This window comes from Ruditapes philippinarum, unplaced genomic scaffold, assembly GCF_026571515.1.
Source record: "Ruditapes philippinarum isolate M1 unplaced genomic scaffold, ASM2657151v2 ctg2752_1_1_1_1, whole genome shotgun sequence".
NCBI classification, from domain to species: Eukaryota; Metazoa; Mollusca; class Bivalvia; order Venerida; family Veneridae; genus Ruditapes; species Ruditapes philippinarum.
In genome coordinates, this window is record NW_026859253.1 from 86,505 (window position 1) to 221,684 (window position 135,180).

A 135,180-nucleotide genomic window follows, 5' to 3' on the forward strand; every position below is an offset into this window, starting at 1 on the left:
ATTTTGTTTTAATTTTTATTTGCGTGATTGGTTGTTGTTTTCATTATATATTGATTACCACTTATTGTTTGTACCAAACTCGTTCGAAATGCAACCGTAGAAAATGGTACTTTATATGATGTTTCATCAATTTCTTACAAAATGCAATTTTTTGTGACTAGTACTCGCAAAATAATTGTCCAAACTGAAAATGCTGGTTGATTTTTGAGTTCTTGTGACAACTATAAGCACATGAATGGAAATATGGTATAAGCGACATCAATTCTCTATTCCGCGTGGGCTGCAACAGGTCTTGTATGACAGACATAATATAGAAATACCTGAAAGAAAACACATGTGAACCGATGAGTTTAGGCCGCCATAGGGTAACCATACAAATCACCTGATTCCCTAACCTAATATTCCCAAATACTTTCTAAGTATGTAGCATATTATAACAATAAATGTGAATGCAGACTGTTCGGTTTGTATTGGATCGTCGTTTTAGCCTATCAGCCAGAAATGTTTTCTTTCTGGCTGTCTAACTTAAAATGATTTTTTGGATAAAAGTGGAAATGTTTAACTAAAAAGCTATTTTCTGAAGTTCTGTTGCCATTGCTAAAATATAAATCAACTATCTTTCGTTTCAAAAATTAAGAAAGCAAATTGACGACCTTTAAGAACGCCAAAACACGGCAAAATATTGAAAGCTCAGATTAATTAAAACGCAGTTGCAAATGGAAAGTAAGGAGAATGAGAATACCATTTGTCAAGAATTTGCAAAATCTAATATAATTTCGGACAAGGCAAATCGCATTAACAAGCGCCAGAATAGGTGATTAACTTTACTTATGATATTTATATACATAAACTCCATAGCTGAACGGTTACTAAATATACAAAATGTATTGTATAAACCTGAAATTTCTTGTGGATCTACTTATATGAACATTTTTGCACGTATTGTTTCCTTTTAGAGAGACAGTCCTGTGTCCTAAATAAAGCCATGAGTTTACATTTAATGGATAGTGTAACAAGATACATATTACTGCATTTCGAAGAAAAAACGATCTACTTTCGTAACGTTTTGATACTTGTTTTCGTACCCTTACATTTTAATTTTAGCAAAATCATTTTTAAAACAATTCGAGCTCTTACTTGTCTAATTGTAAGGGATAAGATTGTGAAAATATTTACAAAAAGGGCATTAAATGACAAAATAATTACATAAAAGCATATTTCTTCATTACTTTTTGAATTGAAATATTAGAAACGATTTCTGTTAGAGCAATCTACATTTACTTTTTATGTTGTACTTAGTACATGATATACAACAAAACTTTTTTATTCTCTTTATTTTCAACAAGTAGTTTAACAACATAGAATATCATTAATTTCAGGCATCGACTTTTCCCCAATATTCCATTGCCATGTTTTTTGGCAGTATCGGGCATATTCATCATTGAGTAGGGTACAGCTGTCTTGTAAGAGATGTCATGTCCGTTCAAGTGCACGGTGATGTGTACATTGCTTAATTGCATCTTGCTATTCATTGAAGTAGGGTCGTATTGAAGCTAAAATTACAATTACATATAAGTAAATAACCCTTAACATTTTAGATCTATAAACCCTGCAAGGTATGTTTCTAAATAAAAAAGTTGCATACAATAAGTCCAGTCCAATGTATAGAAATGGCTCTTGAATTGTGAAGATATTGTTAAGCAGCTATTTAATTCATCATTCCATCATCATTTGCTCGAAGCAAGCAAATTGTCACTTTGATTGTGAACATTTCAAGCATTTCTTCAACATTTGATGTATCTTCAGCTCTATTTTTGTTTGAAAAGTTGGTTATACATCAACATGTGAACACCGTTAAAGAATTTAATACTTTTAACTTTATTATAAAATAAGTTATACATTCTAAAAAAAACAGAACAAAGGTCAACAAGACAGAGGCATGTTCACAGAACGCTGCCACAACACACTCCAGTCATAACAGCAGGGCACCAAGAAGACACCGAACCATTAAACCATAAAGGCATTAAATCAACAAAAAGAGGTCATGTGATGTTAAGATATTATATGATTTGTGTCCAAAACAAGGGAAACAGACAGCATTGCCAAAATGAAATTACGATATACAATTAAAGGATCGCAGGATACGTGCCGTGGCAGAACACATTCAGGTAGCCATCTGACGTATAAAACATAAAGAAGAATATTTGACTGATGTTTAAGATTTGAAAGAGTATATTGCGTATACATGTATATCCTTTTGTTTAAGGCTTATTGACATTTCACTAGAGTTTTGCATTTTTCTTTAATATCTCAAAAATGTCTTGTTATTGATGGAAGTTTATCAGGGCTGCTAAAGTGAAATGGAGCACTGAGTCTAACTCATAATCCATATTAAATAAATACGAGTATATAATACTTAAATTGTAGTAAATAATGCCGTAAAATTCATTATGATTCAACTCCGAGTAAAAGTAAATAAATAGTTCATTCTAATACTGTCAAAGAGAAGTTATGCAAGCAAATACTTTGACTTTATGAAGAAAAGTACAGATTTTATTAAAAATGAATGATACCAAATTGTGCCTTTTTAATTCAACATTTTCTTTATCTGTTGGTGAACAGACACAATTTTCGCATATTTGAAGTTCACCGAAATTATTATGTAAACCTATATAATAACATTTTGGAATGATGATAAAATCATGTTATATTAAGTCATGTTACTGACCTTTGTAATGATAGGATGTGTCTTATCTAGAGCGGCGTCATACACTTTCTGAAGCTTGCTGACCTTGCTAGTCATGGTGGTATTCATTTTGACAATGTCGGCTCCGCATACTACAGTTACAATCATAAATTCAAAATCATTCAAAACGAAAAAGAAAAATATAATAAAAATATGTATTCACCAGGCATTATCATTGTTTCGTATTATACACGGATTTCATATCATCTGCCACCTATAATTATTATAGCTCTTTGTTTTAACATGTGTACAGAATTTTGTTATTTACTGGCTGTACTCTTCTCTGACCATTGATTACAGGCGATTCTTTTTGCAACATGCAAATTATGGGGATTTAGTTTTTTGCATAAAAGTCAAAATACAATTTTGTTTAAAGTATCCTACTTTTAAGAGTATAAACAATACTTTCACATTTAGCTTTACTTTCTATAGGTTATATGCATCTTTCGTGCTTCACAATACTCATGTTTGCCTCTAACGTTTCTGAGGCGTCACGTGCATTTTAAGTATATAATACAATACAAAATGCCTTTGTTGTTTTATACAATTATATACTTTGAACTACTACTTTGATCACTTTTGAAAGGTATCAACCGCGATCGTATTAAACGAGTTATCCGTATCATACAGTATCAATAGGTTTTGAGTTTACTTGAGTTTTTGTTGAATTCAAAAACATGATCAAGACCTACTGACTGTCAAAGTGAAAGCTTTGTAGATAAACATCAACTGAACTGAAGGAATCACGCATCTTTCTAGACAATTAGTATGCATCTTTACAGTGATCATGTCAGTTTGAATAGATTGCAGAAATGTTCAATCATTTAATAAGAATGCATACCAGCAGTGATCACTTCAGCTTGGGTAGGTAAGAGCAATGGTCTGCAAGAAGCGCATTTTTCCATACAATGTCTTGTCTTGGCATCGATTTCTCTTTTCTTCCCGAAGATACCTGTAATTTGGAAAAGAAACTATTTAAGAACATATATGATAAAATAAAAAAACAGTAAAAGTAAACGGTATACATGTACATGTATTGCTTTTTCAAAATTAAACGAATGAATGTAATGAAAACAAGTTTCATGATTTTAAGATTAACAGTTATGACCGGTTTGTATTCTTACATATCAAACTGATTTTTTCCGTTAGTTTACCCATGACGAAACTTTAATCTGGCATTTTATAAATGAATTGCGTTAAACTGACCTCATTTCGGTGCGTTTCAGAATAAAACTAGGGTGACAACGATTCGCCATTATAAATGAATTTGTATATTCATTAGCTTTTGTACGAACATAGTTACGGATGAATTGACATTATTTTTCATGAAAAATTATTTTATTGAGATACTTTATTTATACTTGATGGTAAAAGTTTTTGTTTATTTTTAATATTGTTTGAAAACCAGTTTTATCTATGTAACAGATGTCCAAGTCGTGTTTTATGTTAAAAGATTTTTGATAGAGTGTAGCGTTTGTGTTTGTGACCAAAAGCCAAAGAAATTAAGGAATGATTTTATATAATACCTTTATTTAACTATGACAATATATGACATGATGTTTTTAGACCCGTGTGTGTGTGTGTGTGTGTGCGTGCGTGTGTGTGCGTGTGTGTGTGTGTGTGTGTGCGTGTGCGTGTGCGTGTGTGTGCGTGTGCGTGCGTACGTGTGCGTATGCGTGTGTGTGTTGTTTTTGTGTGTGTGTGTGTGTTTGTATTTTTTTTTGTAACGCACTCAATTGTCTGCTAGCTTACTATGTACGGAACGGCCTCAGTGGGAAATCAACTCTCTAATTAGATATATATTGTTATCGTGTTGAAGATATCTTTTGTAATATTGTTTAGTATAACAAAATATGAACTAAATATCATATCTTGTCATAAAGAAACAAAGTTAATTTGCTAAATCTATTTTATGTACGACCGGTTAAACGTTTAAACGGTTAGTGCTTTGCTAACCTTGACATCCTATATAGTCAGATTCTTTTTTTTTACTTGTTGAATTTAATTAATCATTTTGTTTCTTGTACCTTCAATGGCATGACCGATGCTGCTTCCAATATGTTCGATTTCATGACCAGCATTGTTGAGACCATCAGTCAAACTATGTCCTAAATCTGTAAGTCCGTCCCCAAGTAGTCCAGCTGTATCAATTACTGCATTACCAGCATCAGTTAAACTACCACTCACTTTATCAAGCCCGTCTTTCATTGTATTAAAGGCCCTATACATTAATGGTATTATTAGGGTAATGAAATAATATAATTCATATTCGAATCATTGGCTCTTTAAGTTATAATTATTTACTCAACGTTTCGTTCGCAATTCTTATAAGTTCTGAAAAGAAGATATTCGTCCAAAGCGATAAAGAAAAAAAACTTGGCGCGGGTATTTTTTAAAGAGACAATGAAACAGTTCATATCCCTAATGCCCCTTAGCGCCAACGCAAGCAGTATGTGATTCTTAAACACAGAAACGCGTTCAAACAATTAACTCAAAGGGAAAATTAAAGAAAATGTGGCAGCACAAAGGTACTTGCCTTGTAAGTTTTAAAACAATAGAAATGCTTTTTAAATATCTGTTGAACGTATGCATAGATTTGGAACTTTCCAACAATAAAATGATGTCAAACTTGTTACAAGCGCAATAAAATCAACGTATTGATGTAAGTCAATTTAACGTGTAGTCACAAAGATCAACCATTTTTAAAATATACACTAAAGCTTACTGAGAAACCATCAGTTACGGCTCCTGAGACAGAGCCCCCCAAATTTTTCATTGAGTTAATGAAACCAGAAGCTTTATCTCCTAGAAGATCCACAGCATCACCTAATTTTCCTGCCATGTCATTCAAAGGTCCTTCCAGATATGTGTAGGGATTGGCAAGTGCAAGGTAATCCGAAAATGATGGATCAGCACTAAAATAGGAATAAATTAAAACATTATAAATGTTATATGTAAATATAAAACATTTAAATGTTCGGACAATTGTAACACACTACCGGACGTCATAGGAAATGCAGTCATTAAGAAGAAACAGCATTATCATTGAAATTAGTGTGAGTACCTTTAACCTACGAAATCCAGCAAAATTTGTGAACTTAGACCGGTTTGAGAAATTTTGAAGAGAGACATGGAAATGAAAGAACAAAATATATTAGAGAATTTTGCAAAAAAACTAACATAGCAAGAGCGCAAAGGGTCAACATTTACATTAAATGTTTCAACGTAAACTTAATTGATTATTTTGACGCCTTTATGAGTTGTTGCCTTAAAATTTAGTCGTAACAAAATATTCAAATCTTTACAAATACAACATATTTTCTGTATTTTCACTGGTATCTGGCCGGTGAACTTTCCTCTCAATTCAGCCAATCCACAAAAAGTGGAAAATGTACATAATAAACAGAAAATGTTTGGTATTCATTTTGTGGTATGAAAATTATCATATTTTATTCGTGGCTACGCTACTCATGAAATATTTTATTTACATATTACTTGATAAAAATAAATCTTGTATTTATAGAAAAAAACCTCCTGAATATCCTCTTTTTATATTACGAACAGATTAAAGTGATTTGCTAATGGAAGTGATTACATATACTATAGTACATATTTTGACGAAATAAATATTTTTCCTTTATGTCAATTTATATTTCTCTGCACGTGTAAATCGGGTCCTTTTAAGTAAAACAATTTAATCAGCCTTTTAAATTTACAAAACAAACAATATGTAAAATTCAATAAAAGTTAAGATTAATTTTATGAATAAAGGCAAGAATCTAAATTTTAAACCAATGACCAAGAGATAAATTGGCCAATATTCCATTATACAATTTATTTAATAAAAATACTTAAAGTGATACAATGCATCAGGATGGCTAACAGGCAGAGTCATTTTGGTGTAAAGGCTGACACGGGGATCATGATTTTGTACATATTCATTCAGTAGCTTGTTGTTTTCCTATGTGCATGATACGGTGTCAGTCTAGTTTATCACTCGGAATAAGTATATGTAACTTACTCTTTAGATGAAAACATTTACAACCCAAAATAACATGCTTTTTGTAAATTAAAAATTTACTTTTAATTTTGTAAGAAGAAGCTAACAGATAATATGAGGTTGGACACTTTATGGCCATTAAGTATGCCTACAGACCAATTCATATGAAGCCCTACAGGTCCCATATGAGCAAACTTAACAAAATGTTGGATAAGTCAAGGCAATTATACCAAAACATTTCAGTCCTTTCACATCGCAACCCCATATGTGATATATTCCTAAAGAATATGAAGATACCTGGCCACCAACTCGACAAATATAGTCATGTGAGCCAACTTCATATTGTCTGCGAAGAATGATATAGAATTGAGTCAAGACCCCATTTTACTAAAGCTACCCTCAATAAAAAGGCACAAAAGTAAACAATGATCTGTTATATATCATTTGTTGAATCTTACTATGTGTTTTTATGTATTTAATATTGCACCAGTTTTGGGATACCCTCATTATTATTATTATACAAAATTGAAAAAGAAACCAATGTTTGGCAATTCCATTCAAAATTTGCTTGTTTAAACCTGGAAAGAATTTTCGTGCATGCCGGTCGTGCATACAGAAAATATGTGTCAGGTATCAGTCCGAGTTGCATAATCTTATCGATCAGTCAAGCTCATTTTAATTTTCTCCATGATGCATATAATGGTCTCATTGGCCCCCCGTGCATCAAAATGGTATCATCACAAAAATCGACTTGCATACATGTTTCGTAACATTCAGTGAATTACTGAATTCAAAATTTATAGGTCACCTTTTGGTTGATAGTAACATTTAAGGACATGAATGGTGACATGTCCGGGGTCCGTACTCTCAGTGCCTGAAAGGGCGGATGGACCCTCATTAAGCCTAGAAAACATACATACATACATACATACATACATACATACACACATACATACATGGACGACTTAATGATCTTTCAATATAATTAGTACAGATATATATTTTACAGCCCTTGGCTTCTTACATTTAGCATTTTAATGTTAACTAAGCTAAACCCTTGTTCGATCATACTTCCGCTACGTTATAATTTCAATCATATCTATTGCAAAGGGGAACCCTGTAAGATAGGTATGTATTTTTGATTTATTTTCTTTTGACAAATCGTACTTTTGAAAACAACATATGTTACAACTTGTTCAACATACTTTGTAGGGAAAACTACGAGAGGATGACAATTTTCACAAGCGGGTGTTAATGCTCGTTTCTCGACATTATTTGCTTGCTTCTTCTGCAAAATATGGGAAATGGCATACACAAACAAAAATTAAATCTTTTAACCGTATCTAAACCTATGGAAAAGTGAAATTTTGTGATTTATTTAAGCAGAAGTGTCTGTTCTATCAACTCGGACAAGAAGTCGTAAACCACGAGCATGCATAATTTCAGGGTGAAAACGGTAACATCACCAAACAAGACTTAATTCAAAAAAATATTAGTTAATACAATAAATGCAAACACTGTCAAACTGTGGAAAGCTCTAACCGGGTAAAATTCGCGTAAATTTCTAAAAATTATTTGTGCCTTTTCAGCCATGATGGTTTCTGTATCATCAATTTTCATTGGATGAGCTGCATATTAGGCTGGCACACAAAATCAGGTCACATGTGCTTAAAGACATTTTCTACAGTTTTATGAAAATTTAAACCTTTCATAGAATTTTCTAAATTTTTTGTATGATGAGTAAAATTTAATGGCGAATTTAAAAATAAAAAGAAAAATATATGTTGACGTGTTGGATTTCTTGTAAAATGGCAGTTTCCATGGTAACTGTATATCACAAAACTGTCAAAATAGCCAAACTGTGTTTTAATAAATAGAAAATGTATAAGATAGCTTAAAACACACAACAAGCATTGTTTTATGCAAAGATAACCTTATCTAATGATTCTGTATGAAACAAATGATAATCTTAACATATTTCTTTAAAAATGAGTTTTCCATGTTCCTGAACCGAACAAAAAATGAGAAAAATAAACATGAATTCTGTGAATAGTTAAAGATATTGAAAAAATTCTTTCATAGGATTTTCTAATTTTTTTGTATGTTGTGTAAAATTTTATGACGAATTCAAAAATAAAAAGAAAAATATATGTTGACGTGTTGGATTTTTAAAAAAAATTGCAGTTTCCATGGTAACCGTATATCTCAAAATTGTCAAAATAGCCAAACTGTGTTATAAAAATGTATAAGACAGCTTATTACACATACAATAAACATAATTTTATACAAAGCTTGCTTTATCTTAGGGTTCTGTATGAAACAAACGATAATTGGAACATATTCTTTAAAAATGAGTTTTCATGCTTTTTAACTAAACAAAAAATGAGAAAAAATAAACATGATTTCTGTAAAAATATTAAAGCTATCAAGAAATTTCTTTCATAGGATTTTCTAATTTTTTTTGTATGTTGTGTAAAATTTAATGACAAATTCAAAAATAAAAAGAAAAATATATGTTGACGTGTTGGATTTTTTAAAAAATGGCAGTTTCCATGGTAACCGTATATCTCAAAATTGTCAAAATAGCCAAACTGTGTTATAAAAATGTATGAGTTTTTCATGCTTTTTAATTAACAAAAAATGAGAAAAAATAAACATGAATTCTGTAAAAATATTAAAGCTATCAAGAAATTTCTTTCATAGAATTTTCTACATAATTGATATATCAAGTAACATTTAATGGTGGATTCAAAAATAGAAATAACAATATATGTTGACGTGTTAGTTTTTTGTAAACTGGCAGTTTCCATGGTTACCGCATATGACAACTGTCAAAATTACCACACTTTTAAGAAAATATCAGTGTTATTACTAAATGATTGCAAATATACAACAAAAATGTTGTGTTTAAAAATTCTATTTCTTTTGATGTTATATTAAGTAAATGATACTGAATATGTTTTTAAAACATATTTAGGGCCATATATTTTTTTCACTGGACTAACATACCCGAACCACAGCTAAGTAGCAAGTATCAGAAATTTACAAAGAAAATAAGGAAAAATTCGGGAAACATTTTTTTTTATTTAATTTTTGTTTTTTTATTCAACACTTAAAATATATCATTTTAAAAACTTCTTTGCCCCAGTTGTCTGCCAGTTATAAAGTGGCGACGCATTTCGTCACTTATACACAAGTGGTGGGGTAACCGCGCAGAATCATCATTTCAATGCTGTCGTACTAATGTAGGAAAATCCTTTATCTGATGTTGTCTAAATGACCTCTTATTCTTTTGAACCGATCTCCTCCTGAACATTTAGAAATATATATTCTGTATTATTTACTCATTATTTGCTTATAGATGAAATTTAAACACTTATCGGAATACTATTCAACTTGACCTTCTTTTTGAAGAGTAATTGTCCGTGATTATCTTTCTTGGAAGCGCATATCGATGCGCACAGAAAACTACCGAAAACGTCTTAAAAATAACATGCGTAACATAACAAACACTGAGATCAACATATGACAAATGTAAACAAACAATTTAGTGGACGTTTTTTATATTGAAAACATAAATATGGAACAGGAAACTGCCGTAGATACTGCTTTGCATAGACATAGTTTTCTTATAACAGGGGCAGCTAGGACTGGTTAATCCTTTGTGTTCAAAACATTTATATCAGGCTTTAAAACCAAGACAAGAAAGTATACTTGACCTGTACTACTGGTGTTGCATGAGCAGTATACCCACCTGGAATGGCAATGGCAGTTAACAGATATGCTGGCTTATTAGATGACAAAACAGAAAAAAATGGTTGTCCTGGCCAATTACATAAAATTTGATGACGTAGTTGAAAGAAATAGATTAACTGCTACCAAATGATGTTGCGATGTCAAGGTTATCTATTGAAAGAATATTACTCCAATTGGTATTCGAAAGTATATTATTAAACTTACCTTCGTCATATTTCCATATATGATTTTTGAATGACGGATGATTTGCTTTTAAATTAATCTGCTTAAGTAAAGTTACTATAGGACAGTTATATCTAACTTGGTCTGGAATAAACGAATGAAAAGATTTGTTAATATCAAGTAAATATAGTGTCAGACTGTACTAAACTTAGGAATAAAGACATCTGTAAAGCGAAAAGGAAAGTTAATCAAGTTTTACTATTTCATTAATGCTAGAGACTTATGTCCCTTGGTCTGCTTGGTTTTGCAGTCAGCTGCGTTATCTTATATATTACTAGTAATATTGATGCATACATAGTTTACAAATATTCACCAGCAATAGTATTGATTGAGACGGCTCAAGAAAAGTTAATATAGAAATTGTAGTACACTTACACTATATACGTTAGCAACAGAACAAAACATTATAAAGCAAACTTTGAAAGACACACTTTATGTATCATATGTATAAGCCCATCAGTGGAACCCACATACATTTTACTAGGCTGTGAATATTTGTGTGAAGACAATCAGCATGAAGGTCACACACTTTGACCTTAAAACTGATACCAACAACGATTATTTAAAATTGAGCATGATAATGTTTGCTCAAATGCATATTGGACCAACACGGCAACTTAAGTACCCAAACATAAGCCCTATTTTTCTGAATGGACCTCATTAACTAAAACATCAAATTGCTAATTTAAAGATAATTTTGTACAATAAAAACAAAACAATTTGAATAACTACTAGTATGAATATTATAAGAATAAAAAATAACGCGACTGTCATGTTAAAGCGTTATTGTTGGGTAATCATATTTATTTTAACAATAAGTTAGTGAATATAAATCTTGTGCGGAGAGTTTTAAGTCGCGTAGTTCTGTCGGGCATATGCTCTGTTACAATGGGTTACATACTTTCTTGTGTTTTGTAAATACAGAATGTAAACATTATGTAGGTCAAATAATAAAAATAATTTGCTTTTCGTACTAGTTTAAAGAATTGTTGCGGCAAATCAGGTTAAAAGAGTTAGCTAAAGTCATATTTAATGATGCTGTAGAATCAAACTATGTTTATTATAAGAAGTTAATATGCAGGTCATAAATGATACTAAATACGAGAATTATTTGATGCAACAGTCAATTCCATTAAACTAACTTCTATGAATGTTAACAGTGAAATTTAAAGTTTATGAGTTAAATATTGACCCATCTTTGAGTGCATCAATAGTTCGCATGCTCTTAATGTGGATCTTTGCTCCTTGTTCGGATTTACTAGTCATTATGTTCGTCGTCGTCGGAAATTGCGCAAAGACCTTATATCCAGATAACCAAGTGTTTTGGAGTGTTTTTGCACGAATGAGTTTGCGAGCCTCATAATGACAATTTTTCTTGAAACGGTGTAATGTTCCGTTGCACAAATATACCGGATCCGAGATCTTTCCTTGATTTGTTCACGCGTTGGCACGCGAAATGATTTGAAAATGTAACAATACACTTGCGATTGACACCGAAGCCGTCCATAAACTCGCCTTTTCTTAACGGTCAAACCATCGTTTAGCTTCAAGTTCTTAAAGTGGTTTAAAATCTTCACTGTAACATTCTCGGTAGGGTGGTTGATATCCCCCGGAATTCCGGATATGTTAAGGTATAACCCTCTTCGATATTGCTCGACCTTATCAGTGGCCAAAAAGTTGTCGAGCATTGCCTGGTGCAGATCAGCATGTGCTTTTTTAAGGGAAGATAACTCGTTACGGAGCGATACAGTTTCGATGTCCACTGCTCCTCGGACTTCTTTCATTATATCAGCTCTATGTTCTGATTTCATTTCAGCTTTAAAGTCGGATTTAATTGATCCTGTAAGATCAGCTTTAAGTTCTTTACTTAGTATTGACACAAGTTCTTTTAGATCTTCACAACTTAATAGTTTCTTCATTGTGAAATCCAGGAACAGGATTTAAGGAATATAGATAGTATTCGACGAAGCTACCATCTTCTATAAAGTTGCTAGATTTCTATTTTTAGTTTGCTCACATGGTTAGATTTCGTTCGCTCCCGTTTGTTATGCATTGCTATAGAAATAAAGGTAAAACGGGTATTCAGGTGAATACATGTGTACCCGTTTGTAGTCACTGGCGTGTTGGCTAATATTTCTATGGAAAGCCTTGACTATCTTATGATTATAAAAATGAACGTTGTGGTGTCAACCTTTCTTTACACAATGTGCACTCATGAATATATTATATGGATGCATCTTTATATGAATTCAACTGAAGAATATATGACGTCAATGTGCCTTTATATGACGTCGAATCATCATTATACGATGTGCATATTTGAATATATTATGAGGTAGCATCATAATATAATGTTAACTTATCAATATATTATGTCAATCTATCATTAAACGATGTGAATTTATTATTACACGATGGGCATTTATGAGTATATTATGTGGTAGCATCATCGTATTATGCCAACTCATCAATATATTATGTCAATCTTTCATTATACGATGTGATTCTATTATTATACGACCGCTGCTTTATATGAAGTGCAAACATCATTATATCGTGTGGTCTTGTTTTTTTATACTGATGGGGTTAAATTTACCGGATTCTATCTCACTATGCACCTTTCGTGGCGGGGACTGTCTATATCCCAACGTGATAAAATCGCAAGACTTGAGGGAATCCCGGGCGGTTCTGAACTACTGATGAATTGTTAAGTTGACTATATAAAGACGATTCTACATAATATAGATAATAGATTCTATGTTGTTTTGAATCTTTATAAGAATGGTTCTACAAAAAAAAACATCAATGCACGTCGTGTAATGAAAGATTGGCATCATATAAGGACACATTTATATCATGTATTGTTAAGTCGACTATATATAAAGACGATTCTACATGATTTAGTGTTGGTTTGACTCTATATAACAATGGTTCCTCATAATATATTCGTAATTGCTTATCATATAATGAAAGACTGAAATTATATAAGGACAGATTGACATAATATACTGTTATTATGATTCTATATAAAGATGATTTAACGAGATATATTCCTTAATGCACATCGTATAATGAAAGATTGGCATCATATAATGACACATTTATATGATATATTGCTAAGTTGACTCTATATAAGGATGATTCCTCATAAAATACTGGTATTTTGACTCTATATAAGGATGGTTTCACATAAATACTACAAATGCAATTGTATATTGTATTAGAACATTAATCGTATCTTTTGCACTAGTAAAAGTGGTTCTAAATATTTCAAACTTCGCATTTATATTGACGACTGATTCAGTATATAAGGACATTATTAGGGAAGTAATTGCATAATATTTGTTTTGAATTATCTAAGGTGATTTTTAGAATAATATATTCAAAAAAGCACAATCGTATAAAAAAGTTGACTCAATATATTGCTAACTTGGGCATTATTTTTTAACAACAATTTAGGTTTATTAATATTAAATATAACAGTCAATCTTTCTATATATTTATACGTCTAATATTCAAAATATTGTAGAAAAATACTTCATTATCACTTATATATAGATAATATGTTACCATTTTAGCAGGTTCTAAGTATTGACCCGTTCTCTTTTATTATGAAATTAATTTTTAAACTGAAACACATTTTTATCAAATTTAAAAATCAAATTCCTGGAAACTTACAGTTTTGAAATAATGAATTTAATGCCACAGTTGCTTAAACGTTTTGGGTTTAATCTTGGTCATTCAGTTAAAATGGGCAAAATCTTTAACATATGAACAGAAGCAAGTGAAAGATCTTTACCAATAAGCTTAGAATGGGTCGGAAAGTCCGTCAATGGACCCGACGAGCGTCCACTCATTTTATATACTGGAACAGGGTTATTGTATTAAAAAGAAAAAACTGTAAACAGTCCTCCTCTGTATTCTCCTGACCGCCTAAGTCACTGTGACCTTTTATTGTTTTATTTCTAAGGCCAAAGAAAGTAATTTATTTCAAGTTCATTTGTCCTATTAGTAGTATCATTTATCAGAGTAATTTTGATAAGGAAATCCCAGACACTAGTAAGAACATTTTGCAAATTGATTATTGAACATCATAATGATTATAAAATAGGAAACTCCGTATTTTTATCAAAAAATTGAATATATGTGATATTCCGGTTTCATGACCTATCATCTCTTGAAAACAAATATACACTGGCATATATACTTAAAATCTCCATATAGTTTTACGTGAATACCAAGCTTTAAATACATTTCAAACATACGGTGTCATGTGTCAAAAGAAGTTTCCTGTATGTTTTTGCAGTAAAAAAGAATTATAAGTTATTGGTTTCTCACTATTACCATTTGAATATGCCTGCCCACTGTTACATTTTTTTTTTATTTTGCCTTATTAGATTATTTTAAATGCATAAAGAGAAACATTTTACATATATAAAACATATTGAGGCATACTCAAGTTTAGTTTTTTTTGCCAAAAAAAACAAAACAAAACAAACAATATGGCAGCAATTAATCATTTACTAATTTGTTTCAGACTTCTGCCAGTGTTCCCCGCTTTTATTTTACCTGAGGGTATTCGAACAAATTTAGGACTTCATGACTTTACTTTTGATACTGCTTTGCGCGTATTATTGTTGGCTTGGAAGTTTGATGCATTAAAGTGGAAAAAATTGGAGTAATATAAAAAAAACGGCAGCTCATCGATATAATGCACACCGCCAACAGAGTTCACTACATTTTAATGAAAACGATTTTATTAGACGGCGTCTAGTAGATATACATTCGTTCAATCAGCGATGGTGAAAATTTTAGTCTTTTTTTTTTTTTTTTTTTTTTTCTTTGTTTTTTTTCTTTGTTTTTTTTTTTTTTTGGTCTTTTTTTGTTCAAAACAAAATTACACAGTTTTCAGATTTTCGGATAAAAATAGCATTTCTGACGACCAACATGTCATAAACGTTTGACAAAAGTGAAACATTGCACATGTACTTCCATGTCAAAATATAACATTCTTATTATCTTTTTTTATTATTTACCAATAAAAAAGCGTGCCATGAGCCAGTCTATATTCTAAAGCAGGAAATTACCAAACGGAATATCTTCGGCTATTATTAATAACAACAGAAAGGGCCGAAAAGTTGCGGTTGAGAAAATAAAGGTATTACTGTCCTAGGATGATAACTTGAGCCTTTGTTTACATAACAAAGACCAATAACAATGCGAAAAATAGGTTAGGCAGATCAATGCCACAATCTATAAAAATGAAAATAAAACTACATGTTATCATATGTCTTGTTAGCGCAGCAGGTAGAGCAACCGTGTCAGTAATGAGTTTATCCGTACAGACAGAAGTTCGACTACTGGTACATTTTTTTTTACCTCAGAACAGTCAATTGTTTGACCGGTTTTATGCATACATGAATATGAATCGAATATTTTATTTCACTGTGATCAAAAAATACAAAAGAAAAAAGAATAGAATAAAAAATAAATATATACTATAAAATATATATCATAAGAAGAAAACAAAAGGAAAACGAAAATAAATGAATAATTATAATGATAAAAAAACAGAGCAAGAAAAAAACCTGTGGTTTTATAAAATGGACTACTTGGGGTTCGAACCTATGAGAACAAAACTCTAAAAAGTTACAAATAATTTCGATCTACGACAGAACCATAACGGTAATACGCAAAACGATACTGTAAGAATAATGCTATATAGTATTTGTAAGTGTTTACTTTTACGATATCGGATAATAATCCAGATAACCCCGTTTTTGGACTTTCCCATGTACCGTTAAGACCAAATTATCATCCTAGGACAGTATCAGCGTAATTCGTTTACTTACCGTAATGCATTTTTAATCGAGTTATTCCTCCTTATATTAAGGAGTCATTGTATCGACGATATAAAGAACATGTTTTACATTCTAATACTATCGTCTTTTTTTCTATATAAACAAAGAAGGCCCGAAGCGTGCATTATTCTACAACAATGCACTCGCCGTTCTTATTGTCTACCTGTGTATTTTCACATTGAGGGCGCCATTTTGTTTAAAAAATCTGATAAATAAAAACTTTTTTTGTCGAATTTTGTTATGAAAGAAAATGGTCTAACTAAGAAAATGAATCCGAACACCAATATCTTTAATGCAGTCGTTAACGCTGTACAGACGTTTAAAGTGTTGTTTACTTGACATCAAAATGTAGCGCCAAACAGCACGTGCAAAACAATCAAATCAAGTACGCTATTTTAATGTCGCAAACGAGTTAAGTTTTACATTTATTTCACTTTTAATAATTTGTATTTCGCTTGAAAAAATATAGTGTGAAATAAAATAAACAAACAAAGTTTTACCAACGTTTTCATAATTCGTTATTCTCAAAATGTTTCTACACACGGGAGATTTAACGACAGTTGTTTCAACCCTCTGGAACAGCCTTTAAAAAACGTTTCTATGCGAAAACAAATTTAACCACCAAACATAAAGTCCAACTTTATAATAATAATTATATTTTTTCTTGACGTGTTAGAATAAAAATAGATATTAATTCTTCGTGCATTTTTGTGTAATAATGCACGTTTTTTTTTCAAATGCTTTGTAATTAATTAATCACTCAGGCCTATCGGCCTTCGTGATTATATAACTACGCATTTGAACTCAAACCGTGCATTATTCTACAACAATGCACGAAGAATTGATATCTATTTCCTAAACAAACACGGATAAGTGTAAACTTGCATTTTAAAAATAATAAAAAAGGTGTTGAATTGAAAATTTTAAATCTAGTGTACAAACATTTAATTATACCTCGGCCAGTCGGGGAGTATTTCTTGACACTGTAGACTAGATGGATTTTGGTAATTGTTTTAACCCCAATGGATTATTTTGCGGCGTCTTTGATGTGCAGCATCAACATTTAACTTGTTTTATCATAATTGGCATCCTATTAAACTTCTATTGGGTCTATTTTACAATCGGCACATAATTAAATGATTTTTGAATGCTGTGTTATTTGATATTACACGTTATGGAGATTTATTTTATTTTTATATAGTGTCATTATATTTGACATTCGTGATAGTAAACTTCAATGTAACATGATGCCATCCATATGAACTCGAGAACGGGACCGCAGATTGCGGCGCATATTTTCGATCGTGTAACGGTTTTTAAAAACGTTTCTGCTACATCTAAATATCTTTAAGTATTATCCGAGCATATGGCCTCAAACAATATATTATCACTTGATTCCAATCTGTTACTTTTAAAACTGGTCAAATTTTACGGTATTATAAAAAAGACAAGGAGAGACATCCGCCATTTGCCGCAACGTTCGGCATGAGTTTTCCCCCTTTGGCTACACTTGATTACTATTTTTTCAGAATTTTGTTCCTGTTATCGTTGTCAACTATCAGGTATCGTAACGGTTTATTGTTTACACGTGTTGACATGCACTAGTGTTTGACATGTATAGTCGGCATTATTACGGGCGTATTCGTGTTATGATTTGTTTACATGGAGAAAACAGACACTTAATGGTCTAATAGATTTTGCCTAACTGAAAAAAAGGAACATTAAAACATTATCCATAGATAAATATTCAAGGCACTCATCTGGTATTCCTTATTAGGAAATGTGAAAGTTTCCCATGTATTGAGTGGCATAAAGAGAGTACTAGAAAAATTAAAACAAAAATCAAGCATATCAAGGGGGGTAACTTACGCCGAACGTTGCGGCAAATGGCGGATGTCACTCCTTTTCTTTTTTCAATATACCGTAAATTTGACTGATTTTTTGAATTAGCAGATTATATTAAATTGAGATAAGATAATTAAAGACCATCCGCTCGTATAATATAAAAAGGTCGGACAAACAATATGTAAAGCTGGTATTGATTCGGATTTATGCGCCGCAATATGCGGTCCTGTTCCAGAGTTCCTATGGATGCCATCCATGTGTTTGCAGATCACCAAAATGAAAGGCATACAAATCATGACGTAACGTCTCTTTAGGCAATTGACGGAGGAATCATAATTTAGTCGTCAGAACATTTGTATTTGCAAAATGTCACAAAATGTTTGGCACCATTAAACCCGTGTGGAACAAGAGTAATAAGTCATGATCTTAAATATAAAAATGGAAATACTTTAAAGTGAGTAAAGCTATATATCTTTTGTCTGTAATTCACAAAATTATTGTTTTAATTTTGAGTGTTTTAATTTTGAGGGAAAAAAATAATATCAAATAAATTTATTTGCATATTAATGAAGAGCAAATTGCACGAAATCATTGCTAAACAGTTAAAGTCCTACTTAAAATAACAGAATAATATAATATTTCTGTTAACATGCAATATTTATGTGTATCAAATAACAGAAACATTCAATATCACATAAAATATTCATTTTTATTATATACCTATACATTTTTCTCACAAAATCAACCTTAAACCTTGAAGCGTGAGATACGATTCAACGATAGAAAATTCCGTATGAGAATTTAGTTACAATTACGGTACCATTTATGGAAGTGCCATACTATTTTTGACGTTGGTTCTCCTCTTAGATGTGTATAACGTATTAAAGGCCTGGTCGGTTTTGCAAAAATTACGAATTCATCCTTCAGTCATGAATTTAATTCTCAACAGCTGCATTTCATTTTCTGAAATTACTTATAGCAGTAAAGTATATTGAAAATCCTTTTTACTTAAAACGGGAAGGTATGTAATAAAAAGAAAATTATGTGTAAGCTTTCTTAGGCTATGTATTTTTCTACTCGCAAAACTTGAAAATTGATATCATTGATTGATAGCAAAATACAAAGCTACCCTATAATATTCCGTATGTATCAAATCACATAGAAAGACATTCTATATTACATTTTGACGACCGACCGTAAGATAAAGAAAAGTACAATTCATAAGTATTACGAAAAGACTTAATTACACATAGCTTTATGCCATTTAAGCAAAGATTGTGTTAATTCTTTAATCTTATTTGTTTTACATTTTGCAGACAATTTCAATGGCAGATGACTTACACAAACGTCTATGGTGGCTGATTTGGTACACTTTGCGCGTTGTGTTGTCGATAGTGACAACACAACCTATATCGTTATCGCCTTTTCGTCTTGTCGCTAGTGAAATGCGCCAAACGGCGCGTTGTCGCACTGCCGTCTTGCCTCTAACAAAGCACGCTGAACGGCGCGTTGTTTTGCGGCGCGTTTTCGCGATGTCGCCCTGTCGCATGGCTAATAGGCCAATACTTCGATATGAGCCGAACGACCATCGACATCGCAACAACACGCCGCCTGACAACGCACCGTTCGGCGTGCATCTTTAGAGATAGGCCAACAAGACGAAAGTCCGACAACGCGCCATTTGGCGCTATGTCGTGGTGTCGCTAGCGACGCACCAAAGCGTTCCAAATCAGCCACCATATAAGTCTGACAAATCTAAGTTTTACAATTAGTTCACATTTTCAATTATATAACGTAATACTGAAATGATATAAATAGCCATTGAATGACTATAGAAATATATTGAATCTTTTCTTTCCATGTCTTTAATCAGCGTTTTACCGATGTATAATGACGATCCTAATAAAGGTGTCTGAATGTAAAATCATGGGAATCAAAAGGTTGTCTTCTTCCTTTTTAATAAAAAAAATCTTAATCACTTTTTTTTAATCTTTTGATCATCTTTCAATTTGTTTGATGTATCGTTTCTGATCTGTTTGATTACATTTTTGAGGGTTTGCAGTTTAACGTATGCTTTGTTTTTTAATTACTCTTCCGAGTTTCAGAAAATACAAAAAAGAAAGTAGATTCGCTAGCAATACAATAAGTAGTAGAAAGAAATTCTACATCAAAAGATTTTATAATGTTTTAACAACATTATGAAATATGGGGAAGACTTTCACTGAATAATTAATTGTTCCACTCGCTTTTCTTTTTTTAAACAGTCTACTATTGATTTCGCTACATACGTCAGATATGATTGTTCATTAAAAATAGATGTGTGTTTCTTGCAGAAAAGCAACTCAGACTTATTTTGCTGGCTGATCTCATTTAGGCAAACCACCGTGTAAATCCCGGAATGTGAAAATATCGCAAGATTCGTGCAAAAAATAACGCAGAATAATTGTGCAATAAATGGCGGATACCTGACAGGATTTTCAATGCGGTAAGTAAACTGGCAAATATGTTTTTATTTAACTAAAATGAAAAAAAAGGAACAGTCGCATATGGCTGCGAAGACATTTTTCTTTATCCTTTACCAAGGTTTATTTCCACTAAATTGCTAACTTTCAAGATCATTCGTGATAAAGATGGCTTGAAAACCGTTTCGAGCCTGATTTTGGCTTTTTTTTACTCTTAATAGTACAACAATGCATAATATACCGTATAATTTCGAGTTTTGGGAAGGCAAATGACATGTACTAAACTTATTGTCACATAAAATATTGAAAATAAGCTGATAAAATATTAAAATAGTATTCAAGACGTTTTTGTTTTTTGTTGTTTTTTTTTTGGTTACGCAGATGTACGTGAATACTGCTTTGCGGTAACGCCGGAAAATGCGATTTTTGTATTTTCGGATCGAAGATCAGGAAAATCAATGCTGACATTCAATATCTGGAACAGTACTTCATGACAAACGTAACAACACAAAGTAGTTTTCAAAACAGCTTAAAACGAGCGATGTAAAAGAAAAACATATTTTTATTTTGTAACAAGTATCCGTTGAATAATAACGCATTCAATGTTTAAATGTAGCTTCGGCTTATAGAATTAAGACATAACATCGGCCTGAGAGTTGTATATCGGCTATTTAACACCGGTTTGGAGTTTTAATGCGTAGGAATTGACCACGAAGGCCGTAGGCTAACTTGCGCTCAAAGCACTATTGGTATCAAGTTACATACATGTTCCAAACATTACAGGAGACCACCTCCATATTTTATTTTCTAAATGTATATAGAATAATAAATCAATCGTGTACATTGACTTAAAGTAAACCAATCTCGGCTCGATATTTCATTTCATAGTTTAGAAGAAGATATTTGTAATTTGGTTTTTAATTTATGCTTTCAGTGGATAACTGATTTATCCGTGAAAATTATATTTGATAATTTCACAGTGAAAATTATCAAAATATAATTTCACACTTTTCAATGACGAAACCACTTTTTTAAAGATTTTCCCCATGTGGTACCTAAATTTTATTTTTGCTGACAATTCTGACAATGTCAGACTGTTTAAAGAAAAAGCAAAGCTGAAATTGATAAATAACTTAAATGTCAAAAGTAATAAAAAGAAGAAAACTTACTTCTATTCATTCAAATTCCAATCACCAAATTTCGTCTCTATTTTTTTTTTTGTTTCATTTTTACAGTCTGAAAAATACATGCAAAACTGCTTTGATGGCATTTGGGTATATTAAAGTATCCTACTGGCAATAACTGCCGTATACTTTATGAAAAATTGAAAAGCAATGAGAGCCATCCCCGTAGAATAAGTAAAACAACCCAGCGTTCCTGAGCCAGCTTCCAACTGTCCAAGTTTTCCATTTTACTGGCTGTTTTTTAATGTTTTCACGTCTGTCAACACTTATTTTTGTATGTACAATCCTCAAATAAGTTTTCTTTCTTTGACTAACAAATCCAAATGATATCCCTCTGAATCAAACACAATTATTTTCCTCCCGTGAAATACACAACTTTAAAAAATGGCTGACGCTTACATTTAACAAAGCCAGGTCTAATATAAATTCGCAGTAAGTAACAGAAATATGGATGGATGGTTGGACTTTTTCTCCTACAAGAATTGTTTGTTTTTATTACTAAAACAAGCGGTCATTCATATTTTTTAATAAAATAAATAATATCACTGTTATTTAACGTTGATTGTCGGACTTATTTTTCACCTCAAGACTTCTTGTTTTAAATAAGAAATTCCGACTTAATGGGGCTCTCTAAAGGGAAAACAGATTTTGATATTAACGTTAATATCATGGAAATTTCGTTTTAACTTGTTTTTAAGCATAAAATAAAAAGAAAATTTGTTTGTTTGTTGTGTTAGATGTTATTTTATTTCATCTCGTGAACTCTAAAAACAGAATTCTCACTCGTGGCTATCTAGGACATCTGTACTGGTAATATTTTATATTTAAGATGTCGAGATAGATCTACTTATAATTTTGGAATGGAAAAGAACTTTAATATTTAAGAAAGTTCATTTTTCAGTTCTAGAATTCATGAAATGTCGTACTTAAGTGAGAATGAGTGATAAATCATATAATATATTAGCTACTGAGTATCAGTTGTCCAATTCATCAAAGTGTATAAATCATATCAGGTAACAATTATCCAACTAATCAAAACTTTTTTTGAAAATAAATTTATGTTTTAATATCGAGCAAATGGAAACTCGCATCAGCCATATGCCGAAACTGAAACACAAGGGGTACATTGTCTTCGCGCAAAGTGACGTAAATCATGCATGTTTATAAGGTCAAATTTTAAACCCACCATTCAGGTAATTGTTTTGTAAAGCGGACTGGTAGTAACGTTATAAAATGAATATTAATGAGGCCAAATAAAGTTTGACACTAAATATGTTAGTATTCATCCGTAGCTGTTCTACAGAAATTAGAAACATTCTCCGGTCGCTATCGCTCCCGTCGAAGTTTCTAATTTCTGTAGAACAGCTACGGATGAACACTAACATATACATAACAATCTGGCACATAGGATCTAGTAAATATTTACAAGTTCTCCAAGAAAATCGCCTGGCCTGTTTGTTATGTTTATCGAAATAATATGACGTGAATATCGATGATGTCATTGGGAAATAAATTATGACGTCACTTCATTAAGTTGGTGCTTCGCTATCTAATCTGTTCTAAATTGAAAACGAATAAAAATAACAAATAGACTTGTCAGGATATAAGATGAAATTGTTGAATTAAAGGCTAATAAGCTATTGAAACAAGTCTGTTAAAATGGGGGAGCTTATTTTTGATATCAGGTTACTAACCTGATATCAAAAATAATTATCAGTCAAGTGTTATCGGGCAGTTATCATCGCAGTTGCATGATAAAAATTAATATAATACAAAATGTGTTCCCTTCAAAATGATGTTTTTTGTTTGTAAAGTGATCTTCAATAAAAAAAAGAAATATAAACTTGTTTACTTATTATATAAAATATTTTAAATGTTTGTTATTTATCTTATATACATAAAACAACATGTAATGCATTTATTAACATGCAATGTATTTTGCAATGTCAAACGGATGGATTGTAATGAATTCATCTATTCCAAATCATTGAAAAGTCTATTAACAAAAATGTAAAAATAATTTTTAAAAAACGTCTTTCAACGTTTGTGAATAAGTCCATATATCAATAATATGGTCCAACAACAGAGAGTGATAAAACAAACCAATATATTAACACTGATAATCAGATTAATAAATGTTTAAGTGGGAATAGTTGACTATGGAGTTGATCCCTGCCGAGTTGGAATAGGACCGAGCTGAATCGGGGCCGAGTATGTTAGGGCTGAGCCGACACTTATTCAAATCAAATACATATAATTAGACAATATATCAATAAACTAAAGTGTACCATACCCCTAGATCTACAACTGTCGGCTGGCTGGTCAGCTAAAGCAAAATTAAGAAACGATAGGTTGAGCTACATAACGCCCATTTCTTAAAACAGACTGACATGGCCTACAGTACCTGTAAGTATTCATAAAAACTAACATACTTTCACCATTGCTTGGAACTACCACATTCTAATTCAAAATATCAAAACAAGCTTACCTCGATCAAAGCTCTTCGATTTTCCAGGATTTTCCATCAACTCGACATCGGGAACGAACGGTTTCGAAAGACTGCCACTGATTTGGACATTATTTCATCCACACGATACGTTGTCACAGATAAATAAAAGTAGATATCGAAGAAAATAGCTTTAGGCTCATGAATAAAAAGAAGAACTACACTTTGATTAATTAATGAGCTTCTAAACGAGGTTTACACACAATTGTGCCAGAAAGAAGTTCACCAGGCAAATTGCAAAGCCAAATATTTGTTTTGTTTGGTTTCACATCACGTAATCACAGTAAAGGACATATGGAAACTTTTAAGCTTTACTAGTGCTTTATTTCAGACATACAGACACTTCTCCCTCTTGATTGTTTTCTATTTTTTTACATTAAATTTATTTACAAAGTTACAGGAAATAATTATCAAATTGTATTATGTTATTATTTGTAAACAAAATGCTAAAAGTTTGTCAAGATCTAAATATCATATACTTCTTAATAGGTCACAAAGACAGTACATTGATTGGGTCGCAAAAAAAATTATTTTGGCGTTTAACCTGTGTAATAATTTAGTAAAAAATCACATTTTCCGGCGTTACCGCGTGGTACAATTCACATTTTACGGTATTAATGTATGCATTGTTGTACTAATAAAAGTCGAAAAAACAAGATCACGCTCAAAGCGGTGGTTAAGCCATCATTTTCACGAATGATCTTGAAAAGTAAACAATTTTGTGGAAATAAACTTGATGAGGAATAAAGAATAATGTCTTTGCAGCAGTATGCGGCTATTTTTTTTCCTTTTGGTTAAATAAAAAACTTAATGTGCCAGTTTACCTTCTGCATTGGACATCCTGTCAGATATCAACCATTTATTGCATAATTCTGCGTTACTTTTTGCACGAATCGTGCATTATCTTCACATTCCGGCGTTACTGGATATACACAGTGCAAACTATCTAAATAATCCTGGTTCGAATTATTTTCATCATAATGTAAAAAGAATATATTTATGCACATGTGTATGTAGCAGTGTTACAATTCACACTTGAGATATCCCAAGAACACTTCTTTTTGTTTCATAGTTGAACTTGCCTTCCTGTAATTCCTTTAGATCAACAAAACGACGAGCATAACAAAAGGCGATCGTTAATGGTCGAATCTTACTTTATGAAATACGTCAAGAATCCATATGGCTAGCTGGCGGGAACAGACAAGCTACAGGGCAACAAGGTTCGTGACTTCTTCTTTTATTTCATCTTTTATTAAGTGACAACAAGAGCCATGTTAACATGACCATCCCCCGCCGAATGTGTATGCTCATTGGAAGAATGTATATGTAGTAAAGCAGAAGAATAATTCGATTTATTTTTAGAGGTATTTTGGTAATGAAAACTGATGGCTGAAGTGATTACAGATTTGAAACCTTTGTGAATACTGATGGCTAAAAATAACAAAGGGCAATGACTGAAAAATAATGCAGAGTAAGTTATCATTCTTGTGTGCTGCACCCCTCTCAATGAGATCTATCCATCTATGAAGTCTCAAGTTGATACCTTCAACACTTTTTTAAGATAAGCTCCGGACAAAAGTATGAAAAATAACAAAGGAAAATAACTCAGCAAGAGGGCCATGATGGCCCTGAAGTCGCTCACCTGTATATAGCCCGCTGGAGCGGGGCCAGTTTAAACCCCAAGGCTTTTATTTGAACAAACTTGGTAGACACCCATTAGAAGTTGTTTCATGCTAAACATCTAAGGTCTAGCTCGTTGGGTTTTTTACAAGAAGATTTTTTCAAGTTTTTTCTTTACACATATAGATAAAAACAATGACACACCTGGGGCAGGGCCAGTTTTGACCCAAGGGTTTTATTTGAACAATCTTTGTAGACAATTAATAGAAAATGTTTCATGCTTTATATCTAAACTCTAGCTATTCGGGTTTTTCAAAGAAGATTTTTAAGTTTTTGCTATACACATATAAGGAAAATCAATGTCCCCAAGGATGGGGCATATTTTGACCTCAGTGCTTTTATTTGAACAAACTTTGTAGACACTCACTAGAAAATGCTTTGTGCTAAATATCTTAACTCTAAATATTTGATTTTTTTCAAAGAAGATTTTTTAAGTTTTTGTTATACACATATAAGGAAAATGAATGACCCCCGGGCGGGGCCAATTTTGACCCCAGGGCTTTTATTTGAACAAACTTGGTAGACACTCACGAAAAGATGTTTCATGCTTAGTTTATAAACTCTAGCTATTTTTTTTTTTTTTTTTTTTTTTTTTTTTTTTTTTTTTTTTTCAAAAAATATTTTTTAAGTTTTTTTTATACACATATAAGGAAAATCAATGACACCCGGGGCGGGGCATATTTTGACCCCATGGCTCAAATTTGAACAAACTTGGTAGATATCCATTAGAACATGTTACATGCTAAATATCTTATCTTTAGCTCTTTCGGTTCTTTAAAAGAAGATTTTTAAGTTTTTTTGCTATATGCATATAGGGAAAATCAATGGCCCCCTGGGGCCGGGTCAATTTTGACCCCAGGGCTTTTATTTGAACAAACTTGGTAGACACCCATTAGAAGATGTTTCATGCTAAATATTTAAGCTCTAGCTCTTTGGGTTCTTTAAAAGAAGATTTTTTAAGTTTTTACAATATGCATATAGGGAAATCAATGACCCCCTGGGGTGGGGCCAATTTTAACCCTAGGGCTTTTATTTGAACAAACTTGGTAGACACCCATTAGAAGATGTTTCATGCTAAATATTTAAGATCTAGCTCTTTGGGTTCTTTAAAAGAAGATGTTTTAAGTTTTTACTATATGCATATAGGGAAATCAATGACCCCCTGGGGTGGAACCAATTTTAACCCTAGGGCTTTTAAACTTGGTAGACACTCACTAAAAGATATTTCATGCCAAATATCTAAGCTCTACCTGTTTTGGTTTCTTAGAAGAAGATATTAAAAGTTTTTCTTTTGGTTGCCATGGCAACCAGAGTTCTGCATAGAATTAAATTCTTTGTACAATTTTCAAAGGTGACCACCAAAGGATCATTCCTGTGAAGTTTGGATGAAATTGGCTTAGCGGTTTATGAGGAGATGTCAAAGTTTACAGACGACGGACGGACGACGGACGGACGCCGGACGAAAAGCGATCACAAAAGCTCACCCTGTCACTTTGTGACAGGTGAGCTAAAAATTATAAAGGGTATAGTTATCATTTTGCGCACAGCATTCCCCCTATGAAGTTTCATGTTGACATCTCAAAGACTTATCCTCTGGACAAAAGAATATGTTTGAAAAATAGCAAAGGGCAATAACTGAAAAAATATGCAGGAAAGTGTAATCATTCTTGTGTGCTGCACTCCACCTCAATATGGTCTATCTACCTATGAAGTTTCAAGTTAATACCTCAAATACTTTTGCAGATATATGCTCCGGACAAAAATGTGAGACGGATGGACGGACGGAAGGACAGACGACGAGACTTTTTCTATATCACCCGCCGCCTATTCGGCGGGGGATAATAAATTCAAGTATGTAGTTCTCAATCGGCAATATGTTATCTTTGTGTGCGCCATTTTTTTAAGCCAATCACCGACGAGGATTTCCAGGTTTCAAATCTTAATAGAACAGATTTTATATAAACTGGACGTTTTATATTATAAAACGCAAGTGGGCGGAGTACTAAGCCGGTTAGAGTGCATATTGGATGTTCTTCGTAAATAAGAAAGCTACAGTCGCTTCGCAAGCTCCGCTCCTTTTTAGCTTTCTTATTTACGAAGAACACACAATATGCACTCTAACCTTAAATGGCATACGCCTTTAAGCGATTTCTCATTCTTTTTATCTTTGTAACTTAATGGTTCTGAGTAGCTTGCTTATATTAATTTCTTTATTATACGTCAAATATATATAAATTTTGTGATATCTTCATTCTATATTTTAGTCAAGTTATAATAATATGTAATATTACGGTGTCCTATTTCGTTCACAATATTTCGCTAGTTACACGCGATAATTATCGCCTCAAAAGGGCGAAGTTTAGTACTTGATTTCGTTTGTCATCAATTTCGCTAGTCTCTCGAGCTCCTTTTTTTGAGAACAGGTAACATATACTAGCCAAATAAGAGAAATTAGCATCGATAATTATCGGCTTAATTTCCGTATGTTTTATGTTCCTCACGCGATATTTATCGCGTTTAAGGGCGCTAATTATCGCATACATGTGTATTAGAATAGACAAATTTAAATACGCGATTATTATCGCCTCCAAAGAGCGAAATTTAGACTAAATTTTGCTTGTATATATAAAATTTTGCTAGTCTCTCGTGCAATGATTAGCGCCCTTCAACGCGCTAATTATCGTGTGAGGAACACACACCATACAAAAAATAAAATTACACTGTCCGTGTCGTCAAAAATGTAAACAAATAAACTAGCATATGGATAATATACCTTTATCATTATCGCTTTCAATAAACATGCTCTGTTGTTATCCCTAAAAATGAGGTAACTGGAGTGTGGGTAACTAACAAAAAGTGAACCTACCCTTCAGTTTTGACTTTCTTTTAAATTCAACGTCGCATAAGCTGAACATTTATACGGATAAAACTGTTTGTAAAATTTGGAAAAATTGGTAATTTTGGTGTAAGAATAAATTAAAATTTGATAGTTGCATGAATTCGTAAGGATATTTTATTACTTCAAATTGTAGCAATTTAAAACGACGATATGCAAGAACCATTGTTTTCATTCTAAACGCTTACTGCATTTCAATCATGTGATAGTCCAGAAATAAAAGATATAAAAGTGGTTAAATTTTCTATTAGCTTTGATTTTTCTGTGTTAGTTCTATTAACAAGGCTGCTTCAAGATTGCTTGTTGTTGCATTTGACTTCGGAACAACATACAGTGGATATGCTTTTTCATTCCGGGATGACCCTTTGAAAATCCAAAGCAATCAAGGATGGATTGCTGGCAGTGATCAACTCATCTCATTGAAAACACCAACATGCGTTCTTCTAAATCAAAGAAAAGAGTTTGACTCATTTGGTTTTGAAGCTGAAAATAAATTTGCAGACCTTGCCGAAGACAATAAACACCATGGTTGGCTTTTATTTCGTAGGTTCAAAATGATCCTACACAATAACGAGGTATATTTTATCTCATAACAATCACTTCATTTGATAATTTAATTGTATGTGACTATTTGTTATTCCTGTTTAGAGCAGCGCCTAAGCACAACCTGACATGAATATAAACTCTGCTGCTTGAAACTGAAAATATGCGTGTGTATTGCGTAGCTTAATGATAACAAAGACTTTAAGCGTATGTTTGATATATACTGTTTACACATTTATCTAAATATCTTTGTATTTATGCAGAACTTATCAAGGGCAACTACCGTTGAAGATATTAATGGAAAATCTATGCGTGCATTGACTGTCTTTACAATGGCAATTAGATATCTAAAAGACCATTTTCTCGAGGCTCTCAACAAACAGAAGACTGGAATTGAAGACAAAGACATACAATATGTTATTACAGTGCCTGCATTATGGAATGATAAAGCCAAACAGTTTATGCGAGAAGCAGCAGAAAAGGTTTACACATTTTGCAAACAAATATATTATATCAATATCTAACTAAGTATCTTTTTTGAACATTTTAATAGTAAGTAAAACTCAAAGTTAATTCAGAAACCTTCATGAGAAAGCAATTAGAAAACTCTTTAGTCTTAAGGAATAGTTTTCTTCAAAAATATTTACTTTGTTCATTTCTTAAAACATTTCAATATTTCTGATATTTATCAAAAGGCTGGAATAGCAAAGACACAACTAAAGTTGTCATTTGAACCTGAAGCGGCGTCTGTATGGTGCCAGACAATCTCTACAGATATAAAGAAAAGTCTGACTAGATCAGGAAAACAGTACATGGTCATTGACCTTGGAGGTAAGGAAAGAATTTCAATAAAACAATTGCTTTATCAGACAAAGAGCATAACGTACACAGGGTGACTTTCAGCGACAGAGCTTAGTCTGTTTTACTTGCGCTGTGAGTCCTCGACTTTTGTTATTAACTCATGGCATATAACCGCGTTGTCTGTTGGTAAGCTTATAGATAGTCACAATTAGTAGCGGTGCCGGTATTTTTACCCGTAAATCTCTTGTCGACATGAACTTTTTTCTTCATGTTTGTCTATTATTGGGTTAAACGTCACAGCAATACAGTAGACAACTGTCATATGACGACTTTGCAGCTTTACTGGTGGAGGAAGAACTCAGGTGTCCCTTCGTGCATCATTTCATGCACAGAGCAGCGCCAGAGTAGAACCAACGACTTTACGAAAGGCACAGGGAAAGCTTTCTTCAATCTATCAGACCTAATCCATGCAACATAACATTACCAAAATTGTGTTTATTAAATCAATAGTTTGTTAACAGAGAAATTTGAAGCTTTTATACCCGGTGTAATAGAGAGATAGATTAGTGAATACCATGTACTGTCAAGCTAGGTACAAAAATTACCCAAATACCAAATTTACCTTGAAATAATTTTCATATATAAGATTTATCTCTAGGTATTTACAATTACACTATTGAATAATTTGCAAAATAACAAAATATTTATAATGACCTAGAATTCAATTTAAAGGAAGCGCTTGACTGGCGATATTTACGTAAAACCTTTCAAATATTGAGCTCAAAAGCAACGATAAGATGTTTATAATAGAACGGAACGAAGCAAAACTCTAGATGTCATTATTACACGTAATAAATTCTTTACTGTTATTATTTAAATTTTGATGTTCTCCACTATAACCATTTTGGTATTTTTGGTATTTTGCATAGTTTTTAATTTTATGACTTTATGTGCATAAAAGTAAATATTGAAAATTGGAAGGTATGCACACGTATTTGGTGCCTGAAGCCAATAAGTTTGGCAATAGTTGGTCGTTTACTAATTTGTTACTCAATTTTACACTGTCATCATGGCTTTAAAAGAAATATCTTCTTCTCTACAAAATAACTTTTACTTTTTGTGTACATTTCTATGGGTACAAATTTGGAATTCTTGAACACGCATTTTGCTGACACATGAAATGCATTTAATTGGAGAAAAAGAAGAAATATCGACAAAAGAAATTGCCTTCAATATATTGTGCCGCCATTAACATTGACTATATATACCCTTTTGGTATCAACATCTTTAAACTTACATAGTATGTGTCTTGTATAAGGCTTTTCCTAAAATGGTTTCAGTTCATTGTATTTCTGGAGTCCGAACAAGGTTTTAAAAGTACAACATTTGACAATCTTTTTCTACAACCCGTAAATAGCAAGAGCTTAAATAGTTTGTGTAAAGCAATATCTGTTGAGCATTTACTAAATATATTCATCAATCTGGTGTCACGATTTGCCCTGACTCGGGAGTGACTAGATTTTGAACATTTAGTTCTAAAATTCAATGTATACCTCTACAAAAGCGGTTCAAATCGTAGCCCATGTCCCATCCTGACGGTTAATTTATTTAACAAGACCTCGTTCTAGTAAACACTTTCAAGAAAAACCTTTTACATGCATTTTTCGACCTTAAATGTTTGATGTATTTTATTTGAAAGAAAACCATGACCCAGAATGTACAAACATGACACAAGGGTTCAAATTGGCTCTTGGCTCAGACATCTGAAAAAAAATATAGTGTAGAAACCACCGTAAGAACATGATCGTAAAGTCACAACCGACATCGGCCTAGGCCATTTTAGTTGGTCTTATTTATGTCTAATATATATATACATATATATATATATATAATATATATTATATATATAATATATATATATATATATATATATATATATATATATATATATATATATATATATTATATATATATAATATATATATATATATATATATTATATATATATATATATATATATATATATATATATATATAAAAATTTGGAGAAAATAAACGTTCATACAGTGCAAAGTATAAATACCCAAGTACTTTCGGCGTATTATGCCTTCATCGGGGGTGTATTACATGTATAATGTGCACACAATAGAGCACAAAATCTCAATACGTGTGTACTGTTATAGTATCAAAAATTGAACTGAAAACACAGTTCGCTAGAAAGGTGATAAAATTACATCGATTATGAATAGACCGTTATTGAATGGTCCATTGTGTAGTACTTTACAAAAACCTACATATATATATATATATATATATATATATATATATATATATATACACACACACATAGATATGCAGTCCAATTAAGGGGCACAGCGCCAAGCAGAACAGTCATGAAAGCATAGCCACTGCCCATCCACCATCACAAAAATTGATGGTTTCAGAACAGCTTTATATGCAGTCACAAACTGCACTACAGATTAAAACAGGCTCAAAATTCGCATATATAGAGTTTGTTCTCTGTTATCATGTCTCACAAATCCACGCAGGGGAAGTATAACTGTATTGAATTTAATTATCTCTTATCTCTTTAATTATATTTATATTTCATGTAATATTATTGTTTCACTGCTTCCGAAAGATCCAAATTTTATATGGAAACCAAACAATAATCGTCTTCTGCTTAATCATTTAGTTTGGAGTTGTCAATTAAATCTCCCCCGCGTCCTTCAAATCATAATCTGCTCTGTTTAAGATGTCTCTTGATTTCACTCTGAGGATAAAACATTTTCTCCGTAACTTAAATGCCTTGTCTTCGGTATTTGATGTGTAGCATTGTCAAGTTTTGTTCAAATGTTGAAGTAAGCAAAGAAACCATTTATAAAATAGCGCGGTAATAATTAACTTCATAATCATACAAATGAACATATATATTTTTATATAAAGATTATTAGTTTAAAACAGATGTTTGGCAATTACTTTCTTGCAAAGCTCTTTCTCATGGAAATGACGTAGTTTATCATGAAGGCTTTGGGAATATTTCTCCATTCCCGAACAAGGGCTTGCTCGAGTTCCAGAAAATTGCGAGGGGCTACTTGTCGCTTTTCGCACGCATGTTCAGTTCACCCCATATTTGTTCAGGAATGGAGAAATATTCCGAAAGCCTTCATGAAAAACTAGGTCATTTTCACGAGACAGAGGACTGTGTTTTCACGTTGTTATAGTCATGAGAGAACATACAAATTATCAGGACTGGTTAACATACTTATTTAGTGCGATTAAAAGACTGTTCGTTTTGTTACGAATTTTACAGCCATACTGTGATTTTTCATTTTAAAGTAGCCTGTTTGTTTTGTTACTTTTTAGCTCGACTATTCGATAAGAGTAAGTAGAGCTATTGTAGTCACCCGAGCGTCGGCGTCGGCGTTGGTGTCCGCGTCGGCGTAACCACTTATGTTAAAATTTTTGTAATACCTCAAAATATTTTCAAAGTCCATTGACATATGGCTTTGAAACTCTGCACACTTGTTAACCATCATGACCCCAACATGTAGACAGGAGGAAGTAACTGTATTAAGCATTTTGACAGAATTATGCCCCTTTTTCGACTTAGAATTTACGTTAAAGTTTTTGTAATACCTCAAATATTTTCAAAGTCCATTGACATATGACTTTGAAACTTTGCACACTTGTTCATCATCATGACTCCTACCTGAAGACAGGAGTAGGTAACTGTATCAAGCATTTTGACAGAATTATGCCCTTTTTTGACTTAGAATTTACGTTAAAGTTTTTGTTATACCTCAGACAAATGCTTTGAACACTTATTCATCATCATGACCCCAACCTGTAGACAGGAGAAGGTAAATGTATCAAGCATTTTGACAGAATTAAGTTTTTGTAATACCTCAAATATTTTCAGTCCATTGACATATGGCTTTGAATCAGGTTGAAATTTTATAGTCTTATTTGAGAGGATAATAGGACTCTCTCCAAGGCATATATCTGTAATATGGATTGAAAGAAATTTTTTACCCTTTTCTTTACTTAGAAAACTTTACATTATCAAGGCTTTTTTACTGTCAAGCACTAAGAATAGTCGAGCATTGATATTCTACCGACAGCTCTTGTTCTATTTTCTTGTTAATAAATTATAAATAAAATTCTATATAATCAGCATGATATGTTGAGTTTCGTATGGTCCCAATTTGAACAAAATCCGTCCACAAATAAGCATTTAATACAAAAAAATGTAAGTGCCTATGCGTGTACATTGAAGAGCATGTAAACTTTATAAATTAAAAAGTAAATATGCTAGCAATTTGCTTACAGGTGGAACAGCAGATATATCTGTCCATGAAAAGCAAATTGATGACACTTTAAAAGAACTACATAAAGCAAGCGGGGGATCCTGGGGAGGCACAGTTGTTGACGACAATTTCATAGAATGGCTTACAAAAATATTCGGGAAATCTACAATGCAAAGATTTAAAGATGAGCAAATGGAAGACTACTTCCAATTGTTAAGAGCGTTCGAAATAAAAAAGAGAAACATTAAAACCGATACAACGGGGAACATAACGTTCAGATTGCCTGCATCACTGAAGGACCTATATCAAAACTATAATAAGGATGCATTGAAGGACAGAATTGTTGCAATGGGATTATCTGATATTGTAAAATATGACGGCGACAAACTGAGAGTAGGCGCTTCGGTCATTAAGCAATGGTTTGAGCCTCCTATTTACAACGTGATTCAGCATGTACAACAGATTCTTGCAAAACCAAACATGCAAAAAGTCGAAACGATTCTTTTGGTTGGCGGATTTGGGGAGTGCAAATATGCCCAAGACCTTCTAAAGAGAGCAATGCATGACAGGGAAATTTTTATCCCAGAAGAGCCAGGTCTTGTTGTTCTCAAAGGTGCAGTACGTTTTGGTCATTTCCAAGATATTGTTCGCTCGAGAATAATGACCCGCACGTATGGATTTGAAGTGACTCATGATTATGACATGCAGGAATTTCAAAATGCAGATGAAGTGTTTTTTCTCCAGCATCGGAAATTAATTAGTAATGTGTTCGACATAATGATAAGAGTGGGAGAAGAAACAAGTATAGGGAAAACAATTACCAAAGGTCCATACGTACCAATCGGCCTACATAAAACATGTTTTAAAATCTACACCACAGAAAGCGTTGATCCAAAATATGTGACAGATCGAGGTTGCAGACAAATTGGAATGCTCACTGTATCACACTCAAATGGACGATCCCAGAATGACAACGCAGTTATGGCTTCGTTCATATTTGGTGATACGGAACTTTTTGTGAAGGCTGTAAATATAAGAACAAAAGAAGAATTTTTCACTTATATAGACTGTCTATAAAAAAAATGTTTGCATATTTTCTAACTATCCTGTAGGAATAGATTAATGGCATTGATTACTTTTGTCTGTGTTGAAATCACAATAGAATTAATATTGAGAATCAATATAAGATTTGTTATGTATATACACTTTATTTAAAATGTTTTTAATATATATTTCCTGAATAGCTCAGGAGGTAGAATGCAGGATTGTTAATCTCGATGTCGTGGGTTCGATACCGACTCATGCTACTATAATTTTTAATAATTTTGTTTATTTGATGTTTATATAATTTTTCATGTTCATTTTCCCTCAATGCTTGTACTTCGAGGTGTGTTTATTTGTGATATACTGATTGTGTGCTATTTTACTAAGCTAACGTAGAAATATATAAGTTTGGATTCTGTAATTCTGTGTGGAAAGTGTTCTTGACATCTTGTATTTATTCTGCTGTGGACATTGATTACATTTGAGTTGAGGACAATTGAGTTTCGAACTGTGAGTTAAACTTCAGGACATTTGTTAAATTTGAATCGTGGACAATTGTGAGTTAACTTTACTTTCATATTTTTTGTATTATTGTAAATTACTGTTTTTCTTTAAATAAAAATTGTAAATTTGTTGCTGCGTTATCTTCTCTGTTGCGTTTAGCTCGTAACAGATTTTAAAATCTGAATTCCGTGCTTTGTTGTTTGCACTAAAACCTTTTGTAAAAACCATAAAAATTGTACATCACATGTTGAAATAACAATAGACTGTGAGTAACAGTTACTTACAGCTTTGAATTCATAGTTCAAAGCACGTTCTCAATTATGTAATTATGTACTTTTGTATGTCTTTCGGGAAAGGTTAATAATATGTGTTTACCAATTCCAGGCCGCGCCGTTGGTTTTAAAGACTTAAAACATTTATATATAATTTTAACCCACCGCACAATAGAAGAATAAAGACAATTTTTGCAAATTTTATAACTGTCGACACCAATGTTGGCACTGTCATGACCGATAATCAGGACAAAGTTCTGTTGTCATTGCTTAACATTGTTTTGTTTTGAAAATTAAAAACAGAAAAATGGAACCCTAAATACGGCAAATTATGAATGTTCAGATTGATTAAAACGCAGTTGCAAATGAAAAGCAAGGAGAGTGAAAATGCTTAATCGCATTTAGAAGCATCAGAATATGTGTTTCACTTTACTAATGTTAATTATATACATAAATGCCATCACTGGAAGGTTTAAGCTCGCCAATAATTCCTTCAAGGAGACTAGACCAACCATTGGACCATTCATCAACCGTGACTAGACAGACCTATTAAAATTTGAATATGGAAAAAAATAATTCTTTTTCTTTAAGTTTCTTTTTAAGATTTGTTCAAACCGTTTATAAGGTTGCATTTGAAAAAAGAAAAAAAGTCGAACGTCCCCCCGCCTGGCGGGCGGTGGATCTTGTTTAATATAAAAATGTACTGTTTAAACCTAAATTGTCTTTGGGATTCATATGTAATACATATATATTTTTTTCAAAAAAGTACTTTTTTACCGTAAGTATTCTTGTAAATGGGCTTGTTTTGTAACGTTTTGATATTCGTTTTCGTACCTTTACATTTTAATCATTTTTATAACAAATTTTAGCTCTTACTTATCTACTTGTAAGAGGTAAGGGTGTGAAATTATTTACCAAACCAGGGTAAATGACAAAACCAATTGTATTAAAACATATCTCTTAATTTTTTTTCATTGAAAGATTAGAAACAATCTATCTTATAACAATCTATATTTACTGTTAATACTTATGTTGTACTTAGTACATGATATACAAAAATCATTTAATTATCTTTATTTTCAACAAGTAATTTAACAACATAGACTATCAGTTATTTCAGGCATCAACTTTTCCCCAATATTCCATTGCCATGCTTCTGGCAGTCTCGGGGATATTCATCATCGAGTAGGGTACAGCTGTCTTGTAAGAGATGTCATGTCCGTTCAAGTGCACGGTGATGTGTACATTGCTTAATTGCATCTTGCTATTCATTGATGTAGGGTCGTATTGAAGCTAAAATTACAATTATATATAAGTAAATAACCCTTAACATTTTAGATCTATAAACCCTGCAAGGTATGTGAAGATATTGTGAAGAAAAATGTTTATAACAACTATCTAATTAATCATTCCATCATTATTTGCACAAAGCAAGCAAATTTTCACTTTGATTGTGAACATTCAAACATTTTTTTAACATTTGGTGTATCTTCAGCTCTATTATTGTTTGAAAAAGTGGTTATACATCAACATGTGAACACCGTTAAAGAATGCAATACTTTTAACTTTCTTTTTAAATAAGTTATACGTTAAAAAACCAGAACAAAGGTCAATAAGACAGAGGCATGTTCACAGAACGCAGCCCCAATACACTCCAGTCATAACAGCAAGGCACCAAGAAGACACCGAACCATTAAACCATAAAGGCATTAAATCAACAAAAAGAGGTCATGTGATGTTAAGATATTATATGATTTGTGTCCAAAACAAGGGAAACAGACAGCATTGCCAAAATGAAATTGCGATATACAATTAAAGGATCGCAGGATACGTGCCGTGGCAGAACACATTCAGGTAGCCATCTGACGTATAAAACATATAGAAGAATATTTGACTGATGTTTAAGATTTGAAAGAGTATATTGCGTATACATGTATATCCTTTTGTTTTAGGCTTATCGACATTTCACTAGAGTTTTGCATTTTTCTTTAATATCTCAAAAATGTCTTGTTATTGATGGAAGTTTATCAGGGCTGCTAAAGTGAAATGGAGCACTGAGTCTAACTCATAATCCATATTAAATAAATACGAGTATATAATACTTAAATTGTAGTAAATAATGCCGTAAAATTCATTATGATTCAACTCCGAGTAAAAGTAAATAAATAGTTCATTCTAATACTGTCAAAGAGAAGTTATGCAAGCAAATACTTTGACTTTATGAAGAAAAGTACAGATTTTATTAAAAATGAATGATACCAAATTGTGCCTTTTTAATTCAACATTTTCTTTATCTGTTGGTGAACAGACACAATTTTCGCATATTTGAAGTTCACCGAAATTATTATGTAAACCTATATAATAACATTTTGGAATGATGATAGAATCATGTTATATTAAGTCATGATACTGACCTTTGTAATGATGGGATGTGCCTTATCTAGAGCGGCGTCATATACTTTCTGAAGCTTGCTGACCTTGCTAGTCATTGTGGTATTCATTTTGACAATGTCGGCTCCGCATACTACAGTTACAATCATAAATTCAAAATCATTCAAAACGAAAAAGAAAAATATAATACAAAATATGTATTCACCAGGCATTATCATTGTGTCGTATTATACACGGAATTCATATCATCTGCCGACTATAATTATTATAGCTCTTTGACAGCATTGTTGTTATTAACTAACTGTACTCTTCTCTTATTATTGATTACAGGCGATTCTTTTTGCAACATGCAAATTATGGGGATTTAGTTTTTTGCATAAAAGTCAAAATACAATTTTGTTTAAAGTATCGTACTTTTAAGAGTTTAAACAATACTTTCACATTTAGCTTTACTTTCTATAGGTTATATGCATCTTTCGTGCTTCACAATACTCATGTTTGCCTCTAACGTTTCTGAGGCGTCACGTGCATTTTAAGTATATAATACAATACAAAATGCCTATTGTTTTATACAATTATATACTTTGAACATCACTTTTGAAAGGTATCAACCGCGATCGTATTAAACGAGTTATCCGTATCATACAGTATCAATAGGTTTTGAGTTTACTTGAGTTTTTGTTGAATTCAAAAACATGATCAAGACCTACTGACTGTCAAAGTGAAAGCTTTGTAGATAAACATCAACTGGACTGAAGGAATCACGCATCTTTCTAGACAATTAGTATGCATCTTTACAGTGATCATGTCAGTTTGAATAGATTGCAGAAATGTTCAATCATTTAATAAGAATGCCTACCAGCAGTGATCACTTCAGCTTGGGTAGGTAAGAGCAATGGTCTGCAAGAAGCGCATTTTTCCATACAATGTCTTGTCTTTGCGTCGATTTCTCGTTTCTTTCCAAAGATACCTGTAATTTAAAAACGAAACTATTTGAAAACATATAATTAAATAAAAAACAGTAAAATGAACGATATATTGCTTCATCAAGATTAAACAATTGAACGTTATGGAAACAAGTTTCATGATTTCAAAATTAGTAATTTTGATCAGGGTTGTATTCTTACATATCAGACCATTAGTTTTACCGATAACGAAAACTTTATGTGGCATTTTATAAATAAATTGCGTTAAACTGATGCTATTTCGGTGCATTTTTGAATGAAACTGCATGTCTAGGATGACGCTATTTCGTCATAATGAAGGAAGTTTTAAATCCATATTAAGGTTTTGTAAGAAAATAGTTACGGGAGAAATGATATTAATTTTCATGAAAAGTTCTTTAATCAAGGTTAATCATTATATAAAAAATATAATATAATATGATAGAATATGGAAGAAAATAATATCTAGCATGCTTTTGCAGTTCAGATCGCAATATCTGTATATATTATAAATCTAGAAATTTCATATCGCCGATAAGGTAAAATCCTAGGGTATCTAAATTAGAAATAATCATTGACAAGTGTTTCGATGACTTTGACTTTGAGTATTGCCATTTTTACATAGCGTTTTACAGTGTTATAACACTTACATGTAACAAAATCAAAGTCATTCATTAATTCACCTATTTATATGTGTCACATTCTTTTTCTGCTCCCTAATATTGAATTTATTATATTGTTTCTCGTACCTCCAATGGCATGACCTATACTGCTTCCAATATGTTCGATTTCATGACCAGCATTGTTGAGACCGTCCGTCAAACCATGTCCTAAATCTGTAAATCCGTCCCCAAGTAGTCCAGCTGTATCAATTACTGCATTACCAGCATCAGTTAAAGTACTACCCACTTTATCAAGCCCGTCTTTCATTGTACTAAAGGCAGACTATAAATTAATGGTATTATTAGGGTAATGAAATCATATTTATAAATCATATTAAAAAGATAAGCTTTTTCGAATTATTTACTCTTCATTTGAAATTCCAAAAAGTTCTGAAAAGAAAATATTCTTCAAGAGCGATAAACGCAAAGTTAAAAAGTAAAAATGCGAGTATTTTAAGTGACAATGAACCATTTTACATCGCTTATGCCTCTTAGCACCAGCCCAAGCAGTATGTGAACTTTAAACACAGACACGCGTTCAAACATTTATCTCGAAGGGCAAATTTAAGAAAATGTTGAAGCACAAAGATACTTGCCTATGTAAGTTTTAAAACAATAGAAACGCTTTTTAAATATCTGTGGACCGTATGCAAAGATTTGGGACTTTTCAACTTTAAAATGATGTGAAACTTGTTACAAGCGCAAACAAATCAACTTATTGATATAAGTTTATTTAATGTGTCGTCACAAAAAAATAGATAAACACTATAGCTTACTGAGAAACCATCAGCTACCCCTCCTGAGGCAGAACCTCCCAAATCTTTCATTGACTTAACAAAACCAGCAGCTTTATCTCCAAGAAGATCCACAGCATTACCTAATTTTCCGGCCATGTCGTTCAAAGGTCCTTCCAGATATGTGTAGGGATTGGCAAGCGCAAGATAATCCGAGAATGATGGATCAGCACTTAAATAGAAATAACTTAAAACATTATAAATGTTATATGTAAATATAAAACATTTAAATGTTCGGATAATTGTAACATATACCGGACGGCATAGAAAATGCAAATTCGTTAGGTAGAAACAACAGTATCAACGAAGTGAAAGTGAGTTGCGTTAGTACCTATAACTTCCAAAATCCAGCAAATTTTGTGAACTTAGACCGGGTTGAATATTTTTTAGAGAGTCATGAAAATAAACGAAAATGTAACAGAAACGTATGCACAAAAGCAAACGTAGCAAGAGGGCAAAAGGGAAAACATTTTATTAAATTTTTCAAGTTAACACTTTATCAATTATTTAGCACTTAATTTATTATTTTGACTCCACTATGAGTTGTGAAATTAAAACTTAGTTTGACCAAAATATTCAAATCATTATCAACAGGTTTTTCTCTCTCAATCAATGTATTCTTTTTAAAACAATTTTGTAATACAGCAAGCATTTTGAATTAAAAAGAACTAACAATTAGTAAAATTCTAAAACTCCTTTGTCAACATTAATTCTATGAATAAAGGCAAGCATCTAGATTTTAAACCAATGACACAAAGTAGAACTGGCTAAAATTTTGTAATAGTTTTAAACATATGCCATTTATAAAAAAAAAGCGGGCGTACTGGCATGCTGATTTTGCACAACTTTTACATTCGTTAGTCTTGACAGTTATCTTAGGTTTACAGTTGTCCATTTTAATCTTCAGCTGCTTGCTCATGTCGACAGTAGCATTCATTTCTATGGCGACCTTGTCCAGCAATGTCTGTCGGAACAGTTGTATAAACGCTGAAAAAAAATGCTGATGACTTGCGTGTTCCTGTTTTAAAAAATCATGTTTTATTTATTTTCTGGTACACTTTATGAAAAGTGGTTTAATAACTCTTAATAACTCTTTTATTCATGTGTACGTATCGAAATATATAAGGCAAATGAATAGGTTTTTCACAGTGTTTCTTTAAATTAAAATGATATTTATGATATTTATACTAGTTATGCATTTTTATAGCTCTGCATTTTTATAGTTCCAAAATTGATTCTTATATAAATATACAGGACAGTTACGTACTTTGTTATATATGTATATTTGCACATATATACTTCATACACAAAACATAATTTATCGAATAACAATATACTTAAACTAATTCTAGTTATAAACCTTTATATATCTGCCAAATCAATATTGTTTTTTAAATACACATTACAATATCATACTTATTTTAGATATATTTCTGTAATAATAAGACACATAACCGATATCATATTCATCCTAGTTAGTTATATACTAGTTTTGGCATGTACATACATGACAGTACCATATACATGATAGTACCACATACATGACAGTACCACATACATGACATTACCATATACATGACATTACCATATACATGACCGTACCATATACATTACAGTACCATATACATGACATTACCATATACATGACAGTACCATATACATTACAGTACCATATACATGACATTACCACATACATGACATTACCATATACATGACATTACCATATACATGACATTACCACATACATGACATTACCATATACATGACAGTACCATATACATGACAGTACCACATACATGACAGTACCATATACATGACATTACCACATACATGACATTACCATATACATGACATTACCATATACATGACATTACCACATACATGACAGTACCATATACATGACAGTACCACGTACTTGACATTACCATATACATGACATTACTACGTACATGACAGTACCAAATACATGACATTACCATATACATGACAGTACCATATACATGACATTACCACATATATGACATTACCATATACATGACATTACTACGTACATGACAGTACCAAATACATGACATTACCATATACTTGACAGTACCATATTCATGACAGTACCATATACATGACATTACCATATACATGACAGTACAACATGCATGACTGTATACATGGCACGTAAACAATGTACAAATAATATAACAATAAACAATATCACTCCATCCACGTGCATAAATTTGTGTACATAAATATCACACGCGTTTAACATGAACAACTTAATGATTTTTCAACATATTTAGTGCAGTTATATTTCAAATAACCTGTGACTTCTTACATTTAGCATTGTAATGTTAACCTAGCTAAAACCATGTTCAATTAGTAGAATTACAATCATATCTTTTGCAAAGAGAAACTCAGTAAATAAGGCATGTCATTCTGTTTCATTTTTTTTAAATTGTACTTTGAAATAAAAACATATGTTACAACTTATATCACATACTTTGTAGGGAAAACGTATCCATCGGCTGAAGACCACGGCGTTCCACATTGGCACCATTGGCAACAGCCAAGCATGCTAACAAGGCTGTGAATATCATTTTTATTTTTACTCCTGCTTTAAACTGGTCCTTCTTTTGTTCTAAACTGACGTTAATGTCACATTGGAGATACGTTTATATGTAGCATTTATTCGCAGGCGCGGGTCTAGAATTTTAGAAAAGGGATGGAAGATATGAATCTTACAATTTTTTGGTTATATTCATCGTAAAAACATGTATTACATGATATAAGTATAATGTATAATGTGATACATATGTAAAATAATATGTATTACACCTACATTTACATAGACCTACCATAATCATTAAAATTATAGTAATAATAATGGATTTAACTCAATACAGGATTGGAGCAGTACCTCTAGACGCTTGCAGAAATCATGATCACAAAATAGCCAAATATCGTTCTTTTCGCCGATTTTTACATTTTTTATTCATAACCATACATAAATCGGTGTGAAAAGGTGAATTAGACCTATTTCAGTTCATTCCGTTGGGTAAAAAGGCAAGATTTAAGCATTTTATGATTCAAGCGCCTTGCCCGGTATTTACCGGAATACGGTATTGAGTGTGGTGCTCCAATCCTTTTTTAGTCTCACTCAATAATAATAATATATAAATATTATACGTCTGATATCCTAAATCAGTACAAATGTTTTCCTGAATATAAGCCAAATTAGGAAACCTTACGATGCTTCCTCAATAGAATCTTCATAAACTTTCCAGCATTATAGGCTATAATTCTTAATACGGAGTTAAAATACGAGTGGTTATATCACTGCACACGTGAACTCGAACGGTACATTTTGTTGTTCTGCAACTTTTCACTAATAAAAGTGTTTATTTACGAATTTTAGATTATATCAAGATCAAAATTAAGTGCACCGAGGATTCACCTCAGGTCATTTTAGCAGAAGAAGGATTAAGTGCGTGATGGGGCGCACCATGCTTTTATTCAGACTAAGTCCGTCAGTGATTTGCTCCCTTATCAATCTTATCATCAGTGTAAAAGGCCATACGCCGTTGTGTTAAGGTTGACCGCGTTCATTTTTGTGATGATAGTAAGAATTAAGTGATTGAGATCACACTGTGATAAGGTGGAATCATTTGAAAATGTATAATGAAAATGTACAATGACATACAAACTGAAAACATGTTGTGTTGGGATATTTGATCAAGATATCCACGTTATAGTTTGTTTTATTATTTATACATTTACATATATATATAACGTAATATTACAAAACCATTCACTTTATTTATGTGCGTACTTTATGTTAGTATTTGAATTCTACAACAGTTATTTAAATATATGATTTTATAATAGATTCTTAATATTGGGCGTGTTAATTTCCCGTTTGTCAACCATATATTAATATCTCTATAGAAATTCATAGAAATCATCAACTCCCAAATTTTCAAAATTGGTGGATTATTTCGCTTTTTTCCGGCAGTAAGAAACACTGGAAATTTTAATGTCATAAATAAACCGCCTTCCACTTGTAACGTTTACTTGACAATACATGACATCACACAATACAAAATACACAAATAATACACGAGACGGACCCACTTCCTTAAAAGAATTGTAATTGTCCCATTCTTGCTTTCATGGGACTAACAACTACTGAGGACATTACTTAAAATACAATCGACCGATACAGATCTGAAATACTTGAGATATTATGTTCTTTCCTGTTCTTATATGTGAAAGCTCCAAGGAAGTCCAAAAGCCTCAAAGCATCAATATGTGTGAAATTGTAATGAGTTTTAGTCCTTTAAACGCTTTCAATTTAGGGTCATTTTGCACAATTGAAATATTTTTTCTTAAAGAAAAAGGGAATGAGCGATTGATCTGAAAATGTGCACTCATGTTATAAGTCCTACATAAATTAAAACACAAATCTGGAGAGAAATTAAATCAAGTCACTTCATATAAAAAATCTCAGTCAAGTTTATTTAAGACATAAATCTAATTTATGATATGGTATCCAAATTTATCTAATTGGCACTTTTATGATTTAAAAAGTCTAAAAGGGACACTTTAAACGACTAAATTTGCTCGATTTTTCATTAGGTATGATTCTTTTCTGAGGTTGATTAGTCATTAAATGTCTCCTTAACTCATATGACAACAAAAGAATGTTCGACTTAGTATTTAAAGTAAATTTAAATAGGAAATGTAGTTAATAATGTTTTACATTTTCAAAAAATATGTGAACATTTGTTTAAAATTGTATAATGATAACAAAGTATGTTTTGCATGGCAAGATAATGTTCAAAAGTGTTTCATTTTTAATCAAAATCATGAAACGATCTTTAAAGTTGCAATGTAATGAAACCGGACGTGATGAGTCATTGCCAACAGATGAGTATGAAGCCGGGTAAGTCTGCAAATCCAATGCAGTCTTGCAAGACTCTTGACTGCTTGTAGCTTTTTTTCTATATTGATAGTGAAAAATATTAAACTTTGAATATCCTGTTCCAAATTCATACCTGGGAAAATCCATGACACTAATTTAACAAGTTCAGGGTTAAGTGCCATGTTCTTATCTCTGAACCTTCCAAATATCCACGTCATCGTTTAAAGTTAAACTTAAGCTAAAGAACTTCTGTTTTAACCATGGTTCTTATGGTGATTCTAGTTTTTGCTTTAAGTCATACTGTTGCAGGAGGTAAAACTCAAACTGATGGTCACGTAACTGATTCAGGAATACAGGAAGTTTCCAAGCGTCTTAGCTCGCTTGAGGTTAACCTGAAACGTCAAGCAGAAGACAATGTTGTCCTTAAGCAGACGGTAGCAGATCTTCAAGAAGAAAATCAACGGCTTTTAAGTCAGGTCAGTAGTTTACAAGCGAGCGAGACGGACATGTTTAAAGCCCTTAATGACATGCAGAAGAAAGTGGACCAGATTGACGCCTGTGATCAGAAACACGATGATAATATGCATGACGTCGTTGAGTATATAACAGAGCCCTTATACGAAGAAATAGAACCTGAAAAAGAGGATAAAATCAAAGAGCTATCCGAGACACAGCCTAAAGCTCAAAATAAAGGTGAGAGTGTTACTATTCATAAATACATGCATATGTCAGTCACATAATGAAAAACCGGCATCTTCATTCAACTTCAATGCAAAACTACATTTTTGTTCTTCTGAAGTGATCTATCCTTTTAGCTATGATAGGACGTGTTCAACTATCATTAACCTTTTACAATTAAAACACAGAATAACAATTGGATGAACATTGATAATGATAATTGCCTTATCAATAGATAAACAAAATGGGCGATATACCGACAGTGTTTTTCTTTTTTGTGCTTCTTCTCTCGTATTTCAAAGCAATTCATTCAAGAAAGTTATGCCAAGTATTGAAACGTTTACGAACATAAAACTTCATTCAAATGTTGCGTTCCGCAAAATATATATAATAAAGAAATATATGGCATATTGATATATCAATTTATATTTTATATAAAATGTACAAGTTTTCTTTTAAAACTATTACTCATCTATTTGCAGATGCGAGAAAAATACGAAGGTCCCTTCAACGCCGGGAAAATGAATTGAATGTTTCCTTTTTTGCTACTCTCGGAAATCATCTCCAACATCTTGGAGCAAGTCAAAATATTGCTTTTGATCGAGTTATTACCAACATAGGTAACGGGTATAACAGCCATGCCGGAGACTTCAGGGCGCCTGTTGCCGGAACCTACGTGTTTTCCGTTACGTTGATGGCTTACAGTTCTTCAACAACCCATTATAACATTGTCAAGAACAGTACAACCGTGGCCAATCTCTACGTCCGTGGTATAGAGTCGCCCTATGCGAGCTCCAGTATGACGGCGGTCCTTCAGCTTCAAAAAGGAGAAGATGTTGCCATCAGAAACGTTGATACAGATAAGATGTTACACGGCTCACACTACAGCGCTTTTTCTGGTTTTCTGCTTGACCAAGACTTTTCAAGTCCTGCAATCGTTGGGAAATAAATGTTACTAAATTAAATGAACATCTGATTTTAGCGAATAATAAAAAGAAATTTTCTCTTAATTAAAGTTTCGTGTTGATGTATTTTATAAGATATGGATATTGTCAGACTTTTCACGTTTTCTGCTATTAAGACAACAGCGTTTTCTTTGTGTACTTAACGTCGTGTACAATTAGTTACTACAGTTATGATTCACATAGCAATTTCCAAACCTATGTTTTCATTAATGTACGAGCGGATAAATAAGTTTAATAAATTCGTACAACTCGATATTTAGTTTACACAATTAAAGATTTTTTCCATTCATTTTTATGCAGTGTAAACCTTTGTCTGTTGAATGATAACATCCGCTCAGCCAACAAGTACATTTTTGCTCTTAATTGTTGTTTGAAAGACAAAAATAGAAATTCGTAAATGCTAGTTGGACCACTTAAATCACCCGCCATACAGTTTAATCCTGTGAACAAGTGATTTGTATCTGCTTCAAATTTTGAAGACGAGATTTCGGGACGATGAGCTCAAGGCTACTATAGAGTCTTGGTTTTGGGATCAAAGAAACGTATGTGATTTAAAAGACTGATCAAAAGAAAAGTAAGCTAAATGCAGTGAAGTAAAGACGGAACACATCGAACAATAATATTGAAACTATTTTCCAATATATGAGTTAATTACCATAGTTCTTCAAACTCACTGAAATCCCCTTGTATTTTAAAAAGCATTTTAATCCAAAAAATTTAAAAAGACCAGTCTTGTGCGTTTTTAAAAGTTTATTTTTCATTTTGGTATCCCGTTTTAGTTTTTTTTTCAAATATCCGTTATTATCCATTTAGAATAGCCATCGTTTACTTCTTTTCGTGTGTTTTGGTAGTACAGTTATACAGTAGATTCAATATTTTGTATGGAAGTCAAAATATTTTAGATGTCATTAAGATATCTGGATGAGTTTTGCATGATAAGCATAAGTGCTAATTCAAAAATAGGGTCAAATACGCTTGAAATTAAACAGTCATATACGCAGTATTATTCTTTAAATTCAAATACATGCAAAGATCAGATCTAAGAAAATATAGTTTTGCTTTGTGGTCTGTTATTTCATTTCTAGGGTCCGACAAAAGTTTGCTAAATGTTTTTTTCACTTTCTCTCAATGTTAACAATAAATCTGCTAAATGTCTTCAATAGACTTTTCCCGCTTCCGCATTTGTCAATATTAAGAACATTAAGGTGATAATATATCGACTGCAAAACTGAACTCTGTTTGACGGGTACACAATTGTCAAAACTGAAATGGGTGAGGTTAAAACCGAAGTATATTTTTTGCAGCTCTGTATAAGTCCAATCATTATTGTACTCAACAATGTATATTGACCGCTTTATTTTTTTATATAACAAATTGCTTTGATTATTTTGACAGAACTTTGATTTTCAAAGTACGATATGGATTTGATGGCAAATGTTTGGACGCACAATATTTGTGCATACATGGAGTTGTTGTGGACTCAGAAAATGAAGACGAGGCTAAATTGATAAGATTAGATCCAATAAAGATTTTCATTGCAGGATTACATGGTTAAAATGCTGGATGTATATTGGTAGGTTTACATTAAGGTATGCAAGAAACTCTGTTGAATCTCTTCGAGTTATGTTTATCACACAGACTTTTTATTATACTATTTTAACACAATAAATAATAACTAAAATCTCAGATATTATGCTTTATCACCCCTGCACGAACACGTAATTCTTTCATTACAATGTATATTTAAAACTTGAGCCAGTATTCAAGAGCCATGGGCCTAGCTGGCGCGACGGCCAGATCAGTTATGTAAACTGGAACCCCCGTCAGGTAAGAAGTGTACGCTCCATTCTTGAACACGGTTATTCGCACTTTTGTCACCTTAAGTCCTTGCATGGAACTGAAGTCAGCTTCAACCTACAGCAAAAGAAATGTATAAAAAATGAGAATTAAAGTTAATGTCTAATGCTCTATGACGTAAAATAAATGCTTAAACTTGGGTTTATAAGAATTATTATCATTTATGATAATTTCCTTTTTTGCTCTCTGTCGTACTGGTCATTTTAAGACTTTACATCATATGCAATGTTTTCTGTTTGTTTTCATTTATTGTCGCAAAAAATGTACCAAACATCCTAAACTTCCACTTGATTCACGTGCTTGTGACATTAACGTTAAATAAGCCATAGATTAAGGTTAATCTTACCGATTTCACGATGGGGTTAACTTTATCCAGGGTATGATCGTAGACATCTTGGATTTTCTTCAGTTGGTTTTGCAGAGTGTTGTTCTTATCTACTATTGCACTTCCACAAACTATGAAAAAGATAAGCGTCAATCATAATAAATCATGCAAATGTCTTTGTTTTGTTTTGCATGCTTGTTTCTTGTTATATGTCGATTTTAGTTCATTTCCGTTCATGTATTCGATCCACCTTGCAGGCCTTCCTTGATAGCTACCCAATAACCACTGCTTTCTCTGCAGATTATCAACTACTTACCCCATATGATTACTGAAAGACAAGTGACAACCAGACTAAATACAAATGTATTAGTTTTACGATCCATGACATAGGATCGAACAAGCAACTTACAATAGTCCGATACTCTCACTACTTAGCGGATGGACTCTATGCAAATGTATGCTTATAAGCCAGTGTACATTTGTATTTCAAAAACAAGTGTAACGACAAAATCTTAGAAGAATAGGAATATAATACCAGTTAAAGCAAAGCATCTGCCTTAAATTCCTATCTTAGGAAATCATGTTTTATGTTACAAAATATATCATCATATTCATTAATACCTGCTGTGACAACTTCGTCTTCTGTTGGAAGCAGTAGCGGTCTACAGGATGTACATTGCTGCATGCATTGTTTAACTTTCGGATCGATCACTTCGCGCTTCCTTCGTCGTTTTCCTAAAAGATCTAAACGAAAGAAAATAAGGAAAATAGATGGTGGGCGTAGGTAATTGGTATTCAAACAAGTTCGTTTATGTTCAAGAAGCTTTGTTACTCTCCGTAGTTTTATCAAAATTAGATCCCACCATGAAAGACAAATGTTGTGGACATTGTCGTGAATGAATTATTTCAAGATATTACCAACAAATCCAAAACCAAATAAAGCCAATTTCAAGCTGCTTAGTACAAAACTTATTTCTATCTGGTAAAATACATTTTACAACATATAGTGAATAGTTTGAATGTTATTTTAGCATACAACTTAGATATTTATCACAAAAGCTCGGACATTATACATTGAATCTAAACAATTTTGGAAATTTGTGGTTTCATATTTTTGGTTAAAAAGATGGTGACAGCAAATATAAAAAATACCTTTCAAATCTTTCAGTTTATCTCCAATGAGTGACCCAGTATCGATGGTGAAATCTTTAATGTCTTTGCCCAGGTTTTTCAGACTGTCGACAGCTTTTTTGATTCCGATTTCTATTTGTTTATAAAGGAACTAGAAGACAAAATAATCCCGTTTATTTACAAATACTCATAGATTAAAATAAAAGAGGCAAAAATGAACTATATTCTAAAAAACCATTAGCATCGTCAGATGCTAACGACCTATTCTTTCCCTTATTATTGCAAAATGACGAAGAGATATTGGACTTATGTATCTGTTGATGAATTACGATGATCTTTATCCTTAATACGATCTTGATGATGATGTTGATTGTAATGATGATGATGCTCATAATGATGATGAAAATGATGATGATGATTATGATGATCATGATGATGACAAAATGATGTTGCTGATGCTGCTGTTGCTGATGATGATAATGATGATGATGATGATGATGATGATGATGATGATGATGATGATGATGATGATGATGATAAATGTGATTATCATGATGATGACGACGATGATATTGATTATAATGATGTGATGATCATGATGAACAAACAGTAAATACTACCTTAAACTCTTTCGGCAACTTGACGGAAAGGCCTAGGTTTTTGAAGTAGTTGATAAAACCACCGGCTTTGTCTCCAATTAATTCCACAGCAACATCAACTTTCTTGCCTATGTCATCTAGTGGTCCCTTCAGATGTGTATATGGATTAGCAAGATTCAAAATGTCTTTGAATGTCGGCGATTTTCTGTGAAAATTCACTTGTTTCAATATTTACATTAATCTATTTATTTGATATTATTTATTTATTTATCTATTTGTTTTATTCATTTATTTATTTATTTATTTATTTATTTCATTTTATCTTGAATTTCCACTTGACACGTGCACTTGATTAAACAGTTTTAATCACTGTTACTGCAGTGTAATTAAGTCGGATTAATGAAGCTAATGGTTGTTCCTTTTTATTACATGTATAATAAGTGTTCTGAAGAATAGATGTATAGCAAAAATTTACAACTGTACAAATAGTAAAATGGTTCATACCACTTATCATGTTAGAGTTTAAGTACAAGATTTTAATCCTCGCAAGACACCGAAAACGAAAACAGTAAAAATGTTAAAATTACATTTCTCGTATCGAGCTATCGATGTTATTTTAGACTCAGCCATTTGAGTCGGTCAGATTAATTTAAAAAAGAAAATAAATCAATAGGAAAATGGATGTAAAACTTAACTTACTTGCATTTACTCTGTGCACATGACTTGCACAAGTTTACTTGTGATTCTATTTTAAGTTTACAAGCGTCTACTAAAGGTGTCAGTTCATTACTGGCCTCAACAGTCCTATTAACTTCGATTGCAACTTGTTCTAGAAGTGTTTGCCGGAATATTTGAAGAAATACTGAAAATTGTAAGTAATTTATGATAAGCATTATACAACATAGGTGAAATATTTAATAAATTACCCAAATTTTATGATCAGAAGAAATTATCTAAATCAAGTAAATTTTCATAGCAAATTCTCCTCTTAGCTCCTCTATTTACAGCAAACTCCATGTCGGATGTTCTTATGATCATATAGCACCTTTCGAATTTCCTGATGGAGGAGGACCTCATGTTCTTTATTGTACATTATTTACATTATTTCGGAGGTATGCTGACAGTTGTGGGCTGTTGAGTAGAACCACCGACTTTGTAAAAACTGACAGGATAGATCAAAACGCTTTTCCTTATTTTAGTTATTAATCATCAACTTTTTGATAAGCAAAGACGTATAGACATTTTGATCAACGACATACAAACGTTTTGAAGATAATGGCCAGATATAAACTGGTAACTTGTTAAAAAGACTAAATAACGAATATTGCTATAATACATTTCAAACAAACGGCAGACAAATTATTCGACATAAAGTAAGAATTAGTGAAACCTCTTACAAACCTTTGAAGGAATCCGGACTGATTGGTGTAAATTGCCCATAAGTACTTCCAGTCACTAAACACACCAGAAATAGCCCTGACAACATCATTTCTCTCTGTTAGTATGAATGCTCTGTGTTACGGTGTATCCTCCGAGTAGCAGTCAGCCCGGCAAACGGCTAAAAAGTAAGAGAAAGTAAAAATATGCCCCTTGGAAATGTTTCTTCTTGTAGATATACAAAGACAAAAATATCGAAATACTATAAGTAATATTCAAAATAAAAGTTTTTTTTATTTTGTCATCAGAAGTCAATTCGTTTTGTTGAATACGATTAGCAATACGCCGTACGTCGAGTTTATTTATACACAATGTGTGTGTAGCGAGCCATACCGAACGTGTAAACAAAAATATATTTTACGTCAACGTAACGTAGGTAAGCAAACGAAATGTAAACATTTCACGGTAACGGGACGTTCATGGGAAAAGCCGCAGTCTTTACTTCACACTATGTAAATTTAAAGTAATATGGAAATATACAAACATCTTAAAAAGAGGAAACGATAATTAAAACCATTATAATTATGTTTACAATAAAACGGTTGTCACGTGAAGCACTTCTGCTATATTGTATTAAATCCTGTTATAATATAATGTACTTACTTTGGTTCCCAGAATTTTGCTGACGCTTCTAATCACCGTCCCTTATATATACATTTTGTAAGTCTTATTAACCCGAGGGTTAGTTGAAATAAAGCAAACAGTTCAATTGATTAACACGGCAATTAAACGTCATTTAAAATGATAATAAGCCGCCTTAAGCCACGAAATATGCTTTATTTCCTACACGAATTGCAACATCTTGTAGATGACAAATGAAAATAAACTAAAAACAAATTCTACCGAAAGCTGTGAAGGTTCGTTAAATTACTACAACTACAAATATTTTATTGCATTACAACAATATGTTCCATTGCAATAATTAATATTTTCAACACAAAAACATGCAAATTCATTATTTTATTATTTTAAAACCCGTGTAACTGACATATTCAGAACTTGCCTTCCCACGCACTCAGGCAAACCGTTTTCCGGGATACTCGAGAGAAAAACAATAACAGGAGTTTTTATAGCGTTACCAAGACCAATTGAGAACGAGCTAAATAGACAGTCTAATGGGGACATACAACCCTATCCTTCACACCAACGGATCGCGGGTTCGAGCCAGTGGGGTGACGGTTACTTCTCCATCAAAGTATACATTTTGTTACAGTAAACAGTAAGATACATTTTGCAATAGCTTTTTTAACTATGCAAAAAATCAATAATCCAAGTGACCAACGGAAATATCGTCTGGTATGTATCACTAACGTTCATTTTTCATAATAGTCGGGGTAGTCTCTTTATAACTTGGGTGGTTTTTACATCATATCCTAAACATTTTTCATTGTCAATTTATTGTCATTCTCTTAGAATAAACTGCTAATTAAACTGAACTTGGCAGTGAAAAAAAAAATAATATCACTAAATTGCTAATAATAAACCAGTTTTGTAACTGACTGGCCAAATTGGATAAAAATTATAGAATTGATTCTTATGGTTTGCTGGTGTCATTGAAATTGTTATTTCCAATTGTTGATAAAACCATCTGTTTCATATATTGAAAACATATATCAAATAGCTTAAAGCTTTGATATTTATCATCATAGTTGATAAATGGAAATGCACGATAGTTTCAAAAATAAACAAAAAATAACTGACGCTCATCGTTTACATCCGCAAGCACTTACAATATAAAATAAGTGCAGTGAACTTGTTTTGCCTGAGCTGAAAATTCACTTTTACGTACTTAAAAGTATTAATCAAACAATTTCTCAATTAACGTTAATAGCATGTAATCACGTGTATGTATAAAGAAATAAAATCGTTTATTTGTATCAATCAAAGACCCAAGATATCAATAAAAAGGAATATTGATCTTTATGTAGTAGATAAATGCCGAAAACTGTCAAAAATGTAAAATATTGCATTTCATGAAGGTCGGGTTATATTTTCAAAGAACCGTTTATATGTGGCCAGATAACCTGTCAAAAATCTTTATAATGAATAATATATTTTGTTTTAGAGTATATCTCTTTTGATTAAAAGCAAACTCGTGTAATTATCTTTATTCTTTGTAAATTTCAATGCCTCAGCTCTTTATTATTCTGCACGATATGCATTAATGAAAAGGACAAAAACATTTGGGGGTAGTTACACAGATGTTGTTTATGTTTTCTGATTGTTGTTTTTGTTGTTGTTGTTATACATTCATTTATACACCCATCAGTTTAAAAAAAATGTACAACCGCTCTTTCAGAATGCACGTGTATTCTTTATCTTTCCGGTGCATATCCGCACTTTAAGACCACACGAGTATTTGGCGACAAAGCTTTAATTAAAGTTTACCTTATAACGAACAACTAATGACTACTGACTTATAATTCAGAGAAAGACCTAAAGTAGTTGTTTAAGTATCAATACTACATTGTCATTTCGTCAAGTAAGGAATAATGACTTTTTTTCATCTTTTTTTCCCTAAAATTTTAGGGGAAAATAATGCATTAGGAAATATGATAAGCTATTTGTTGTCCGTATCTAAACATACTCTGCACATGTTTTATATTTCCAAAAATAGATTACATCAAGATATATATTATTGATCAGCGACAGGGACTAATTGAACACAACGTATGCGTCTAATGTGTAATATGTAGAAACTTTAAAGACACCTTATGCCTCAGAAGCAAATATTTTTTACTTCTTTTGAAAGGGAAAAACATAAATGTTGTAATGTCTTTATAATTGTTTAAGACAATGATGCTTGTTACCTGATGTAAAGTAGCGCTGAATGTGAAATAATTTGTCATAAAAATAGCAAAATGTTAACAAAGTAGTATTTTGACTTCCATGCAAAGTACTAATTCACTATAACTGTACTTATTGCCAGAAAGCAACAGATGGAAAAGTTGTTTCAGGTAATAGGCTTATTTGAAATTTTTGGGATACTATAAAAGTACACTAAAATAAAAAAAAAATATCTTCAAAAAAAATTCCCGAGGCATAATGGGCCTTTAAAGGTTGACAACTTACAAAAATGACAATCTGCTGATCAAATTATTCATATTCGTAAAAACCAACCAAATTACCAGTCATGTCAGAAAGTAGTATTTCATCACAACAACCCAAACCGTACACTATGTACAGATAGATTTGACAGTCATGCAGTAAACAAGTATTTACTTTACCTAGTAACAGTTGTTTTTACAAATACATTTTTAAAAAAACATCAGTAAATAATTATAAATTTGTCATTCCAGGTAAAAAAAACAAATAAAGATGAAAAACGTCACAAGTCTTAACCTTTAGATTTCTCATTTGTCTGTTGTTGTTTGTTTGTTGTTGTTGTTGTTGTACGTGTGGGTCATGCAGCACATTTGCGTGTGTGCGTTCGCACGCGCGCTTGTGTGATTGAGGGAGGCGGTAATAAAAGTAGCTATAGATAATTTGTATGAACAGTATTTCACAGTATTTTAAGGAACTCTAATGAGATCTAAAACCAACAATTTCAGTTTTTTTAAACTGATCAACTTGGGGTCATTTAATGTAGAAATGTATCACAAAGAAATATACTCCAAATTAAAATGAAAATGGTGGTTTTGTGCGACTCTTTGTCTGATTGGAGTAAAAGCTTTTATTTTTGTGTCATTATTCTCAATAAGAGTAAGTATTTTAGAAAAAAAAAAGAGTAGGCGAATGATCTGAAATCCTGCACACAAGTTTTTGGTCCAGATTTACATTAATTATACGAGTGTTGTCCCAAAATGTCGTATATTGAAAAATGAGCCGTGTCACGACAAAACCAACATAATGGTTTTGCGACAAGCATGGATCCAGACCAGCCCGCGCATCCATGCTTCGCTCCCCCTATTTTTAAATAGGAAACATACGATGAAAGAGTTCTACCAACCCCGGGGTTTCCAGGTGGTCGACCAGTATGAAACGAATGTTTTTTGACACCCCAATTCTTTTCCCGGGTAAAATCTTATTCTTAAAATATTCGAAAAAAATATTTTATTTTATACTTTTTTTTTATAATTGTTTTAAAAAAATACAAAATAATACAGAAGAAGAAGAAGAAGAAGAAGAAGAAGAAGAAGAAGAAGAAAGAACCATAATATGAGTATATGCCATGCAATAAATGCGCTTAACTGAACTCACTTTAAGCATATAATATAAATGTATTTTTGAATCAATTTTTTTCGTATCCACCCCTGAGTTAATCTTTTAATCGGAGCCTCGGCCCCATGCGCAACTGCAACATTTATAGGGTCTTGTAAAGGGCATGCACTTAGACTCTGGAATAAAAATTTTAAAATTTTACCCTTTAAAATTTAGAATAAAAAAAACCCAAAAAACAAAAAAAAATAGGTCCAAAAGGGAACGGTCAGTAAAATTATTTTCCCAAAAATTCCAGAAAAAGAATTAAGAAGCTACATTTGAATTTAAGAGGAAAAATTTTCTGTAAAATTAAAATGAATGAGTTTTTTTTGTTCTGAAAAAAAATATATATACAGCAAAATTTGCCGTTTTCACACAAAAAACCAAAAAATAGTTTCGTTTTTCGAACCCGCAGGATCCAGAACCAGCCCCGCGCACTGCCAGTCTGATCAGGGCCATTGTTCCTACAATCACTTTTAAATAGTTGGGTTAGCGAAAGCATATCCTGACAGACTGCGCGGGATCCAGGCTGGTCGATTCCATGCTGGTCGCAAATGCGCTAATTTGGTTTTGTCGTTGCACAGCTCGAATAGTTTTTAAAAGAATATGACTCTTCAGAGCAGATATTTACAAAGTTCGATCTCTATACTTTATGCAGGTGTTTGAATCTGTAAAATTTTCTGTTTGAAGTATAGCAAATATTTTTTTCCCAGGGAGTGTCTGATATTCTCTGAAAAGGTAAACGTTGCACTAAAAAAGTAAACTGTGTACTAAAAAGTAAACCTTGTACTAAACAGAAAAGCACAACCGAAAACAGAGAAAATAGAAGTACAAATAGATGTATGTCATTTTCTAACTCAATATGTTTAAGTATAGATATTAAATTGACTAAGTGTGTTTGCTAAGTATGTTTGAACTTTTGTTTTTAAATTTTGTCAAATGCATTGACTATTTTGAAAACGGAGCAATAGTGTGCATTTGGTTGCCTTACATAGTCTGTGTTCATTTTGCTGAACGATTTCTTTTCAGTCTTTTCCCTATTTTTGTCAGAAATTTTATAGATCTAATTAAAGTCTTCTCATTAAAGTTAAAAATACATGATTGGGTAAATAAATGTTGGTGAAGATATTTATCAGAAAGCGACAGTCATAAAGTTTGTAAATATAAGGTTTTCACATTGCACGAGTAGTATAGGGGGCGATCATCCCTCTTTTTAAGCTGTTTTTCCCCTTCAAATTAACGTCCAACTATGATTTAATTCCGGGACGCTGTACTTTGATGACGTATTCTTGCCATCTGCATTTATACAACGACTTTCTCGTACCAATACTCCACCCCCATTCTCTTGGCACCCAGTGCCATGTTGAACAATGGAAATTCAACATCAGTGTTGTAGGTGCGGTATTCCTCGGCACTGTAGGCAGTAATTGTGACCAGTGAAACCTTGAAGTCAGCAGTTAGGGAAGACAAATCTAAAACAACCTGAAATATACGTGATTATATTTATCTACCTTGACAAATTTTGCTGCCATATTGATATTAACTATAATTTAGTTTTACATCATAAATCATATAACATGATTATAAAACAATCAACACAATGCAATGTCGCTAATTTTAAGTAAAGAACTCCATTTCATAATTCATCAAATAAAAAAGCCTTTTTAAATGTTCCCGTCAAACTGCAACTGCTGTACTAAAATATGTTACAAAAAGGGCGACAATCCAATTTAATGATCGCTGTATGTTCGGATATGAGTTATGCATCTTTATTTGTAATTGACCAGCGCCTATGGGTGTGATGAATGGGGTTATAAAGTCAACCAAATAACAGATATGTCAAACAGACAAGTATTCTGTACCTCTTTGACGATTGGGTACACCTCGTCCAATGTGTAGTTGTAGGCGGTTTGAATCTTCAAGAGATTATTCTGTATGGTTTCGTTTTTCGTGATTACGTCACTGCCACATACTACAAATACGAAAAAAAGAACACAATAATTACAAATACAAAAAAAGAACACACTAATTTAGTGATGTTATGCTTTTTATAAAGTGTGTACCTTTATTTAGCTACTTTGTAAATGTATCTATATATATTTAGACTTTCTATATATATTTAGACTTTGTAAATGTATCTTACTTTGTAAATATTGTTTGCATAATTTCGGTTGCAGCAGTGTATTTGATAAATCACAGAGATACCAAGAGTTCTTCATTTTGCATGTTAAAATAAGAAATGTACTTCTATGCCATCAATAGTGACGGTATGCCATATAGTTCACTACATTTGAGGTAAGATTGTGTTCTTGCTGGTACTTACCGTGTGTTGCAGAATATTAAGAAGTTATATTTATCAAAAAGATTTGTTAGTTTAAAATTGTTTTGAACAATGTTTTTGATATAAATCCAAGCATATAATAGCTATTTTTAAACCTGCTGCAATAATGTCTTGTTGGGTAGGCAGCAGCAACTTCTCACAGGGCGGACATTTCTCCATGCACGCTCTTATCTCGGCATCATCGTTTGAACGCTGATCCAACTTCCGGTCAATTAACTTGCGCAGAAGAACTTCAGCGCCAAGGAGTTCGCGCAGATTCATTAAAGAACGCTTTCGCCTTTTGAAAGGCAACAGGTCTTCTGAAATTAGAAAAATAAAATTGCACAACAGTAACATACATATACGAGTGTGGGCTTTGGGAGTGAACATTATGATTTACGTGATATAGAACATAGAATATTAATACCGTGAAGAAGAATGAACGTTTACTTACTGTCGCCATCTATTACATAAATATTATTAAAGCTACGAATAGTGTAGTAAATGATCTGAAGCACGAATAAAATAAAACACAATATATTTTAAAACTGGGCGACTATTACAACCGCCATACATCACATGACACAGACCACTTACTGAAAAGATCGAAAAGTCCTTCTGTTGCATCTTTTATGAAGATTCCAAAATCTTCTAGTTTGTCCTTCAACTTCGCCAGATCTTCATGCAATTTGTCAAAAATACCCTGACGATAAATATATGTATGTTTTAATAATGATAAACGGGTCGGTTACATGAACTAAGACTTTAACTCGCAATTTATATTTCATTTTCATTAAAATAAATAAAGAAAGAAATAAATAAATAAAAAATCCTCATGTAAATGAAATTATTCTAGAATTTTAAATGTTAAAACTAAAACGGAAATTTTTACACCCTATCTAAACACTATCTTGGTATTTGATTTTACACTCTTCTGATAATATTATAACTATGTTTCCAAATAGGGCTTTCCTTTTTTCAATATATACGTGCACGTGTTTCGCACATTGGAATTTTCGCAGATAATAAATATTACCATTATTCAGTCAAGTTTTGGATTTATTGAACGAATCATTGCCCCTGTCGAAAATGCAATACATATTACATGTAAATGTAAATGCTCTTTGAAATATATTCAAGGTAACGTCATGACACATATTAAACACGTACAATACGTCATACCTTTGCAAAATCTGGAAAATCTTTCAAATGTCCCCCAAGATCATTTAGTGCGTTATAAAATCCAACAGCATCCTCTTTTAGAAGTTCTCCAGCAGTTTCCAGTCTATTTCCGATGCTGTCAAGCGGTCCTTCGAGGTAATTGTACGGATTTGCGAGCTCTAGGTAATCCAAGAACGTAGGAGATCGTCTGGGGACAAAAGGAGAGCATGTAGTGAACCTAATTACACTTTTAGAATGGACATGTCTTATATAAACTTACGTTTTTGGAATTGCCTATTATCAATTTTGGGGAAAAAGATTTGCCATACAAAAGTAAGACTTAAACAGATTATCATCTAGATTAGATTTGGTAATAACATCCAAAACAAACAAGCGTCGATGTGTTCATGAATATAAACTATCCTGCTATTCAACGCATTTTAGAAGAAAAAATATCAAAATTACTTGCGCTATTCGTAGTATCCGAAAGCATTTACTTACTGGCATTGTGCCTGAGTACAAGCCTTGCATTCGGCGGTCAATGACTCCATGGCAGGTTTACAATCATCTATCAATTCTTTTAATTCTTCAGTCATATTCACAGTGATGTCTAGATTTAGAGCGATCATTCCCAGCAATCCTTGACGGAATTTGATGGTAAATTCTGAAAAAAAAGACGCAGCAAACTTTCCAGACACATAGAACTTAAATTTGATCTGTTTTTAAAAATGTGAGAGAAGCGATACATTTGCCTCGATATGATACGATACATACCGCGATACTTAATTACGATACAATAAATGTCACAGTGAAAAACAGAATGAAATATTTAAACTAACTTACTGTACTGGTTCGAAACAGTTTGTATTTATGTGTTTTATTTGAAATAAGTAAATAAATAAATAAATAATGAAGGCAGATATATTAAACTTAAGTTTGAAACTAGTAAATTAGAAACTGAAAGGCATATTATGCCTAAGAAACTATTCCCCCCCACCCCCTTCTTTAGAAAGGGCACACATGAGTTTTACAACGTTAAAATAGTGGTTTAAGAGCATTTATGAAGAAAATTGCGTGTAATGTGAAATATTTATCACAAAAGTATCAAAATGTAAAGAAAGTAGTACTTGACTTCCATACAAAATACTAAATCAATATATCTATTCTAACCGTCAGAATGTAACAGAAGCAAAACATGGTTCAAATAAATACTTAATTATTCATGTTTTGTAAACTTCTAAAGGCCAACAAAAATAACAAGCTTTTGATATATGAAACTGAAAGCAATGGTCAATTAAGTCAAAGTGCAATTTGTGTCAATAAACAAAAACTGTAAGATATTTTGACATGAGCTATTAGAGGCTTTGCTAAACATTGTTTACTAATAAAGAATTGGCACAATATTCACCTACCGCTAAGGTTTCTGTTTTCAGAAAATCAGAAAATTTTAGTACTTGAAACCATAACCTGTTTGTACCAAACGTTATTAGCCTTTGCCACCATCATAGATCCAGACCAGCTTGCACATTAATACATTCTGACCAGGCTCTATACTGTAGACTGACCAACTAAAGATTTCTATATTGATATCCCAAGAATAATAACGAACAGTTCCAAAAAGAAAGTTGCACAAATTCATCCAAGAAATACAGCAAGTTTCAACATAATGTTATTACACATTTTATTTAAAAAAAATTAAACCCTTTTGAACATTAAATGTGATAAAGATGTGCAAGCACTGGCAAGGGTCATAAAGAAACGAGAAGAAAGATCAACAAGGCAAAAGCAACGTTCACAGGACGCAGCATAAAATACGATAATTTAAATGTCAGTTTAATAAACCGTGCCGTTAGCTCAATAGGTACAGCATTGTTATGTGATTCGCGGGGTTCGATTCCCGGACGGTGCAGGTCGCTTTCGTACTGTTTGATCATGAAGAACTTTCTACTATACTGCATGTAAAGAAGTTATCACTATACGCAAGAAATGATACGGTGCTTAACTGTGCTCTAGTAAATTCAGAAGTTATCACTATACGCAAGGAATGATACGGTGCTTAACTGTGCTCTAGTAAATTCAGAAGTTATCACTATACGCCAGGAATGATGCGTTGCTTAACTGTGCTCTAGTAAATTCAGAAGTTATCACTATACGCCAGGAATGATGCGGTGCTTAACTGTGCTCTAGTAAATTCAGAAGTTATCACTATACGCCTGGAATGATGCGGTGCTTAACTGTGCTCCAGTAAATTCAGAAGTTATCACTATACGCCAGGAATGATGCGGTGCTTAACTGTGCTCTAGTGAATTCAGAAGTTATCACTAGACGCCAGGGATGATGCGGTGCTTCACTGTGCTCAAGTAAATTGAGAAGTCATCACTATACGCTAGAAATGATGCGGTGCTTAACTGTGCTCAAGTAAATTGAGAAGTTATCACTATACGCTAGGAATGATGCGGTGCTTAACTGTGCTCAAGTAAATTGAGAAGTTATCACTAGACGCCAGGGATGATGCGCCGGTGCTTCACTGTGCTCAAGTAAATTGAGAAGTAATCACTATACGCTAGGAATGATGCGGTGCTTAACTGTGCTCTAGTAAATTCAGAAGTTATCACTAGACGCCAGGAATGATGCGGTGCTTAACTGTGCTCTTGTAAATTCAGAAATTATCACTATACGCCAGAATGATGCGGTGCTTAACTGTGCTCAAGTAAATTGAGAAGTTATCACTATACGCTAGGAATGATGCGGTGTTTAACTGTGCTCTAGTAAATTCAGAAGTTATCACTATACGCCAGGGATGATGCGCCGGTGCTTCACTGTGCTCAAGTAAATTGAGAAGTAATCACTATACGCTAGGAATGATGCGGTGCTTAACTGTGCTCTAGTAAATTCAGAAGTTATCACTATACGCCAGGAATGATGCGGTCCTTAACTGTGCTCTAGTAAATTCAGAAGTTATCACTATACGCCAGGAGTGATGCGGTGCTTAACTGTGCTCTAGTAAATTCAGAAGTTATCACTAGACGCCAGGAATGATGCGGTGCTTAACTGTGCTCTTGTAAATTTAGAAGTTATCACTATACGCCAGAATGATGCGGTGCTTAACTGCGCTCTAGTAAATTCAGAAGTTATCACTATACTTCAGGAATGATGCGGTGCTTAACTGTGCTCTAGTAAATTCAGAAGTTATCACTATACGCCTGGAATGATGCGGTGCTTAACTGTGCGCTAGTAAATTCAGAAGTTATCACTATACGCCAGGAATGGTGCGGTGCTTAACTGTGCTCTAGTAAATTCAATGTAGCTCCCGGTCGATATCCAGGAGGTAAACTACCAACACCAGCACCAACAACACCATATCAGTTAAGCAACCACCAACAACACCACGTCAGGTAAGCAACGAGGTAAAGCATGTGATTATAAAACTATGAAAACAAATAAATACAATGTACGAACCTTTTATTTCTGATTCACCCAAAGGCCGTGCCTGTGCTTCCGTACGGGTCCCTGACAGGATGACAATCATCAAAACAAACACAATAACCTTCAACATTTTAGTGAAATTGAAGGCGTATTTCTGATATGTCACAAATAACTCTTAAAACCAAATAATATGTTAAAGTATCGAATTGTATTTATATTCTCGCCCAGAGTGAACAAAGCTTATATACGTTAATCAATTTATAAACAACAACTGATTTAAGCTAAAGTGACAAAAAAGATACATCAAAAAAAGATTATTTACTTCAAAGCCCATTGTCTACTTAAGCCTCACATCACTTAATTCACTAGTGATTTTATCTAACTGCACAGCGACTGCACAAACTTTTGACAACACTTTGATGGTAAAAGTTGATAAAATATTTTTTTGGAGTTCAAACATTATTAGTAAAAATGGGGGTGCTTTTAAAATACCATTAGACAGTCACGTAATAGCTTTTATACCATATTTTTTAATCTTAAACATCAAAATTAGCTTCGAGTGGAGAAGGACGTCAAGTTCAAAAGAGAACGTCAAGTTCAAGAGTTTGTAAGGCTGATCCAAGTGGTTCATGATGAGAAAGGGAGAGAAGTTGGTGGGGGAGTAATTTGCAAACAATAGCATAGTTTTGGAACTGATATAAAAGAAACACTAACTAATTTCTTAACCACATGTTTTATAATTGAAAACCATAAATTCAAAGCCGTCCGGTTAGCTTAATATGTATATAGCGTTAGACTGTGAATCGGGCGAGCAGGGTTCGATTCCTGGACGGCACATGATCATGAAATCCCTTCTACGGTCATGTACACTCTACCTTTGCACTGGCATATACAGAGGTTATTTATTCCTTGCAAAAGTGAAGCCATCTGGTACATATACTTGTAAACTGCTGGACAGTCTGCCTAGGAACGATGCGGTGATAGAAGTGTGTTCTGATAAATTATTTGTTTTTATGGTAGCTAATTACTGCCAAATACGTGCAAATACCACATAGTCACCACTTTTCCGTGTTATCATGTTTTCGATTTTGCACTCCGGGGAGCGAAAGTACGACAAATTGGTCACTATGATGTATTACTGTGTTCGCCTTTGCCCCCCCCCCCCCCCACACACACACACACACACCCGGAGAGAAAGTACGAAAGAATGTTGTATTTTCATGTTTTCGTGTGGTGCCCGGCTGAGAGAAAATATTTCATGGAACAAATCAACCATCATAGTTTTCCCTCTAAACATATTTTTCTATGAAGCGTTTTATTTTATTTACTAAAAACGATATACATGCGCGTTGAAAAATAGCACCTTTTATCATACCTCTTTAAAATCATTACCAAACAATATTTACAAAAATCGCAGTGAACGCAGTATAATCTGAACGTTTAAATATATTCTCGATTGATGATATCTTGGAATTTTAAAAGCAAACATTTCATTTTTATCATTTTACATCGCCTTTATCCTTTGATGGACTTTTTTATCATTGTTGTTTATTCAACATCTTTATTTTATTTATGTTGGGAATATGTGCCTTAACGTCTACGTTTACCATTTTAAAAATAATTATATCAAGAAACATTACCAAAAATCACTATTTTGTATTGCTTTTTATATTAATTATTTATTATATTTTTTACATTGTCTGTTCTTGATAATGGGTGGTCATAATATCAAGGCCTTTTTTAATGTAATTATGCTTTGTAACACATGCTTGAAATATTTCTGACAGTTCAGGGAATTGTTAGATATCGTATGTAGCTAAGTAAATGATTTGTCATTTTTCTAGAAAAGTAAGTGAAAAAAACTGACAAATTATCAAAACGTTATGACATATGTCATTTAAAATATCATACTGATGCCAACTTCACAATATTTTTCGCATTCTGTGCAGTCTGTTTTATATGTCTAAAATGATATAAAGACATTCTAACTTTTCGTACTGAAGTATGTATAATAAAAAGAAAGATAGCCAGTCCAGCTGTACTTCTTTGATAAGAAAATTTGTTTGATGTTCTTGAAAGATTTCGAGAGAATTGGATGAATTTTAAAGTTGAAATACTAATATCAACTTCATAAGAGCAACTTCATAAGAGCTAAAGTCCACGAACGAACATTTTCTTTGACATTCTGAAGGATAAGTTTTAGGTTTATTATATGTTTTTCTAAAACAGCTTTTACAAGGGTGGCCTTAAAGTTTTTCCTTTGAATTGTTAAAAACTTAGTCGGTATAATTTGATTTAAGGATATTTTTTTCTTGCGCATTTCTACTATATGATGCGTTAGTGGATATACACTAACGTTGATAAAGTATTGCTTTTAACTGATGATAATGTATGTATTCGTTTTAGTGCAAAATGTTCAGCAAAAATTAAGTACACAAAAGTGAAGGTAGCGACAAATTCCTTTTCGCAATTTTGATTTTTTCCACATATCTGTCATGCTCATCAGATTTTATACGCAAGTGTATTTTATGTGTGTGCTCTAAGGGCTCAAAATGAATTAATAAAAATGTGCAATGATGATATTAAAACATTCAGATACCGTATCATTAGATCTACATGTTCATTTTAACAAAGAAAGACGCACGTTATTAAAGCCTACAGTTACGAGCGGTTGTTTTTTCTTGTTGTTTTGCTGTTGTTGTTGTAGTTGTTGTTTTGTTGTTGTTGCAGCGTATGGTTTTATTATTTTATTTACATGTCTAGAACAAACTTCCATGACATCTGAAAAAGTAGTAGTCTTAACCTTTTAAGTAAAGCCAAATACTAAGTGACCTATTTTTCATCATCTTTAATCGCTGCGAAATAGTTAAATCTTTTGTAATTCATTAAAAATATTTTTACGAGGGTTGTTCAAAAGCTTATAGGACTCCAGTTCTACTGTTTACATTTTTAATTGACCTGCACATTTGAATATGAAGATGCAAGACTCTTAGCCCTCTTACTTTTTGAACAGCCCTCGTACTTCATTCATATTTTGCCGCCAGTTACCGTTTACACATTTGAGCATACTCCATGCGACTCAATGGGTTAAATTTATTGGAGGCTATGCATCTTTTAGCTCCAGCAGGTGAGGTAGTTTTTTACCCAAAGGTTAGCCAAAATCGACTTTCCTGTTTCAGCACCATAATGACCTAAATTGTGTCGGTTCGCCGTAAAACCAAACACTAATTGTTACAGCAGATTCCACTGTTCAATTATAGGTATTATTCTAAGTCAATTACAGCACAGTTAGTAAAACTTATTGATTAAAGAGATACTGTACTCAGTTAATAAGATTTTACTCAGGATGCCCTACCTATCGCATATAACCTGGCTGAAGCAACGGCACTGACTGACAGAATACATTATTGTGAACCAATTCATCTTTGAAAAATGTATATACATGTATCTTCCTAAGGACCCGGGACTTAAAACTTTTATTATTTTTATCTTTTTAGTTGGTCGTGCTGACTTATTGGTTGATGATATATGTCAATGATAGGGGTGTGACGTTTATCCGTTTAAAAACCGGTCAAAAAATATGTTCGTGAAGTTGGCAGCCTAGCAGCCTAAAGTCGGTAAAAAGTTTTGTTCTAGCACTGCTGTAAAGAGTAGAAAATCGAGTCTGATATGCAAGAAAATACATGTGGATCCACGCCTATGATATGTAGTATGAAGAGAATGCATGTGAATACGGATCCGCGCCTATATTAGGTATTAAGATGAAACTGGTGTGGAATATGGGATTGGCGGTTTAATTGGTTAATTATAATTGTAAGTACATGTATATTAAATGCCAAAAATCTCAAGAAGAATAACTTTATGTATTTACCTAAATTACGAAATCTCTGAAAGCATGTGTTTAACTGGGAATCAATTATATTTTCTTATGACGAGACAGAATTCACTTTGTTGGTGATCTTATCATTTTTTAGGCGGGAAATTAAATACAGTTAACTCATGATATAATTTCATTAAAACCAGATATTAAATTTGTGCGGCTCCAGATGGGTTTGTTCCCTTCTTACCAAAGATAATTAAATCATGGTAAATCATATTAAATCATAAAAAATCATATTAAATCATGTGTTCCTACAATGATAATGTAATTAATTTGTGGCGGAAGTTGAAATGATAACAAATTTTCCATTAAGATTTTAACGATACTGCATAAAAACCCTTTTTCAATAGAGCCACTTATATTCTCCCGCTGTATCATTACATATCTAAATATTGTCTATAAAAAAGTAAAAGGTAAAAAAAAAGACATAAAAGCTAAAAAATCATCATATATTTATTTTTTCAGAAAAAATGTACATGTGACATGAAACAAAATACCCAACAGAGATCCAAACCTTTATCCTAATTCGTATTTGTTCAATGAATGTTTAATTTATTACAAAACTATGTACATAAGTGACATCATAGATAAAAAAACATTTATATACACGTAGATAAGGCTTAGAATATATGAGAGATCATTGTTAAATAATTACATGTATGTATTTAAATAGAGCTTTATTTTAATCTTATATTAATAATGACTCATTTTATTCTGCTGTATTCATCAATTTCGAGCCCGCTTCCTCCACTGCAACCAGGAGGGGTATAATATGAACAAATTTGGCGGCAACCTTGGTTATCAACTTATCACACATGAATCCGAACCATTTGGTTTTCGCAAACAATGAAAGCCAATATTTTAATGTTTCACATATTCAAATAAAAAGACAAGAGGGCCATGATGGCCCTGAGGTCGCTCACCTGTATAAAGGCCCCCCAAACCCCCAATTGACCCAGGGCTTTTATTTGAACAAACTTGGTAGACACTTATTAGAACATGTTATATGCTAAATATCTTAGCTCTAACTCTTTTGGTTCTTTAAAAGAAGATTTTTTAAGTTTTTACTATATGCATATAGGGAAAATCAATGACCCCCCAGGGCGGGGCCAATTTTAACCCCAGGGCTTTTATTTAAACAAACTTGGTAGACACCTATTAGAACATGTCTGATGCTAAATATCTTAGCCATAGCTCTTTGAGTTATTTAAAAGAAGATTTTTTAAGTTTTTACTATATGTATATAGGGAAAATCAATGACCCCCCGGGGCGGGGCCAATTTTGACCCCAGGGCTTTTATTTAAACAAACTTGGTAGACACCTATTAGAACATGTTTGATGCTAAATATCTTAGCTCTAACTCTTTTGGTTCTTTAAAAGAAGATTTTTTAAGTTTTTACTATATGCATATAGGGTTAATCAATGACCACCTTGGGCGGGGCCAATTTTGACCCCAGGGCTTTTATTTGAACAAACTTGGTAGACACCTATTAGAACATGTTTGATGCTCAATATCTTAGCCATAGCTCTTTGAGTTCTTTAAAAGAAGATTTTTTAAGTTTTTACTATATGCATATAGGGAAAATCAATGACCCCCCGGGGTGGGGCCAATTTTGACCCCAGGGCTTTTATTTGAACAAACTTGGTAGAAACCCATTAGAACATGTTTGATGCTAAATATCTTAGCTCTAGCTCTTTGGGTTCTTTAAAAGAAGATTTTTTAAGTTTTTACTATATGCATATAGGGAAAATCAATGACCCCCCGGGGCGGGGCCAATTTTGACCCCTGGGCTTTTATTTGAACAAACTTGGTAGACACTCACTAGAAGATGTTTCATGCCAAATATCTAAGCTTTAGCTCTTATGGTTTTTTAAAAGAAGATATTTAAAGTTTTTTCTTTCGGTTGCCATGGCAACCAGAGTTCTGCATGGAATTAAATTCTTTGAACAATTTTTAAAGGTGACCACCAAAGGAACATTCCTGTGAAGTTTGGATGAAATTGGCTTAGTGGTTTATGAGGAGATGTCATTTAAAGTAAAAGTTTACGGACGGACGACGGACGGACGACGGACGGACGGACGGACGACGGACGGACGCCGGACGAAAAGCGATCACAAAAGCTCACCCTGTCACTTTGTGACAGGTGAGCTAAAAAAGGAGAGCGGTGACCGAGTGGTTAAGGTGTCTGCCTCTCAACCCAGAGATCATGTTGAGTGATATGTTGAAACCAAATAAAAAGAATGTATTGTATTGGTAAAAAGCTCCATAATTAAAAATGAAAGAAAGTTAAACACCTCAGGAATTCAACATTAAGAAAAGAAAGTTTCAATTTACAATATCAAATATTGATTTTTGTTCTTAATTTTAAGCAGTATCGGGAGGTTCCCGATTCGAGTCAGTTCTTTACTTAGAAAAATAAATAAAAATGGACGAAAAAGTACATTCATATAATTTCATAATCATAATCAATTCTTCTGAAAAGTAAAGAATGGATATTGTTTGCTACATCACACACTGTAGGTAAGAACAAATGATATAATGTCCATCACTTGAACAACTCTTGTTCATGCTACAAATATGTTTTTCTACATTATTTAGCAAACGAGATCACGTGATTATACGTCTAAACTTAAAGCTCTGAATAATGCATTGCTATTGAATTTCTGTATAGAAACCGTTGAATTGATAGATTTTGTGTTATGATATAACAAATCAACGCCGACACGGAAACAGACGGGAAATGCCGAGAAATGCCGGAAAATGAGTATTACCTCAAACGACATGCGATATGACGCAAACCTAAGGTATATTATACACATCGACTGTCAGTCTCATTACATACTTAATAACTTTTACATATATACAATCTCCGCCGACAGCGTTCCAGATGAAAAGCAAAAGAATAACTGTACACGATCTGTCCACGTGTATTGCCACGAAACTATCAGTGAGCACTGCAAACGGAATGAATATAACACAAAATCCTCGTAGGAACTCAACAAGTCCACACTTAATTTCACAGTCTCTTTCATATTCTAAGTATCACTTATTCGTGACTTATTTATAACAGCTTAAGATGTCTAGGCACCGTGTTATACGAAACTACCGACGACAGAAAAGAGGAATTTTCCACGATTTCACTGCCGAGTATAACGATAAATGTGAAATTATCATGATTGCCAACAAAGTGTTACTATTTCACTAGGCACGATCATGTTAAATTGCAGGTTCAAAATTGAGCGTTAAAATTATTTTGTTATATCCTTCCAGAAATTCTTTAAGAACAATTATGGAATATTCCAAAATTCAAATTGCGGAACATGCTTCTCACACGTGTAAAGTTATCTATTCCGAATTGTTGATTATTTGGGTTAAAAAAAATGTAAATGTATGTACATGTAGTATGCTCAAAGCTAAACACTCATTAATCATTGGTCTACTTTATCATTCACTGACCAATCAGAACGTTGCCATTATCTTCAATATACACATTAGCCAATCAGCATTTCGTATACATAAGCCAACCATTGCATCAGTACATATTAGCCAATCAGCGCGCTGTTATCTCGAAAACATCATGGAACTCTAACATAAAATCTCACTTTTCAAGCCGTCCTTTTTTAATTTTGGGCTCATTTTAGGAGTTTTATTACCTTTATCATTTTTGCAGTCAGCATTGGTAAGGGAATCATTGCATGCTAATATAACAATGTCCACTTGATCACGTTTCGATGTATGTTTAAATGAACCAAACCTGTTAACAATCAGATCTTTATAAATTCTGAACATTAGTTTCACGCGTTCCCCGCTTTTATTTTAGATAATCCCGAAACGTTCTAAATGTTTGCGAATGATCAAAGTTCGACAACCATCCAAAACTCTCTGAATATTATTGGTGTCAACTGCGCATGTGTAGAAATATTCGCAGCTGTGGTTTTGGTGCCAATCCTTATTGATTACCTGTACCGAAGGTTTCAACACGATATCTCCTTTCACAATTTTCTGAAACGTAAAAATATTACAAAATATAGGGTAATATGGTGAAAGTGAGAAAATAATTTGTAACACGGTGTATTTTGTCCGAGAAAATTGTGCTGTTTATTAATATATAGGTTATATAGATATGACACTGATTTTCTTTCATTAGATTAAGAAGATGAAAATATCTGGTGTGCATATGTATTTAGAAATTGATATCACAGAGATTCACAGTAATAGGAGTGGCAACACGTGCTTTTTACTAGAAATACCGATTCATACGCTAATAAATATAGTCCCCGCATCATTAATGCTCAAGCCAGTTTTACAGACCGAAATGTCTTGAGCATAACAGCTAATGGTGGTCTGTTATAAACTATACGTTAAGGTAGACTAGTTTTTATGTTCTTCTGTCGCAAGGACGAAATTGCAAAGTCTGTCACGACAGATTTATGCTACGGTATATATGCTATGTTTTTTTTTGTATTCTGTGTAGTTTGCATTCTATTTGTCACGACTTCTTTTTACGCCTTACTCGTAGCATGGTGAAAAGTCTAGACAGCGCCAACACGACTGCCCTTGTCATTTTTTTCATTTTTTTTCGTCCCTCCAACAAAATTCGTGCACCTTGCGTGTTACCGTCCGTCGCATTTTCGCCTTGCTAATAAAAACTTGAAAGGTGGGCATTTGTGTGGTGCGTAGGAGTGTGTGTTGGAGGGTAGCAATGCAAAAGGGTTTAAAACGCAGAAATACGACAAGGCTATGTTATTATCATACATTCTTTTTAATCATTTATTCACGAAATGCCAGAAAAAATATTTCTTTTTAGCGAGCTCGAAGAGCTGGCCCGAAGGGCCTGTTCGCAAAGCGAGCTTTACGGTAACGCGAGTTCCTGCTAGGTAGTGATGGTTTTGAAAACTTCCGTCCGAAGTACTGAATTGACACATCGCAACTTTTCGAATTACAAGATAACGATAAAAATCGAGGTATTCTGATTGAAAACGGAAGCGTAGACTGGTGTCCTTCAGACTTATATGGGCAATCTCCTACGCAGTGATCTCACCTTATAAGTACAGAGATTTCTGCCATCACAAACATTAAAATATCAATATTTTGATATCTTATATTTTTTAGCTTTTTAATTTATTTTTCATTGTTTTGTATACGTTTGATAATTTTTTGACAAAATATAACGGACGTAGGTACAAAAAGTTAAAAATAAAACAAAAGGAGAAAAATGACGTTAGATTTTCTATGTAACGGTCGATATTTACATTTGAATTTCGACGTGACGTCAGGGAGGTAATCACTGTGACGATTTTGTTATATTGGAACCATAATTGGACAAGGAACCAGAATAAACGGAAGTAGTGTATAAAATACCGAATGACTATTTTAAAACGGAAAATGTAAAATAAAAATGAACGATTTTATACTATTTCACGGTAAAAGTAAATCGAGCTCGCTTCGAGACTTTGCCTTTTTCATATTAATTCATACTTATTTATTGATTCATTTATTTCCATAAATTTTTTAATTTTACTCGGTAATTTATTTCATTTATAATTTTGTTACAAAACACAAACTTAACAAAGCATAGATACCATAAATAGATGCTTAATGTAAACTGCATTTTTTATCAGGTCCTGATTAATATCGGCTGATTTTGATCCTGATCGGGATCCTCTTCGTCTTTTTCCGTCACTTTCCGGTCTATGGTACGCATCGGCAAACTCCAGCTTTTCAGAATCTGAAAAAAAAGAAGTTAAATAAAATTCGGAAAATAGAAAATTAGTAAACACATTTTTATTACAAGTTCAATTATTCCCGAAAACGATCTAAACAAGTCCAACCTTGATGTGACAGACAAGTAATAAAAGCATCTGTCTCAAAAACATCAGGCTGTCCTCAGGTCGGACATTTACGTACTGCAGTCATATCATGTCCAACGGCCGGCAGAATAAGTGTGTTTTTTTTTCAAATAACAATTGTTGTTGCTGTTAAAAATGATAAAATTGCGTTTTAAACTATTTGCATTCGAAAACAAAGCCCTCAGTTTAATGAGATAATCATATGCCTTATAGATTAAAAGTTCATTGTGATAAATTATATTAACAATTCTATTCTATAAATTCTGTAAATCTAAAAGTCTGTAAATTTACTGGTGACCCAGTTTAAATATTACCATCTCAATTTTCTGGATAGTGTCTATAGTTCAAATAAATATAGCTTAATTTAGAATATTTGTATCATGATCAGTTAAGAGGAATAATCGTAAGTTTTCTCTTTAAATATTTACCACAATTTCCAGACAAAAACCTTCGTTTCAAACATGACATACTTTGAGGCCAAGTTGGTTGTGAAAAGTATAAAGAATGTTCAGACTATAGATGAAGATTTATTAAGCAAGTGTCTAATGAAGTTTAACGGCCTATTGGGTATACAACTTAGTGGATTTGAAAAGTAAGAATCGTTTCTTTCTTTTTTCCGCAAAAAGAACATCGCATTTAAAGAAATTCCCAAGCTCTGATAAAGGACAAATTTCACCTTAGAATATGCATACTTCGTAAACTGACATGGGATTATGTCTTTAAACAATAAATGGGTGGGAATTTAATATTATCCGTTGTTATTCATACATAGTACCCCTCATTCGCTATAATAAAAGACGGACTCCAGAATCCAAAATCCGTCGAAGACCGGAGACCGGCAACCATCAATTACTAGTCATGTGCCAGTTTTGTTGATTTCTTTTCGTTTAAGCGAAATGCGAATAAGGAAATAATCATTATGCATCGCATTCACATGACTGTTTTTTTAACAATTGAAAACCTGTGTTTGTAACATTTACATGATTCATAAGCCTCGGAAACTCACTTGATGGTGTAAACTTTTCGTAGCTGGGAAACAAATCTGGGTATTTGTCTGTGAGACAGCTAACATGGCGACCTTTCTGTACTTTTTCTGCCAACATATCCATTTTATTCATAAAAAGAAGAATTGACACGTTCTTTAAAAATCTGGAAAAAAAAGAATACAAAATAATGAAAGCAAAGATCGACAGTGGAAGGCAACGTTCATCGGACACCGGACGCACGACTATCTACCCATTAAGTAACAACGAGCCACACAGGATAGAAGAAAACTGGTCTATTAATGACTGACCAAAAATGATAAGAACTCAAGCGTTCAATCTAAGCGTTTCACAAAAGCACGTTATCAATTTATTCAATAAGTCATTATCTATATTAGGCTATTGTTATACTTTGTTATACTACTGACATAATTATGAGGGATAGCATAATATATTATAGATATTTTTAACAATATAGAAATATAGATATGCATCAAGATGACCTTCTGAATGTTATAATAATGAATATCAAGCTAAATGAATATTAAATCAATGTAATAGTAGGTTCACCAGGAACTAGATTTTGGAAAAGCTTCATTAGGGTCAGATTAATACAAATCTAAATAAAATTTGAAAACAAAATACCACAAAACATATATTTATCGAATAGTATTATTACATTCTAATTTATTCATCGGCATTAATAATCATCAATATTCAGATTTTATATGTTCATTATTAACATAGAACATAAAAAACTGCGAAATTCTATAATGTTTCAAAAGACTGTACATAATGTTGATTTAAACATATTAATTCGATATATTTACATTTTGCATGATAAACAATATTTACACAATACATTTTGGAATTAGGCATAAAGCTATGGAAGCTTTTAAGTGTCCTCCTCCTTGTTATATGTATTTAATGTTTGGTTCAAACATATTTATTCCCACAAGCATATATAATGAACATGTACTTGATGTTTGAACGTGTGTCTTAATGCAAAATATAGAGAGAAAATATGAAAGTACTATGACTGTTGCTTAATTACTTTCACAAAGTACTGGCACGGCAGTACTGAACCAAAATCTAGCATTGACATTGAACATTGGTTTTAGTTGCTGATAAAATGTATCAATGATTGCGCGTGAAACAATCACCGGGAACAAAGTATTTTCATGATTTTGGTCAACTTTCTAAAAATACACATAACAAAGCTTGACGAATGTATACGCTTTATTGATATAATTAAGGTATTGTGTCATTCCATAACGTCATAAAGGGCATTTAATGAGATATGTAAGGAAAATATTGCATAAAAAACGTGTTTCCTTAAGCTACAGTCTCACTTACATCCCGGCAGAGCCCCGGCAGAGCCCCGGCAGACGTCCGGGGTGATCCGGGAACGACCGGGGTACGACCGGGAACAACCGGGGTACATCCGTAACTCTGCCGGCAACGTCCTGGATGATCCGGGATGATCCGGGAACATCCGGCATTCGACCCCGGATGGAATAAAATATTTAATATCACCGGGATGGTCCGGGATGATCCGGGAAGGTATAGCTTTGCCGGCTTCATCCTTAGCTCTGCCGGGAACGACCGGGGTTATACCGGGAAAGCACCGTAGCTCTGCCGGCACAAACCGGGGATGATCCGGGGTATGATATAGCCGGTAGAGCTACGGTAGAGCTACGGTAGAGCCCCGGTATATGCCGGCAGAGCCCCGGTAACTACAGGCAGAGCCCCGGAGGATAAAGGTAGAGCTACGGTTGATCCCGGTAGAGCCCCGGCAAAGCCCGGATCATTTCAAAAGAATAACGACAATTTGCGATGATTGCACTTGTTTGTATTAAAAGCCTTCCCATTTCCCTTCTATCCAGTATAGCATAAGGATTTTTCAGAAAATCATCATGAATTACTATTCTGGAACAATAGATATTATATTAAATAAAAAATATGTATCAATGTTATCATTTTCGGGAGTTTTCAATCCACCGGGGTTCTACCGGGGCTCTGCCTGGATCGTCCTGGGCTCTGTCGGGGCTCTGCCTGGATCGACCGGGCTCTGCCTGGTCAACCGGGGCTCTTCCGGCGTCATCCGGGAACGACCGGGGAAGCACCGGCATGAACCGTAGCTTCACCTGGGCTCTGCCTGGATGATCCGGAGCGCATCCTGGGTGGTTAGTAGGGAACTACCGTAGTGCTGCCGGGGTAAGTGTGACGCGCAACAATAATTTCATCCCGGACCGTCCCGGACCATCCCGGTAACTTACCGGGATGGTCCTGGGCTCTGCCGGGAGTAAGTGAGACCGAGGCTTTATAGCTAGGACAGATACATGCCGCTGTTATACTCGTACAGATTATTTAATCACCAAGAAAAAAATGCACGTATACAAATATAACATGTGAATATTTGATTAGAAAAATAAACATTGTCTTAGATAAATGACGATAAAGATTCTGAAAAAAGCAGGTATTCGATTGTCTTTCCCGTCGCCTTTCCGGAACCAGCCGGATAAAACTGGCTTTATTTGTATGAAATCATTGATCAAAACGTTATATAAATTTAACAACGTTACGTGAAATTGAGAGCCATTTGATGCGATTTTGATATGTCGGTAACACATTAAAAGACCACCTGAAGTTATACTAATGGCAGAGGATAATATGACTTCACACAGATTCGTGATTAAGGCAACTTTGTGTTTACTTCTTAACAATGAAATTACATAATCAGACTGTTAAACAATTAATTTCCCCTGACATTGTCCCAGATTCCGGACAAAAGAAAGATATTCTAGATATAAAGACACAAATACTTAATGTTCATAGAAAACATTGGAGCAAAAGTTACATTAATAATGTTTGACGTTATTATAGAATCATTGTCTCCTAAATTCAATGTTTCGTATATCTCGAATTCTTCATTTCCTAGAGACAATGGTTCATATATCTCTATATTTCATTTCCTAGAGACAATAATTCGTATATCTTGAATATTTCATATCCTAGAGACAAGGATTCGTGTATCTCGAATATTTCATATCCTTGAGGCAAGGATTCGTATATCTCGTATATTTCATCTCCTAGAGACAATGATTCATATATCTCGAATATTTCATCTCCTAGAGACAATGATTCCTATATCTCGAATAGTTCATCTCCTAGAGACAATGATTCGTACATCTCGACTATTTCATCTCCTAGATTCAATAATTCGTATATCTCGACTACTTCATCTCCTGGATACAATGATTCGTTTATCTCGAATATTTCATCTCATAGAGACAATGATTCGTATATCTAGAATATTTCATCTCCTAGAGACAATGATTCGTGTATCTCGAATATTTTTGTCCAGCATAGTGAAGTAACAGCACTTTCTTCCGCTCTTTTTGGGGTCAATGCTAAGTCATGTGAACAAGTTAAGTTTTCCAGTTTCGTCACTTATTTTGTCCATCTTGTAGCTTTTGGACGATGCCCTAGCCTCTGACAATGACGATGAGGCTTAACAACGATACTTAACAGCGAAAAATAATGATTTGCTATGTATTTATTAGAATATTGAAATGAAAAAGAGGCTAAATGGAGTATAGCAGTGATTTGATATAGATTGTTTGGACTCGAGAAATAAAAACGAGGCTAAATGGATAAAACTGTACAAAACTGTATATAATAATTTATTACCCTTCCAGATTTTTTCCGCCTTTTTGATTGGTTATTGATCACCCGAAAGAAATTGATATTACCGAGCCAGACGGGTAATATACACACTAAATTTCCCCGTTTGGTACCCCACGTTGTAAACAACATGCGCTGAGGTGATGCGCGTATGGTTCGATTTTACGCGGCGTAAATTCCGATTTACAAACACTTTTTAACTGTCAAATGATAAATATTTACCAAAGTAAAGTAATGACACATATTCTCATCAGTATTGAAAACAAATATGACCTTGTGAAAGCTTGATATTAATTACAAAAAAGTGCGTTCAATAGATTACTCCTTTTCTCTTGTTTACATTCGTTAGGTACGGGAAAAAAAAAGTCAGTAATTTTTTTGAGTCATGGGCGGGTGATATAAAATCTTAGCAGGGAAAATCCCCATATATTTACTTTCCCAAAAACCCAAAAAACCCTATAATACTTGCATTTGGGGAAACTTTATTTTAAAAACCGGGTTTTAAATTTTAATCTAAACCCTCCCTATTTTTTATTTGAAAATTTTCCCCTTTTTTTCCCGCTTTCCCCAAAAATTTCCAAGGCTTAAAAAATCGGTTTTTTTTTTCCCGGGTCTTCTCGCAATGGGTTTTTCGTAGGCTACTTTCAGTCGGGAAGAAAAAAAATTTCGGGCAAATGGGCAAAAGCTTGGGTCCCCTTTTTCCCTTCCCCTTTTCTGACCCCCTACGTTTAAACCCCATGGAAACAAATATGAAAACCCTTTTTAAAATACCCCTTACAAAAGGGAATTTAAAAAATGAAAAAAGTTCATTTAAATTAAAAAAAAAAGGAAAAGAACTATCTAAGATGAAAAAACAATCTTGAAATGTCATCATGTTTATAGTAAAAACAAAGTCAATTATTTTCCCCGTAAACTTCCTATGAATTGTTGACTGTTCAAATATTAAGCCGTTTCTATTGTACTAAGCTGCATCAATATGGAATGTTAACGTGACAATTAAAACACATTGAACCATAAATAGTTTTTTTTCTTGGCGCTTTATTAAAGAAACGTTTCCGGAACGAGGTGTATTTATGAACTAAGTAAACACAATTAGACGTGAGTCAATCAAACAGCTTAAGAAACTTCCTGTTAAAATATAAATCAAAATATTTGCTTCACCGTGTATTACTAAAAATCAATCTGATCTTCTCGGCAATAGATGCCGACATATTGGAACCATTTTATGTCACATGCCTCCATGTGCTAAAAGTGACAGGGAAATTTCTTTTATACAGTGGGAGAAAAAGTAGTCGGCATAGACAAAGTTTGCAGAAATTGATGCGAAAGTTGCCTTTTTTGGCCAATTTGATTTAAAAACGTCCTATAGCCCAGGGCGGGGCGGAAATTGGGTTGCTTTTTTCCGTGGTTTCCCCATCGGGGGCAACTTATCCAAGAATACGGGGGGAAAAACCCATCTTTTGGGAGTTAACAACATTAAAACTATTATGGGTTTTTTGGGTTTAACACATTTTTTTGAAAAAATTTTAGGGGAAAAAAAAAAAATCAAAACGAAAAATGCATCGAAGCTATTTAGGGTTTTTGAAAAATCTACCCCGGGTTTCCATTTTGAGAACGGGGTCCTTTGGGAAATTTTGCTTACTTTAATTTCTTTCTAAAAGTTTGGGGAAAAGAAAATTATTTACTAAATGAACAGGATGGGCCACATTTTTAACCTCAAATTCTATTGTTGAATACTAGTAGTTAACACTCTACAGCGGAGAATATCCTGGTCCGACGGTATATAGTCCGCTTGACGTATCTCGGTCAAGTTATCTAAAAAACTAAACAAGCATATGTATTATAAAATTGTTCCATTCTGATTCCAAGTTTTAGAAATGATACATAAAACTAAAAAAGAATCTACTCATTTCAAATGCTCGAAAAAAATCTTCTTGCAATTTTTAGCATACGTCGATTTATTTGAGCAGTTTAAAACGTTGTTGTTGGTTTTTGTTTTTTTTCTTATAAGAGGTAAACGATTGCATGCCAAACTAACAAGTAAACTTGTAGATCTATTTTTGGAAAACATTGGTACTGCGCTCAAGAATACAGTTCGTACCTATCAACAAGCGCCTCGTTTATGTGACGATAAGAATTAGTGGTGTTTATGACAACTGTCCTTAAAATGCAAGCAAAAATAATGACATGTCTGTATGCATAGGCTCACGTCAACCGGCACGTTAGTTGGTCTTTTTAAATTTTTTAGTTAACTGAAACATCTCTAATTTAAAAAGGAAATTTTTAAATTTTAAAAAACCAAAACAAATTTTTTTCAAAATCAAGGGTGGGAAAAATTTTAAAAATTTTTGATATTCTAATCAGTATTTATGCCAAAGAGGTAAAAAAAAATTTAAAATATTTTTGGGGGATCAATGAAACTGGAAATTTTGTGTGATCTGGGGAAAAAATTTCTTTTACTCCCCCCCTTCCCTTTAAAAATTCTTTTGTGAAACAAAAATTTCTGCCCAAAAGTTTTTAAAAAAGATAGGTTTAAAAGCTATTTAAAAGTCGGGAAAATTTAAATTTTTTTTGGAAATAAGATATACTTTAAAATAAAAAGCTATCAAAAACAGAACACCATCATCATTTCATCAACAACAAAACAACAAACCCCGTTGTCATCCCCATCAAAACATTCTGTCGTTTGTCGTTGTCAACGAAACATCACTATCACAATTTCATTATAATCTTCATCGACCGACACCCAAATAATTTTGCAAAACACTGCCACTGAATTAAAATAAAAGTCAAAAATTCTCATTCAGGGCGTAAAAAAAACCCCCGCAAAAAATACATATAGATTTTTCCCTTTAAACCCAAAAGACAGAAATCCAGTCAGGAGGCTTTTGATAAAGTTGTGCATGCGACATTCTGCAACTGTCTTATTTGTACGGTGACCAGTTACCATTCAGGTAGAATACTGACGCAAACAGCGTTGCCGCAGAAGGAAGCATTATGATAAGTTGTAGTGTTGGCCTTTTGAAACAGTTTTATAAATACTTGTTACTAAAATCCCATTTCAACAGCTAATGGACAAGTAGTCAATTCTTTAAAATCCCAATTACAAATCTGGTTTTTGTCAGTCTTTTAAACTAAGGGGAAAAACATGGCCCAACATTTTGCCTATTTACAAGAAAAAATTTAATTTTGATACATTCTGGTTAAGCGCTTGTAAACCCAAATTGACCCAATTTTTTTTTGTACCGGGTTGGGGATTTCCCATGTAACTACCTCCGGTAAAATTTTTAAACATGTTAAAAGGGGGGAATATGGGGTTTACTGCAAAAGGGGGTTTCAATGAAAAAAATAATAGGGTTTAAAACAGCTGTTGATGAAAAGAAAATTTAACATTTTTTTGGTGTGCCAAGAATTTTTCTATACTTTTTGTTTTGAGTCAATGGTTTTTTCGATTAATTTGGATTGTAAAATTAAAGTTTCCCCACTAAAAGTTATCAAAACACGGTCTTTACATTTTTTTTTAGTTTGGGGTTTTTAGGGATTCTTATTTTTCTCTATTTTAAATTTGGAAAAAGAGTGGCTGTGTACATACCCCAATTTATAATAATAATTTTCCCTTTTTTCATTTTGAGGCTTAAAAATGCTTTTTTAATTGCCCTAAAAAATTTTTTTTATTGATTTCGTCCGAAATGTTTCCTTTGGGTTTTCCTGGCTCTAATCTAGGATTTAAATCAACAAGGATTGGGGGCAGTTAAAACCTCGGGGACGCTTTTGAGAAATCATTTCAGAAAATGACAAATTTCGTGTTTCTTTTTTTTGGCCCAAATTTTTTTTTTTTTCATTCATTACATACTATATGTGTGAAAAAATGAATTTGAAATTTTAAATTTTCTTTCCCTTTGGGGAAAAAAGGGGGAAAATTTTTCCATTTTTTCATTCAAAGCGCCCTGTCCGGTATATACCGGGAACACCCCGGGATTCAGGTGGTGCTCTTTAAACCTTTGTTTTGTCTCATTTTTAGGGGTAATAAACCCTTTTGGGTTCCCCTTCCCACAAAAATGGGCAGAAGGTATATTTTCAAAAAAAGGTTTGATTTTTTTTGTTTGAATTATTATTCTTTTATTCGTAAACTTACCTTGTCTACTTTTGTTTCCCTCTAATCTTTGAATAAGTGGTTTCCCTTTTTTTTTTTTAATAAAAATTTTTATTTAAATTTAAATTTAATTTTCGGGAGAACACAAAAACACCCGTTTTCTCCCAAAAATCATATTTTTTAACCCTTTTTATGATTTTAATTAGGGAAAATGCCCACATTAAAAATTTTTTCTTGATTCAATTTTTAAAATCTCATTATCATCAATACTCATCGTACTTCATCGGGTCTTGATGGTAAAGATTTTGTTTAATCCAAGAGGATATTGTTTCACAACAAATTTGTGATAGCGACAAATGTCAAACTTTTATTGGAATGCATCTTTTAAAAAAAAGGTTCTGAGAGTTGACTATAGCGAAACAAGGTTGCGGGGGTAGAATAGGACCCCTTTGTGTCGGTGAAACAAACGTAAGCACACACACTAAATGTCAGTTTAACGGTGGAAGTGTGTCAGCGAAGAAAAAATACTTTTGTTACTGTAAACTGTTCTTCTTTTAATCGTGTGATGAACAGATTATTAGTTTATTACGTTCAGTCAGCTTCATTGTACCTATACACATTCAATTTCCACCATCTAATAACCGTGTGTTACTATCGCAACACGGTGTAAACACTTACATACGGTGATACTTAATAGATATTTCGCTCTCTTTTGTAAAGACGAGTTATTCACTTTTCAAAGAATTCAGTTTCTTTTTCGATTGTCAGTACGTCAATAAGCTAGCTGATGGTCACTTTAACACACACGTTAATGATAATAAATCGTCAAAATTCTGGTCTTGTCGCCTATATTTCTTCAAGTTTACTTTCATGCCAGCATCTGTCAGTTGTATAAAGTGCTTCTGATAATTCAATGAAGGGTGTGTTTTTGTTAGATATAGAATGTAATAAAATAATGCGCCTGAAATATGTGTCATCTTTTCGTCTTACGAGATTCTCTTATTTCCAGTGACACTTCCACAATTCATATCGTTTTTAAACTATACCATCCGCGGTAGTTTAGATCATTCTGCGTCAAATACAGAAATATAACAGCGGGTGCAGTGGTCTAGTGGTAGCGTTCTTTGATTACAAACTCAGGGCTAGCAAGTTTATCCTCCGCTACACTAATAATTCTTGGGCAACTGAGGTACCGTGTAATGGTGATTAATATCTTTCTCTTAAAAGAAGCACGAGTTCCTACTATATAGAATGGAGCTGGATTCAATAAAATAGCATTACAGCCAAATCTATGAAAAAAATGTCATACCAAATATAATATTTACAGGCAAGGTGTCTTTATTTGGAGGTTAGTGTGTTCTATCTGATCAATGAAGGTTTGACGAATAGTGGTTTTTATACACAGGGTGATCTTTTTCAGTGGTGGTCTTTAACACAAGTTTTACTGTACATAAGTCTTCTGGAGTGATTCGACCTTTTATGTTTCCGGTGTCGATTATAGCTAAAGGTATCTCACACACTATGCAGGGGAAAAATATTGGACTTTTCGAGGTCCCTTTTTTATCCGGGATGGAATAAGAAGTTTTCTGTTTTAAGTAAAAATTATTTGGGAAAACGAAAATCATGGTTGTAGGAATACGTAATTTAAAATTTAATTTGAAAAATTTAAAAAAATAACAAAAAGTTTTTTACCCAGTTATCGGGGGTTTGATCCATGCTTCGTTTTAGTATATACCCAAATTTTTACTATTTTCTTTAATTTCCCCTCGATACCTTTTTGGTTTCCCTGGCACACAAAATTTAAATACAATTTCTCTTTTTTTAATTTTGTCTGATGTTTAATTTTTCTATTCTTTCCTGTAAAAAAAGAAAAAATTTTACTTAAAAAAAACTGGGATATTTTTAAACGTAAAGTTTACGGAAGGGTACTCGAGGTTCTTCCTCCACCAGTAAAGCTAGACCTAAACTGTGTTGGTGCAGCGCAAACCGAACATAGGCCCCCAAACTCCCCATCCCCACCCACACTCCCATTAAAAAACTAATTCCTACTTAAGTTCGCTATCCAGTTACCATTTTAGGCGGCAAATAGGTCCAACTGAACTTTTTCAATTAAGCACCTTGATTCTACATCCTGGTCTCATTGTAACTATTTATTACTATTTTCGTTGTTTCGTGTTATGTGTGTGTGTGTTGAGATGGCATGAACGGGCCACCATACTTTACAGTTTAAAACATTACTGATCTTCTCTGTGTGTGCTTCAAAATGTTTATTTTACATTTAAAGAGAAACTGCATAGCAATTATCACTATTTTCGAATATCAAACTTGAGCATAATATATCTCAAGGAAAACTATTCATAAAAAAATACCTGGCATTGTTTGTAGCTAAATAATTCCGGCAAAATTTTCATAACAGTTGATAAACATGTTACAATTTAATGCGTACAAAACATTCACCACAGTTTATATCTCAATTACAAACAGTGAATGTTCAACTTTCATTCGAGCAAAGATATGTTTTTACTTGACCTGCTTATAGTAATGAAATGTAGTTTCGACTTTGGAAAGAAAACTACATGTAGTATCAATGTAGAAAATTTAAATAATTCATAATTCATAGCAAGACATTACACTAACCTTTAACATGCTGGGACTGACAGTTGATAAGCCTTTGCCACCAGTATAGAGCCAGGCCAGCCTGCACACCCGTGTTGCCTGGCTAGTCTCTACAGTATACTGTTGATAGCTTTTTCATTTATTTTATTTTATTTTTTTTTGGGGGGGGGAGGGGGTGTTTGATATTTTAAAATGGACTGTTCGAAATTCTAAATAGGACGAATCCATTAAAGAATTTTCATCAGGTTAGTGGTTTAAACATTTACCTCGTTTCAAATCCGTTGATATGTATGATCTTCATCTGTTTGGTAATAGTACTTTTCCCTGATTCACCCGTTCCTGAAAAAGTGTCAAAAATAATGAATACGTGTATAATAAAAAAGCGATAATAAAGTATCTAAAAAGTAGGTTTTCTTACAAATCAATGTTTTTCCTCTTTCCGGTTCATGTTACGTATACTAAAGTATCAAATGTATGTTTACAGATCTCGATTAAAGGCGAGTGTGGCGAAAATGAACAATATATCTGTGCCGCGAATTAGCTCCCTTTGCGCATAATTTGTTACCCTTCAGTACATTTTTGTATTTTCTGATCGCAAGATCAGTAAATACATAGCTAACATCCACGGTCTAACACAAAATTTCCTAACAGTCCTAACAACGCAAAGTAGTTCTTACTCAAAACTGCTTAAAACCAGCAATTTAAAAGACAGAATAATTTTTAATGTAGACATTTAACGAATTACAGTGCATTGAAAGTTCAGATTAGTCAATAGAAATATGAGGTTACAATCACAAATTTCGCGGATGAATATCATTTTAATCAATGAAAATGCTATTTTTAGCTATGTCGATTACTGAATACTCCAGGGCGTAGTATACACATAAATCTGACTGCCGAGTAGTGGAATATATACATGTCGGACTGTTTTGGCGAGAATATTTTCGCTAAATTATTTTTATCGGTGTTATTGTTTGGTTTTATTAACCTGTCAATTACATACTGATTACACGGTCGATGCACACAATATATTAATCTTCGGTAGATTTTCGGAAAGTTCCGTGAGATGTACGTTGTACGATGGAATTTAATTTAATTTGTATCTATGAACTAAGTGTACTGATCGTTATAGCGCAATAGGGTAAAGCACGAGTTTATAATCTAAGTGTCATAGATGTTTTAAGTTCGAGACCGCGTTGGTCCATGTTTTTTTCATTCCTATAATACTTTCAACATTATTATAGCTACACATGATTATTTTTTGTGTTGTTCGTTTTGTTTTATTATGTTTTGCTTAATTTTGTAAAGTCTATACTCTTTTTAAATAACATGTTTTAAGAATTCATGTTTAAAATTAAAACGGATTAAAACCAATAAATGTCTTTTCAATGCCGTAAAACACACTACAAATCGGTTCCATTAAAATATACTGCAAAAATAAAGAGAGAGTAAAGCCTAAAAGAATTTCATCAGTAAGGATCGAACCACAGACCTCTCAATTATCAGGCATTCTCTTAACCGACTGCACTATTGCGAATTAACGAAAACCTTCACATTAAGCTGGCCTGACTTTCAAAACATGACTTATATACTCCACATTAATTCTCGTAAACTACACGGACCAAACCGAAGTGGGGTCGAATATTCAAATGAGTGCTTTAATGTATTCATAATTGACAGGTCAATAAAATCAGACAATAAACAGGTTTATCGTGAACAAAATACCTCGAAATTGATAAGGATTACAAACACAAAATGGAAATTCTCAATTTAGAATTACAATGTATTTGTTTTTATTCAGGCTTCATATGACGTATTACTTCACCGTGGTGCAGGGGTATCGCGCTCGTATCGCGCTCGTTTAGGGTGTGAGAGGCCTAAGATTCAAATCCTAGTCGAGGCAACTTTTTTTTTTGAAGTGTCTTTTTTAAGGAAGTAGCCACGATATGCAATGATAAAGTGTGGCTGTCATAAAAAAATGATTTTTGATGCAACTCTAGTCATGCAAAATTCGATATGTATCAATCTCAAACTGTTATAGAAAAAAATCTTAACGCAGTCGCTGCGTAAGATGAATTATACATGTAGTATATAAAAATAAACCTATATAGGAAAATACATACAGATAGTCAGTATGATTTAGATTGCAAAGATCAGAAAATACCACAGAGCTTGCAGCCCTTTGATTCTACTATGGTGTCGCCTGAAATGCATAACCGATCAAGATTAAAATGTATCCTTTTGTACAAAAATTTGTAATAGTTTGCGTACAAGGCAAAAAAAGAAAATGAATATCGATCAGAATGCTGTGCTCATGTCGAGCCAGTTTCACATCCCAGCTCGACATTGTAAAAAAAGACAAAAATGAATGTCGAGCTAAATGTTGTGCTGAATGTCTTGCCTGCTTCACATTCCATCTCAACAATGATAAATCGAATGTCGAACAAAATGTTTAATGTCAATCTCTGTGCCAACATCATAGACTTAAAAAAAAGAATTATTTTTAAAGACCCATTAAGCTTTAAAATGCTATCATTTTTATCTTTTAAAAGCTTTAATTTTTAGTATCCTGCATTTTGTACGTTTCGGCATTTAGTTGAATGATAGTGAATTAGTATACTGTGCTCCTCTTAGTTCACGGTACTTAATGCTTTGAAACCAGAAAGAAAACAACAAATGAATCTTATGGTACAAAAATTGTCATAAGCTATAACATATAGGTATTTTCTGCTGTATGACACAAGGAAACAACAATATATTCAGGCAAAGTCAATTTTAATGGACCAAACGTAGACCATATGTCGGCCATTTTGAAAACAGTATGTCATCATTTAAATTGCGGTAATAGTGTTATATTTCAGTTTTTTCATGTTTCAGTTAGAATTTCTACATGTTATTTTGCTTGATTTTAAATATTAAAGTTATCCATACTTTGTAACTCAAAATTTATTTTTCCAACAAACAAGAACATTTAGAAAATGATGATTGTTTCAGACGTATGCACAAATTTAACGGACTATTTTGCTTTTGGCAGAAATTTGTAATATGTTGTTTTGTTTTACATAAAAATCTAGAGATTTAATTTTTTTGCAAAAAAGCTTTGTTGTTTAGGTGTATGAATAAAATATGTCAATTCTGACCAAGTTTAACACCGGTCAATTACCGTGCATTAAGTGATGACGCGGAATTAGTGATGTTGAGTATATTTTGTATGGAAGTCAAAATACCACATTGTTTACAATTTGCTATCTATTATACGGCAGGTGACATTTCATCTTCTTGAATTCTCGGGTTCATCAACACGAATTCACGATTTCAACGTCATGAATTCACGATTTCAACTTCAGGAATTCACGATTTCAACTTCAGGAATTCACGATTTCAACTTCACGAATTCACGATTTCAACTTCAGGAATTCAAGATTTCAACTTCACGAATTCAAGATTTCAACTTTATGTATTTGAAATCGTGGATAAATGAAGCTGAAATCGTGAATGCGTGAATTCCGTATGTTGAAAACGTGAATTCACGAAGTTAAAATTGTGGATTCACGACGATAAAATCGGGAATTCATGAAGTTGAAATGTTTCCCGGTCTTACATATACTTTCACGAGCTCTTTCGAATTCATTTCTATTTTTCATCAGGTTATAAATATTTCAATTGTTCAAAGTCCATATAACAACAATATAAAACACACGTTTTCCCTTTCTACAGAAGGAAAACAAATATTTATAATCTGTGACATAATGTGCCTTTGTAATAACGCAAGTGTCTTATTCGTAAAACAGAATAAAAATATTCCGGAACAAAATGTAATGCTGCACTTTTTAATTGGTGTTTTAACTATTTGGCAATGAGTTTGTGCATGCGTCAATGGCTCCTAAGGACATATACCGACATATTTATTTCATTCAAATATTTAAGAATGTTTCTGTCTCAAAATAAGATGTCTTAGCTTTATACAGAAAGAATTTCTATAGAAACAAAAATGTTCTCTGATAGATTCCTTCGAAAATCAACCACAAGATCATGGAAACCAAAGAATTTTACAATGTTAAAGTAAAAAATGTAATTAAATATGATTTTATACCTTAAAATAAAAAAAAACAATTAGCTTTAAATCAAAATACAAGTATTCAAATTTTAGACAGAAAAAGTTCAGAAATGGTTCACAGCGCAGCTTAAATGAAAGAGAGTTATGTTGAAAATGAAAATAAAGACTTTCTTCTAAAATATTAAAAAATGTATAGGACTTACCTAATAAGAGTATTTTTAACTTTTTCATTTCCTGTCTTTGATAATCTTTAAGTACTTTAGTGATTTGCTTGTTCCTCATCTTCGCAAGCCTCGCTTCTTCTGGGCAATCATAATAAGGGTAGGCATTACCATAGCAACTGCTACCAAAACAAGCCATTACGTCCTCCTTCATTGATGTTTAACTCTGTCACAGATCAAGGTTTTAATCCACGCGATATAAAACAAGCACATATACACACCGTGAAACGTTTTGAACAATTTCACCGAAAAGGGATTCGTGGCATTTCTTGCTTATATTTCTTCCATTGCATCCACCATGACAAAACATACACAATAAATTCCAATTTTCTTATAAAAGTATCAACTTTATCCGCTGTTTCACATTGGTTATCCGGGTGAAAGAAAGAAAACAACACTGATAAGGTTCAAACGAAAAAATTCAGTAAATTTTCGTTTATATGTTAAAAGGATATTATCTTGATATGTTCTTTACTCCAAAAAAAAAACCTTTGTTCATTGAATATGATGTCCTCTCGAATAACTGTTGAAATAGAAACCGTTTGCCATAGAAACACAGGGCACTGTGTGAAGCAGTTAATATTACATTGTCACTTTCTTTCCCTGAAAATATAGATTCTCATTATTAGAAGAGAAAATGTTTAAAGGCCCACCATGCCTCAGAAATCGATATATTTTTAATTCTTCGGGAAATGTCAAATATGTGTTTTAAAGATGCACGCCTCCAGATGAGCCAAAATATTTCAAGAAATTTAATCTTAAGAAAAATTTATTAAGATCTTAAGAAAAGTAACAATATTCAATATTAAATTTATTATTTACATGTTATGTGGGATAAATGACTGATTTTGCAGTATCAATCACTATAATTATACTGCGTTACTAACGCAGTAAGATGTTTTATGTGTATTTTGAACTCTTTTTGGTAATTTACGTGAATTGTAAGTGCTGTTTGCAATTTTTGAATTACTTTCTTTGTTCACTTCACAATATTTCAACTTTCTAAATACAATGTTTTAAAATTTTCATGAAAATTAGCATGAATCTGGAGGCATGCTGCTTTTAATAATGTTACAGAGCATATAATATGTTTAACAACTGAAGAAAGAAGCACTCAGTTAGGATCAGTTATGTCTCGCTACGGTACCAGAATGTAAACAAATCAGTATTTATAGACTTCAACACAAAAATTCAAGTCAATACGATTATACTACTTGCAAATTGAAAAGGAAGAGCAAAAGATAGTTCATATATATTGTAAATGTGTGTTGTTTTTTTTTTAATTATTTTTTGTTTATTTATTCCCTTTTTTCTTTTCTTTTATTTTTTGAAACTGTATCGAGAATAAAAAATTTAGGACGTTTTTTTATACATATAAATGGTGGCATTTCGAAGGCATAATGTGACTTTAACTTAAGACGCTGTGTAGCAATGTCATTCGACCCTTTTACAAAGGAAATGAAGAACAAGCCTCCCTGTTGTTTTTTTTCTCTTTTAAATGAAATATTCAAGACCTAGTCGGGTTTACAACTGTTTAATGGACAAATGTTTGTACTTTTTCCTAAGTATAAGTTTCAGAATTGTCTTACTTCAAAGATAGCATAATAGATCTTACAAAGAAAATGCAATATGTTTGAACAAAATTATTTCTTTTTGTGTTTGTCTGTGTGTATATGATTTGTTTTATTTTGGGTTTATTGTTTTTGTTGTTGTTTTGTTTGGTGTTTTTAGGTTGTTGTTGTTGCTGCTGCTGCTGCTTTTGTTGTTGTTTGTTGTTTGTTATGGTTGTTGTTGATGATGATGTTGTTGTTGTCTTCGTCGTCGTTGTTTATGTTTTTTCGAGGTTAAGATAATAAAGATTTTTACATAATTCTAAAGAAGCAAAATAGCAGATACACGATTATTTGTTACACCCGATCTTTGAAAATATAAAACAGTTTATTGGCATGAAATACTGTTACAACACAACATCACAGTATATAAACGATTTGAACCCCAACCGGATCTTGTGAGAAGATTTTAGTGTCAGCCATATTCTGCCACTTTACTTGTTTACGATATTGGTATTATATTGATACTGATGGACGTTAGGTTAGTAAATCTATATTTATATTATAAGAGAGAAACTTTATTAAACGTCTTAGTTATGCAAAACATAAACGTTAGCACGAAGGCTATGAAATAATCGAAACTCACGAACAGCTTTCAGGTGATCAACACTGAACACGAACAAAAATCCGTCTTATTCCAATGTTGATTTAGTTAAATATTGAATTGTGATATCGAACTACTAAAGTAATCAATAACAAACGATAATTTAGTCATATGCATAACATATTGCTGTATCTTGAACATAAATTTTTAAGAGTTTTACCAAGGAGGTCATTTCCGTAAACTGAACGTTACTTGCTGGTGATTGTGAACCCTACTTGTGAGTTTACGAATTTTATCTGTACCCTGACTTGTGAGTATTTTTAAAGATTTATTGGAGAAAAAGTTTACGTTCATTGCGATTTTGTATCAATTATTGCCAGAAAATATAAATGATTGTAATAGAATTTTAGTATATAAGGTGGGATCTAAAGTATTTACCGAGAATTGGTTTAACTGATAATATTGTTAATCATTTGTTTAATAAAATATATAATGCTATGTATATTTTTCTTTCGGATCACCATGGAAGAATACAACTGCATATACTGTTCAGTAAAGACTACGAATTTCAATGCCATCATTGACCACATAATTATAATTATTCGCCATCCAGACTGCAACTTGAAAATAAGAATAAATAATGATAAACTTAAAAATGTCAGCGTCACAGCCAATAACGTAAACGAAAAAAAGAAGTTTATAACACCAATAGCTGAAACACTAACAATTAAAATTTCAAAATTTCCCGAATATTCTCCGTTTAAAAAGATGCCAAAAGTGTCGACGCCTATGAAAGATATACAAGAATAAAAGTTGTACATGTCAGAATTAAATAGAAAGTCAATGAATTTCTGAGAATATAAAACAGTGTTTAAAAAAGCAGAATGAAATCAACGGTAGGTGTAAAGCTTTCAACATGTTGAAATAAGTAATCTGCAAAAAAATCTTGTAATGATATTTCGAGGTTTATTGATACGTGACGTTATGTCAAAACTAACAACAATGCCGTTGAACTAAATATAAAAAAATTATAGTACATATGTAATATTTTAGCTTTATATCTTTCCAAAGAAAAATGAATGGTAAGTGAAAATGAGGTTTGTTAGTTAATTATTCCTATCAAGAAATAATTGACTTTCTGATTCGTAAAACAGTGAAAACATGACGAAGCTCCTCCATTCATATGCAGTTTTAGTTACTTATAATCCCCGGTCACATATTCACGGATTATGCCACGGAAGAGCTACGGTCTAATTGTTCACGGATTACTACGGAAATGTGAAATTCCGTAGTCCGCTACGGTTCCAGTACGGAAACACAACGGTATGAGTACGGAGTTCGACGGATTTACCACCGAAAGCCCCGGGATAGACACGGATTGTTACGGACTGACACGGTTTGATACGGAGCGACACGAATCAGGACGGACGCACTACGGATACACTACGGTCTGCTACGGTGTAAGCACGGGTTAGTACGAGTAAGTACGGTCTGATACGGAGAAGAACGAATTGATACGGAGAAGAACGAATAGCCACGGATCTATACGGACCTATTATATCCGTCCACAACCTCTTGCATGCTCAATTTTATAAAATGCCTCACAAGAAAAGAACACAAAAAAAAAAACGAATTGCAGAGTTCAATGATTTTGGCGGAGAGGATTCGGCCTCATCGCGTCCGATCCCCGAGACATATCAGGTCCGATTAAAGTGAATTTCTTGAACGACACCGGATCCTTAACAAGTTAGACCATGATAGCCTCATACTAAACATGAAGGGGTCTTCGTAAAAGCCCATCTCTAGTTCACCTTTTCTTACCTGATAATATATGGACTAGTAATCATAAATGAAAAATGTTGATCAATATTGCTTCTCTTTTGATTTGAAAATTTGCTGTTCATCTTACAATTACATTAATTATCGTGGATGTTTATGTTTTAAGAATATGTGAAAAGCTTGTTAATTAATCTTATTATCACTCAAGGGCCAGCGTCCGAGGCTTATGAGACACTTCGTTTTATGTACATATTTACTCAAATTTCACAATCCAATGTTTTGTAAAATATGTAACATTAAATGTTATTCAATTACTTTTGAATTGTAGTACAATTTTAATATATATTTTTTACCTCTATTCATGTCATCAAGCAGCTGGGCCACTGCTTCCGCGTTCTGAGCCATATCAATATACAATTGCAGCCAGTTAATGGCAATTATCATTTATTGAATGTTCACGCAAATATGTCTGTTTTTAACAAGAAGGTATAGCATTATTTATATACTTGGAAAATACATGATACTTATAATTTATCCATACTAAACAGTGGTGGACCGTACCATTCCGTACCGTTTCGTGATGCAACGCAATAAACCGTATAAGACCGTGCTTATCCTTGCCTCTCCGTAGTACATCGTATTACGATCGTGGCTTTCCGTGACAATGCCGTATTAATCCGTATTAAAACCGTAGCTTATACGTAGGGTTATCGTACAAATACGTAGTTATCCGTACCAAACCGTGGAAATCCTTGACAAGTTGGGGCCTACGAATCAGTACGGACTAACTACGGTTTTCTTACGGACCAGTACGTATCAGTACGGTTTAATACGGACTAGTAGGGATACGCTACGGTTGATTTTTCCGTAGCAAATTTTTGTGCATGTTCAAAAATTGTCAAGGATCGCTACGGATATAGCAGGACTACTACGAATGATTACGGTTACAATACGGAGAGCCACTGACCAGTACGGGTAGCTACGGACGATGCCGGAATTAATCCGTGGCTCTTCCGTGGGCGTTTTCCGTGAATATGTGACCGGGGTATTACATAGAACTAAAACATGTACCCTTCTCTTGTGACACAATACTTTCATATTCTGCACAATAAAATTTGGAACATACGACAAAAACACAATAAAAATCATCAAAAGAGACTCGCAAGTAATGGTTCAGTGAAAACACAAGTAGGGTACAGATCATTAAAATTGTTTTAGCAAGACGGGTACAGTTATCAGAAATGTCGCCTCTATTATTTACTATGTTTTATCAATATTTAAAGATATTTTCACAAGTGTCTGTCCGGTAACATGAGGTTTTAAAAGACAATAAATTAATTAAAGATTCAGATATGAGTTATAGTGAAGTAAAACAATTTTAGGCATACATTTGGTTGTGTAATCGGCGTGTGTTGACATAAACAAAACATGAGGCGAAGAGCACAGCGTTTTATGCACAAATATTTTACGAAGAAGGTTATGGATGTATATTTAAGCAAAGATTAATTATTTCTTAATATGATTCAAATGTTAACATACCGTAACATATTAAAATCAAGCCGATTTTTATTAGTTTAATGTGTCATTACGCCTGATTGTACGTTTAGATGCTGAGATCTTCTCACAAGATCCGGTTGGGGTTCAAATCGTTTATATACTGTGAACATTATAGCAATGTATACAGTGTTACACAAGTTCAACTTTCACATTGTCCATTCTGTTTTACATGAGAAATGTGTCAATTAATTAACGTACGTTTGCATTTACAAATGACCCGCGTCACGACAAAACCAACATAGTGGGTTTGCGACCAGCATGGATCCAGACCAGCCTGCGCATCCGCACAGTCTGATCAGGATCCATGCTGTTCGCTATCAGTTTCACTACTTGTTTTAGGGTTTGTAAGCGAACAGCGTGAATCCTGATTAGACTGCGCGGATGCGCAGGCTGGTCTGGATCCATGCTGGTCGCAAACGCATTATGTTGGTTTTGTCGTGACACGGCTCAAATGTACTTGATATACATGTCGTTCCTGTGAATATTTCTGTCAAATAAACCAAGTTGATAAAGCAATTCTTAAGCTTTGGTCATAAACAGAACAGGCCGCATATTATTGTATATATAAAGTTAAATTACTATTTATTTATTTCTGGGTACTGCCAGAACTCGCAAGTGTTATAGCACGTCGGATTTGTTAGTAAATGGTGTAAGAGAAAGTAAAAACCTGAAGATCAACACTGACATGAAGAACTGGGAGCCACACAACACTTACTATTTTTTGATATTATGAGTCTAAAAAACTACTATATAAAAATGAGATGCAAAATAGTGTGTGGACTGATTTACAATGCTCCGTTGAAATGTTATTTAGCAATGAGACTTATTTTAGCAGTTCATCATCATCATCATCATCATCATCATCATCATCATCATCATCATCATCATCATCATCATCATTATTATTATTATTATTATTATTATTATTATTATTATTATTATTTATTATTATTATTATTATTATTATTATTATTATTATTATTATTATTATTATTATTATCATTATTATTATTATTATTATTATTATTATAATTATTATTATTATTATTATTATTATTATTATTATTATTATTATTATTATTATTATTATTATTATTATTATTATTATAAATATTATTATTATTATTATTTATATGCCGCATATTACAAAAAAAAATAAATATGTCTAAAAAAATACAAATAAGGAGATTTGAAGATTCTATAATAATAATAATAATAATAATAATAATAATAATAATAATAATAATAATAATAATAATAATAATAATAATAATATAATAATAATAATAATAATAATAATAATAATAATAATAATAATAATAATAATAATAATAATAATGATAATAATAATAATAATAATAATAATAATAATAATTACAACAACAATGGATATGTAATGAAGATACTAGCTACCTAATAAAGCGATAAAGCGGTTGTCCCCCTTTAGCCAATAAATATTATCATTAGGAAAACAAGAAAGTTAATTACACTGTACTTTACAAATATAGCAAATCTTGTGTGGTCGCCGGTGATAAATTCTATTTCTGTTGATGCATATACATATAGTTGGAGACAATAGGGAGAACAGTGTTAGGGTGGGCGAAAAATATCGTCATTTTAATGACGTGTTTTTATATTTCTTGTTTCATTAATGTCAATATTATCTATTTGTGTATAGTAAGTTCTGCCTTAATAGACACGTGGTAATGGCTGGCACGTGTTACATCACAACAACAACAAACCACTATTTCAATTATTTTTTTTGGTAATGACGTGATATTTAAATAAAATGAGTTTCGTTGTAACTTACTAAAGAAGATTGTCCGATATTATTGTATTGTTGTCAAAATTTCGAATGTTTATTCTACATGATCATTACAATATATTTTTGATTGCCTACATACGCCCCGGGGTAATCGTGTTTATGATTAAATAAATTCCATACAGATAGTAAAAATGTCAGTTTGCTATACTCTGTTAACAACGACCAAATTCAATAAAAACCTCAAATCTATTTTTTCGGCGACTTTATTTCCTTTTTTTTTCTTTAAATAAAAAAAACGAAACAATTAAATCTAGTATTATTTTGTGTATTACAAATATTGTTGATCACGTCTTTAATTATACGTTGGTCAAAACCAACCTGTGGTCTTGCGTAATCTTGCACGGTATGGCTTTATTGCATAATAGATCGCAAGCTTTGATTGCACATAATAAAGTTAGGTTTGGCGAATCGGATACCTGGTTGAAAATATGTACAATTACCCCTGGGGCGATAAATGCGCATTTGTGTGAAATATATAACGGTCCAGTAGCCTATACACGAATTGACCTTTACTTACGTAGATATATACATTCAGGACACTGGATATTTTATTTGTTTACTATATATGTCAGAAGAGTTTTTACAACAACTTGATGTATTTTTGCGATTTTTTTTCTGTTGAACAACTTTTAAATTATCAGTTGGAGCGAAAATATGTGATTACCCGTGCACGATGAAAGGAAATTACCGCCAAGTAAGTTAGATTTATATTCTTTTACCTGACTAGGTGATTTTTTTCTAGTGTTTTTTATGGCTTCATTTAAAACGAGCATATATAAATAAAACTGAAAATTTGAATGACGTTCTGAACGTATATTTGCTTCTGAAAATATAAAAATTCGAATTTCTGCATTTATTGAATACAGTTTATTGATCTTACTAGACCTACTTCGGATAGGCCGAAATGTATGAATTTCGGACAGTTAGTTAAACGGCTATTTACGAAGAGATATCTGTATATTTGTTACTATTCCTAAACCTAACCGCTTTAATGTTATCAGGGTCTTACACATAACAGTATCATTGAAAGGCCTGGTTAAGTACAATAAGACAGCTATAATTATATTAATATAAAACTTTAACCCGGAATGTTTTTCGGATTGACATGCACGATTTATGATTATATAACGTGGTGACATACCAAACAAATTCATATAACATGATGTACATGTGCTTTTTTATTAAGTTGATATTCAAAAGCCTGCAAAGTGATCCACTGGTAACACTGTCAGTCTGTCTTTCAACAAATTCAGGAGCCGCGAGTTCGAAACCCAGTTACTCTAACTATAACAACTAATAAATCAGTATTAAAAAATCAGTATTAAAATTTATATTTCAATATTTAGTCTCATATATTAAACGTTAACTGTAAAATTAAAAGTGTACTTGAAATAGCGTAAGATGTTGAAATTTTAAAACAATGTTACAATTACCTCATAATTACTTCACAAACATACGTGCATAAGCCATTTAAAAGATAGTTTAATACTGATCCTGATCCCATATAATTGATCCTTATTATATTTCAATGTAATTTGTATTGTTAATTCTTTACTTTGTCCCTAAACTTTGCCCCATACACATTATGATATTTGTAATAGTGATAAAAACGTCATGTCAGTGATTGAATAACGCTGATTATAATGTAAACACAAGTTAATGCATTTGTTAGAAGATTTTCTTGAATTAAGATTTGAAATTATATGACTAAATTTTCCTTTATCTAAAATGCTGTACTATAAAGTTTTATTCTCCTATGGATGATATTTATGGTGTAAAATTTCTAACGCACAATATTTTTTTCCAGAAATCTACTGGCGTATGATGCACGCGTACACATGTTGTCTGTGATGGTTCCTCCATGAAGGTATGTTGAGATATCTCTTTTACAGAGTTGATAATACAACACATATACATTTAAGAGGCTATCTTTTTCCAACACTTATACATATTAGAGGGTATCTCTTTTCAACACTCACACTTTTTAGAGGGTATCTCTTTTCAACACTCATGCATTTTTAGTAGGTATATCTTTTTTTCAACACTTATACATTTTAGAGCATATCTCTTTTCAACACTTATACATTTTAGAGGGTAACTTTTTTCAACGCTAATACATTTTAGAGCGTATTTCTTTTCAACACTTATTGCATTTTAAAGGGTATCTCTTTTTAACACTTGTACTTTTTAGAGGGCATCTCTTTTCAACACTTACGCATTTTAAAGGATATCTCTTAAAAAACCACTTATAATACATTTTAGAGGGTATCACTTTTCAACACTTATGCGTTTTAGAGGGTATCTCTATTCAATACTTAAACAATTTAGAGGGTATCTCCCTTAAAAAGTTAAACAGTGGTATTCCTGGGTGCATGTTATTTCTATCATGAACAATTATTCCGAATTCCTATATCTGTAATGGGATTCCGGAGGTTAGATATTTCGAATAGCGATGTGCAAAGACAATACGCATGTATGTAGTAGCGTAAACATTTTTAAATATACTTAATGCATGTATATAGCTTTTTAAATGTACTTAACATAAAGTTATCAGTTTTGTCATTGTAGGCACCAGGTATCACCATTTTTAAGTAAACATAACATTCTTTATCTCGATGTTTATCAGTAACATAAAATTATCTTTTCTGACAATGTCATTATCGTAATTATCAAGTCATTTTCATGAATATTATCAAAGCAAACAACATCTCATGACTATATTCATCACTATAATCAGTGCAACCATGATCATCATCATCACCATCACCATCATCATAAAACAAACTCATAATTGACGTCATCGTCGTCCACAATAGCACCATATCATCATCATCATCATCATCATCATCATCATCATCAATTACAAACGCAACTAAAACAACATCAAAAGCAACAAACAACAACAACAACAACAAAGGTAAATAATGAAAACATCTTCACCGCCGTCAATAAAAATATTATATCATCAACAGATCGATGTATTGATTTTGTTTTCGATATTAATTGCTTGTATCATATTTTCATTATCGAAATAATGTTTACAAAGTTATTACGAAACATCGAATTGTAACACAGGTATTCGTAGTGTACAATGTTGACATCTGACGCGGTATATTGTCCACGCATTTATTCATGTGACGTAATTGTAAGGGCCCGAGGGAGGGTAAACAAACGCATGGTTGTGTATTACCCTGTAGTCATGTTGTTCAATTAAATCATTTTAATCAAGACATGATAATGATTTCTTCGTTCCGCGCCAGTGACCATCTAAAAACTTTATGGGAACGGTCATTTTAAAACGACTACGAGAGATTAGAATTTATGCCAAAACTTTTTTGTTTTAAATGGTATACGGATATCTGCCCCCACTCTTAAAATGAATCACTGGAAATTGCTTCCCCAGTGGAAATGTAAATATGGACATTTGTCCCCACCCCCACAGTTTGGACATTTTCTTTGGACATTAAATGCACTCTTAAGCTTATCTTTAAATAATAATGCATCTGTGTCAATAATAACAATGCATTGATTGAAACTATTCGCAACTCCTCGGCCATTTCCGTCAATCACCGGATAAGAACGAGTGTAACCTACGCTTAAAATATGTAAATGTAAATGCAAGGATGGGTTTATCAGTTTATACATGTATTCATGATATCATGTAGTCCTCATAAATTAAAAAAAAAATTGTAGATATATAAGTAACAAATACATTATTTATGTACTATCTATTATGGGTTTTTTGAAACCGAAAGTACAAACTAAATACCTGTTGACGGTATTTCTGACTTTGCAATCCGTATAAACTCCGAGATTATTATTATTTATCGTCCATGGTGTTCCGAATGATTTTTGTAAAGTCAAATGTCACATCATTATTAGAAACCGCCAATGTGGCGTCTGGCATTAGGGTCAGTGATGTTTAAAAAGAACCTTTTAAACAAACGTCTTTAAATTAAATTGTTTATTAACAGTGTGATTCGAAAAAAAAAACATGCAAAATTAGCCCTCACTGCGTTAGTCATACAGTAGCAATATTGTGATAAAATTGAAAAATCAGTAATTAATCGCATATAAAGCATGTATATAATTACTTGAATTTTAAATCTTTTTTATTTTTCTTAAAATCTTGGTAATTTTTATCAAGATTGATTTTCTTGACTGGTTTGGCTCATCTGGACGCATATAGCTTAAAGCCTGTGTGAACCCGGACAACTTTCCATATCTACGTGACAACACTTACTTTTACTAGTTATCATAATAATGGACGCTAATGTGAAAATAATGGCACACGAAAGAATATCAAAATTTGCCTAGTGTGTTATGGATGTGTCATTTTATGTTAATATTAATACTGTGTATTGTATTGCACTGTTTACCATTGTAAATTGACATTATGTTTGCCTTAACTGAGAGTATATTAGATCGCCCCTTAATTAGGAATGTATTAGGTTTCCCCTTAACTAAGAGAATATTAGGTATACTTTTAACTAAGAGTTTATTAGGTCGCCCCTTAACTTAGAGTATATTAGTCTCCCCTTAACAAAGAGTATATAAGGTCGCCCCTTAACTTAGGGTATATTAGGTTTCCCCTTAACTGAAAGTACATTAGGTCCACACTTAACTAAGAGTATATATAAGGTCTCTTCTTAACTAAGAGTATATAAGGTCTCCCCTTAAGTAAGAGTGAATTAGGTTTCCCTATAACTAAGAGGTTTTTTAGGTCTCCTCTTAACTAAGGGTATATTAGGTCTCTCCTTATCGGTCGCCCCTTAACTAAGTGGTCTCCCCTTAACTAAGAGTATATTAGGTCTCCCCTTAACTAAGAGTATATTAGGTCTCCTTTCGGAGAAAATGGCCGGTAAATTACGCAATTGTCGGTCGGTCGGTTGACTACTTTATGTCCGCCCAATAGCCCCCCCCCCCACCCCACAATAACCCTTGAATCATTTTCAAACTTCAAAGGATGATCACCCTTATTGAATAGAATACCCTTACTTTGCCTTATATCTGCGATAAGTTGAGGTCAATTTCACAGTGACCTTAAAACCTGTCTCCGCTCAAAAATTGGCGAATCATTTGACATATAGCTTTCAACTTTAATTGGAAAATCATACTTATTAGATAAAAGACATTGATGTTTCAGGCGTCGAAGCCTAAAGATAAAGGTCACAGTGACCCTTTTTTACAACAAATAGAATCTATACGGTCCGTAGCTTTCAACTTTCATGGGGTGATTATTAAAGCCATGCCAAGCTATTTTTAAAATATATATACATGTTACATGTTAGGATTTTGTGATTGATATTACTGCAAAAATACCATTTAGTTGATCCCTAAAGGTCAAGGGCACAGTGACATTGAACGTGGAAACCATTTCTACTCAATAACTACTAGTATATAACCATTTGACCTATAGCTTTAACTTACATTCACCTTAAATTAAGTCGAATTCAGTTCCCTATTGTTTTAGGGCGTGGATGCATAGAGGTCAAGGTCATTGAATGTGGATGGCGAGAGAACCATTTGACCCATAACTTGACAGAATGACTGCAATCATTGAGTGATAGACCCACTTCGTTTTATGGACGTCAGTGTTTAAAGGTCACAGTGACCTTGAACGTAAAATTCGTTTTTGCTCGGAAACAGGCGAACTATTTGACCCACAGCCTTCAAACTTTACTTACAATTAGTAGATAACCTTTATATTTTTGGTTGTTTGGGCATTAAACCAGTCACAGTGACGCATGACATAATATCTGTATATTTGTATTAGGGACTACAATACAAATCAATGTTTTAGTCTATAAATAGGATACATGTATAGAGTAACATCTTTTCTACGATTTCATGTAATGAGAAATATGTACTATGTAATTTATAGGTTTAATTTGAAATCTGCTTTATCTTTCTTTTTCCTTTTCTTTTTTTGTAAATTCATAAGTTCTTAGTTGCATGATAAAAACAAACTAAAATAATATGATTGTTGGCAAATGATTAGATACTAGATGAATATAATGATATTAGATCTAAATATCTGTAGCTGAATAGTTTTGTATTTGAATTGCTCTAGAAATTATATTTGTAAGATTATAGTCTGTGACTTTTTAATGGTTAAATATTCTATTACACATCATAGTTTTCAGAAAAGGGGCAAAATATGGGTCAGTTTGACATTTCTTGTTTCTTTGTTGTTTTGTGATGGTGATGGTGATGATTTGTTGTTGTAGTTTTTGTTGCTATTGATGATAGTGTTGTTGTTGTTGTTGATGATGATGATCATCATGATGATGATGATGATGATGAAAATAAACATCACTCAATGATCTCTGTAAAAGCAATCATTCTCCCCTCTTTATCATTAATCAGCGTGTGAATAAACAAAGATTTAAAAGCACCCCTGTGTAATGACCCCTTATCAATGTAAAATTGCACATCTGCATATCTGAATCACTGCAGCCGATCTTTTTAAAATGCTCCAGCAATAGCGTTCAGTCAATAAAATTCAACTAGTTAAAATCATGAATATAAATAATATTAAGAACAGTCAATTAAATATTTAATATTCACAGAAATATTTGTTCAATACATTACAGAATGTAAAATTCTAAACGAACAAAGTATATAGGTTGTGTGTAATCACTATAATATCAAGTTCAATTATATTGTCAGGTTTTTCTTTATTGTGTGTTTTATTTTCTTGTTTTTTTTTCTTTTGTTTTTGTTTTAGGTTTGCTGTTGGTGTTGTTGTTTTTTAAGTTACAGTTTTATAGTCTAAACATTTTGTTTTTACGGCAAAGCTATATTTTTTAAAAATGTATAAGCTACGTGTATAACATGTAGAATGTCTTTACAAAACAATCTAAGATAAATCAAAACGCAAGTAACTGTTATACTGTTATAAATCAAAATTACATACCAGGCGCCGGATAGATATCAAATCCTTTTTTTTAAACAACAAAAGTAGTTCGTAAATAGAAATGAAAACACAGCTCACTATTTCATCGTATTGTTAGGGCATTCTTGTTTTTCTTTTGTCGGCTACATTTATCAGTTTATCACTATTAAAATACACGCTATCTATCTGTCGTGCTATATTTGTCTTTATATTGACTTGCGGCAATCACTGGCGCTATTTATAGACTATTACAAGATAGTTGTTATCATGGGCAGTGTAAGGCCAAACATTCTTTGTAACGACCTTGTTGTACTGCTGAGTAATCCTATTTTTCAATTTTTATTTTTTCAATAAAAATGGCAGGTAATTCATAAAAAATAAAACAATAATCACGGATTGATTATTCTTACAAGCACCGTCGCTGCAGCTATATATAGACATTAAAATATTAAATATTTACACTTTGCGGTCGGTCGGCTAGTTAATAATTGGATCAACCGGGCTATCGCCGGAAATGAATTACTAAAAACAGAAACCATACTATTTATGTCATGTTGCCGGAAGTTGAGCTTAGGTGTTTTTATATTCTTATGCAAATTATTCTGTTAAGCATTCACGGTAAATGTAACTTACATTAATTTTCTGCATTGAAATTGCCGTCACAGGACAACCAATATTAATATTGTATGCATGTGAAAACACTATGCTCTATATTTGAACATTTAATTATTTAGATCCTCATTTGTATGGAATTCAACTAATGCGATTTTTTTTTAAATTTATATACTTTTCTGGGAAAATGCAGAAGTTATTTCTAGTGATCCATAATGATATAATACCTAGCTGTTATATTAATTACATGCATCGAATAAATATCGTCGATTTGGTGACTTCGTGTTCCAATAGCAACGATTGCCCGACTGAACATTTTTTGCTGTTCTTTTTGTAGTTAGTCAAATATAAAAATTCAAATTCTACTGTTGTACACTTTTAACACTTGCAAAAAATAACCATTTTCACATATCAAGCATATTTCTGCCGTTTTCCCCTTTCTCTGCCGTCACAATATGTAAACCCCAGCAAAAATGAGCCAATCAACGGGCATGATCTGGAGTGCGGGTAACTGATACCTGCACTCCAGTTACCGCACTGTGCATGTATATGTATACGATTTAACTCTGACACTTTTTCAACAGAAAGGTCCCCAAACTATGATACAAATACATTTTATCTTGCGATTCGAATGAAAATATCCGTCCCGAAATTACCGGTGACTTTTCGTGTTTTCCAAATAGCAACTGATTTGCCACTTACCTGAACCATCTTTTTTTCTGCTGTTGCTTTTTGGTAGTTAGTACAGTTATAGTGATATAATATTAGTAGTCAAAATTCTACTTTGTTTACACTTTGCAACATCTATGACATATAATTTCACATTAAGCGCTACTTTCTTCACATATCAAGCATATAACATGCTCTAAAACTATTATTTAAACGTTTTAAAGCTCAAAATTGCCCTTATTTAAAGAAGTAAAAAAGTGTTCGTTTCTGAGACACAACGTGCCTTTAAATCGCCTACGCTTGAAGTTTAAAGTGCAAATTTAAAATTTGAGATTAGCGTATGTTTATCATGATGGTTATTGAGATAAGATAAAACTTTAGTTATAAATACTTGTAGGTTGTTTTTTGCTCTTTATTAACCGTGTTACTTTGAAACAATCAATTATCATGGTTTAATATGCTCGTGGTCATATGTTTTTCATTTTGTTACATGTACTTGTTTATGAACTGAACACCATTTATGCACCATACATTTTAATACGCATCTTCTTTATTCAAACTAAATCACAGTCATGCAAAAATATAAAAAATGTATTTTTAGTTGGACTTGTGTAAATAAGAACCTCATGCACGATACATAAGTATATATGTGACCAAGTGGTAAATCAGTTCACACATATGTGATCCAACGTGGTATAAAGTATACCTAAATGGTACTTTATCTAATTCTATTTATCCCATTTCCTGACTCGCTAAAGTTAAGAATGGAAATATTTTTAACCGAATCATCATCATAAACCGTACATTACTCATAGTCAAACTTGTTCGTCTGCGTCAATAGTCTGCGTCTTTTGATAGTTGTCATTCAGGTTATTAAAACCTCTCATGGTGGAGTTTTAAGAAACATTGAAGTAAACGACTACTTATGACTCGATGGTTTGGTCACTATTCAAAGATTAGCATTTTAAAATGACAGGTGCGCAAAGAGATTTGTCCTATATAGACTTCTTCTTCTCATGGGCCAGTACATTACTTTTTCACTAAATATAATGTCTTGGATACATTTTTTAAAAAATGGAACCCTTATCAGGTTTGTGTAAATTAATCGATTAATTTTGTCGGCCTGTTTATGTGGTGTTTTAGCTCAAACATATCATGCTTTTCCTCCACACACGGCATTTAGCATCTTTTGGTTGACTTTAAGTAAGACTATCGGTCTGAAATGTAGCAAAACCTTGTCACAACTTCGTCTTGTGAAATCTATCTTTCATGACTGAGCATGGTGAAAGTAAATGGTTAGTGTCCCGTTTAAATGTGCTATAAATGTGGCGACGTGGCCTAATATTGAACGCGTCGGACAGGTATCTGATGATTTCAGGCCGCTTGTGTTCGGACTACGTCCGGAGGGCAAGCCGATTTTCCCTTGTACAAGAAACTATACTCATTGCTTAGTACAGATTAATTCCACGAATGGATTTGAAAGCGTTTCTATCAGCTTATAGTTTCCGACACAATCGAACTTTAAAAACATCTGTATTACAAACTAAAAGATTATTAGTACTAATTTGGTTCAATTTTGTTAGGTTATTATAAATAAATCCTTCTCTATTTTCAGACTCTTGTTTTGTGACTGCAGTGACAAAGTTAAACAGCTAATATAAAAAATACCGATGAAGAAATGTGTGATCAGGAGAGAGAATTTAATATAAGTACCGATGCTAATAATCTCTTTGAAACTAATCAAACAATGTCTGGTGGAAACGCTAATAACGCTGCGGAAATGGCAACAGAAAATGACAACGAAGTTGACAGGGCAGTTGAAAACATCAAGTACGATATTTCCAGTTTCTGCGATCTGACTAATGAAGATAAATCTGACGTTGATAATAACGGAAATAATAATACGTTGGAAGAAGGATTATATGACGGAGATATTGCCGAAATATATCTTGGCAATGGAGTTGATAGCGTAGAAAGAACGAAGAATTCTGAAATAAGTGATAGTAGTTTAAGTGAGATGACAAATTCATTAGGACCAATAGAAGAAAATGACGGTTTCTCTCCCATGAAAAGCGAAGGACAAGTTTACAATGGATATAATAACGTATTTTCAAAGACTGAGAATATGCCTGGCGCCTTGTTAAACCCTTCTAACCATGTAGGCGAAACAAGAAAACGGCCTCTGTCTCCAAATGATTTCACAAGCAATTCATCTGAAAACAAAAGAATTAAAACAGAATCTGTCGTATATACAGAGCAAACAGAAGAAAGTGTTGGAAACGGGAACACATTTAATAATGAAGATGTGATAGATCTATGTCCTCCGGTTGCTGTGGTTGCTCCCCTTGGCTTTAGTGACGATATAATAGAGAATGGCTCTACAGAAAACAAAAATCTGAAAAGTGACTCAAATAGTGTGAAAAATGACATTTCTTCTATATTAGATTCTTTTGATGAAGATGATGGGAAGAGTTTATCATTGTTTGATTCAGTATTTGAAAAAATGAAAACAGAAATTATGGAAGGGCAGTCATTTAAAACAATGGATGATGGTAAATGGACATTTGATGAGAAACCTCAAAATAAAAGTGACGTAAATGATCATAATGTAAATAAAGTTAACGACAGTGATGTGAGAAATGAAAAACAGAATTTTCTTGACAAAGAAAAAGAAATATGCGAGAAAACCGAATTGAAAAGAGCAAATTCAGTAGAACATGATATTGAAGACTTCGAAAAAGTACTTAATAGTGTTATAGCAAAGGCTAGTAGATTCCCTCCAGGGAACGAGAGTGTAGTGCAAAAATTTAACAAAATTCAGTCAAGTTCATGTACTAGTATTCAAACTTCAGTTCACACAAAACAGTGTAAGCAACCATGCAATCATGTATCAAATTCAGATTTATTGCGAGAACTTCTTGACCAGAAAACTGATACTAATAATGCTCAAACTAAATCAAGACAAGAAATTGATTTATCATTTTTACATTCCGATCTCATTTCTGGCAAGGGCTTGTCTGTGTCAAGTGATAAGATTTTACAAACAAGAAGCATCGACCCTCGATTAACTAGCATTCCGCACGTGGAACGTACGTCAAATGCGATTTATTCAAAGCCTGGACAAGACGGCAGAGGACATGTTCAACAAAATGGTACTAAGTTACAAGAAGGCGATCATATATCTCTTGCAGAGCAACGGCGAGCGAGTGTCACATTACATCACAAAGTACCACCACATGACATGCATCAAAATCACAAAGGCAACATGTTTAACGATATTAATGGAGATAGCTCAAATATAATTAAAGAGGCATTTGACTTTGCAACTGAGATCTCTGATTTAACAAATAGTGAAAGTGCGAATGCAGTGTTTAAGCCTACAAATCCATTGCCATTTGATCCAAGACATAAAATGCTGCCAACGGGTACTTTTAATCCAAATATGCAGAATGAAAGTTATTCAAACAGAAACAATTATAGCCAAGGTCTTAAGATAGATCCAATGCAAAATCACCAAATGTTACATACTTCTAGAATGCAACAGGAAATGCAATCTGGAAATGGTTTACTAACCTTTGCGAAACAAAGTACAACTCCGACATCTGACTCGAACCTGCCACCTCAGCTTGCTGGACCGTTTATGAGCTCTCCTGAAAATTCGACCGCAAGATTACACGATTTTCGACAACAGCAAGATCCAAATCAAAGATCACCATTTTATTCTAAAGGAGTGGACAATATGTCTTCACTTGGAAGTAGACCAAATTCAGGAAATGGAGAAATACAGCCTTTCAATGGTGAAATGCAGCATTTCAAATCACAGTTTGAACCAACACAAGTTAATAAAATAATGCATGCTAATTCAATGCAACATACACAAGCTAGCCAAATGGACCATTTTCGTAATCAAAGACAGAACCAGCCATACGGCAATCAAAATATTTCAGCAGGGTATCCCAACCCGGGAGCTGCCCTTGTTAATCAAGTTTCAAGGACTAATATTCCGGATTTAGGAGCACAATCCCAGGAAAAAGTGCCAAGTTATGGACATGATCCAGGAATGCCAATGCATTATATGAACAGAGGTGGAATGATGCCACCAGAGAATAATTATTCAATGGGCATGCAAGAAAGAATTCGGGCCATGAATGTTCAACAATGGTACAGGCGTCGTATTCAAGCACAAATGAACAAGCAAATGCCCCAGCAGTCAATGATGATGCGTCAACCAATGCCACAACCGATGCCACAAAGTCAAGGTATGACGTCACATGTGATGTCACAAGGGCAAGGGATGGGAGTACATCCAAATTCACATGGTATAAGAATGAGACAACATCAAATGTATCAAGGAAGTGAGACTGGAAAACAAATGATACTTCCGGGCCAGAATATGGAAAATCGACTAAGAGCAATGCAAGCCCAGTCTGGCCACATGAATATAACAAACGTAGCTGAAAACCACAGAAATCATCATTTTCCTCACGGTCAAAATCAGATGAATTTTGAAGCACAGAATCTCAGGCAGCAAATGCAATATGGACAGCAAATGAACCAACAAAACAAAATGGCGGATTCCGATGCAGTAAATTCTATGTATATGTCAAGGTCATTTCCGACCAATGGAATGGTTGACAACTCAAAAACCGCTGCTGCTCCAATCGATGAACTTAGTCAGCAATTTGATATTAAACGTGAACCTTTTAATGCTCAATCAGTACAGGACATGTTTCCTTTCTGAAAAAAGTCAATTTTCCCTCCTAGTTGAAGTGCAATACATATTACGCGGGTAAATCAAAATTGTATAGTATTTGTATATGTTGAACCCATTGATTGTTTTGTTTTAAATGTTTATTTATTTCATTCACTTTGTTTTAAGGATGTCCACGTTTTAGTTCGATTTTCGAAAATAATAGGTATGTTCTTTAACGCTGACGTCACTGTCGGTGTTGACATCACCTTTGGTTAATAGTTTAGCGTCAATTTTCATAATTGTAGGTCACTTTTCAATATCCATAAATTAAGCACCGATTGCGACAAAAATACATTTTGCATAACAGTTTTTTTTTGGAATTTAAAGATACTAGTCAAACTTTAGGTGCAATTTTAACCTTAACAACTAAATTAAACAATCGAAGCTTAAAACTTCACACATAGCTGTAGGTCATTGTTCAAGACCCATAACTCTAGCATGAATTAACACTGAATTGTACCCCTTTGTGAACTTAGGAAATTCCCATTGTTTATCTGAAATATTTAATATTCAAGTACATGTATTATGATTCTCGATTGAGAATAATCGTGGGCGCTGTCCAACAGACAGTTTTTGCAACTTTTTTTGTTATTTTTTGAAAGAAGTCATTTATATTCATCATGTCATTTTTCTTATGTACTTTTGTAAATTATGTCGGTTTTTATCTCAGGGAGACATATTTTTAACATTATTATCCATTTACAATAGTCGCATTAGTTAATTAGCTTTAAAGATAACAGTACTTCAACATGCGTTGTTTTTAGTGTATTACATTTAGAATTACTTTGGCAATTTGTGATATCACGCCCAGGGGTGAGATGGTTTTAGCAGTTTAAAGGCCGATTATGCCTAAAAATGCTATCATTGTTATTTCACAAAAACTTTAAACGTTTTGGTATCTTATTTTATACAGTTGAAAAAAACTTATTTACCAAAGAAAATGGACTATCTCTGCTTCTTTTGCCGTGTTGGAACTTGGTTTAATCATAGTGAATTAGTATTTTGTATGGAAGTCAAAATAGTACTTTGTTTACATTTTGCTACCTTTAAGACAAATTTCCGCAATTTAAAACATTATTAAACACATGTTTGACATTTCTAATTTCTAAATCAATATTGATTTCTGAGGCATAATATGTCTTTAAAGTAATGATATTTGATACTATTTGTTAATAACTTGACCAGCACAACGTGAGTTTCAGTACGCACAGGATAGAGGCACGAGATCTCGAGCAGTTCTGCACATCTTGTTGCTCGTCACCCATCTAGGTCCACCATGCTCTGTTAGAATTTAAGTGTTGTCATATGCTACTTAAGAATATAATAAATTATTTTAAATATATTTTGTATAACAAATTTATTTTTTAAAACAGAAAAGAAAATACTATTGATTAAAGCTTAGTTTGCGGCAACTGAAACTATCCATACCAAGATCAGCGGGAAATTCGCATCGTATGGTCATGGTCTTTACTGTTCTCTATTCAGTAATTATTTATTTTCAAATGTTCCCTAAAAGTAATGAATGGTTTTGTCCAAACTGAGTGATGGAAAAGTCCATTTAAGATATGTAGCGTGGTCAGAATAAACAGGACATAACATCTTGTTTGTAGGGACAATTTAATTAACTACTGCTTAACAGCATTTTTTTTTTTTAATTTGCAAATTGTGTTATAAAACAGGTTGTTTTTTTTTAAATCTAAAAACTGTATTATAAAAATGGCAGCTTTAATGTGTCACTGTTAAAATGTATACAGTGCTTGCTGTTATCTCGAGTCAAAGCAGCGTTGGTTTTAGAAACGCATTAATGAAACATTTCAATCACTTAAAATGTAAAATGATATTTTCTATTTTCGTATTTGCAAACCTCTAAAGGATTGCCCTGCTTTTATTTACAATGCATGCACCGAGTAATTAACTAAAGTATGACTGAAATAATGTGAATAATTGAAACATGTTTGAATTGTTTTAATTCTGTTATGTTATGTTAAATAAAACAAAGATCATGAATGGTTATAAACGCTTGTTATAACTTAGAGATAATTGATTTCATTTTAAATGTATAGTTTTAAGTTTATACAAAGTGCAGTGTACATTTTTATGAGATTAAATAAATATTTATTTATTTTTTGTTTGTCAGTTTGTTTGTTCGTTCGTTCGTTCCATATGTCACTAATTCAATAGCCTGCTATAGCACTACTATTACTACTATTTTTAGCTGACATTTTAAAGTGACATTATGCCCATCCAAGTTTAACCCATTACTTCATATACACGCCTTTTAACGCCTTTTTCACCCCCCCCCCTTTTTGTTGTCTCAAATGACGAAAAAATGCCGAAAAGATACATCAGGGGGTTGCCAGAAGGGGGATGTGCCCCCTTCTGTTTGGGGGGTTTGAAGGGGGCCGGAGTCCCCCTCATCGCCAAGAAAATTTTGGACTCGTGAGAGGCTGTAAAAAGAAAATTGATTTCATTTTAAAATGTATAGTTTGTAATTTATCAAAGTGCAGTGTACATTTTTGATGAGATAAAATAAATATTTATTTATTTTTGCAATTTGTCTGTTTGTTTGTTTGTTACTGTCGTTGTTCCAATGTCACTAAATTCAATAGCTGTATAGCACTACGTATATACTTATTTTAGGACTTTTAAAGTGCATTATGCCATGCCAAGTTTAAATGAAAGTGAAAAGATAAAACTGAAAATAACTTGACACTTTGCCATTATTGTATTCAGTTTCATATTTTCCTATGACAAAATGATTAATAATTTATATGACCAAAGGAAATTTCTAAAAATATCGTTCAGAATATATCGATAACGCCGAAGTCTTAAAAAGAGTAGGGCTGTCTATTTACAATATAGATAGGTTTTATATTGTAGTATTCACATTTTTCATTATTAATCATTGGTCAATCACCATAAAAATGCTAAATCTTTTAAAAATATATTACTAAGTCAACTTAACAGCAAAAACAATTAAAAAAATGCGTTATTGTACTTTTAACTGAAGTCTCAGGAACATATTGTTTTTTTCTGGATTTGAGAATCGCTATAATAGTAGTAGCCCTATATAAACGGCTGTATAAAGATATAATCCTAGTCACGGTAAACAACCGTTTATATACGGTCAAATAATTTCGAATATTTAAATATTTTTAACAAATTTATTTATTATACATCAAACTTCATTCTTTGACGAAAAAGTTAAATGTCTTCTAATCTGATACATTTTAATTAGAATAAAACAGGGGGGAGAGGGGCAAGGATCTTTGCATTGACAGCAGCCGTTTATATTATTAGTTATAAAGAGTGTTGACAGGTTATATGTCCCTATATAAACGGCTATTTGTAAATATAACCCGAGCCGCTATGCGAGGGTTATATTGCAAATAGCCGTTTATATACGGCCATATAACATGTCAACACTCTTTATAACGAATTTATAATACAGCAAGCATCCCTTTTTAGAGAAACAAGTAAGATTTTTTCATGAATCGTCAGCAGCCGTGTATATAAAACTATATAAACGTCACAATTTATTATCCAATGAAAAGCGACGTTACAAACGTGCAGTATTATAAAAATCTATATAAATGTCACGATTATCCAATGAAATACGACATAGCAAACTTGCAGTATTATAAATGGCACTGGACTCGTATCAATATATGACTTGAAGGCTATTTCTTATAGGCTACATATAAGAATCAAAGCACAGAAGGCGCAGAAGACAACATGAGTTGCCTTAACTGGGATTTGAACTCCAGACCTCTCGCTTCCTCACCTCAACCAAGGGGAATATATAAGGTAACATTCTGAAGAAAACCATATTATTCTAAGTTAGGGTTTGTAACCCTTATTAATTTAGATATATTTTGATCACGGTAAACCTGTTGTTTAACACTGATGTAAATAATCATGGAGCTTATTTTAAGCATGTATATCTATAAAGAATAACACAATATTAGAAATCTTCGACCAATCGGGAACTATATAGACTTCCCCGAGATGGCTTGAAAATTAATGCGCCTGTTATTTGACAATCTTAAGGCAGTGATCTCCTTAATTTTTCGGCGTTCGGCGTTCGTGTACATGTAAAGGGAAGTAACCGCTTCGAGGAGTTTGGACTACTTTCGGCATTTGCAAATAGCACACCAGGGTCTGAAATTTCGGTATTATTATTTGTTTGGTCTAACGACCCAAACAAATAAAAACGAATACACACATGTATGGTTTGGTTACTTTTCAAATAAAATAAGAATTTTCGCTGTTATCTTGTTAATTGACACTGTATTTGATCTTGGTATCATTTTTTGTCCAAGTACGATATAAAGAATTTAAAGATCTATTATGTTCAAATATGATATTTTAAAATACTGATAATTGCTATCAGGTCTCTTTATAAGTACAGTATAGAACGTACACACAGATAAGACATGTTAGGTCTTAAACTCTGCACACTAAAGGTAAATTCAGCATAAGAACACAGTGACATAAAAAAAACCTGGCAGATTTGTTTTTGTTGTTGTTGTTTTTTTTTCCAGAAGAACCAAACTAACTTGATCAGTAAATGGGAATGTTGCATCCAGAAACATAGTTGGCGCATCTCACTTTTGACTTTTCGTTATCGTGCTATCTACATAGATCTATATTTAGAGTTACTTCTGCTTCAATTTCAAAAGATCATAAAGATATCTTATAGATTGTTTTATAAAAATTCGTTTAAATACGTACCTTCTTCATAATCGGAGGGCAACATTATTTAGAGTGTCTTTTTGTGCGCATGCGTAACACGATGGAGAGAAATCGAAAATACGATGATGAAAAGTCGAAAGTACGATGGAGAAAATTCGTAACACATAGCAACGCAACCACGATAGTGAGAGGTCGAAAGTACTATAGCGAAAAACACAAAATATTACCGAGTTTTCACTTATAATCATCGCACCGAATTTTCACCTTCGTGGTTTCGTTATTTTGACTTTTCACCATCGCAATTTTATGCCTTGTGTGTATCGTGATAGCCCTTACGGCACACCGTAGTATTCGGTGGGGCAACATACACCCAAATGCATAATCAAAATTTAAAGTATTCAATGGTAATTTTTAAATTTATATCTCATAATCTCCTCAATAATTATAATCTTAATAGAAAAAGTCTAAAACTATAAAGTTTGATAAAATAGATTTTGGGAAATAAAGGGAGGTTACGTATCAAATAAATTCATACATTGTTATCTCCCTTTGTTAATATAAACTTAATTAAGTCAGTGTGACCTTGACCTTGACACGTGGAAGCCCAAACCTACGCTCTTCACATCATCTCAGTAATGAGAATAACAAGCTAGTAGTTGGGTATGGAAAGCCTTAACTGTCTTATAATTATAAACCTAAATGTTGTTATGTCTATATGATATAATTTACTTTGAGTTTTCCCGCTGTTGCCACGAACGGTGCATAGTGAGATATAACCCGGTTAATTTAACCCCATCAGTATAATGACAGAAGCACACCATATAATGATGTTTGCACTTCATATAAAGCAGCGGTCGTATAACAATAGATGCACATCGTATAGACTCTAATGAAAGATTCACATAATATATTGATAAGTTGACTGTATATAATGATGCAACCACATAATATATTAACAAATGCACATCGTATAATAATAGATGCACATCGTATAATGAAAGATTGACATAATATATTGATAAGTTGACTGTATATAATGATTCTACCACATCATATATTCATAAATGCACATCGTATAATGATTGGTCGACATCATATAAAGACACATTGACATCATATATTGTTCAGTCGACTTCATATAAGGATGCATCTACATAATATATTCATGAATGGATTCAGAGTCATCTCGTCCCCTGGTCAACTCGGCCTCTGGTCAACTCGTCACCTTTTTGGTCAACTCGTCCCTTGGACAACTCGTCCCCTGGTCAACTCGTCTCCAACTCGTCCCCTATATTTTATTATTATTTGTTTTTCATATATTCCATAAATTATTATAGACTGTTAAAATATATTATAAAATGACTGAATTGGACATATTTTGACGCTTTTTGTATGCGAATATTTGGAGTTTTTTTTATCTAATAATAAGTATATATTTGCATAATTCTGATTAAATTACATAAAAAAACAACACGAAGACGATCAATAGCAACAACATTTAATGTATAAAAACATGTTTCATATGCAATGATAAAATATTATATAGTATGTCTTTTTTGTCAATATTATGTCATATATATTCACTTTCACTTTCATTGTTTTTTTTGCATGCACATATTTCATTGTCTTTTTTTTTTGACATCTTACGACTCTTGGGGTTTATATAAGTGCCCGAATTCTCTTAGAAGTCCCGTTGATGACAACTCCCCATTCCTGTACCTGTCCCACAGCTGGTGCGTCTGTTCCTGGAGAAAGGTGTATTTTATCCGTTGGTAAGCGGCGAAGTCTTCCTTCACTAACCAATTCAGAGTTTCTTATCGCTACCTGGGCCTCATCGTACAAAAGTCTAACCAAAAAGTAGAATGGAGGCGTTCCCCCAGCCCTCCCATTCAGTCTTCTATGCCATCCTATAAAATAATAGAGTATATTACAATACCAATAAGATAGGCACTGCATGGTCAACTATAATAGATATATTTATCTCTTTAATGCGGTGATGTATGAATCCATGAAGGCATTTCTCAAATTCGCTACAATTTTGTCTAAGACATATTTTTTTATGTATGAGAAGTATGACTGCTACCGTGTATACAGTCTAAAAATCAAAGAGTTGGACCTAATTTTAGTTTTAATTAACATTAAAAATCCGATTGATTAAACATTAATTGAATGTTTGCAAACTTACCTGTCTTTGTAGTTTTACATCAAAGCTATGCACGTGCGCTTAGATAAAGATCATTAAAATTTTACGTAAAAAAGACGTTATTTTATTAATATTTCGATATCAATCAAATTCATTATTAATTTTACATAAAAGAACTATTTAAAGACATTGGTTTACAACATAATAGTGACGAATAGATCGAAAGTAGGGGACGAGTTGACCATATTAGGGACGAGTTGACTATTTGCGGACGAGTTGACCAAAAGTAGGGGACGAGTTGACCAAAAAGGTGACGAGTTGACCAGAGGACGAGTTGACCAGGGGGCGAGTTGACCGGATTGCCATGAATGCACATCGTATAAAGAAAGAGTGACACAACAACGTTCATTTTTATAATCATAAGACAGTCAAGGCTTTCCATAGTTGGGTATTCAGCTTGTAGTTCAGCCCAGATACATCAGCATACACTATATTTAAATAGATGCCATCCCTAATAAATTAAATAATGGTTAGATTTTGTCCAATAAAATGAAATGCGTCGGCCGGGAATCGAACCCGGATCGACTGCTTGGAAGGCAACCATGCTAACCTTTACACCACCGACGCTTTATATGTCAACGATACAATTGTTTATTACATTACATATGTTTGAAGTACGTATGTCAATACGGTCAGTGTAAATGATATACAAGGTTAGCTTTTAAAAAAGCTAGTAGCGACTCGCTTCGTAATTTTTTTCCAGGGGTGCGTTTAAATGTAAAAATGACAGTTCTGTTAGCTGAAGAGACTTCAGCGAACATCAAAATAAAAGTGACATAAAGTTATGGAAGCCAGTTTCACTCAGTTTAACAAAGAGGAATATGAGTATATATGAAGATGCATGTAAACAGATAGAATGAAGTCCCTATGTCTATGCACATTTACTATATGGCCTTTTGACCTTGACCAAATAAATGTTAGATTGGTAGAATTCATAAAGATGTCTCTTTATACGAAGTTAAGTTGTAATATTATATTTAGTATTGGAATGAGTGACAGACACAAGTCCTAAAGTAAACACAAGTTGTCAATTAATTCAGCCAGAAAAGCCGGGATCCTATTAAAAATATAGGGATCCCGGGAATTAACCAGTCTTAGATGCTTTTCAGATAAGCCGGGATCCTATTAAAACATATAGGGATCCAAGGAATTGGCCAGTTCAAGAATATAGTTTTCAGAAAAGCTGGGATCGCATTAAAACATAAAGGGATCCCGGGATTTGACCAATTCAAGAATGTAGTCTTTGAGTTTTCCAATTAATTAGGCATATAATTATAAGTACATGTATTGTGATTTTTAAGTTTGTTGATAAATAGCTCTAAATATATTTATATCCAAAGTTTAATTAATTTAATGTTCATTGCATACAATAAAAAACTTAACGTTTAATGGCCTTTAATTACGACAATAATCAACACAAATATAGTTTATAAGTTTTTCCTCTATATCTTATACGATCCCGGATCCCGGCCAGTCCGGTCGTCCCGGATCCCGGCCAGCAAATATATACACTAAATACCGGAAAGGATAAAATGACCGGATAAAAGGAAAAAGAAAAAAATGCACAGAACCTGATGTACACTTATGTTAATTAACCAAACGAAAACTTACTACAGAGAAAACAGGTGAAATCGCTAAATCAAAAGTCAGTGTTAATATGATTTATTGAAAAGAATTCATGAAAACAAACATTTTTAATCATCATAATATCTTTGCGCTCAAAACAATACTTGCTGCTTTTTAAATATGGCGTGAAAATTGAAGGTTTTTTGACGCTATGTAAGATTAAATTTGATTGGCTAAATAATTTTGGATCCTAGCCCCAATAGATAAATTTTTATAGAAAGCTGGAAGCCAAGCTTCGATTAAATTTTTGGATGGATTCGGAGTTTTAGGTTGTTTCTCAGTAAAATCCTAACGTAATACCGGCTCGCCGTGGCGAGCCGGCATAAATAAATCTTCGGTAAGTTTCGTGAGTTGTATACGGAGTAAGATATTCTAATTAATAAATTTAAGTGTGCCTGTTTAAAAATATATTTTATAGCGCAATAGGGTAAACGAGGTTGTGTAATTTCTTCAACATGTCCCTAAGTATTGTAGAAGATCCAAGATTTTTTTTATTTATCTCTGCAACATTTTGAATATTATTGTTTATATGTTTTTGTTTTTAATTTGTTTTGGCATTTATTTTGGCAAAGTCGTTTCTTTTTTTAAATATTATCGTTAAGAATAATTATCTAAAATTCAGTCGACATAAAATCAATAAATATGATCTTAATCCATTTTAAAAACAATGTGCATGTTACACCACAGCTTAGCCTGGGATTCAGGCGTTGATAGTTTTTGCTTATTTATAACAATCTTTTTTATTCATAACATATGCGCTAAAATAGTCCGTATTCGTTCGTTGTTTTGATAGTATCAGTTGTCGATTTGCCAAACAGATCCATAACAAAAAATCGACAGACTGGAACCCAGGCTAACCACAGCTGTGTACATGTGTGCATTACCTTAAACTTTCGGCGTTCTTTTCCTTTTCATAATCGTAGTTTCATATATTCACCATATATCTGCTATGGTACGCTGGTGAAAAGACGAAGGTACGATATTGAAAGTACGAAACTACGGTGATGAAATGTCGAAATCGCGATGATTAGAAGTGAAAATAAAGAAACCACGATGGAGAGAAATCGAAAATACGATGATGAAAAGTCGAAAGTACGATGGTCAAAATTTCGAAATAACTATGCAACGAAATCACGATGGTGAAAGATCGAAAAAATGAGGTTGAAAAACACGAAATTATACCGAGTTTTCACTATCGTGGTTTCGTTATTTCGACTTTTCCACCATAGTATTTTAAACCTATCATCATCGCATCTTCGAATTATCACCTTCTTGTGTCGTTATTTTGACTTTTCTCCATCGTATTTTTATGCTTTCATTGTTCTGAGTTATGTGTGTATCGTGATGGCCCTTACAGGACACCGTAGTATTCGATGTAAGCTATAGGAACCTAAGCACACTTGTTGAAACAACACAGAAATAAAAAGAGTATACGTAGAAAAAACTAAAACAAGAGCAGCGCAGGCGGGCCAACATACACCCAAATGCAAATTTCGTTTAAGTTATCAAAATTTAAAGCATTAAAAAAAAATTTTTTAATCTAAAATTTATAATGTCCTCAATAATTAAAATCTTAACAGAAATGTCTAAACATAATAAAGTTTGATAAAACATAATAAAGGGAGGTAACTTACTAAGGTAGGAAACGTACGTATTTATAAATTCATACATTTTATTCTCCCTTTGTTATATATAAACTTATATAAGTCAGTGTAACCTAGACCTTGACACGTGGAAGCCCAAACATGTGCTTTGCACATCAAATCAGTAATATTAATATTTCTGCAAAATATTTTTATTTAATACTATCGGTTTAAAAGATACAGAGCGGACACAAAACTTTACAAATAATTACATTATGAATAAGTGTGACCTTGACCTTAGTTAGGTAAATCTGTACATCGTCTCATTACGGTTAACATTTCTTCCAAGAAGTTTCTATTTCCTTCCATCGGACCGGACAAGAAACTTCTAAGAGACAGAGGGACGGACAACTTGGTGCATAAGAATGTACGCCGAAGATACACAATATACAACTTTACAACTAGTATACGTACAAAAAGGGTTGGGCCAAGAGTTCTTACAACATTATCGTGGGTCATTCCCTGATATATTATTTGAATAAAGTTGTGTGACTTCCTATGAAGTTCAGTTTTAAGTAATTTTTCAGGAATTAATTAAAAAAAATATGTTTTATTGATAATTTTCACAATCAACCTTATGTGTGACATATATGTAAATATTATTTTTTCTATCTTATATGTATATGATACTGATTTGGATAATTTTTTTCCCGTACATGGATTCTCTGTTTCGAATCTAAGCAGACGGACAGTTTAGTTTAGACTTTATCCAAGACGGCCGTAAGTGTGAGACCTATTCACGTTAGTTACTTTCCCTTATAAGTTTATTTGCCGAAAAAAACAACAACAACAAAAAACGCCAGGGTTATCACTACAATCATGTAAATTCAGTGGGTAGCACTGAATGGAAGTATATTTTCCGAAAAGTTTAAAAGTCACTTAATTTATAACAATGTCTTGAAGTCGTTAAATATTAGTCATGTGAGATATTATATACATGTATATAACTGACATACTGCAGAAAGTTAATTCACTTTAAAGGGCAATACATATGGTAAGTGGATTTTAGTCAAGAATAAAAGCTCAAAATTAAATATAAATTATGGTGACATTTTGTCCAATAAAACAAATGCGTCGGCCGGGAATCGAACCCGGATCGACTGCAACCATGCTAACCTTTACACCACCGACGCTTTATATTCCTATGAAATGTTAGACATTTTTAAGTACGTATTGTTTGATTTATTAATCTGTCATAAATGATATATAAATAAATCTTCGGTAAGTTTCGTGAGTTGTACGGTGTACGGTGTAAGATGTGCTAATTAATAAATTAAAGTTTGCCTGTATAAAAAATATATTTTATGGCGCAATAGGGTAAACTAGGTTGTGTAATTTCTTCAACATGTCCCTAAGTATTGTAGCAAATCCAAAATTTTTATTTTGGCAAGTCGTTTCAATTTTAAATATTATCGTTAGGAATAATTATCTAAAATTCAGTCGACATAAAATCAATAACTATGATCTTAATCCATTCTAAAAACAATGTGCATGTTACACCACAGCTGTGTACATGTGTGCATTACCTTAAACTTTCGGCTTTTCATTATTGAATTTTTTTCCTTTTCATAATCGTAGTTTCATATTTCCCCCATAGATCTGCAATGGAACGCTGGCGAAAAGTCGAAGGTACGATGGTTAAAAGTCGGGAGTACGAAAGTAAGGTGTTGAAAAGTCGAAATCACGATGATTACAAGTGAAAATAACGAAACCATGATGGAGAGAAATCGAAAATCGAAAACTATGAAAAGCCTTAAGTACGATGGTGAAAATTCGAAATAACAATGCAATGAAACCACGATGGTGAAAGGTCGAAAGTATACGATGGTGAAAATTCGAAATAACAATGCAACGAAACCACGATGATGAAAGGTCGAAAGTACGCTGGTGAAAAAAAAAACACAAAATTATACCGACTTTTCACTATCGTGGTTTCGTTATTTCAACTTTCGACCATCGTATTTTAGACCTATCATCATCGTACTTTCGAATTTCAAGGTAGTATTTCGTAATTTTGACTTTTCACCATCGTAATTTTCCCTTGCAGGACACCGTGATATTCGGTGTAAACTATATGCACCAAAGCACACACAGAAACAAAGCAAACTTAAACAAGAGCACCGCATGCGAGACAGCATACGCCCTAATACAAATTTGTTTTAAGTAATTAAAATTTAAAATATTCAAAAAAAAAATCTTCAAATTAATAATATATCATTTATGTCTCCTCAATAATTATGATCTTAACAGAAAAAGTCTGCACATCGTCTCATTATGGTTAACATTTCTGCCAAGAAGTTTCTTTTTTCCTTCCATCGGTTCAAAATATATAACCGGGCAAGAAACTGCTAACAGACAGACGGACGGACAACAGACAGACGGACGGACAACTTGGTGCATAACAATATACGCCGATTTTTTTCCAGCTTATAATGAAAAGCCTGAAAATGTTTACCATACAAGATACAAAAGGTTAATCCACAAGTTATTGTTAAATATTGTCCTATTTAAAACGTTTTGATAAACAAACTTGTGAGATATGAGCCGTGTCACGACAAAATTAACATAATGGGTTTGCGACCAGCATGGATCCAGACCAGCCTGCGCATCCGCGCAGTCTGATCAGGATCCATGCTGGTCGCAAGTGAACTATGTTGGTTTTGTCGTGACGCGGCTCATATAATTTTAATATCTATGTAATACTGATTTGGATAAATACGTGTAAAACGTTATTAACCGTACACCGATTTTCTGTTTCGAATCTAAACAGATGGGCAGTCTATTTTAGACTCGTAAGTGTCCTGTTTCAGCTAAGACCGTATTCCGAACAGTACTCTTACCAGTTACTTTCCCTTATAAGTATATTTGCCGAAAAACGCCAGGTATACATGTAGGTATATTTGTCGAAATACGCCAGGGTTACCACTACATGTAGGTATATTTGCCGGAAAAATTCAGTGTTATCACTGCATGGAAGTATATTTGCCGAAAAGTGTTAAAGTCACTTAATTTATAACAATTTCTCAAAGTCGTTAAATATTAGAGTCTAGTCATGAGAGATCCTATATACATGTATATAACAGACATACTCCAGAAATTAATTCACATTTGTTCGATTGTTTAATTTGGTTTTACGTCACACCGACACAGTATAGATAATATGGTGACGTTCCAGCTTTACTGGTGGAGGAAGACCTCAGTTGCCCTTCCCTGCTTTTTTCTGGCACGAACGGATATGAGTAGAACCACAGACATTCCGTAACGTAAGCTAGCTGGTTAATTCTCATAAAAGGGCGATAGATATGGTAAGTGGATTACAGTAAAGAATAAAAGCTCAAAACTAAATACTGATATTATAGTATAAATAATGGTTACATTTTGTCAAATAAAAAAAATGCGTCGGCCGGGAATCGAACCCGGATCGACTGCTTGGAAGGCAACCATGCTAACCTTTACACCACCGACGCTTTACATGTCATCTGATACCAGATTTTCATTTAGTGCGCATGCGTAACAGGAAGATGGTTAAAGGTCCAAGTTGGAAACAATAAGGAAGTAAATCCGCATAAAAGAGTGCCTGTGTTGCCAGATATAAATACATATTTGAATGAAAGAGATAGAATAGGGACATTTTCTGACAGAATTCATTTCAAATAGTTGGTAAATGCCAATTTGATCCAGATTTTATGTGACTAAGTATTTTGTTAGTGTTTTTCTACAAGACAGAATTTACATGGTTCCGGCCGATTACTGAAAACTGTCAGACTGATGTATTTTGCACTGAAATGCTGTGAAAAAATACTGCATGGCCCCTAGTTTGCTATAGCTGGAATTATTTATCTTGGATGATAATGTAAGCACAAGTGACTTTGATTTGATTGAAGTTAGTAAAATTGCCACAGGGTTTAATGTTTATATAGAACATATAGTGAAATGAATTGTGGTCTGAGGCCAGTTCGAAGATACGATGTTGAAAATACGAAACTACGATGATGAAAGTCAAATATAATTAGTGAGGCATTTGACTTTGCAACTTAGACCTCTGATTTAAAGTAAAAATAACGAAACCACGATGGAGAGAAATCGAAAATACGATAATGAAAAGTCGAAAGAATGATCGTGAAAATTCGAAAAAACAAAGCAACGAAACCACGATAGTAATAGGTCGAAAGTACGATGGTGAAAAACATGAAACAATACCGTGTTTTCTCTATAGTGATTCGTTATTACGACTTTTCAAAATCGTATTTTAGACCTATCATCATCGCACCTTCGAATTTTCACCGTCTTGTGTCGTTATTTTGACTTTTCTCCATCGTATTGTTCTGAGTTATGTGTGTTTGGTGATTGCCCTTACAGGACACCGTAGTATTCGGCACCAAAGCACATTTGCAACAGAGAAACAAAGACAACGAAGAAAAACAAACTAAAACAAGAGCACCGTAGGCGGGACAGCATACGCCCTAATACAAATTTGTTTTAAGTACATGTAATTTAATGTAAAATATTCAAAAAATAATCTTTAAATTTATAATATATAATTTATGTCTCCTCAATAATTTTAATCTTAACAGAAAAAGTCTAAAAGTATAAACTTTGATAAAAGTATAATAAAGTAATAGATTTTGGGAAATAAAGGAAGGTAACATACTAATATAGAGAAGAAATGTCCGTATTAATAAATTCATACATTTTAATCTCCCTTTACTTTACATATAAACTTATATAAGTCAATTAATTCACATTAAAGGGCGATAGATATGGTAAGTGGATTTTAGTGAAGAATAAAAGCTCAAAACTACTGATATTATAGAACATTTTGTCAAATAAAAAAAATGCGTCGGCCGGGAAACAAACCTGGATCGTCTGCTTGGAAGGCAACCATGCTAATCTTTACACGACCGAAGCTTTACATGTTATATTATACTAGATTGTCATTTAGTGCGCATGCGTAATAGGAAGATGTTGAAGAGTCGGAGTTTAAAAGAGTGCCTGTGTTTAATGCCAGATATAAATGAATAATTGAATGAAAGAGATAGAATTCATTTCAAACAGTTGGTAAATGCCATACTCGGTATTAAACACCCTACGCCAACCATTTCCTGATTTTCAACATTTTTTTTATTCCACTATGTGATCTCCAAAATGTCGATTTTCGTCCGGCACACTCTTTCCACAACAGGCACACGTCAAGGAACACTTCCATTGTCGGTGGAGATAACAATCTACCAGCGATCATACTTGGTAATATTAACTGTGAATGTGTAACATTTTCGTTTGACAATATTTTAACATGTCACTTGCTATTTTTCTTTTATGTATGACGAATTCGTTACTGCTTCCAGGGGGGTAAAGTTGCTGGACGAGTAATTCACAAATCTGTGCCAAATTCGTACGAACTTGTCACACACGTGCGAGGAATTCGAGCGAATTTTTCACACGTGTGACGAATTCGTTTTTGTGAATATTGAGGTTCAACATAGCCTCATTATGGTTTCCTGCTCAGTTTAACGTGCATGAATTTATTGAAGTGCATTTTTGCGAAAATTCATCTGCCATCAATAATGTGTGACTAATTGAATGATCTAATAACATACTTCTGAAACGCTAAGATTAGAACACTTGAGTTCATATCTTTTTTTTTCAGTCATTAAAAGACCAGTTTTCAATCATGTGTGGCTCGTTGTTACTTTATGAGTAGATATTCGTGCGTCGGTGTCCGGTGAATGTTGCAGGTCATTTACGTTGTGATTGATCATGAAATCCTTTCTATGGTCATTCGCATTGTACCCCTGCTCTGGCATGTATAGAAGTTTCAGCTCCTTGCGAAAGTGAATGCAACTAGTAGAATCTACTGGTAAACTGCTTGACAGCCTGTCCAGGAAAGTTGCTGTGGTTAAACTGTGCTCTGGTGAATTCAATGTGGCTTACTGTCGTGATCCGGAGTGAAAACTACCAACAACACCACCAAATACAGGTTTTTCAATTGTTAAAGATACATGTGCATTTTAATATTAACAACCCTAATGTAATTACTCATACAGTTATGTTGTAGGTAAAAATATTACTACATTTTTATTATTTTAAGTGTAACATTCAATGCTTGGAATATGCTGTTTTACTTATAAATGTCTTAGAGATATTATGATGTGTTTATATTAACATGTAAATGGGTATAATTATGTAAATAAGGGAGGTAAATCTACAGTAGATATTATAGATCTCTGTATTGTGGACTGTGGAGTTGCCCCTCTTATAAACTATAACAGTCTGTTATAATTCTTAATAGAATGGCTGTACAATTTACTGTATGTATATTGTTTTAATTTAGATCAGACTATAATAAAGAATAAATAATATTATTAAATAATGCGATGCATAACGATTATTTCCTTATTCGCTTACGCTTAACTGACACAAATCATCAAAACTGGCACAAGACTAGTAATTGATGGATCGCAACTGCCGCTAAATGTCGCAAAATCATTTGCCGTTAAATGTCGCAATGTTAACGTTAAATGTCGCACGAGTTTCCGCTACCGTTAAATGTCGCAACACTACCGTTAAATGTCGCAAGATATAAATTCATGTGAAAATCATGATTAAAAGTAGTAGTATTTTAATTTAAAACGCTCTCATAGTTATTTTTACTGTAATTGCCATTTAACAAAAAGTATCTTTGTTTTAATTGTTTTCTTTTATGAACCTAAATATCGAGGATTTGAGCTGCTATATAATGTAATATTGACGCTAGAAAGCGTATTCTAGAAAGATACAATTGAAATTCAAGTCTCAATAGATAAGTATTTTTCTTTTGTCTCCCTTTTTCATTTATAACCCTGATTGACAACATCTTAAAAGTATTATGATATTGTCGCGATCAGAATTCGGTTTAAGTAATTTCATTGATTTGAAGACCTTTTTTTCTTGCTAGTACTAATAGTAATACAGTCATACTAGGGCGGTTTAAGCCCCATTTACACAGTCCCGGTTTGGTGTCCCGGTTTGCCACGGTTTAGTCAACCATGATCAACCGTGGTAAACCGGCGTTGGGTCGTTGAAATTCCGTGAAGTAAAGGGACAAACCATGGTGAACCGGAACAAACTGAGAGATCACCACGGTTGTCTTCAAATGTTTAATACAACCGGGACTCACCGGCACTCACCGAGAGGAAGCCCAAATCCGTGTTCTATCGGCTTTGAACAGGGAATTGCCGGGAAACCACCGTATCTATACTGCATCCATACCGTGACAAATCGTAGTAAACCGGGATGCGTGTCAATCAATGTCCAAACGGCAAAGTCCCGGTGATGACACGATATCATTTTCAACATTTTCAATTTTCAGTTGGAGGTAGATGGATGAGTCTTGTAGGTGTGGATTGACCTTATCACTTGACAAATCCATCTTGAACTTCATCTGTTTTTTTTTTTCATGTTCCCTTTTTCTAGATTTTTTAAATGATAAATTATAATAATCATAGAAAATACATAGTACAGATTGTTTATATTGTCCTGTGCTTTGGACATGCTGTATGTTAATAAATAGTGTATACTGAAACGTTATTGGATGTTTATTCTTAGAAGTTGTTTAGATGATAAAGATCTTTTGATGAAATTATTAGAAAAAACTGTATTAACAATAACATAACAGAATGAAATTTGCATATGAATGGAATTTTTGTTACAAATTTTTTTTTCTCATTTATCTTAGGTAGTTATATTGTATTTCACAATATATTGCATTCAGAGGGCAGTCTATTTATTTGTTTATTTTTTACAGGGTAGCTCTAAATATAAACATGTTTTTTATATTACTTGTACATATTAGTGTTTTGTTAAAAGGGGTTGTTTGTTGTATGCAAAATGACCTGTTACAGTATGGCTTTTTACATAGAACTTACTTACAGATGAATTTTGATAATGGCAGAAATTAAAATTGTTACATATAATTGTAGAGGTTTACATGATCCGAAGAAAAGAACTGATGTTTTTGATTTCTTAAAAGCAAAATATAATGCTGATATAGTCTGTCTTCAAGATGTACATTTTACGTCCAATATGAAAAAGCATTTATATTCTCAATGGAATGCTGAATGTTATTTTAGCTTTGGTACTTCTAATTCCGGTGGTTTGGCCATTTTGTTCAAAAGAAATCTAGATATGAAAGTACATCAGATATTTTCTGATGATAATGGTAATTACCTTGTTTTTGATCTTACACTTAATTCTAAAAAGTTCACATTAGTTAATATATATGGCCCAAATATAGACATGCCAGAATTTTATGACCACATTTTTCAAATTATTGATAATCTAGAAAATGATTCGTATATATGTTGTGGTGACTTCAATCTTGTATTAAATACTAACCTTGATTATTACAATTATAAATCAATGGATAATAATAAGAAAGCTAGAGAATTACTTCTTCAAAATATTAATAGTCGACATTTATTTGACCCGTTTAGAGAATGTAATAAAGATATTAGACAGTATACATGGCGTCGGACAAGTCCGACACAGCAGGCTAGGTTAGATTTCTTTTTGATTACTGAGGATTTTTACCTCAGGTAAGGAGTTGTGATGTAGGTCTTAGCTATAGATCAGATCATTCTATTGTAACACTTAGTTTAGATCTTAGCAATGTGCCTCATGGTAAAGGTCTCTGGAAATTCAATAACTCTCTTTTATATGATAAAGAATATTTGAATATTATTAATGAAAAAATTGAAGAAATAAAAAAACAATACTGTTTACCTGTATATAATGTAGAAAATATTGAAAATATTAGCAATAGTGAACTATCATTTGTTATTGATGACCAGTTATTTTTAGAAACTCTGTTGATGGAAATAAGAGGAAAAACTATTTCTTATGCAAGTTTTAAGAAGAAGAAAACCAAATCTAGAGAGGATGATTTAATATCACAGATTACATATTTAGAAAAAAATTCAAATGATCCTGGAAATTTTAGATTATCAAACTTGCAAAATGAATTGGAAACAATAAGACAAGACAAAATTAAAGGTAATTTCATACGCTCTAGAGCAGAATGGATTGATAATGGTGAAACACCAACTAAATATTTTTGTAATCTTGAAAAATATAACTATACTTCAAAAATCATTCCTTTTTTGGAAAAAACTAATGGTACCATTATATATGAGCAGTCAGAAATTTTAAAAGAAAGTAAAATATTTTATGAAACATTGTATACAAAAACTGATTCTCCTGATGATTTTAATATGGAAGAGTTCTTAGGCAACATAACTGTCCCAAAATTGAGCAGAAATCAAGCAGATTCGCTAGAAGGTCTCTTTACCTTTGAGGAAATTTCAGAAACACTTAAGAATATGAAAAATGACAAAAGCCCAGGGTCTGATGGTTTTACATCAAATTTTTTTAAAGTTTTCTGGAAACAAATTGGACATTTTGTTGTCAGAAGTATTAATTATTCTTTTATTAAAGGTGAATTATCACTTACCCAAAGGCAAGGTATAATTACCTGTATCCCGAAAGAAAACAAACCAAAACAATATTTAAAAAACTGGCGACCAATAACTTTATTGAATTATACTTTAAAACTAGCCTCAGGCACATTAGCCAAAAGACTTAAGTCAGTTTTAAATTGTTTGATAGATACAGACCAAACAGGATTTCTAAAAGGAAGATTTATCGGAGAGAATATACGATTAGTCTACGATATAATGAATTATTTAGAAGAAAAAAGAATGCCAGGACTATTAGTAATGATTGACTTTGAAAAAGCATTTGATACACTTTCTTTTGATTTTATAAATAAGACTTTTGAATTCTTTAATTTTGGCCCAATGTTTAGAAAATGGATATCTCTTTTTTATACAAATACTGAAACTGCTGTTCAAATGAATGGATTTTTGTCTAACTTTTTTAAAATAGGGCGTGGTTGCCGTCAAGGAGACCCAATCAGTCCTTATATTTTTATCTTATGTGCCGAAATATTAGCCATCAAAATAAGAACTAATAAAAATATAAAAGGTATACATATCAACGGATCAGAGTATAAGATTTCACAGTATGCTGATGATACCTCTTTACTGTTAGATGGATCTGATCAGTCTTTAAATTGTACGCTTGATATTTTACATGAATTTTCTATTATTTCTGGATTAAGAGTTAACTTTGAAAAAACACATGTTATATGGATTGGCTCTTTAAAATATAGCACTAGATCAATAAAAACTAGGTGGAAATTAATTTGGGGTAGTACATCATTTAGATTACTTGGTATCAACTTTCACGTTGATTTAGAAAAAATGATAACTTTGAATTATACTGCAAAAATTGAAAATATCAAAAAATATATCAAGTGTTGGAAAAGAAGGGCTTTAACACCTATTGGTAGAATAACTGTTGTAAAGTCACTGTTACTTCCTTTATTAACTAACTTGTTTATATCACTTCCAAATCCAAATTCTCAGATGTTAAAGGAAATAAGTAATATGTTTTATGATTTTTGTTGTGGCAAGGTACACCAAAGATTAAATCTTCTGTATTGGTGAAAGAATATGTAAATGGTGGTCTAAAAATGATTGATGTATGTGCTTACATGAAAAGTTTAAAACTTTCATGGTTAAGAAGAATTGTATCATCTGAATGTGATAAAATGTTACACTATTTTAGAAAACTTTTTAGATATTAGGAAGCTATTTAATTGTGGAAAGTTATATACAGCATATATATTTAATATTTTGAAAAAATTCATTTTGGAAAGATGTTTTAGGTGCTTATGTAGAATTTGTAGAAAAAACACCGATTATTTCTATGGAAATGTTTGTTAGAAATGCCTCTGTTCTATAACCAATATATTTTGATGGATAGAAAACCTATTTTTATAAAAACATGGTATGATAAAAGGTATAAGGTTTATCAAAGATATTATGAATGTGAATGGTATTTTCCTTGAAAGGAATGAATTGGAAGCAAGATTAGGCATTAAAAGTAAACTTCATTTACTATGAATTAATTACAAGTGCTGTCAAGAAATACAGAAGTGTATTAAGTTTAAAGTTATGTGAAAATTATGAAATTGCTTCCTATTCTCCCATTATATGTTGTTATTTAAAGCCTATACTACTTTGTGTTAAAGGTACATCAGATATGTACAATATATACATAAAAAATGATGATATTCCAACTTGTCAGACTAAATGGAACACTTGCTTTCAATTAAGTCAATCTGACTGGAATAAAATACATAGTTGGGTTTTTGACATTACCAATGATTCTTACTTGCAATGGTTTCAGACAAGACTAACACATAGAATATTAGCTACTAATTATCTTCTTTTGAAAATGAATTTATCTGTTACAAGTATGTGTACTTTTTGTAAATCAGAACATGAAACATTGTGACACCTATTTTGGGAATGCTCATTTGTCAAAATATTGATTACAGAAATTATTAAAATTGTTAGGAATCATGATGCTTTATTTGATATTGATTGTAAAACTTTTATATTAGGTTATACAAAAAAGAGCCAGTCAAAGTACAATATCCTATGTCTAGAGATAAAGAAATATGTTTATTTATGTAGGAGAAAAAATATTTTACCAAATATAGATGGATTAATTAGAAGTTTTAAATTAGCCTCTTCAATTATTGATGCATGTGCAACAAATACAAAAGATAACATAATGAATTGGACAATTGTTCATAAAATCATTTAATTCTTTTTAGAGTAATGTAAATTTATAATTTATTAATATACAGCCATTGCTTTTTGTTAAAAGTTTGAGTATAAGAAACATTTTCAATTTTGCCGTTTTGGGACTTTCTTTAGGGGATCTTTTTTTCTCTATTTTATCAATGACTGATGTTCCTCAACACACATCTGAACAACTTAAGTATTCAAGGAAAATAAAGCACTCAAACCCACTGATCCGGGGCCCAAAGACCAAACAATTTTCATACATTAAACCAGTGACATAACAATTAAGCTGATGCTTATGAAAGATTATACTTGAATGTCGAATATGATATCATTTAATTATGGTTACTTTGTTTCGCTAATATGTTTGTTAATACAACCGCAGCCAATGCATTTAATTTTAATAGTAATAGACTACAATGTACAGTTAATCTCAACATGATAAAAGTTCAAATCTTATGTTTACTTGTAGCGTATCGTTTGTTAGAAGCTGATTTTATTAATCAGGTTGCTGTAATAATTAATGCACATGCGGTTGTTATCTATCTTCCGATAATGTCAAACCCCTCGCGGGGACGTAAAAAATGGTAAACTTGGGTTTTGACATTGCCTTGTTTTGAAATGTTCAACGGGTTTCCAAATGCAATCACTTATGACTTGCATACTTAAGGGAATTAGGCGGCGGAAACTGATATGTGTTTGATGTTTGATATGATTGTATATCATATGTCATTACTTTCAGCAATTGTTTAACACAATATTTGCATTTATATCAAAAGGTATGAGGGGCCTCCGTGACCAAATGACAGCTAACTATTTACTCCCGAGAAATGATTCTTTTTTCATTAATGAAATGCTAAACGTGTCGGCGTTGGTTAACCTTTTTGATTATGTTTTCGATTATGTTTTCGCCTTAACCTTTTGGTTACGGCTTATTGCTAAAAAATTCAAACATATTCACTTAAAACATAAAATACTTATTTTATATAAAAGTAACATGCATTTCTAAAGGAATTAAGATGATCTTGAAAGGCATTTCTCCCTTTTTATATTTTTCCCCAAAACCATCACACATATTCATTTCAAACTTGAAATATTGATTGAATATCAAGACAAAAATTTCATTTTAACAGAAACGGCAAATACGTGAAAAACATGCTCAGTATGAAATGCACGGTCAACATGAAAATCGATAGACAAGCTTGGTCTTATTCGAAATGGGAAATGTTTTGGGCCATTTTGAAATCTTGCATTTAGCATTCGTATAGTACTCCGTGATCATTTAGTATTCCTCACAGGTTTGCCGATCCGCGGTCAGGTGATAGATAAGAGCGAATTTCACGATTAGCAGATATTATCATATTATATGCCGGCAGTTGAGTAAGCAGATGTCAAAATTAGAAAAAGCACAGAAAATTTAGTACATTTTACCATTTGTCAAACACCATTTACGCTTGGACATTGTGGCAAGTAATATTTTACTCGTCAAGTCGCTTTATACTATGATACATTCTCGGAAAATTTCATTAAATAAGAATAGTTTTTTTTTAAATCATACTGTCAGAGTTCTAATCAAGTTTAAAAAACCTTGATTTTAATAACTGTCAAATAAAAACAATGACTTATACAAACAAAAACTTTAATATAGACATGAAAATTCATAGCCCTATTTTAATTTACAAACCATGAATCAGCAAATAAGAACTCTTGCTGAGATTTGAACTCAGAACTCCTCTTATGTATGTGATACAATAAAGAGGCATTTTGACAATTAAACTACAAGAGCTTAAAACTTACTAACCATGGCTTGTTATTAAAAGATTAACATTCTTCCCTTTTTTTGCATCTATATATAGTTTTCAAATAGCCAAATATAGGTCTATTCTAAATGAAAAAAAAAAACCTGGCCAAAATTCATAATTTTATCCTGAAAATTCTTTTTTAAAACTTATTTAAAGGATTTTTCGGAATCATTTCAACTATTTAGTACATAAGAATTAAAAAAAAAAAAAAAAAAAAAAAAAAAAAAAAAAACAACAAAAAACAAGAGGGCCATGATGGCCCTGAGGTCGCTCACCTGTATATAAGCCCCTGGAGCGGGACAAGTTTAAACCCCAGGACTTTTATTTGAACAAACCTTGAAGACACCCATTAGAAGATGTTTCATGATGTTAATTTTTTACTACACACATATAATGAAAAACAATGATCTGCCCCTCCCCCCACCCCCTCCCCGGCAGGGCCAATTTTAACTCAAGGGCTTTTATTTGAACAAACTTGGTAGACACCCATAAGAAGATGTTTCATGCTAAACATCTAAGCTGTAGCTCATTGGGTTTTTTAAAAGAAGATTTTTTAAGTTTTACTATACACATATAGTTAAAAACAATGACACCCCTGGGGCGGGGCCAGTTTTGACCCCAGGGTTTTTATTTGAACAAACTTTGTACACACTTACTAGAACATGTTTCATGCTTAATATCTAAACTCTAGCTATTCGGGTTTTTTCAAAAAAGATTTTTAAGTTTTTGCTATACACATATAAGGAAAATCAATGATCGCCGGGGCAGGGCCAATTTTGACCACAGGGCTTTTATCTGAACAAACTTTGTAGACACTCACTAGAAGATGTTTTATGCTTAATATCTAAACTCTAGCTATTTAGGTTTTTTCAAAGAAGATTTTTTAAGTTTTTGCTATACACATATCTAAGGAATATCAATGACCCCCAGGGCGGAGCCAATTTTGACCCCAGGGCTTTTATTTGAACAAACTTGGTAGACACCCATTAGAACATGTTTCATGCTAAATATCTTAGCTCTAGCTCTTTGAGTTCTTTAAAAGGAGATTTTTTAAGTTTTTACTATATGCATATAGGGAAAATCAATGACCCCCTGGGGCAGGGCAAAATTTGACCCCAGGGCTTTTATTTGAACAAACTTGGTAGACACTCATTAGAAGATGTTTCATGCTAAATATCTTAGCTCTAGCTCTTTTGGTTCTTTAAAAGAAGATTTTTTAAGTTTTTACTATATGCATATAGGGAAAATCAATGACCCCCTGGGGCAGGGCCAATTTTGACCCCAGGGCTTTTATTTGAACAAACTTTGTAGACACTCACTAGAAGATGTTTCATGCCAAATATCTAAGCTCTAGCTCTTTGGGTTTTTAAAAAGAAGATATTTAAAGTTTTTTCTTTCGGTTGCCATGGCAACCAGAGTTCTGCATGGAATTAAATTCTTTGAACAA

At 32.8% G+C, this 135,180-nt stretch overlaps 7 protein-coding genes, 1 long non-coding RNA gene and 2 other non-coding genes across 10 annotated transcripts; 2 read left to right on the forward strand and 8 right to left on the reverse strand.

The window, feature by feature from the left end:
- Positions 1-1,295: 1,295 nt before the first annotated feature.
- LOC132755809 (uncharacterized) lies at positions 1,296-4,960 on the reverse strand. Its single transcript, XM_060746728.1, has 4 exons — positions 4,774-4,960; positions 3,588-3,698; positions 2,729-2,838; positions 1,296-1,553 (listed from the first exon to the last, which is right to left on the reverse strand). The coding sequence occupies exons 1-4, from the start codon at positions 4,952-4,954 to the stop codon at positions 1,296-1,298; spliced, it is 660 nt and encodes a 219-aa protein (XP_060602711.1). The 5' UTR covers positions 4,955-4,960.
- Positions 4,961-29,255: 24,295 nt separating this feature from the next.
- LOC132755811 (heat shock 70 kDa protein 12B-like) lies at positions 29,256-36,176 on the forward strand. The gene is made up of 4 exons (XM_060746730.1): positions 29,256-29,733; positions 29,965-30,183; positions 30,397-30,532; positions 34,835-36,176. Exons 1-4 carry the CDS (start codon positions 29,713-29,715, stop codon positions 35,887-35,889), a joined length of 1,431 nt encoding a protein of 476 aa, XP_060602713.1. The 5' UTR covers positions 29,256-29,712; the 3' UTR covers positions 35,890-36,176.
- Positions 36,177-37,691: 1,515 nt separating this feature from the next.
- LOC132755812 (uncharacterized) lies at positions 37,692-44,066 on the reverse strand. The gene is made up of 7 exons (XM_060746731.1): positions 43,918-44,066; positions 42,248-42,410; positions 41,406-41,595; positions 40,717-40,912; positions 39,883-39,993; positions 39,047-39,156; positions 37,692-37,925 (listed from the first exon to the last, which is right to left on the reverse strand). The coding sequence occupies exons 1-7, from the start codon at positions 44,012-44,014 to the stop codon at positions 37,749-37,751; spliced, it is 1,044 nt and encodes a 347-aa protein (XP_060602714.1). The 5' UTR covers positions 44,015-44,066; the 3' UTR covers positions 37,692-37,748.
- A 2,456-nt stretch (positions 44,067-46,522) lies between these two features.
- On the forward strand, positions 46,523-48,011 carry LOC132755805 (cerebellin-2-like). The gene is made up of 2 exons (XM_060746724.1): positions 46,523-47,031; positions 47,499-48,011. Exons 1-2 carry the CDS (start codon positions 46,599-46,601, stop codon positions 47,963-47,965), a joined length of 900 nt encoding a protein of 299 aa, XP_060602707.1. The 5' UTR covers positions 46,523-46,598; the 3' UTR covers positions 47,966-48,011.
- Positions 48,012-49,664: 1,653 nt separating this feature from the next.
- On the reverse strand, positions 49,665-53,573 carry LOC132755803 (uncharacterized). Its single transcript, XM_060746723.1, has 7 exons — positions 53,295-53,573; positions 52,593-52,755; positions 51,915-52,098; positions 51,316-51,445; positions 50,785-50,907; positions 50,185-50,294; positions 49,665-49,895 (listed from the first exon to the last, which is right to left on the reverse strand). Exons 1-7 carry the CDS (start codon positions 53,380-53,382, stop codon positions 49,725-49,727), a joined length of 969 nt encoding a protein of 322 aa, XP_060602706.1. The 5' UTR covers positions 53,383-53,573; the 3' UTR covers positions 49,665-49,724.
- Positions 53,574-58,760: 5,187 nt separating this feature from the next.
- On the reverse strand, positions 58,761-64,678 carry LOC132755813 (uncharacterized). Its single transcript, XM_060746732.1, has 7 exons — positions 64,471-64,678; positions 61,513-61,675; positions 61,033-61,219; positions 60,448-60,553; positions 59,967-60,170; positions 59,393-59,502; positions 58,761-59,012 (listed from the first exon to the last, which is right to left on the reverse strand). The coding sequence occupies exons 1-7, from the start codon at positions 64,565-64,567 to the stop codon at positions 58,833-58,835; spliced, it is 1,047 nt and encodes a 348-aa protein (XP_060602715.1). The 5' UTR covers positions 64,568-64,678; the 3' UTR covers positions 58,761-58,832.
- A 5,858-nt stretch (positions 64,679-70,536) lies between these two features.
- On the reverse strand, positions 70,537-90,187 carry LOC132755810 (guanine nucleotide-binding protein G(s) subunit alpha-like). Its single transcript, XM_060746729.1, is given in 7 exon segments — positions 70,537-72,320; positions 73,901-74,046; positions 75,174-75,399; positions 80,523-80,566; positions 80,569-80,660; positions 85,813-85,885; positions 89,807-90,187. Coding segments are annotated over 7 exon segments (939 nt in total). The 5' UTR covers positions 89,979-90,187; the 3' UTR covers positions 70,537-72,134.
- Positions 90,188-90,314: 127 nt separating this feature from the next.
- LOC132755806 (uncharacterized) lies at positions 90,315-104,226 on the reverse strand. Its single transcript, XR_009629255.1, has 2 exons — positions 104,059-104,226; positions 90,315-90,427 (listed from the first exon to the last, which is right to left on the reverse strand). It is a non-coding gene; the product is annotated as an uncharacterized LOC132755806 (long non-coding RNA).
- A 13,238-nt stretch (positions 104,227-117,464) lies between these two features.
- Positions 117,465-117,536, reverse strand: Trnag-ucc (transfer RNA glycine (anticodon UCC)). The gene has a single exon. It is a non-coding gene; the product is annotated as a tRNA-Gly (tRNA).
- Positions 117,537-123,633: 6,097 nt separating this feature from the next.
- On the reverse strand, positions 123,634-123,705 carry Trnag-ucc (transfer RNA glycine (anticodon UCC)). The gene has a single exon. It is a non-coding gene; the product is annotated as a tRNA-Gly (tRNA).
- Positions 123,706-135,180: the final 11,475 nt, after the last annotated feature.

Excerpts from the sequence above, each read along its gene's own strand:
- LOC132755809 (XM_060746728.1), bottom strand. The coding sequence starts at position 4,954 with ATGAAAGACGGGCTTGATAAAGTGAGTGGTAGTTTAACTGATGCTGGT. Across the intron at positions 3,699-4,773 it reads CATCGGTCATGCCATTGAAG|GTATCTTCGGGAAGAAAAGA; the intron begins GTACAAGAAACA and ends TCCAAATTACAG. Across the intron at positions 1,554-2,728 it reads CACATCCTATCATTACAAAG|CTTCAATACGACCCTACTTC; the intron begins GTCAGTAACATG and ends TTGTAATTTTAG.
- LOC132755803 (XM_060746723.1), bottom strand. The coding sequence starts at position 53,382 with ATGATGTTGTCAGGGCTATTTCTGGTGTGTTTAGTGACTGGAAGTACT. Across the intron at positions 51,446-51,914 it reads AGTTGCCGAAAGAGTTTAAG|TTCCTTTATAAACAAATAGA; the intron begins GTAGTATTTACT and ends TTTGTCTTCTAG. Across the intron at positions 50,295-50,784 it reads AGACGAAGTTGTCACAGCAG|TTTGTGGAAGTGCAATAGTA; the intron begins GTATTAATGAAT and ends TCTTTTTCATAG.
- LOC132755805 (XM_060746724.1), top strand. The coding sequence starts at position 46,599 with ATGGTTCTTATGGTGATTCTAGTTTTTGCTTTAAGTCATACTGTTGCA. Across the intron at positions 47,032-47,498 it reads GCCTAAAGCTCAAAATAAAG|ATGCGAGAAAAATACGAAGG; the intron begins GTGAGAGTGTTA and ends ATCTATTTGCAG.
- LOC132755811 (XM_060746730.1), top strand. The coding sequence starts at position 29,713 with ATGATCCTACACAATAACGAG. Across the intron at positions 30,184-30,396 it reads TGCGAGAAGCAGCAGAAAAG|GCTGGAATAGCAAAGACACA; the intron begins GTTTACACATTT and ends ATTTATCAAAAG. Across the intron at positions 30,533-34,834 it reads CATGGTCATTGACCTTGGAG|GTGGAACAGCAGATATATCT; the intron begins GTAAGGAAAGAA and ends ATTTGCTTACAG.
- LOC132755813 (XM_060746732.1), bottom strand. The coding sequence starts at position 64,567 with ATGTTGAAGGTTATTGTGTTTGTTTTGATGATTGTCATCCTGTCAGGG. Across the intron at positions 61,676-64,470 it reads GGGTGAATCAGAAATAAAAG|AATTTACCATCAAATTCCGT; the intron begins GTTCGTACATTG and ends CTTTTTTTTCAG. Across the intron at positions 60,554-61,032 it reads ATTTTCCAGATTTTGCAAAG|GGTATTTTTGACAAATTGCA; the intron begins GTATGACGTATT and ends ATTTATCGTCAG.
- LOC132755812 (XM_060746731.1), bottom strand. The coding sequence starts at position 44,014 with ATGATATTCACAGCCTTGTTAGCATGCTTGGCTGTTGCCAATGGTGCC. Across the intron at positions 39,994-40,716 it reads TATAGGTCATGCCATTGGAG|GTATCTTTGGAAAGAAACGA; the intron begins GTACGAGAAACA and ends TTTAAATTACAG. Across the intron at positions 37,926-39,046 it reads CACATCCCATCATTACAAAG|CTTCAATACGACCCTACATC; the intron begins GTCAGTATCATG and ends TTGTAATTTTAG.